Source organism: Gallinula chloropus (genome assembly GCF_964237585.1).
Source record: "Gallinula chloropus genome assembly, chromosome: 6".
Taxonomy (NCBI): domain Eukaryota; kingdom Metazoa; phylum Chordata; class Aves; order Gruiformes; family Rallidae; genus Gallinula; species Gallinula chloropus.
Window position 1 is genome coordinate 21920737 of NC_140091.1, and position 144179 is coordinate 22064915.

Consider the following 144179-nt stretch of genomic DNA (forward strand, 5'->3'; position numbering starts at 1 on the left):
CTCCGACTCCATTCACTAACTGCCCCCCTTCCCCTTTTCCCCAGAGTTAGCTTTGGAAAAGAACCATAAGCCCTAAATCTCTGGGGGCAACTCTTGTTTGCTGCTGTACTTGTAGCAATCTGTTACCCTACAGCAGTGTGCTGGGTGCCAGGCCGCACAACACCCCCTAAAAAACCAGCAGGACCCGGTCAGTTGTGCTAGTTGTCCCCAAGTGAGGTGGAACAGAGGGAGGAGGTACCTGGGGATGAGAAGGGACAACACCAAGGCTGTCTGGTGGGAATGCTGCCGTGTATTTAAGGAAACCAGAACCGACTACCCCTGCACAGCATCTGTGCTCCTTCACAGAAGAGATCCCTGAAACAGCAAACAGATTTACAGCGGAGTGGCAGCTCGTGGGGCCTGGCCGCTGTACCTCTTCGCAGTGCACAACCAAACATCACCTCCAAACAAACAATAACCTAGAGCAGCTAACACAATTGGCTACAGTTGGGTTACAAAGTTCCAGTGACAGCCTCGGGACCATCGCTCGCCTCAGGGCGCCTTGCTGCGGGCAGGAGGAAGGGAACGGAACCCAAAGCCCAGTTACACGCGTAAGCCGGAGTTACAGGGCGCTCTGGCTCGCTTAACCTCTCATCACGTTTGGCCCTGTGGTGTTTCACCACCTTACCATGGCCTCCTCCTGCACTGGAATGATTCATTTCAGGAATGTTCCGTTTCACCTTCCCCTCACATCTAGAAACCCTCAGAGAGTTTGGGCCCCACCCGCTCTTCAGGCTCCTGCGCGAGCAGTTAGGCTGTGACAGAGCCCACGCCGGCTCGGGGCCGATGGGAGCACGAACACGGCAGGGGCTCCGAGGCCTCCTCACGGGGACGGTACCTCCACCGTGCGTGCTGGGCTCGGCGCTAAGTTCTGCTACATAATACTAAACGGCATCTCGAATTAAAACAGCAGGCAACTCAAGTCTTCAAAACCCAGCTGGGTGAGCAGTACTGGGTTATGTGAACAGGGCGTGCTTCCAGGTCCACACTATCCCGACCTACGAAGAGAACATCTGCGTTACTCGGCGGCACAGTGAGTAGCATAGTCTGTTGTGACTACGTAGTCTGTTGTGACTCCAGATTCATCGTCTTCCAGAAACTCAGCATCTTCTTCCTTGCCATCTGGAGCAGGCTGGACCTGTTCTCCTGCCAAGACTCCTTCAGGTAGGTGGACAGGGCCCTCTGCCTGGCCCCCTGTATACGTGGGAGTGCTGTACTTCATAAGGACAGTCTTAAACTGTGCCAAGGGCGCGTTGGTGCGAACTCCCATGGGATCGAAGTGGGTTCTGCTCACTCTGTAGCCAGCTTCAGAGAGATAGTTTAAGAACTTATTTAACCTGAAAAAAACAAACCCAGGACATTGAAGGGGTTAATGCCAGCAAGTGATTCAATACACAATAGATGCCAGGCCTCACAGCGAGGTAAGGCCAGAACCAGAACAGACCCCTTACTTTGGCATGTTCATTCCTTTAATACTATGTCTGTGGATGTTGTAGTAAAATGCAGGGTGCTCAGCGCTGCTCTCAGGTTTCTGTCGCTTGGGTGTGTTTCGGATCACCTCTTCGCTTTTCCTTTTTCCTGGACCACAAAAAATCCCAGTGACACCAGTGTCTGCCCAATGGGACCAGAAAAAACACCAGTGAAGCCAAAGGCAGTATGTAAAAGCCACAGAGCATCCTTTGTGTTAGGGATTTTAAAACATAAAATCCTTTGTGCTTAGGATTTTAAGCTAGTAAACTAGTATTTTAGGGAGTTAAAAATCTGGCCCAAATATCATTTGCATGCCAATCTGAGAAACAAAAAGTGAAGTCAAGAAGGCTTCGTGGAGTATTTCAGTGTGAAAATGAAATCCTCAGTACAGGTCCTGTCAAATATCTATGTACTAAAAAGAACACCAGGTTGGCTTTGTGATCACTTAAACTTGTTGAGTTTGAAACTGGTAAAGCTGTACCAAAATGATGGACTTACCATGCACCACGGAGGACTCTGCAGAAGCATTTGGCGTTTTAATATACACACCACACTCCTCTAGAATACAATGAAAAGTCACAATTAATTGTCCTGTCAGACAGCAAGTGGCAAAATACTCTGGTAACACAGGAAGACAGACCTCCAGGCTCTGGCCTACAGAACAGTAAGTATGGCTGATTTCAGCTTACTAACTCCGTAACTTTCCACTGCAAGGAAAGACTGAGTGAGCTGGGGCTGTTCAGCCTGGAGAAAAGAAGCCTGAGAGGGATCTGATCAGTGTTTATCAATATCCGAAGGGTGGGACACAGGGGGACATGGCCAGCCTCTTCTCAGTGTCTGTGGGGACAGGACAAGGGGTGATGGCTTCAAGTTGGAGCACAGGAAGTTCCACACCAATATGGGAAGAACTTCTTCCCAGTGAGGGAGCCCTGGGACAGGCTGCCCAGGGGGTGTGGAGTCTCCTTCTCTGGAGATATTCCAGCCCCGTCTGGACGCCTCCCTGTGTGACCTGTCCCAGGGACCCTGCTTTGGCAGGGGGGTTGGACCTGGTGATCTCTGGAGCTCCCTTCCAACTCCTACAATCCTGTGAATCTGTAACCTGAACTCAGTGGAGATATTCAAGATCCACTTGCCCTGACTGGCAGAACAGCATTCCCATTTCTTTGGGCACACTGATTTGCCATCCCCACAGAGCATGCAGAGTGTGACAGCCCTCCCTTCCTAACAGTGTGCGCTCTCCTGTCAGGACAGGGGTAGCACAGAACTACCGGGCACTTGGTTATTTCCATCTCTGTTGGGGCACACGCTGGATTTCACCAGCCAGCCCACCTGTGCCACACCTATTTGGTTTGGATCTGTCTCACTGGTGAAAGGCGCCTAATCCAGTGCTCTGCTCCAACAGCTAAGAGACAAGAGCTGACACATCCCATGCTGCATTCAAAGCAAGGAACACTTCTGTGCCCTTTTCACATACAGTGAGTTACAGAGAGCAGCACCTCTCCCCAGCAGCACAGCACACAGCCTGAGCAGCCTGCTGTTCTTCTTACCTTGCTTGTTCTCATCATAAGGACTGTGAGTGGTAAAATGCTTCAGAGTCGTGCACTCAGCTTCACAAACCAGTGTCTTCAGAAGTGGCTGAGCTTCATCCAAGCCATACTGAGCAGCCTCAAGCAGCATTCTCCTGAGGAACCCAGTGTTAAAGAGGGCTCCTGACCTGCGAGAAGCAGGACAAGTGAAAAGTTAAGACTTCCTAATGAAACAAGAAAAAAAAAAAAAATCTCTTGCCCAAATCAATCAGCAATTCAGTTAAATCAAAGCACTACAGCAGGCTGACCGTGCTCTCAACTTCACCATAATGAACTGCTTTCCTTCTACAGACAGTAGCTTGTGTCTTGTGTCAAAAATCAAGATCTCAAGAGCAGTAATTTTGTCTCTACCATTGACTCGCCCGATGACAGTGAGAATGTTGCCTGACCCCCTTTTTGTACCTGGAAAAAAGTCACTGTCAAACATCAAACAGGTAAAAGATGGAGCAAAAGGATTTATTGCTTCTCACAAGAGAAAACTCTTGTACTGTAATTAAATAAGTTGCTGGTTATTATTTTTTAACCTGTTTGAGCTCTAAGAACAAAAGCAAAACCTGAACATGCTCCTGAATTCAAATCCAGTGTTTCCTGAATCCCTCCCAATCACTACACCTCCTTCTGCAGGGTTAAAACACCCAGCAGACTTCTGCTTCCATTAGGTGACCTTCCAGCTTAACTAATTTTCCCTGATACTGTGTCATGTTCGGTACTCACCAGAGAGGACCAAGAACCACTGCTGTCTTCCCAGGCATGCTGCCGTGACAATCACATGGCAGCTGCTGATAAGGGTTTTCTACAACACAAAAACGGGGTTTAAGTTACTTTGAAAGAGTCAGCAATGTCTAATTTGCTGGAGAGAGATGACAAAGTCATAGCTCAGTGGAGGTATTTGGAAGGGCAAGCAATGCACGTCTGATACCATTCTCACTTCTGCCATGCAGCACTTAAGGAAACTTAACTGATCAATGACTTGATCTTTAATCATTGTTAAAGCATTGAAGAAAAACAAAAACCAAAAAAAACCCAATACAGAGTTCAAAGAAATCAGAGAACATTAAGAGTTGGAATGGACCTTGAAAGCTCATCTAGTCCAACCCCCCTGCCAGAGCAGGAACACCTAGATTAGGTCACACAGGCTGAGCAGCCTGTCCCAGGGCTCTGTCACCCTCACAATGAAAAAGTTCCTCCTTACATTCCCATGGAACTTCCTCTGCTCCAGCTGCACCCGCTGCCCCTTGTCCTGTCGCTGCCATCACTGAGAAAAGCCTGGCTCTGGCCTCCTGACTCTCACCCATTACACATTTATAAATATTACTGAGGTCACCCCTCAGTCTCCTCTTCTCCAAGCTTAAAGAGGCTCAGCTCCCTCAGCCTCTCCTCATAAGGAAAGGGCTCCATTCCATCATCTCACTGGCCTATGTTCCTTGGCAGATTTCACGTACAGAGGCAATTATCTGCCTTCCTGCACTGGCACACGAGCTGTCCAGGTGAACAGTAAACATCAACCCAAACCAATCCAACCAATGACACTTCAAAACACAACCCACATGCAATCCTCCTGAGCCCCACGCCAGCTGGCTATACACATAAGGCACTGGACACGCAATTCATTTCCCAGTGAAGCTCTCTCCACACCACTGTACTTACCAGTTCCTCCTTTGTTCTTACAAGCACAGCCAAGCCTTTTTATCCTTTTTAATCGCTGAGTTCTCCCACACATCTCAACAGTTCCCTTTTAACCTAGGGGCTGCCCTGTTTTACCACCACATGTTGGCTGAATTGCAGCAACACTGGGTTCTTTTCCTGCCATGCTTGTGGAGCTATTTCTATCAGGCATTTCCAGACAGAAAGGTCAGGCAGAATCCCCTCAGGTGAGGGTGTAAAGCAACACCGTTCAGTCCACTATGGTTTAAGGTAACTGAAAAGAACTGGAAAGGCAACCTGACACCAAAAATCTATTGGGCTGCCTCTGTATGAGGAACTGAATGGAAAGGACAGACCCTGGGCATACTGTACCGGGCGTCCCGGCAGCTTGCAGCAGCTACAGCTAGCTGGAATATGTCCTGACTAGAAACAAGCACGGCACTTTTACAGCAAAATCTTCACAGATAACTCGTCTAACCCCTTACTGAAAAGGGGGTATTGCTGTATTCAAAATGCCTTCCCTACCTCATGCCATACCCTGGGTGCAATGGCACTGTTACTTTCCTAAAGGGATTGAAATATAAACAAGGCCCAACAGAGCACAAAGTAGAAACCTGGGAACAAGACCTCCCAGCAAGTACAAAGGAAAAGCCATTTACCTTCCACCATATTGCCCTCTTTCTGAAAAATCCTCTCCTCACACCACTGGCAATGGATGAGGTACCGGATTTTCTTTGCCGAATCATCTGCAGGGGTCGGTCCTCTCAGAACTCTGACCACTACCAGAACGAAGTGTTCTAGAGCCACTGCCAGTAAAACGTCGACGCCTTTGTTACAGCGAGCTGCAGCCCTAGGGAGGGGAAACAGACACAGAGCCGCATGTACCGAGTTCCCCAGATCCTTCAGCTCATCCACTCTCTAGAAAGACATGTGAAAGGTCTGGCAGAACTTTGTTTCAAGAGCCTGGTCATGTCTATTTCTGCGCCACAAGGTTAAACACAGCTGGTTTTATTTCTTTTTATCACCTTTAGAATTATTGGTCTGCCACCAGCAGCACCTTCCCATCCGAATCCCGACCTACTGCCAGGATACTGAAACAAAACATACACACAGGCTGGATGAAAACCAGAGGAAGCAGGAATGCAGAGGGACATGTTTGATGGAAATGAGACCCTCAGTGAAATAAGGGCTGGGGGACGTTAAGTGGGCAGTGCCCAAGTAGGTGAGCAGTGAGAAGGAAGAAGCAGCCTTCAAGGAGTCAGAGCGTGTAACCCAGAACACAAACAGAACTCCACCCGAGTAGCATGCCTGTACCTGGGGCTGTTCTGCAGGGCCCAACCTCACACACACACAGACAGGGGCAAAATCTAAATGCATTTGTGTCAGTGTCTGCACTCTGACATCCTGGAGACCTCCAAGCACTTCATTTCCTCCCCATCTATCCTGTGCAGATGTCCCAGCCTCTTGCTTTTTCCCCCATTAGGGACCAAGCTTTCACTTATCCAACAGACTGAATTTCAGAGAATATCTGTACACAAATGAGGAGCTGAGGCAAACAGCAGTTTCCAGTGAAGCAAGTCTAATCATATTGCTTAGCCAGAAGCCACTCAAGCAACTTAATACTTCAACTTCTGCATGGCACTACAATGATCAAAAAATTGACAGAGAAGTTGCAGATTGGCAAGCCTGAGCATTACTTCTTGTACTGCCATCCAATAAGATGGCACTCCCCCCATAGAGAACCTCCCCCCCACAGAAACACTGGGTTGGAAAAGGGCTTTAAGATCATCAAGTCCAACCACCACACCCCTTTAAGATCATCAAGTCCAACCGCCACACCCCTGAGCACCTCATCTCCCCGTCTGTTAAACACACCCAGGGGTGGGGACACAGCCCCCTCCCTGGGCAGCCTGTGCCAGTGTCTGACAACCTTTTCAGGAAAGAATTTTCCCCTCACATCTGATCTGACCCGACCCTGGTGCAGCTTGAGCCCATTCCCCCTCTTCCTGTCCTGTCCCCTGTCTGAAGAGACCATCAGCCACCTCTCTACACCCTCCTGTTAGGTCAGTGTAGGCAGTGATAAGGTCTCCCCTCAGCCTCCTCTTCTCCAGACTGAACACCCCCAGCTCCCTCAGCCGCTCCTCGGAAGGTTTGCTTTCCAGCCCCTTCCCCAGCCTGGTTGCCCTTCTCCAGGCACACTTCAGGACCTCAATGTCCTCTCTTAATGAGAGCCCCAGAATTGGACCCAGCACTTGAGGTGCGGCCTCACCAGTGCCAAGTCCAGGGGCACAGTTCCTGCCCTGGCCTTGCTGCCACACTGGGTGCAACACAAGCCAGGATGCCATTGGCCTTCTTGGCCACCCAGGCACACTGCTGGCTCATGGTCAGTCGGCAGCCACCCAACATCCCCAGGTCCTTCTCTCCCTGACAGCTGTCTAGCCCAATCCCCTACCTTATTTATGCATTTTCACCCCAGTCTTTTAGTTTAAAATTTACATTATCCCACAGCAGGGCACAGATGATAAACATTCCATTTGGGTCAAGAAGGCTGGCTTTTAGAGTAAGGAATTCTGGAAACTGAACAACCTACAGTCTTAAGTGCTAATACTTTCCCAGTAATTTAGTGAAGGTTATTTTGTGTTGATTCAGCAGTACCTTGTCACAGCAGCAATTACTATCCTGGCTGCCAGCTCCTTGTAGTACTCTGTTCTGACGATGTTACAGCCATAATGACGCAGGGCAATGTGCTGAGCCTTTGCATACAGAGAACTGACATCTGTGGAGGTCAACGACACAATTCCAAGGTTTCTCACGTTTCTAAAGGCAGAATCCAGGTAATTCACAGAAGTTCCAAAGGGATCCAAATGTCTACAAAGAAAAAAGTCCCACTGAGTGGCTACAGACATGCCAGCTTTAAATGGAGGGAAACACTCTCTTATAATCTTCACCTATAGTTGTTGTCTAAAAAGATGCATTCCAGTTCACACACTAAACAATTCTCTTATGTTCTAAAAAAAAAATCAGCCTAATTTTCAGCCTGAGTACCTGCTGCTTAGATCTGGATGTTAATCAACACAGAAACAACCCCAGCACTTGTGTGATGTCTGTACAGGTTTTGAATTAAACCCACCTTGGAAGAATCAGTCCACCTTAACTGAAAGCTAACAGGCTGCAAAATGGATTAGAACAAGAAATGTAATGAACACAACAATAGGCAAAGAAATGAGCTTTAAACCAATTCAAAATTTTAAGGGGAAAAAATACCAATTTGATATTTATCAGACACTAAAGTTATGAAAAAGTAAGTTTGACTTAAAAATTTCGTGTACATTTACAGCCCACGCTGACCATTTATACCCCATTCTGGATGTCAGAAGGATTTAATATTTTTCCAGAGGTTTCTAAAACTTTTAAGAATAAAGCTCTTTTCCTGTGCTATTTCTGGGATGACAGAACTACATCTAAAATACCAAGTTACTGCTGGTCCATTCATTCCAACTTCCCAAACAATCACATACTGGGAGAAGAGGTGGGGTGTGTCATTATGCAACCAGACAATTATTAAGAGAAACATTCAACACTTACATGAAATCAAATGATCTCAAATGCATGATAACATTGGCATCCATTCTTGTCACCTCAATGGTGTCAGTGTTTTCTTCTCCATCTCCCATAGCTTCATCACCATCCTCCTCCTTAGTGTTCAGTTTCACTTTCATTTTGTTTAAGTGGCAGTTTTCTTGAATCATGGTCACGGAATTCTCATTGCAATCATTAATCGTGACTTTCACAGAAGTCCTGAGGTGCTTTGCCCACTGCAATCCCATTATTCCTAAGGAAAGACAGAATTGTGACTCACCTCACAGGGGGCTAGATCCCACAAGCATCTGTGGGGTGTTAAGACTAGGTCCCAAGGCTGGAAGGGCCCATGGAGTCTTGATCTCAAAGCAGCTCCTTTGACAAACCAGACACTCTGCTTAGGTGGGCTCCTCATCCAATAACCCATCTGGACACTGTCCCTGCAAGGGCAGCCCCTCAGCCAGCAGCCACCCAGATTAACAGGATCCTGCCCTTATCCAATATGGAACAGGGACAGGCGAGCGGCGCCCTGCTGAGGCAGAGCACCTTCTTGCTCAAGCCCTGTGTGAGGCCACTGAACAGCGTCATGGCTTCACCAGCCCAGCTGGGAGGGTCAAATGACCCCTTGGGACTCCCATTCCCCGATGACTTGTTTCCAGAACACTCTACCACTCAGCACTGGGTCTGCACAAGATATGCTTGGCCTCCCCACAATGTTGGGGCCAGGGAGCATCAACGATGCTGAATGACTGAAGGGATGAGCCTGATAGAGCAGCTCAGATTCACCACTGCTTTGAAACCACGGGTTGATTTTACAGCCACATTCCACAGCCACGGAGATTGGTGGCCTTGGCACAAGTTTAGAAAGATGTCATTTCATGGACATTGAGGCAAGCAATTTTAAGGAGACCACTAACCCCTGAACTGGTATTATCAACAGCAAGGTGCTCTTGAAGGCTGGCTTGCTTAGGTTTCAAATGGAAGCTAACACCTGCCTGCCTAAGGGAGAAAACTACTGCCTACCTCTTGTGAATACACAAGTTACTACAGGTATGTATCTGCAGCTGCATACTATTGGGTAGTAGCCAAAAGATGAAAGAAATTGACTTTACCAGTGGCACCAAAAGCATCCAAACATTCAATGGGCTTGCGTTCCTCTGCTAGAACAGCCAGCGCGCAGAATATCAATTGCCTTGGGAACAGAAAAGACGGATGGTCACAGTAAATTGAGAAAGGATTTTTCATTCCTTTTCCATAATTATTTCCCTTAAAATACGGATTTAAGCTAAACTCTGCCTTTTATATAGAATGCTGAATCAAAAACCTCACCTACCCATAGAAGTTTAATACTGCAGCAGGATATTCCCAAGGTAAGGTCCTGAATCAACTCATTTATTATTTTAAGTGGATAGTGTTCAAAAGTAAATAGTGGTTTTCTTCCTTTCCCAGTGCAATCCAGTACTACCCTGCTAACAGCTGTGTTTAAAAAGGCATCAGAAATCACTGTAGAGCAATTAAATTTGGCTGTGTTGAGGAACAGGCCTTTTCTTTTAGCCACGACCTTTGTGGAATGCCCTTCTTCAGAGGCACATCTTACCTGTCACTGACCCCTCTGAGCTCACTTTAAACCTGGGAGCTCAAATATAACCAGTGCTGGGATCATGAGGGCTCACAGCATGGGCTGAAGCCCAGACCCATGCTCTGGTGTCAATGCTCACACCTTTCAGTTGTGGCAGACACCATTTATGACTCCTTAAAAACCAAACCTTTCATTTTCCCCTCCCCCTTTTAATACAAATAAGAGAAGGAACAGCCCCCAGGAGAAACTGGATTGTGTAAAAAGAGGCCTAGGATACGGAAGTCATGGATGATGGGTATGCTGCTGTTCAGTCACACAGCCGAGACTATTCACTGGAGAATAATCTCATGTACACACAGTGAGTTTGAGTGTGCTGTTTTGAAACTACTCATTACATAAAAATACTAATAAATAAATAATTAATTGCTTCAGAAACAGCGATATCCTCCTCACATAGTGCTCTTGGGTTTAACTGCTATTTGTCACAAGTTTTCTGATGGAAAGCTTTCCAAATCAACAGAAGTGATCCAAGCAGATAACAGTATAAGCACTTCCAAATAGTATCCATGTCCCAGGAACTGCATCTTCTTACTGACCAGTGCTACTGAACAGAGTTTTACAGGGTTTGCTTTTCAAAACACCCGAGTATTTTTCACCACAAATTTGCCACCCCTCTGGTGCATCCTACTACACCCTGTTTTCTCACCTGTTGAGTTTCATTTTCGGATTAAAATAGGAATCAGTTTTCTGAGGTGTGGAGTAGTTGGGAAGAACCTGAACGTCGGTGGCTGACTCTTTCACCACTGCACGAGAGGACTTGGGAGCAGGAACTAAAAGAAAGTGATTGTGGGGGATGGCAAGAGTTAATGAGAACCGAAATGAACACTGGCACGTCTGATGAATTAAACTGAAAACTTGTTCCTGTATAGCAAGAGCCTGGATTATGCAGCAATCCAAGCAGCACACACTGATCTGTGTGTGTGGGAAAAGAGCAGGCATCAACTTATCTTCTAGTCCCAGGAGTGGCAGATAAGGACTGAATGCTTCCACGATGTTCTTCCCACAAAACACCAGATTTGTTTCTCAGTCAGGCTCCAATGTATCCACTCAAAACTTAGAAGTGAACCCCTGAGCCTGAGGCTTAGCACATTGGCTTTATATACTCAAACATAATGCACTGCTAACTAATTAAAACCAAGTTACCGTAGGCCTGAACGTGTATCAACCAACTGCAAAAATCCCTCAAAATCCTTGACCTCACCTATTACCAAACAGCTTCACAAAACATGTACAGACAACACCAACTGCCACCTGCTCCAGATTCACAGCCTCCAGGCTTTGCTGAAGCATCTCCAAGGCATAAGACAGCCAGTCTCTGAAGTTCTCCTCTCCCCATGAGACAGTGACAGACGAGCCGATCTCTAACGGCTCTGAAGGGAACCTACATGCATCCCTGTATTCCACAACTCTATTCAAGTTCAAGGTATGGAGTATGTTAGGGACAGTACTACTATCACTTCTTGCACACACAAACTGATCCCCAGACACTGAGCTGCTACTCCTAAACTGCACACTGTCAACAGAAAGAAGTGTGTCCCTCACAGCTCCCAGTGCCATCTTTATTACATCACATCTAGTTAAAACGTGTTGACAGAGAAAGAAAAAGACCAATTTTCAACAGTAACAGCCTGGGTTATAGCCAAAACCCTCAATTTTTAGATACCAGCTAAGCAATAATGTTCTTTTCCTTGGCAGCTACAGGGGACAACTTGTAAGAATACAGATTTGGCATTCCAATTATTTAAAATGTTTCAAATCCAGTTTACAAGATTTAGAAACAAAAGCCCAGTCCTTGTAGACAAGACTGTCGCCTACCAAAGAACTACAGACAGCTTTTGTTGTGACTCTTGTTTTGTGATGCAGTTTGGATAAAAAGCAACAGTTTTGTATGTTACAGAGATTTACTCATAACTGATTTACAGCCACACATGGCCAAATGCACAAACATTAAATTCTCCATACAGATTTCGGTTCATAGATTCCATTCCTCTGGAAAACCAGAAGCCTACATCAACAACATCAAACTAACTGTGAAGGGAGTATTATTTATCAGAAAGAACAGATTAGCTGCTCAATGCAGAGACTAAATCACAACACTGCTACAACTCCGAGGGAAAAAATAATCTGGAATATGAAGGGCAAAGTTCTCATCAGTAAATATAAATCCATTTTGGAATTTTTCTCACATATCTTAGTTACTCCACGTTCTAGATAGCATTAAAAGATTGAAAGCTTCAGAGAAGAACCTACCTGTGATGAACCTTGATTCTGTCTCTCCTTTATTCACGTGACGATTGATATGACCTATCATGTCAGTTCTTCGTGTGATGGTTGCTGAGCAGATGATACAATGGTAATGGGCTCCCATCTTCGACAAGGTCTGTAGGATGCAACACACGTCATCTCAGGATACGTAAACATGGGTAAAGTAGAACTATATCTGAACACAGGCAGGCAAGGGAATCATTCCTCCAGCACATATGAAGAAGTGCTTTGAATCTACAGCCAGAGAGACTGTAAATGCACAGAGCCAGCACAGCGTCACGATTCAGCTCTGCTGATACTCCCTCCATACACTCAGCATGCAGGGAAGGAGCAGAGGCATCCACCACCCAGCCTAATGAACCCTTCATCTCTTCCACACAAAGCAGCTGCCTACTCCACACCAAGACACTGTTTTACACAGTGTAGGCAGCTACCCACCAAAGTAAGAGAGAAAAAACTACCTTCAGCTACCCAAGGGTTCTATCAGATACTTATATTCCAGACCAGTAAGCTGCTGGTATCCCACAGTGGACAGCAAGACAGAGCAGATGGGAAAAGTTCCCCCCAATCACTCATTTCTTCCACCTTGCAGGGTAACAAATATTTCTGTGGTCCAGCATTTTTACCTGGTCTCCAGCAACATTTGGTTTGACCGGACGACAAGGTAAGTGGCAGATGCACATTCTGTACCCTGGAAAACAAATTCTCGTCACATCGCTGTAAGCAGAACATGTGTCTTATGCCATAAACTGCAGTTCGACATTTGTTTCTTCTTTAGGGTATGGTCTCATTTAAGATTCCAAAATACTGCCACATGACAGCAACAAGAGAACATAACCACTTGTATGACACACCTTCTGCATGGAGAAACTTATCAGCTAACTATACATTATAAATATTTAAAACTCAAAAAAATTACAGAATCACCAGGTTGGAAAAGACCTTTAAGATCATCACGTCCAACCATTCCTGTCCTGTGCTACCCCATATCCCTGAGCACCTCATCTACCCGTCTGTTAAACACACCCAGGGGTGAGGACTCAGCCCCCTCCCTGGGCAGCCCATGCCACAGCCCCACAACTCTTTCAGGGAAGAACTTTTCCTTCACATCTGATCTGGCCCTGCCCTGGTGCAGCTTGAGCCCATTCCCCCTCATCCTGTCACCTGGCTGAAGAGACCATCAGCCACCTCTCTACACTCTCCTGTCAGGTCAGTGTAGGCAGTAATAAAGTCTCCCCCCAGCCTCCTCTTGTCCAGGCTGAAGACCCCCAGCTCCCTCAGCTGCTCCTCGGAAGGTTTGCTCTCCAGCCCCTTCCCCAGCCTGGTTGCCCTTCTCCAGGCACACTTCAGGACCTCAATGTCCTTCTTATGGTGAGGAACCCAGAATTGGACCCAGAACGCGAGGTGCGGCCTCACCAATGCTGAGTCCAGGAACAAGACATGCCGAGTACATACAGGTGATTAGTTTTAATAAGTCTGTTAGCATCCTACAAAGCCAGGCTATACAGCACACAACTCAAAAGCACTTTCTATTTGTGCTGTTACCTGGCCAAGAGACATGTGTGAATACTCCTATAAAACCTACGTTTTGCGGTTTAAGGGAAAACAACAACATAGACATCTGCTAGTACATCCCAAAACAGACCTCCACTCAGATCATTTTTAACTTTAACTCTTGTCCATCTGCTGATTAAATGATGTTATTTCCTATAAACTCTTATGACAAGTTCTTTAAATTCTACATACTGTTCACTCTATTCCCTCTTCAACTTCCTGGAGGGATTTTAATGCGTCTTCAAGCAGATCACAGAGTTGGTTAAAAAAACCAGATAAAGCCATTAAATACTTATACTAATTTAGCCAGGATTTATCTGAAAGAATGGTATCTTTATGACAAGCCAAAAAGGACCCTGTGTGCATGCGTGACCTTTAACAATACAGCCAGAACATTAACAATCCAGTAACTGTTGCTATATACCTACTGTTTTATAGCAATTTCCGCAACATACCAAGCAACTGTTGTGGGGTTTATTTAGAAAAGAAAACACACATGTAGAACTATTTTGGCATGTAGCATACAGAGCTACTTTACATTTGTATTTTATATCCCAGTTCAAAATACAGTTCTAGTTCAGAGCTGGTAACAGGATGCAAATGTGAAGAGGAATTTAAAATGATGTAACACAGAACAAGATCTTACACATCCACATTTTCTTCTGGTATTTACTGTTCAAATTCTAATTTACCTTCAAATTCCACAGAAACTTTCCAGTGCAAATTCTGAAGGTGACGGTGGAGTTTATGACTATAGCAAGCTCTGAACTTCTCCTCGGGACACAACGGACAAAGCTTCTTTTCATCTGAAAACAAAGAAGCAGAAGAAATATATGAAACACAGTTAGCACTGAGGGTAAGGGAAATGCACGTCAGGAGAAAAAAAGATGATTAAGAGGGCTGGAGCACCTCCCCTATGAAAAGAGGTTGAGCGAGCTGCGCTTGTTCAGCCTGGAGAAGAGAAGGCTGTGGGGGGACCTCATTGCAGCCTTCCCATCCCTGAAGGGAGCAGAGAAACAGGAGGGGGATCAGCTTTTTAAAAGGGTAGACAATGGCAGGACAAGGGGGAATGGATTAAAGCTAAAGGAAGGAAGGTTTAAATTGGATAATAGGGGGAAGTTTTTTACAGAGAGTGATGAGGGGCTGGAAGGGGCTGCCTAGAGGGGATGGGTGCCCCATCCCTGGGGGTGTTCAAGGCCAGGTTGGCTGGGACCCTGGGCAACCTTGTGCAGATCCAGGCCTGGAGGTTGGTGGCCCTGCCTGTGTCAGGGGGGTTGGAACTCTGTGATCCTTGGGGTCCCTTCCAACCCAGACCATTCTATGATTCCATGACTGCCAATGGGAGTTAGAGATTAATTCCCCACGGTATATTCTATTTCAGGCACACACAAACGTCACATTTATGGATTGCTTCTTTCTAGTCCATAGAATACAGACAAGAACCATCATTACTTTAATTTCCACAACCTTTAGGTTTTGTTTTCTAGTATTTTTTACTCCAGCACCACGAGGCTTAATGGAACTTCTGAAGAGTATCGAAGAATAACAGAATTTAACAGATGAAGTCTAGAGACCTGTGATGTTTAAAGAAAACTAACAACAAAAAGACTGAAGAGGTCAGAACAGGGATCTGCATTTGCTCCTCTCACATCTCTCAGCTAAAACAAGCACCTGACATTTTTCAAGCTGAAAAAAAAAAAAAAAAAGATAACAGACTACGTTAAAATATTTTTCCCCCCTTGGAAATCCTGCATAAGGGACAAAAAAGCAAAAGCAAGATTATCAGATGTCAAACAACCTCCCATGGAGAATTCAGAAAAAAAGCTTGTACCTGTTTGACTAGCACAGGATGGATACTGACACATGCCACACAACACCGATATCTATCACAATTGCTTTGCTGAGGCTTACACAACAGTAGACTTCCTTTCTTAGGACTTTCTGAGGGGATTGTTATGTTCATGCAGAGTCCTGTCCCACAGACAGCAACAGCAGCAGCCTACAGCTCACCAAATAAATCACCACTGCTCTCTAACGTTGATCAACCTCTTTTACTGACTTAGGATTTATTGGGTATTAATTACATGATGGTAATAAACTTCATTAACACCCATGGCACACAAATGCTACATCCACAGCTAGAATTCCCATTTTGCACTGCCAACATTAGAATTGCTACAAAGCCGATGAAAAACATGGAGAGGAATCACCAAGGCCCTAAATTTACTCCAGGGGGTACAGCATTTGGTAAGGAAGGGAAAAAAAAAAATCATTAAGCTGTTCTCATGAAACCCCCATTCTTCAAGCAATATAAATACAGAGAGCATGTTAAAAATAAAAACTAAGAAAAAATGTAAATACCTTTAGCAGGAAGATGTGTGTTCCTGGATACTCCCATGAGAAACTCACCTTCTTTCAGGTCAGCTAGTTTCTCTAGATCAGCGAGGTGTCTTTGAATTGAAATATGTTTCTCTAAAAAGCAAGATATTTAGAAATTAAACGTTCTTAGTTTAAAAATATTTAGCTTACTGCTGGTTTTCTATGCATCTTTTCAACCCCAGCACTATTAGACAATGGCTACGATGCCAATTAGAATACTCATTTGTATCCCTGAACTTCCACGGTAGAAGGAATGAATGTAAAATTAATCCCCAGAAGGGTTCTTTGAGCAGATCCACATATTTCTACTTGCTTTTTAATTCTTACACACATCCAACTTCTCAAATTAGAAACACCTTTATTTGAAAAAAAAAAAGAAAAACCCAAGCTGAAAAAAAATCAAGCCACATCCCATTTTCTCTTGATTTTACTGCATCGTTAGTGAAGGTGAATCATGCACATGAAGCAGTAGAAAATCATTCTATGATCCAGCAAAACTCAAGTGTCAGCTGGAAACAGACCCATTATAAGTAACAATCATTCACCCTATAGCCAGGATGCATTACTTTCTACCACTTCCCCCCCCTTTGGAGACTGTTTAATCTTTAAATTTACCTCCTGATTTTTCAACTTCTCAGTCAATGTGAACAGGGGAGAAAATTTGCTAAAGACAAGAGAATTAGCTTATCCAATAAATCAGCTTAATTGGTTTCAGTGCACAGAATATCCCAGCACTATGGATTCTCCAGCAATACTAAGCCTCCACCATGCTTTTACAGGATTAGCCTTCAGGCTTTCTTATGTGAAACAAAGACAGCAACTCATCAGTGCTCTGTGTACAATGAGTTGTAAAGCCAGGGTTAAAAGCAACTCCTAGTTTTTAATTCCTGTGCTCCCATATACAAAACAGGTTTTCTCTGTGGTGCTTTTAGCATCAGGGCCTGATGTAGATCATTCCTCATCTAACCTTGACTTGTCTAAGTGTGAGTTCCTGCAGTGATATCTAGAAATGTTACTAAGGGGAAGACGGCATTTCATTTCAATGAGATTCCCAATGCCTCTGGAAAGCATTTCTTTCAGATGCAAGGGAAAAATACATCCATACCTCTTGGATGTATAGAAAATGGAGACTTCACACATTCCCTTTACCCTTCTTCCCCACTGTTTCTATTGGAGAGGGGAATGTGATAAATATTGGTTGGTCAGTGAGAACCAGTGTAAAGGATGTGCAAAGTTCTGCCTAAAGGAGCACATTGTGTGCACTGTGATATCTCAGGAGACAGCTTAGCTCTGAGAAGGGAGTGAGTAGGAGGGAGAAAGAACAGGAGAACGTGGGAGTTGGAAGGGACCTCAAAAGACCATCTAGTCCAACCCCCCTGCCAGAGCAGATCACCCAGACTAAATCCCACAGGAATGCATCCAGGTGGGTTTTTGGATGTCTCTAGAGAAGGAGACTCCCCAACCTCTCTGGGCAGCAGCCTGCAGAGTCTGCAGAACCAGCTCAGTGGCTTTGTTAGCAAGACAAAAACTAAAGCTCACCAAAAGGAGCCCTAATGAAGAGGAATAAATTATTTAAGTGGCCATCAAATGTCTCTGAAGCCCACCAAGAGATTATAATGGGTGATAACGTGTTCTCATAATGGCAAAGCTAAGCATTTGTTGGAAACCCTATGAATATGCATGTATTATGAATATGCATGTGTCTTGTATAAAAGCCATGTAACTGCCCCACATGCACATTATGAGAAGCTACCCCTGAGCACTGCAATGAAGAATTCCTGCTTCAGTCACCAAGGCTAGTTGAGTTTTGATTTCAGCTTTTCACAGCATCACTACCTTTCCTCAAGCACACAACACAAATATTCTTAGAATGTGCTAGCTAACCTCTGGGGTAGTCAGATGATACATCCAAAATGCTGCTGTCGGATTCCCTTGCAGATTCTTCCTCCATCCCTTTCTCTTCAGTTTCCAGTCCTGGCTCAGGAACCTTCACATCCAGGTTGTTGCTTTTCATTTCTTCGGAGACAACCACACCATCTTAACAAAATCAAGCAAACAAAAAACAAACCAAATCAGTTAAGGAGTTGCTGATATTACCAAATTATACAGATATGTTCATTTGTTTCAAATAATTTGCTGCTTTCAACAGGCAAAAATGACTACAAGTGTGAAGGGGAAAAATACGTAAACGATGCATTGGGGAATAACATGAGAATAATTATTGCTCATCCTTGGACACTGGACAGACAAAACTATTTACCCACCTGTATCATGTTTAAAGTTAACAAAATAATATTTACATGTTGTTTTCTGGCAAAATGTACTGCTAGCAAGTCAAAGCAGGCAAGGGGAAGGTCCAAATGCTCCTAAGGATACTCTAGCAGCTAAGAAAACCTGAGATGTTTAGGACTGGTATGACTAGTTGAAGAGTTTGAAAAAATGGAGGGAAAGGAGGAAGGAATGTGCCACCATCAGAGGTGGGATGAGGGTTCCAGTGCTGGTGCCATCAGCATTTGCAAATTAATGGCTTCTCTGGGTAGGGCTGGGGTGGGCCCACTGAAGAATTTCAGAAGCACTTGGGAATCTGAGGGAGTGTGCAATAAAACAACAAAAAGAAAACTGGGGGGTAACTCCTTCCCCCTAATTCTGATTTCTGGTATGAATGCATGGACTCTGAGCCAAGCATCGCCAGTCAGGACTGCCACCTTCGGATTCTACCACAGCTCTGGGGAAAGGAAGAGGGATAAATCCTCAGGAGCAGTGGGAGGAGGGACACACTGAAGTGCACCTGGTCCCTCAAGCTCCAAAGGGAACAGGCAGAAGTACAGGGGAAAAAGGGTGACTGGAGGCCAAAGAGTCCAGTTTACGAGTGCCAAAGTGAGAACTTTATGGAAGAGAAATCCACCATGGGACTTTAGATATCAAGGTGCAACCTCTGGCTTAAGAAAACAGGGAGTGAGACAAGCTGGTTTGTGCTTGGAGATACTTCTGGAGGATGCCTCAACGTTCTGCTGGTCTTCCCAAGTCATCTACTAAAGACAGAATAAGGGCTGGAAGGATCTTCCAGCAGCAGTTCTTATGGTTGCCCTGGGGGAGGTGGGTGTGTGATACATATCTTTGCTGTTCAAAACAAAACAAAACAAAAAAACCAGAAAGCACAAATAGAAGGAATACCTCAAGAGGGGTCAGACAGACATTTGGGACAGAAGCAGAGCAGAACTATTCTCCCTACTTTAGGACACACGGAGAGCAGCCCTGCCTTGATGCGCTTCCCACAGGTCCTCTTAATTCGAGATGACAGGCGACTGGAGACCAGCTCGCCCTGCCTCTCATCGCTGCCGACTTCCCAGCGAGCAGAGGTGCCTGGCGACAGCTTCTCCCGCAAAGCGAGCGCGGAAGCCGAAAGCGTTTCCGGCGGCCGGCCCGGCCCGCGTGTGCCGAGAACAAGCCGCGACCGTGAGGCACGGGCAGACAGTACCGAGAAGCGGCGGCGGGAGGGCGGCAACGCCGCGTTTGACGCCCTGGGAAGGCGGCACCGGCAGCTCCGGCGCGCTCGGTGCAGAACCCGGGCGAGAAGAGGCGTGAGGCGGCGCCGGCCCCGCTCCGCGCCTCCGGCCACAGCCCGCCTCCCGCAGGCCCCGCTCCCTCACGGGACCCCGCGGCGCGAAGCCGTGTTTAAAGACCAGCAATGACGACGAGGATTAAGGGGGAGGGGATAGGAGGGCGGCACTAGTGCTACACCCCCCGCCACGGGATGCCCCGGCGCGGCGGGAGGCGCCGAGCTGAGACCCTGGCCGCGCCGGGGAGCACGTGTGGGGCTGCTGCCTGCCCATCCCGCCCCAAGTCGGTAGAACGATTCGAATCGGGCTCCCCTCGTGGTGTGGGGAGAGAAAGGAGACGGTTCGAGGGCGGCTCCGGGAGCCCGGCTAGGAATACAAACCCTCACGGGTGTACTTGCGGCGCTTCTCCCTCCTCCCTGCGTCCTCGCATGGCGCCCGCCCGCAGCATCTCCCGGGCACGGCCGCGGACCCGCGGTGAGGGCCGGCAGCGGGTCGCCGCTTCCCTCAGCGAGGGCCGGAGAGCCCGGCTCCTGCCGCACCGCCCGCCCGCGACCCCCAACGCCCGGCCCTTACTGAGCGCCGCGGTCTCCCCGGCGTCTTCGGGGGTCTCCTCGTGGTCGTCCTCCCGCCTTAGCTGCTTCGCCTCAGGGGATAGCTGTGCCAGCGAGGCCTCCGCAGCCTCCTCAGCTGCCATCTTCTCCGGAGACGGTCCGGCGGCAGGCCGAGGGAGCCGAGGCGAGCGGAGGGAGCACGCCGCTGTGCCCGCACGCCTCTTGTTCGGGAGAGAGACGGGCGGGAAAGCGCAGCGGTGGAGGCCTGGCACGTACAGCGGCAGAAGAGGCGGGCCCGCTCCGCCTACATTTCCCAGGGCTCCTCAGGGCTTGGGCTAGGGCCGCCCCTCCGGCAGGGCTCCGGCTCGGAGGGCTGGGCCTAGTCCGGCCCAGCGCGCCCCGCGGCGGGGAGGGGCTGGGGTAATTGCTAGGGCCGGGCCGGGCGTGTCTGGTGGGGAAGTTGCTGGGGGCAGCCCTGCGTCCTCTCCGCCAGTACCGTCCTCCTCAGGCCGCTCGGTGTCCTGAGGGCGGCGGAGCCGCCGGCAGTTTCGACTTCGGCGTGAGGGTGCGTCCGAGTCGGCTGTGAGGTGGGGCCGGCCCGGTGCCCTGCTGTCGGGAGGCGGAGGGAGGGAAGGGGGCACGCTGGCAGCTGCTGGGCGGGCTGGGGGCGGTCGGTCGTCTTGCGCCCTGAGGGGCCGCGGAGGCTCACTCTGTGTTTGCCTTCCTCACGCGTGGGGCTGTGGCAGAGGCTGCTGTCCCTCTGCTCGGCGGGGCGGCCGCGCTTCCTCTAGCCGCTTCGGCCCGCCCATGTCGGAGGCCGGCTGCTGAAGCCCTGTGTTTGTCAGCGCCTGCCTTGCCCCACGGCTGAGCTGCTTCCGCGGCTTATGTATCTCGGGAGGTGACCTGTGCTCAGGAAATTCGCCTCCAGAGCTTCGGGATCTTCTCGTGAGGCTTTTGTATTGCCCTCTTGCACCCCTCCGTGTTCGCGGTAGTCCCGGCTATTGCAAGATATCATGATACTTCCTTCACCCCAGGGTAAGGGGGGGGCTGAAGGAGAGTTAGGGGAGTAGGAACTGCCTTGAAACTTGAAGGTTGTATGACTAAGTGTTAAAGAACGTTCCTGCCCGCTGGTGCTATGGATGTGCCTGTGGAGGAGACAGTAGAGTAATTGCCGTCCTTTTTTCCTGCGAAGTTCTCTGGGTAGTGAGATGTGAATAATGAACCTTGTTGAAATCTGCTGTGGTTCTGTAGTGAGAGAATGACAGAAGAGTATTACAGTATTTTTTCTTTATTGAGTTAATTTTTTTATATTGACTGGAAATAAAACAATCCACCTCTAAATAAATAATAGCAACAACATTGTTTTTCCATAGGATTTGAAGATGTCTAAAAAGAAATTGAAGAAATTAACTGGAAAGGAAGACTGTTTGGATGGCCAGGATGACAAAGTAGGAACAGCTGTGTTTTTAGCGTTATCATTATTTTAATTAATACCCCCACAGGTGAAAAGAGCATGAGTTGTTTAACAGTTCTGTGAGAGAAGAGTGAATCAGGATTAAAGGTGGAGTCATTAAGAACAGCAGGAGGGTTAAATTGGTTCTGCAACTGCTCTAGCCAGGCATGTGTCATTCTCCAGAGGCCATGTGTAGTGTGGTTGCCAGAAGACATGAAACTTTTGTATTTTAGTATATCTTTCTGGTTGAGAAAATTGAGTTTAAAGCTGTTACTAATATCACTGCTGTTATCCTGGATTGTTCTTTATCTTCATAGAATCACTAAGGTTGGAAAAGACCTCCAAGATCATCCAGTCTAACTGTCCCCCTACCACCTATGTTGCTCACTAACCCATGTCCTCAAACTAAGTACCTCATCCAACCTTTCCTTGAACACCCTGAGGGATGGTGACTCCACCGCCTCCTTGGGTAACCCATCCCAATGCCCAACTGCTCTTGCTGAGAAGAAATTTCTCCTCATTTCTAACCTTAATCTCCCCTGGCACAACTCTCGCCCTGTCGCTGGTTGTCTGCGAGAAGAGGCTGAGCCCCAGCTCCCCACAGCCTCCTTTTGGGTAGTTGTGAAGAGCAGTAAGGTCTCCCCTGAGCCTCATTCAGGCTGAACAGTCCCAGCTCCCTCAGCAGCTACTCCTCAGACTTGTGTCCCACCCCCTTCCCCAGCTTGGTTGCCCTTCTCTGGATATGCTTCAGGGCCTTGGTGTCTATCTTGTAGTGAGAGGCCCATGATCTTGCATCATGTATCTTAATTTTCTGATTAATCACAAATCATTCTTTGTAGGTTTTAGCAAGCAACTCTTAAATATTTTCTCTTTACCACTGAGGCAATAAAAGTAAAATCAGATGTAGATTCTCAGTGTACTCTGGTATGTGTTTGTATCTAGTGAGTAAGCTTGTAGAAAGCAGGTGCTACAGGGGTTACAATTTGGTCATGTTTGTATGTTGCTTTCTGGTTTTTTTGGTTGCTTGTCTCCCCTCAGGGAAGTTATTTCCTGGCCAGTAGCATAATGTGTATCCCATAAATCGGTAGGTTAATACATCCCCATGTAAACCTGCTAGATTTTTTTTCCTTGGGTTTTTGTAAAAGTGTATGTGACATAAGAGAACTTGTAAGTGTCTTATCATGAATGCCTGAAAATGGTTGGAGGTGTTTGTAATTAGGGTGATACTACAGCCCTATAAACTGAGCCAAATGTGTTAGAAGCTTTTTGCTTATGTAGAAAACGTAGCTCAAAGGCGAATATTTGTAGCTATTGTTTTCCTCCTGAATTCCCAGTTGTTACTCAGTTTGCCTTTTAACATCAAGTCTAAGGCTTGCTTTTTAATTCTGTAATATAAAGGGTAAAAACTTGGCCTAAAACCTCCTACTACAGCAGCATTGCCAGTGCCTACACCAATTTGAAGAACACAGTGTTTTAACTGTTATATGACCTCGATCTGTTGGAGACAGGATTAAACATGGCTGTGTGGAGACATTGACCAGAACAAGCGATAGTAAGAACTCGAACTATAAGATATGTAAGATAAGGGAATCTCTGCATAGTAGCAAGTGTTTCTTTGGTGTCATCACACTATGGAGAAGAGGTGTCCTCAGATTGTGCATATTAGAAGAAAGACGTGAAGTGGAATTGTATTTAGGCACGATTCTGTGGGGGCTTTGGGGCTTTTTTTGTGTGATGTAAGTAGGACTGCAGATTACTCTTTTAGGGGTTTGCCTTGTGATTTGTAAGTGTGAGTATAAATTAGTACAGATCTCTGCAGAGCTGCCTCTGGGTAACAGCCCGTGATGTGGTAAGCTGTGGAACTGCAGCAGGACACCTAACCATTCTGTGCAAGAGGACTGATAATGCTAATAGGAAAGTAACAGCCAGAAACTTTGCTTAAGATGACCAGGTTAAGTGAAAGTTGGGGAATTATCAAGAGACTTTTGAGAAAAGAATGAGCTGGTTGAAAGGAAATGCTAAAAATATAATGAAAAATCATGATTGTAGGGGAATAGCCTTGAAGAGATAAGGTGATAAGAAGGCAGCAGTCAGGCTGGGTTTGATACTACCCAGAGTCATCCCACCATCCTCACCACATCCACCTTCCCTGACAGAGCACTGCCGGATGCTGTTCCTACCCAGTGTTCCAGCTGGCAGAGTGCTGGGATGGGGGGGACGCATCCCATAGGGTCCCACGCCTTGTGTGTGTGTGTGACTTTGTGGGGGCCTCTTGTTTGCCAGTGTGTGGGTTAGCAGGTTCTAGGAAGTTGTGTGGCCTGAGCACCATGTCCTCAACACCACTGTGTGTTGTTTTTCTGTTGTATCACTGGTATTGATCCTGAGTGTGTTGTTCACAGATTGCCGGTTCCTTGAGTTGTGAATAACCAGTACACTACATGATTCCTATTGGAATATAAGTGTGAGTGGACAGGTCTTCTGCAGCAAGCTGCACTGGTACAGCTCTCAGTGGCAGCAGCCTTTAACAGCCCCATTAGTTATGATTTCATCGGGTTTGCTGCTGTTAGAACTCCAGAACCAGCCACAGCCAGAAATTCTCAACACAGTCCTCACTTCCTTAGGACTCCACCAGTTTCTGCAATCCTTTTATTTTTTACTGAAGCACTTTCTAACGTGGAAGTAAAATAGCTAAGGCCTCAGGGCCATCTCAAGCCTCTCTAGTTAGGAAAAATCTCTGCAGCAGTGACGTCGTGGCCTCACTGAGCCAGCAAGACCCAGTTCTTGGAGTGAATTATTTGTAACATGTTGTGCTGTCCAGAGCTTCCTTACCTGAAGTAAACCATGTTACTATTCCCTGTTGTAGTTTCCTACACCCCGCTGTAGCTTTGGGAATACCAAGTCGTGTGACACAAAGGTGTGTAGAACCGAGCTGCCTCGTTGGGCAGTCTGTCTGTCCTGCTGCTGCAATTACAAACTGCTTTCTGTTCCGGCCTGATGGAAGTTGCCTTCCAGTCGCTCCCCACGGCGAATGTGGCACAGCTTGCAGTGCCGATACGCGAAGCAGTGGTATGATTGCTTTATAAATGAGGACTGTTCAAGTCCTTTGCTTGGGGGACTATCTTTACTCTTAACTAGGTCTATGTAACTGTGGTTTCACACTGTTCCACCTAATCAGTAAATCTGATGATAATTAATAATGCTGTTCCCCCTTACTGAGAATTAAGAACGCGTCTCTTCTGCACAAAATCCTCCCTTAGAAATAACCTCTCTGGCCTTATCTAGGGGGTACCTGGAAGCAGCCTTCAGGTAATGTTTTGTTCCCCAAGAATTTTTATGCACATACAAAAAATGTGTGTATTATGTATTGCTATACTTGCAGAGGATATGAAACATGGATCCTAAATGCCTTCAATTGGTTAAGCTTTATTTATAGCCCAGGACTATGTAGCACATCCAGTTTCCCCCCTTTTTTGTTCTTAAATAAAATCTAAATACTAAATTGTGAGGTATGTGGTTGCTTTTTCTGAGGCCAGCAGTTGTAGTGAATCTAGTATGAAATAATTGCGTGTTTTATCTTAGGAGGTTTTTAAACTGCAGTTTTCTCTGTAAACCTTTGGATTTGTTTCCTTATTTCAGACCTCTGAGGAAACAAGACCTTATAACCGTGCTATGAAAGGAGAGACGGAACTTAAGAGGTAAATTCTTGCTCTGTTACTAAGTGGAGCAACTCTAAAATAAAGCAACCACAAGCTTATTTTAGGACTGAATTTAATCATTTTGCATTGTTTAACCCAATAAAACACTATTTTAACTGATGAAGCATTGGCATTGCATTAACACGTATATTCTGAGCTGGGCAGTTTGAGACAGTTGACAGGATACAGGTTCAGATTTTTTTAAAAAACTCTTAACATATGCTACTATGCTTCAAATAAGGTGGTCTGATTGTAGCCTTCCAGCCCTGTGCCATGAAAAAATAATATTTTTTTTATGTCTTAAACACTACCTCACGGGTTTGTATTGCAGATTACATGTTTTGTTAGTGAAAAAAGGCTCTGGTGAAGCCTGGAGGATAGTTCTGCAGTGACTTTAGTACCTTGAATAGATTCCTGTAGTACTGAAACCATTGGTTTCTCCTTGTGTTTGAAGTGATTATTCTGAGGCAAAGAAAGCAGTCTTTCCAGTCTTTCATCTTAAGGGTAGCAAATACAAACAGTGTTTGAAAAGTACTTCAGATGAAGCAAGAACTTTCTCATGAATCCTGAGATGGAAAAGATTTGGCTTGTTTCTTAAGCACAGCAATATCTAGTTGTAGCTTCTCTCAATATCTAGTTGTAGCTTCTCTGTTAGGTTGGAGTTGTAAGTTGTAGGATATTTAGCTGCCTGTATACATGCCGTTAAGCACTGTTTGTTAGTGCAGAATGAAATAACTGTAGAACAAGACATATACAAAATGTTTTTTCCTTGTTGTACAACCTTCTGGTGTCTGAGAACCAGGGAGGAGTCTCCTGAGCCAGACGATGGGTGCCAGTCGGTGCATTTAAGTTACCTGCCCTACCTGAGCTTGTCAAATGGCCTTTACCTCCCCAACATTATTGACAACGCTCTTCTAGGATAGAAATTTTCTTGGGATATTTTAAACCTTGTCTGTAATAAATTCATTGAGTGTTTTCCCTGCTTTTACAAGGAAGTTTCCTGTTGAGTTTTCATATCATTCACGATATCTCTAGAATGTTCTAATTTACTCCAGTTTGTTTCTCCTGCCCTGTTTGAAGGCTGTGCTGTGTTTGACTCTGCAGCCAAGCTGAACTGCTGCACACTCCAGTTTTAGGGTGACACACCTCATATGTCCTTAAACTGCAGTTAAAACGCATTTGTGTGGCAAGAGGAAACCAGACTTTGCAAGGCATCCCCCAGAGCAATAAATAATGAATGTGGAAAAGGCTTTACCTTAATTTTGTAACCTAAAATACCTGCACAGCTGGGAAAAATCTAAATACTAACAATTATGTATTAAGCTGTTTCTAAGGACAGATGTTGCAGCAAGTTCATGTTTAAGAACGTGCCAAATTGGTACTCATGAATAGCTGTGGCTGCCTCAATCAAGTGCAGGCATTGTTTTACATTAACTGAGCTAATGACATTACTTTTTTTCATGTTTTTATAGATTCAAGGTAGAGAAAGATGGGCAAGCAAAGAAGCATGCTCAAAGTTCTGCTATTTCTCAGGGTGCTGATGGAAGATCCCAAGGAAAATCTCCAAACAGAAGCAAAGCTGCAGCCAGTTCTTTAATCCAAAGGGAAAAGCAAAATAAAATAGTTATTCAGTTTAAAACCCAAGAAATTAAACATGGGAAAAGTACCCACACTCCTGATGTAGTGACTGCTGGCAAGGAGAGTTATAACAAAAGTTGTTCTGATGGAACAGAAAGGAAAAGACTCTGGCATAGCTTTGCCCTTCAGAGGGACAAGGCGCTGAAGAAGAAGAAGGAGAAAGCTGAACTCTGCAAACTAAAGTTAAAAGCAGAACAGACTATGTTGGAAAAATTTAAGTCCTCTGAGTATGATTCACGTGTAGCGCATAAAAAGGCAGCTGGGTCAATAAAACGGGCTGAAGATGTCAGAGTGGCAAAGAAGCCCTCTGATACCTCCACAGGAACTCTGCACCACGACAGGCCTTTCGCTAGGAAGCCAAAAACATTACCCAGGGCTTGGGAAGATGAGGATGAAGAAGAACATGAGGAGCTTTCTAAGAAAAAACAGCATGGGAGTAAACATACACCATCACACTATTCAACTCAAACACCGCGACAGTGGGACTCCTGTAAGTGGAAAAAACGGAGTGTTGGTTCTGATACAGCTGCTGGTCTGCCAGGGACTGAAGGAGGGGGCTCTGAAGCCACAGCATCACGCTTTAAGCAGGTAATGAAAACCCAACTCTTTGTTTTATGTGGGGTACATGTTTCAGGCTGGTTTCTGAATGGCAGGGACCTTATATATAAGCAGACTCCCTTCTACAGACTTCAAACAGTATTTCACAGCTAACTAGATGGGCTTTTTCCTGATCCCAGTGCAAAACACTTTAAAACATGTCTCTGCTCTGCAAGGGGGTTAAACAAGCTGGAAGAACAGAGGCCTTGCCTGCTAGGATTGTGTCTGCACATTACGTCATCAGAGGGTTTTTTTGAGCTGAAGTGATTGTATCATTTTTGAATGAATAAACTGAACTCATGAGAACTCCCCTGCTAGCAAAGTGATGGCAGGAGAACTTGTAGATCTAGGAGTAAAGTTTGTTCAAAAGTTTGAGCTTGTGGTTGGCTCAGCACCTCAAATTTATCATGAGTATGGTTACTTTGTTGTTGTTGTTGAACACCTCTGGCAGTAGTTTTTGGAGATTTCAGTTCATGTGGTAGCATGATCATTTTGTGTGTGGACTAAGATGGTAATTACATACGGAATCGTGGAATTGTTGAGGTTGGAATGCTCCTCTGGAGATCACCTAGTCCAACCCCCTTGCTTAGGCACAATCAGCTTAGAGGGGATTGTCCAGGTGTGTATCCAGTCAGGTCTCTAAGGATGGAGACTCCACACCCTCTTTGCACAGTCTGTTCAAGCACCTTTGCTGTAAAAACAAAATTGTAGGGCTTTAAGTTCAGGTGGAATTCACTGTGAGTCAGTTTGCATTTTGTCCATTGATGGGCACCACTGAGAGAGGCTGCTTCCATCTTTACAGCCTCCCATCAGGTATTTATAAACATTGGTAAGATTCCCCCTTCTCTTCCCTGGGCCAAACAACCCCAGCTCTTTCAGCCTCTTGTATGACATGCTCCAGTCCTTCCATTGTCTTAGTGCCCCTTTGCTCAACACTCTCTGTTAAATTCATGTCTGTCCTATGGTGGGAAGCCAGGAGCATGAATAATAGTCAGACTCACAAGAGATGGAAAAATAGTCTCAGTGTGTAAGCCACCATGTTTATTTTTAAAGCTGTCCTTCTAAACCCTTTTGAAATGATATGGAGGATGCTTCATCGTGGATATGAAAACTGTGTTTTATGTTCCCTATTCATTTCACTTGGGAATATTCAGTGTCCTCTAAAAAACCCTCCAGAAGGTTGATACTGTTCTACTTTTGTTCCTAATTGTTTCTAGAATTTAGAAGTCCCGTGCACGTCTGACACCTACCGAGCCAGTGAGGACTTAAGGTCTGTCCAGAAGGTTAGTGATGTACTTGTTTAACACTAAAGAGCTGTATTCCAAGGCTGTTGACTTGGGGATCACTAGTTCCTCAGTCTGCTTTGATATTTTGTGGTGTTGGTATGATTGTTTCAATTCTTCCTACAGAGCTTCGAAGTGGTTTCACCCAGTCAAGACCGTCAGAACACAGAAACAGACCAAGAGGTTGGTGATGCTTTTATTTTACACTTCTGATTTGTATTAAAACCTCATGGCACCAAGGTTGCATAGCCTGATGGTTCCATGGCCTTTCCTAGTACTCTTGCATTGTTGGCTTATGATTTATGCTTCAACAAAAAAAAGGGAGCTTTTTTTTTTCCCCTCAATACTGAACAGACTTGCTAAAGTACTGCTAGTCAGGAACTTTCAGAGATAAAAGATTGCCCTGCTGTTACTCTCTGCAATGCACGGGACATTCCTAGTTGCTTACATACTCTTAACTATCTCATTTTCCATCTTCTAACTTCCAAATTGGGAGAGAGACATATTTTTTTAAGAAACACAGAATCACAGAATTGTAGGGGTTGGAAGAGACCTGGAGAGATCATCGGGTCCAGCACCCATGAGGAAGCTTTCAGTCTGTGTAGCAAAAGATGAAACAATATTTTTGATACAAGGTAGAAACATCATAAAAAAAGTCTCCCTTCTCAGCTGTATTTTGGACATCTGTTGTGCACTTCTTGTAGTGGCTGTGCAGAAAGTGCTCATGGCTTTATGTTTGCTGTACCAACTTCAGATTTATCACGCTTCACTTTCAGTCAGTTCTAACATAGCAACATTAATGCAACAGAATCTTGTTTGAGAACAATCTCTAAGTGTTCTGACAATTGATGTCATGGGTGTTTGCATTGTAGATGCAGATAGTGGAAGACTTGCACGTTGCTCGTGTTCAGAAGACGGTGGCACTGTCTGTAGTGCAGACTTGTGGAGAACTTACAAGTATGGACATTGATCTTCCAGAACCAGATTTAAATGTTTCTGCTGGTATGTCATGATGGGATGTTCTTTGTATCTGATTGCCATTAGCTATTGTGGTTGGTTAATGGGCTGAGTAGAGAACACACAGCTGATTTTCACAACTCTGTTTTGTTTTTTCTCTCTTCCCCCCAGAGTCTCTTACTTCTGGTTTGAACATATTGGTGGTGATTGACACAAATATAATGATAAGTCACCTTGAGTTTGTCAGATCCCTGAAATCTGAGGATATACCAGGTATGTCAGTACATGGTGATCAATAAGATATGTTTTGAAAAAAAAAAAAAACAAAAAACCAAACCCACAACAAAAATAGTTGTAGTTCAGGCTATGTGAAGAAAAACAAACCTGGGTTCCTTAAGGCAGCAGGTCTCACGTGGGGGCAGGAGGCTCACAGGTGAGAGGCTGGTGCTGTGAGCCTGAGTAGGCTGCCTCTTAAGGGAAGTTCAGCCAGGAAAGTAGAACCTGCTGTGCTTGTACTTACATACCTGAAGAGGATCACGGTCGGCGTTCCCAGGAAGGTACGTGACTACTTAGAAGTAAATAAATCTTACCAATTGTGAGAAGGTACTTTGAAGCATTTAATCTATTTCTAGTGGCTGTGAGGTTCTCTGCTCTCTTTCTAGAGTTTTTTTTCCCCTAGAAATCTAAATGCTGAAATACCAGAAGCAGTCATTCAGGTTGGGTTGAAGGTCACTTGATTCACGAGATGTGGGAGCAGCCTCTCAGGAATTCAGATTGCAGACCCTGACTTTAATGTTTGGCCTTAATACGTTGTGATGCTGTTAGTGATTTGGTGTCAGCGGGATTAGGATTGCATGGCTCAGTTGACAGATTGGGAATCTGTCAGAATATTAAGAGCCCTTTGCTGCATACAGCTGGTGAACACACATGGAAAATAACTTTAATAAGGGCCTGAGTGTTTTTCAAGAGTGTACTCCCTTCCCACGTGAGGACTGGTGTGCTGTGTACACTGGGAGCTGCCGTCACAGATGCCTTTTTCTTTCCCCTTTTTTTATATAGAACATTGCAGTTCCCAGTTTCTGGCCCAGCACCAGCCCCGTTACACAACAGGTTCAGCAGGTTGCTGTTTCCTGACCTGTTTAGTACAAAGCAGATGGATCTTAATGTTTTGGGTTTTTTCCAAAATGGACTGTGCATCACAGTCATTAAATTTCTGATTTACCCTGTGTTTTCTGTGTAACAACTTTAAGGTTCAAACCATGGTCTGATATCTGTACTTCGAGCTTCTTTGCAAGGAATGCTGGCTGGCAGTTAGCACAAACCCTTGCTCCTTTTATCTGATCAATGTTTCTGCACCCTGGCTGTTGTTGTTCAGGTGTTTTCAGGCTATTTCAGCTGCTGTCACCTTTGTTTTAATGTCTTAGAGGAAATGTGGTATATTAATTGCTGCAAGGTCACTACACGCTGTTGTCAGTGTATTGATTAGAATCATAGAATGTGTTGGGTTGGAAGGGGTCTTCAGAGGCCATCTAGTTCCACCCCCCTGCAGTGAGGAGGGACATCTTCACTAGATCAAGTTGCTCAGAGCCCCATCAAGCCTGACCTTGAACCTGCGTCAGTGTCTTACCACCCTCATGTTAGAGAACTTTTTCCTAATATCCAACCTAAATCTCCCATTTTTGAGTTTGAACCCATCAGCCCTTGTCCTATCACTCCGTGCCCTTAGGAACTGTTCTTCCTCAGCTTTCTTATAGGCACCTTTCAGGGACTGGAAGGCTGCTGTACAGTTCCCCCAGGCCTTCTCTTCTCCAGGCTGAACAAGCCCAGCTCAGCCCGTCTTCACAGGAGAGGTGCTCCAGCCTTTGGATCATGTCTGTGGCCTCCTCTGGATGTGTACCAACAGGTCCATGTCCTCCTTGTGCTGAGGACCCTGTACTTGGCTTTGTTGAACCTCATGAGATTCACCTGAGCCCACTTCTCCAGCCTGTCCAGGTCCCTCTGGAAGGCATCCTGCCCCTCTGACATGTTGACCTCACCACCCAGCTTGGTGTCATCAGCAGCCTTGCTGAGGGTGAGCTCAATCCCACTGTCAGTGTCACTAATAAAGATACTAAACAGCACCGGTCCCAACACAGACCCTTGGTGGACACCACTTGTCAGCACCTTTGACATGGACTTGGAGCCATTGACCACCACTCTCTGGATGTGACCATCCAGACAATTCCTTACCCATTGAACAGTCCACCCATCAAATCCATATCTCTCCAGCTTAGAGAGAAGGGTGTTGTGGGGGGCTGTGTCAAAGGCCTTGCAGAAACCCAGATAGATGACATCTGTAGTTCTTCCCTCACCTACTGATGCAGTTACTCTGGTGTAGAAAGGGTTTTTTAAAAGGGTTTATTGCTTTTGTTTGCCCAATATTGTCATTTTTACATGTAAACAATGTAGTGCCAGTTTGAAGTTACATTTTTAGGAAGAGGGAAAGGAACTTGGTCTCTTTCAGTTATTTATTCTTTAATGCTAGGTACTCCTGAGCATGGAGTATGTGAAGTACTGGCCAAAAGAGATCAGTATGAGCTCTCATCGTTACAGTGTTTGAATTAATTCAACTGTAGTAGAATGTGTGGCTTTTTTGTTTCCTTCCAGGGGTTGGCAGGCTTGCCTTAATAATTCCTTGGGTTGTTCTGCAAGAGTTGGACAACCTGAAAAAGGGGAAGATGTTGCAACACGTTTGGGACAAAGCTATCCCTGCAGTCCAGTTCATCTACACGTGTCTGAAAAAACAAGATCCAAAATTGTGGGGACAATCCATGCAGCTGGCTGCTCAAAAAATATGTAATACATGTGCATCTGTTTGTTTCATAGAACCATAGCATGCTTTGGGTTGGAAGAGACCTCAGACCCCATCTAGTTCTAACCCCCTTCCATGGGCAGGGACACCTTCACTAGACCAGGCTGCCCAAAGCCCCATCCAACCTGGCCTTGAACACCTCCAGGGATGGGGCTCCCACAGCCTCTCTGGGCACCCTGTGCCAGGGTCTCAGCACCCTCAGAGTAAAGAGTTTCTTCCTAACATCTGACCTACCCTGCCCTCTTCCAGCTTGAAAACATCATCCCTCGTCCTATCCCTGCACTCCCTGGGAACAGCTCCTCTCCCACTTTCCTGTACAACCCCTGTAAGTGTTGGTAGGCCCATGGGTACTTAATCCTTGGGGTTTACATGCTGTGAACCTTAGCACTATGTTTGCAGGACAATACAATCTGCACTCTGGAGTTTACTAATTAAAATTAGCAGATAGCTTGCAGCAGCCTTTGGAGCAGATGCAAGTCTATCATATGCAAATGCCTCATTGCAATTAGTGCTTTGCTCATCATTGTTTTATCAGTTGCTGCTTGCTTTTAGCTGCAGCAGTAAACTGGGGATTACTTAATGGAAATTCATCCAGTTAACTCCTTTTACCTAGGAGCTATGGGTATGTCCTGGGCTTTTGCTTTTCCCTTGCTCATCACAGAATTTAACATAAATTCACGTGTGTCTCTTGACATTTTCTGGCCAAACCAGAGCGGGTTTGAGTTGGGCATTACCTAAGAATTCAAAGCTCAGATTTGTGTTCCAACTACACTTCTCTCTCTTTGTTTGGGGGCTGTTAGATTTAAAACCAGTGTCACTACTACACTGGAGTATTTCTTACGTTGAGTTACTTCTGAAGGTGTCAGCGTGTCGTAACTCAACTTGCAGATGGCCTAAGTGACGAGAACAACGACGACCGTGTCTTGCAGTGCTGCCTGCAGTATCAGAACCTCTTCCCTCAAGCCGTGGTCATTCTTTGCACGTGAGTTCCTGTGTGCTCTTAGGTCTTTTACAGTGTAAGGTAGTCTTGTGCCAAATACCCGTTTTCAAATCATATGTGAAAAGGAAGAGCTGCTTTTGACATAACTTTTGGGAGGAGCAGTCAGCATCTTTAAAGCCAGGGAAGAAGGATAGAGTGAAACACGATGACTGTAGGTGTAGTCACCTTCATGTCCTTGACGGTAGAAGCAGAATGAAGTTTATCAAATGTTCAATTAAAAAAACTTTTTAAAGAATAGCTTTCTCAGAGTTTAGTCTGATTTCTCATTAAAAATACCATTAGAGCCACAAAATAGGAAAAAAAAAATTGTATTAATGATTGAGATGGGGAAATACTTTGGATTGGGTTGCTGCTGAAAATACTGCTTTAGTTGCAGTATTGGTGGGGCAGCTGTTAATGGTCTTGAGTTAACAAGAGGCGGTGACTGCAGAAGTGCTGTTCATCTGAAAATCCCTTTATCTTTAGAGGGAATGGAAACTTTTGAGAAAGTACTGGGATGAAACTTTGTGTTGCACCTTTAAAGTAGTTCTGGAGCAGCATATACCTTGGAGGGGTGTTTGGGCCAGCGGTTTGGCCAGTAGAACAGTAAAAATGGGTGTGGAAAAGGAGGATTCCTTGCAGCAATTGAGGGAGCTGTTACTGCTCTGGAATCATTGCCTTGTTTGCCTGCAGAGGTCAGAGTAATTAGGTGTTGATGCTATAGTATTTATAGCTGCTTTTTTCCTTAAAACAAACCCAAACCCTGAAACATTTTTCAATATGTTTCTTTTTTTTTTTTCTTCCAGGGTAGCTGCTTTAGTTAATTTTCTGGTTCAAGTTTTTGAACTAATTGCTCAAGACAGAAAGACTCATGTATAACGAAGCTCACAAACTAAGCTTCTTGAAGGCAATTTTTGTGTTGCTGTTGTTACTTACTATGCAGTAATGCCGGGTTTATGTCAGCAGTTCATTCTCTTCTCCTAGGGACGATAAAAATTTGTGTAATAAAGCCATTGTGAGTGAGGTCAAGGCTTTCTGCAAAGCTGATTTGGTTACTGCTCTGCAGAATCTGAATGTAAACAGGCACCAGAACTGTGTGGAGCTGCAGCACTCAAAACGTGGTAAGTTTATTTCTTGTGCATGAATACATATGGAGGTTTTTGAGACACGTAGTAGTCTCTGTAGGAGAGGGAGAGTAGTTCCTGCTATGATCTCAGGTTTGATATAATTTGAATCCTCAGGAATGCTTTTTTGTCTGGGGCAGCTTTTCTGTTTTCAGAGGTAGAACCATAGGCTCATAGAATGCATTAGGTCGGAAGGGACCTTCAGAGGCCATGTAGTCCAACTCCTGCAGAAAGCAGGGACATCTTCACTACATCAGGTCACTCAAAGCCCATCAAGCTTGACCTTGAATGTCTCCAGGGACTGAAAGGTTGCTATAAGGTCCCCCCAGAACCTTCTCTTCTCCAAGCTGAACAAGGCCAGACTCTTTCAGCCTGTCTCTGTAGGAGAGGTGCTGCAGCCCTTTGATCATTTTTGTGGCCTCCTCTGGATGTGCTTCAACAGGTTCATGTCCTCCTTGTGCTGAGGGCTCCAAAGCTGGACACAGCAGCCCAGGTGAGGTCTCCCCAGAGCAGAGCCAAGGGACAGAATCCCCTCTCTAGATCTGCTGCCCCCACTCCTTACAACGCAGCCCAGGATGGGGTTGGCCTTCTGGGCTGCAGATGCACATTGGTGGCTCCTGTCCAGCTTCTCATCTATGAGTCCCGCCAAGTCCTTTTTCTCAGGGCTGCTTCCATCTAGCACATCATCTCCTAACCTGTATGGATCATGGGGATTTTCCTGACCCAGGTGCAGGACCCTGTGCTTGGCTTTGTTGAACCTCATGAGGTTCACCTGAGTCCACTTCTCAGCCTGTCCAGGTAAATGGTTTTCTGAAAGGTTTGAGACCTTTATTAAAACCTCTATCTCTCAGCTTTGTAGTTTTGTTTTATAGGGGAAAAAAACCCCACAACCCAACAAAACACAGCATGAATTTCCTGTGTTTAATGACACTTAAAAGGTGTTCTGAGCTTTTCAGGGCTGAAAAGAGGGGTTTGGGGTTTTTAGTTAAGCCAGTTTGGTCCCTATTAGTGATTTTAATATTCAGTATGCTGAGGTCACTGGTTCTGTTTTGTGTTCATGCCTTTACCTGTATCCCGAATGGAGCAACTTGATCCTTGGGCTGCTGCTTACAGTATTAAGATGAGATCTTATTCTTGCTGATGAGCCCACTGGCTGTATATTCTCTTAAGTTATTTAAAGTAAAAAGAAATGTGGATGAAGATCACAAATGACTAATGCTCTGGGGAAATTAATCTTCTTGGTTAGTAGCTCATAATTAAAAATACCCACATTACAAGGGGGTATAGCTGGAAATACTTGAAACTTAATTAGATGTATCCCATCTACTTGGTATTTATGTTATATAGTGCAGTCTGCCTTGAAATGAAGGAGTTTTGTGTGCTATCAACAGAAATCCAGTCTAGAAGCAGTTGCAGTAAGTACCTTTTATTGTCATTTGTTTGACAGGCACTAAGTCTGAGAAGACAGAAAGAGGCGACGCTGGTCTTACTGTGCGATTCCCAAATGTGCTTCCAGACCTTGAAAAGAACTTAGGAGAAGCGTTATCTTGTATTTTAGAGACTGAAATGGAAATTGCATTTGGAAACCTATGGATGGAGGTGGTTTCTTATGTCATCTTCCTTAATATTTCAAGTATTAAGAGGTGTAAATGTCCTTGGTGTCATAATGGCGTTAGTACCGGTGCTAAGCCAGGCACTTACGTTATCTGGCTCACTACCAGCGAGCAGTTGAGTTCTCAGTTGTACCATATCACATTATAACAAGATTATTTTTCCATTAACGACTGCACAGTATTTTAATAGTCTCTTAATAAAAGAGATGCTGGCTAATCGTGGTAAATACTTAGAACTCTTCATGTTAGTTGCATTAAATTTCTATTTCAGCTTTTCTAGAATTTTCTGCATTCCTGTCCTTCAAGAAATCATTCCATCATGTCTGAATACAATACTCAGGGAGTGATGCTGCACTTTTTCCTAATACCCAACCTAAAATCTCCCCTTTTCTAGTTTAAAACCATCCCTCCTCATTGTATTGCTCTGTGCCCTTGGGAACAGTTCTTCCCCAGCTTTCTTATAGGCACGTTTCAGGGACTGGAAGTATAGTTGCAGCCAGGGGAAGTGTGTGTGTTTATTCAGACATTTTAACAATGCTGGAAAACCAAAGGTGCCTCTACTGTGGCTCTTGCCTTTGTATGTAAGTAACGCTTTAAGACTGGGCTCAGAATTTGGAATGCTTGAGAAAAGTGGAACCAGGAATCCAGCAAATGGTGACACGCTTCTACGTGAGCATCTCTTTATGCCACGATGCTACTGAATCAAAGGTGTAACCTCATTAAACCTGAACATAGCCTCATTTCTGAGGAATCACTGAAGTTCTCCTTCAGCAAGCACAAATCAGAACTTTATTGAAGAACAGAGCGGTGGCTGATGTCTATGTGACAATCAGCCTTTGAATTGAGGGTGTTTTCTTTCAGATAGTCTACCTGAAGCCACCCTGGACTGTAGCAAACTTGCTGAAGTGTTACAGAAAACACTGGGTGGCTGTTTTTGATTATGTCGTGCCAAGGAAATTGCTTTCAACTGTTGAATGTCTCCATAAACACCTCTGTACAGGTAAGAATCTTTGAGAATGTTAATTGTAACCTTGTAAACAAACTCACTGTTCTGGTTTTAATGGTTACAGGAGCAGGTGCTTTGAAACGTGCATACTCTGCACGTGTGGATCATAACAAGTTCTGTTCTCTTCTGCTTTTTGTTTTTCAATTTAAGATTACCCAAATGGATGGTCCTGGCCAGCCTTACCTACTTTGTTTAGTGATCCACAGTTTAGTCCCTGGATGGGTGACAAAATCCCAACACTGTTTTTGTAGCTTTAGAGCAGGAATTGAACTGGAATTGATGAGTTGTGAATGATGTGAGAAAAGAAGGAACAAACAACTTGTGCCAAGATAGGTGTAAATACCATCTGCAACGGCCACACAAATGGTTTCTGAAATGTTTGGGAGTTGGTTTTGGTAATTCAGTATTCTGCTGGCTTTCTTTTTTCACTTTTTGTACAAAGACCTTTCTACCTTTCAAACAAATGCATGGATGCTGTCAGATATATCAGACTTTATTTTCTGCATCTCTTGGGTGCCAGGGGAAAAAACATTTGAATGAATATATATATTAACAGTGACCAAAGTCTCTGAACCATTTATAAAATGGATCTTTCTCCCTCCTTTGTGATGACCTTATGTATGGCCTGATGGTCTTCACTCTTGATGAAGTAAAGACTATTTAATGAGATAGGTGAGGTAAGGGCAGGGAGGTTGGTTTTAAAATAAAAAAAGCCAACAGAAAAACCCAGCCAACCCTTTCAATTTTTTTTTTTTAAGATGTCTTTAAGAATTGGATTTTAACAGATACCCCCTCTTTTGGGATCATGCTGTTCTGCAGAGTTGTTTTGGATATGCCAGTTTATCATCTTGCCAGGTCCTGGGATAAATTTGGAAAACTTCATTAAGGAGTGAGAGGTGTAAAGCTCGCACATGTCTCCTTTGAGAGTGTTTTATCCAACGCTTCCAGACCATTTCCCAGGCTTTTTATGTGCTCCAGTCAGTACCTGAGTATTAAACTTGCATCCTAAGATTGATAACTCCTAACGTCTCCTACTTTTTTCTTCCTGTTTCACATATTTATGTCTAAATAGGTAAACCAGTTGATGACTCAACAGTGCATCTCCTGCTTCAGGAATCCAAAAAACTACTCCATGCTTTCAGCTCAAGGTCAGACTATAACGGTGTCCTTCCCCAGGCCTACGCTGAGGTGAACAAGCTGCACCACATGCTTACCCAGGTAAGAGGACCATTCCATATTTGTTCACCTAACATCATCTTGAAGTTGCTCCACATTCATATTTACAAACCTGGCTTAAACTTCTAAATTACTCCAGTAAATTCAATAAATTATTGCAGGAAATGTTGTTGTTGGACTGTTTTCAAAATTAATAAACCCCAAATTTAAGTGGTTTTTTTTTTTCACATAGCACATACCTGCCTTTATGTATATCCTTGGTAGAGTTCTTTCTCCAGTGTAAATGCGTTGCTATTAGAAGAGTGACCAATAAGCATTATTTAGCTGCTTTCAGGAAAAATGTCTTAGTTTTCTACTCCATCAGTAAGAAAGTTTGGTTACTCTGGAAGAGTGTTTTGAAAAGGGGAAAGACTTCACACCTGTTGGGGTGCCCACAGAGAGTGCACTTGGGAAGGAACATTCTTTATGACACCAGTAAGAGGTGGGGTGCAGACCCCAAAATACCAAATTTCTGTGAGTCTGGGATTTATGGGAGTGTTGCACTGCTCAGGGAAGCTGCTGATTTCCTGAAAATACAGATCTCAGCAGTCTTAAAATTACTTGTGGTATGCACACAAGTCATAAATCAAACTGAAGGTGGGGGCTGTCCCTCTGTTAGGGGTGGCACTGTGTTGGGGGGCTTTGGGGTCCATTTCTACCCAAACTGTTCTGAGATTTTGTGATTTGTAGCTGATGAAAAGGGTCTTAAATATTAAAATTGTTGTTTCTCCTTCTGACATGGATGTAGTACTGCTCTTCCTAGACGTGCTGTTTCAGCTTTCATTGGCTTGGTAGCTCTGGTGCTGCACAGAAAGAACAGGCTCACTTGTCTTATGTGCTTAGCGATAGCTAATGGGGGTGTCCTGACACCTGGTGTGTTGAGACCTGTGTCTCTGCATCCAGCTCATCTCTGAGTTGCTGTGGGAGAAATTCCAGTGTCTTGTTTGTGGTTACTGAGAGTTCTATATGTAATGGCATAAAAAATGGAATAGTGAGCATGGAAGACGAAATATTTTCATATATGGGAAAGAATATGGGTCAGAGGATCTGTAAAATGTTCAGTTCTGGAGAAAGCTGAAGGGAAGAAGGTGGTCAGGGTGAAGAAAGGTGATCAGAGGGCTGGAGCATGAAGAGAGGCTGAGGGAGCTGGGCTTGTTCAGCTTGGAGAAGAGAAAGCTGAGGGGGAACCTCATTGCAGCCTTACAGTCCCTGAAGGGAGCAGAGAAACAGGAGGGGAATCAGCTTGTTCAAGGGCAGAGCCCAGCAGGACAAGGGGGATGGAGTGAAGCTGAAGGAGGGAAGGGTTAGAGGAGATCTTAGGGGGAATCTCTTTGCAGAGAGAGTGGTGAGGAGCTGGAACGGGCTGCCCAGAGACGGGGTGGGTGCCCCATCCTTGGGAGTGTTCAAGGCCAGGTTGGCTGGGTCCCTGGGCAACCTTGTTTAGCTCCAGGCCTGGAGGTTGATGGCCCTGCCTGTGTCAGAGGGTTGGAGCTCTGTGATCCTTGGGGTCCCTTCCAACCCAGACCAGTCTGTGATTCTGGGTGCATTGCAGATCAGTTTAACGTGGGCAAATTTTCCAAACTGGTTTGCTAAATGAGTAGATGACACTTTGTGCTGTTGCAGGGGGAAACATGCCAGCAATTGTGAGGTAGGAAGTAAGAAGCAGTTCTTGTTTCCACCAGCTTACTGTGCCTGGGGAGCTTCCATTTCCTATCTGTAAAAAATAACTATATACACATAGACTTGGTGAAAGACTGAGAGATACTTTAGATGCAGAGACTGAAATAAGGAGGGCTATGACTAGATGAGATCTGCTTTGCTTTTTAGAGCATTACTTAAAAAAAAAAAAACAACCCTAAATAGAAGTGTTCAAGTATTCTCAGGTTAGAAACCAAATAGACTCATTGTTTGCTGAACTGTTTTATAAGGTGAGGTCAGACACTCAACAGGATTTATCAGAAGACATCACAGTTCTTTCAGAAAATGCTGCATGTGAAAAAATGGAAGCAATGACACCAAATCTGCCAAACTCTGAAGAAGAAAAAAAGCTACAGCCAAGCTTTCATGTAACTCAAGAAAACAGGCACCAGGAAATCTGGTCGGTCCTTGAAGGTGTATGGAATACAATAAATTTATATAGGTATGGTATGCTAAAGAAATTCAGAACTTCTATATAACCTTAGATCTTTTTCACTTTTCCCCCCTGGTTTTAAAGAAGTTATTGGTAATTAATCAGAACCAACACACACAAAAAAAAAATCACACAACTTGTCACAGAGAGCTTTAGAGGATGCAAATTGTTGTGTGGGTGCAGGCAGTGATCTGTCTAGGCCACTGCTCTTTTTCTGGACAGAGGCTCAAATAAGTTAGGGAATGGTGCTGAAAAACCTGGAGGAGCCACAAATGTGAGACAACCATGGATACATCACTTTTGTCTGTAAAAAAGAGGCATTCAGGCTCTAAGTTTCCTTGTGGTTAGTTTCTTTCCAAATCCTGTGGAACTGTCAGGGCTTATGCAAAGTTTTTTTACTTTTTAAAAACTTGAATCAACTTGAAATAGAGTAAGTTTTCTTGTTCAGCAAAAGCCTTCACTCTGAAATTCAAATGAAGACTGTGGTGATGATTTCTTTACTCATAGAAACTCAGTTGCATTAAATTACTCCCCTTCCTTTGTCTAGGTGATTTACCAATAGTTTTAATTTGGTTATTTTTGAAGAATCTGGTTGAATACACTGAGAAGCAATGCTTTTGGATGCTATCACAATAGACCCTGGGGCTTTTCTGTAGTCCTAATCCAAGATCTTTTCAGAGGAGGGTTCTGAGTGATGTCAAGCACGAAGGAACTCCCATTTTTAGTGGTCTGATAAGGACTCACCTAATAAACACTGATAGTAACTCTACTGATGCTGTTTCTATGCTAGTGTGTGAATGTACTGCACCATCATACTCCTCTTGGCTTACACCGCTGCAGGTTATTCTGCTGGTTAGGAGTGGGCATGTGTGTGCCACTCAGGTTAGCCAGAGAGCCCTGAGAGTAATTGTGAATTTGAAGGTTTCATGTATGTGTTGAGGAAAAACTCTTTGAGTGCATCATTTTTATAATCAGAATCCCAGAATCACCAGGTTGGAAAAGACCTCTGAGATCGAGTCCAACTGCTCCTGTCCTGTGCTAAACCATATCCCTGAGCACCTCATCTCCCTGTCTGTTAAACACACCCAGGGATGGTGACTCAGCCCCCTCCCTGGGCAGCCTGTGCCAGGCCCTGACGACTCTTTCAGGGAAGAATTTTTCCCTCACATCTGATCTGTCCCTGCCCTGGTGCAGCTTGAGCCCATTCCCCCTTGTCCTACCACCTGTCACTTGGATGAAGAGACCATTGCCCACCTCTCTACAACCTCCTTTCAGGAGCAACTGACTGTTGTCTCAAGCCACATGGCAAGGACCATGCTGTAAAAGAAGATAACATTTTAGAATCAGAGGTTACTTTATACTCTTCCTGCTCATCAAGAAAATAGCTCCTTCCAGTAAATCTGGTGAATGAAGCTCCTTGGAAAATGGATGGAAAGCATTTTACTACTTAAGAGCTTACGTCTAAGAGAGGCTTACTCGGGTGTACTTCTGTGCGTGAAGAGTCTGGCTCCTTCTCAGTGAGGTTTAACCATAAATTGTAACTCTGAGGTAGAACACAGGCACCAAGGAAGACTGAAGGTACACAGTGAGGGTGTCAGAGCACTGGAATAGGCTGCCCAAGGCGGGTGTGGAGTCTCCGTCTCTGGAGATATTCCAGACCCGTCTGGACACCTCCCTGTGCAATATGAGCTGGGAAGCTGCTTTGGCAGGGGGGTTGGACCCGATGAGCTCTCGAGGTCCTTTCCAATCCCTATGATTCTATGATTCTGTGATTTCAAACAGAGATGTACAGTTGTCAGCCATGGTCTTTCTACTATTCATTCTAAGACTGGTTTAGATAGCGTAGTTTTGGTACAGATTTATGTTTTACATTGGGTTTGTGGGGTACAATAGATGCTGGGTTTCTCTGAATTTGGGGGATTTCTATTGACTGCTGGATTTTTATTAACTTCTTTCTTTCTTTTTAATGTTAGTATTGAAATTTTCCATAAGTTGGACCCCAGCACAGTGACTGTGGCTGCAAAATCTTCCCTTGAAGAAGCTTTTTTAGGTCTGCAGAAACTGTTGGCAGCTGTGAACGATATCCGTGAAGGAATTAGTAGGTAAGCATTTAAGCTGGCCATAAAAGCTAGTGTGAGTCAGTCACCTAAAGCCACAGCAGTCACTGAAATCTTCTGATGCCAAGCTACAGCTGCTTATGTGTGCTTAATTACATGAATTTCAGTAAAAATCTTGATCATCATGGTGCTCTAGAACTGTTTCTTAGTACCAATAGAGTAAGAAATAGTTGCAGACAGTCAGGTATCTTGTGAATTTTCTTTTTCTTTATGACTTGGGGCTTGTTTTCCAGTGTTCAGAGACAAGACGTTTACCTCTGCTCAGAGTAGCTGCATCTATGACATGATTAACTAATAAATTAGCTCTGATGGCAACAACTGTGAATAATTCAGAGTGTTTGTTTTTCAAAAGTGAGGCCCACTGGAATTGGGGAAAACTGGTACAGTGAAAGACAGAAAGTTTTAGGACTTTGCTGTTGCTGATTCTAGAGCTGTATTCATGAGCTGTATTCAATGAGCATCAGCTGGACTTGGCTTAGGAACCATCATGCTCCCTCTGTCTTCCTTCTTTTTTTTCTCCTCTTTTATCATTCTGCACTCTTTAAAAACAAAATAAGCTTCAGAAAGCATAGGGCATCTCCTGTGCAGTCTTAGCCCTTCATAATGACAGTGGAGTTTATTCACCAGCAGGAACAGCCACAGAAGGAAGCTTTACCTTGTCGCTCCTCCTTTATCATTTGCATTAAAGAGTGTTTGTGGGAGCGAGTTTGGAATTGTGGCTGAAGTTTCAGCAACTCCTATGAGTGTCCTAAAGTGTTACAGGCCATTGATCTGAGTGGCAGGAGGTGTTTGGTTGAGGGAATCAGTTCATGGTAATGCTGCAAAGAGGTTACAGCACTGAAACAGATGCAGGTGAAGGGCTGGGCTTGTGCTGTACACCAACAACCTGCCTTGTACATGAGTTGGGCAACCAGGCTGGGGAAGGGGCTGGAGGGCAAATCATCCGAGGAGCGGCTGAGGGGGCTGGGGGTGTTCAGCCTGGAGAAGAGCAGGCTGAGGGGAGACCTTATCACTGCCTACACTGACCTGACAGGAGGGTGCAGAGAGGTGGGCGATGGTCTCTTCAGCCAGGTGACAGGACAAGGGGGAATGGGCTCCAGCTGCACCAGGGCAGGGTCAGATCAGACAGTAGGAAAACATTTTGTACTGAAAGAGTTGTCAGGGCCTGGCACAGGCTGCCCAGGGAGGGGTCTGAGTCACTGCCCCTGGATGCATTAAAAAAATGGTAGATGAGGTGCTCAGGGATATGGTTTAGCACAGGACAGGAACGGTTGGTCTTGATGGTCTTATAAGTTTTTTCCAAAAAAAATGTGATTCCCCGTTATATTACATTTCCACCGCAGACTGTTGCAGCCTTGTTAGACGTTATCTGATGACCATAATTATTTTCAAGAAGTGCTTTTTCTCTCCATCTACCAAAGCACCAAGCTTTTAAACTGGCATTAAGCAGTGTGCAGTGATGTTCACGACAGTCTTTTCTGAAGGATCACAGTCCTTACGCTGTAGTTACGAGAGCAGTCCTGATACAGTGTGCTAACAGTGGGACAAGCCCTTTTGAGGAATCCTTGTCTGTCTTTCTGAGATAAATGGTCTAAATATTACGAGAGTAGAACCAGCAGAGTGTGGGCAGCAGTGTGAGCCAAAGTAGCTCAGTGGCACTTGGTTCATTTCCAGCACCGCTTGGCTCAGTACTCGCAGCTGTGATTAGATTTAGGAGTGGTGATGTCAGTTCTCTCTCTAAAGGAATTGCTTTAATAAAGCAGGTTACTGCTAAACCTGGTCCTTCTCATTCCGCTCCTAAAGTTCTTGCAAGAAATCCTGGTGTATCAGTTTGTGTATGTGCTGGATGAGATATAATGGGAATGTGGGGCTTCAGGGATATTCTTCTTCGTTTGGGCATTTCATTAACGTTTTGTGTGGCTGTAACAAAAGACTTTCTATTTCTTTTACTGACAGCTACTTACCTCTTGTATTTCCTGTTAGGAGATAGCTCTGTAACAATGCAAAGCTCTCACATCATACCAGGAGAAGTCTGTGTTACAAAAGATGCACTTTGCCTGTTAAAGCCATTAGCATAGGTGTTTTAGTATAATTTGACTCTAACTGAAATGCAGAGAGTGTTTTCTGTTCCACATGATTACTGTGGCACTCAATAACGTTTATGAAATGGCTTTAAAAATTACTTTCATACTTTCCTTTCCTCTGCTAAGCTGCAGCGTGTTATTTACTCCACTCACAGGATGATCCTGGGTGTGTAATTTCCCCGCACGGTGGGGTTTGGAAATGCCAGCTCTGAGTTTGTTCTGCAGATTGGCAGTAGGAGGCGGCATGGGGCAAGAAATCCGGCGAGACTGTAACGTTATCTGGTGGTTTAGGCTCGAGTCTAAGTATTTTAAGTTAGTGTGAGACATCAGAGTAGGTTTTCCAGAGAACTAGAAGCCGTGTTTAGGAATCTTTGCAGGTTTATGTGTATTTCAGAGTACTGAAGTTTGCAGGACTGAGAGGGAGATTTGCCTTGCCTTGGTCGCTCAGCCTTTCTGAAACTGAACTCTGAGTCAACACCAATGTGGAAATGTCCCCTTATTTACAAATCAAAAATCCACTTTACATCAGTAATAGCATTTCCAAAGCTCAGCTTTCTGTGGTATTGTAACCATCATCTCAGATGTAGTTGAAAACATGCAGCATGTGACCAAAGATTTTCACCTAGATGGAGTGTTTTCTTTCCTATGTGGATTCTTTGCCATCTCTTGTTACACCTGAACTTACCTACAGCCTCCTCTGCTGCCAGGGTCCAAATTTGTCCTTTACCCTCCTGGTTATTTAAATGAGATCTGTAAGAAACTGCACAGTTTCTCTGTCTCTTTCCAACACAGCTGACACTGGCCTGCAAGGAGCAAGCTGCAGGGCAGAGGTTGATGCTGTGGCAGCTGCTTAAGCCTTGTTCCCTTTAAGCTGCAAAGAGTGAGTGAATGTGTTAGTGTTGTAAAAGCTGTGGCCCTTTCTGACCTTGTAAAGCTGGAGAAGAGGCAGCTGGACAAGATGGCTCCAAGATCTGACACCTGAAGTACTTCTACAGTAGGACAAAGCATGAATTTGACTTTGTTTTGGGGAAAGTCCTGTTAATTTCCTGGGTAGGTTGAGGTTGAACAACACTCTGGGGTGTGCTGATCACTGTAACCCTGGTTTGAGTCCCCTGGAGCAGTATGATGAGGAGTTGTTAACAAGCTGCCTAGAAGCTTTGTTTTCCCATTTCTCCTCTTTTTTTGCTTCCCTGGTACTCTGGCAGTAGGGTTTTTCCCTGGTACTCTGGCAGTGGGCTTTTTACAGGTCAGCTTGACTTCACACGGTTAAGTGGCATGTTTTTTTGATGAACCCCAGGGATTTTTTGGCTTGGCTAATGCTTTGTGACAGTATTACCCACCTGATGCTGCAGGTGATCAGCTAGAGCGGTTAAAGCACCACGGTGGCTCAGTGTGACAGATGCTGAGGCACAGGGGTTTGGCCAGGCTGGGCAGCCATCATCATGCAGGCTCACCTGATGTACACCCACATGCTTGACTTGGCATTGCCCAGGACTTCAGTGGCAGTGAGCAGCTGACAGGCTGACGTGCTTTCGCTGCCAGATTGTCTTATAGGGTTTGGAGTTCTTCCTTCTGCTTGCTAAGTTAGCTTTCTGATCCTTTCCAAATAGGCTCTGCTTGCTCCCCAGGTTGCATAAGCAAGGAACTGTGCTGTCAGCTATTTCCTACCCGCTTCCACTCTGGCTTATTGTATTTCAACATCTATGTGTGTCTTGGGCATCAGAGAAGTGACTGAACAGTGGGTATAGAAATGCTCCGAGTGGTTCGGGAAGCCTGGTTGCTTCAGAAATCGAGATCGTTAAGCCTGGCTCTCTCCTTTCCCTCTTCTGCCCCAAGAACAGGTATCTCAGAACCACATAGTGGTTTGTAGCTTGACTAACGAAATACATTTTAGTGTCAGCCCAGCTTTCATGTCACCCGGCGTCTGAGCCCGCGCCTGCTCAGGGCAGGATCGATTTGGAGTTGCAGTATGTAATGTGGGGCTGCTTGTCACTTGGTTTTGCACAGCTGCGCTGAGAGGAGAGGCAAAGCAACTGAGTGGCTTTCCATCCTTTGCTTTTGAAATACCTTGAAGTTACCTTGATGTCACCTCACCTTAAGGACATTGAGGTCCTGGAGCATGTCCAGGGAAGGGCAACCAGGCTGGGGAAGAGGCTGGAGAGCAAACCTTCTGAGGAGCGGCTGAGGGAGCTGGGGGTGTTCAGCCTGGAGAAGAGGAGGCTGAGGGGAGACCTTATCACTGCCTACAGTGACCTGACAGGAGGGTGCAGAGAGGTGGGCGATGGTCTCTTCAGCCAGGGGACAGGATGAGGGGGAATGGGCTCAAGCTGCACCAGAGCAGGGTCAGATCAGATGTGAGGGAAAAGTTCTTCCCCAAACAGTTGGTAGGACCTGGAACAGGCTGCCTAGAAAGGGGGCTGAGTCCCCAACCCTGGGTGTGTTTAACAGATCGGTAGATGAGGTGCTCAGGGATATGGGTTAGTAGAGGTTGAGTATGGTTGGACTCAATCTTAAACCTTGTGATTCTGTGAGAAGGCAAAGCAGCGGTTAAATGGCAAAGATGCAGTGGTCACAGTGCTGAGGTTCTGAGTGCTTGCTAGAGTTTTACAGAAGAGCCCATGTGCTTTGTGTGCTGTCAACTCAGAGGGTGTTTTCTGGACATGCTTCTATACCTGAGGCAGACAACTTCTCGCTGAGCAACTTGGATTTAATGAAGTAATAGATGCAGAGGCCACGTACGTACAAACACGTCCTGATTTCCCAACGTACGTCCTCTCTTAGAGCTTCTCTGTTCTGTCACACAGGGAGATGAATGGCACATAAAATGATTAAAACCAGTAGATCGCAGCGGTGGTGGGAAATCAGTGCCCGGCATGCCAAAACGCCTGAGAATTCCCTACAGAAAAATGTATTCCAAGACTCGAGCTTGTTTTCCAGTTCCTCTTTAGCTGAAAACAGCAGTCATCCTGTTGTGGGAATGCTGACCTGCTAAGAATCTCTGGGGGGAGTTAATGGTGCAGCTTTTCTCTCACCAACTCCTTTTCAGTCCTCCGAGTGAGGCAGTGGCTCTTCCTTGGAAGGAACAGCTGTCTTCTATGTGAGGATCACAGAGTTGTAGGGTTAGGAAGGGAGCTCTAGAGATCATCAGGTCCAACCCCCCCTGCCAAAGCAGGGTCCCTGGGACAGGTCACACAGGGACACCTGTCCAGAAGGGGCTGGACTATCTCCAGAGAAGGAGACTTCACACCCCCCTGGTCAGCCTGTCTCAGGGCTCCCTTACCAGGAAGAAGTTCTTCCACATATTGGTGCAGAACTTCCTGTGCTCCAACTTGAGGCCATCACCCCTTGTCCTGTCCCCACAGACACTGAGAAGAGGCTGGCCATTTCCCCCTCTGTCCCACACTTCAGATATTGATAAACCTTAATAATATCCCCAAAAAGATAACATAAGGATAGTGTAAAGATCCCCCAAAAGATACTGTAAAGCTTTGAGCCAAGTGCCAGGCTTCCTGTCCTGTGATATGACCTCACAACCAGTTGTGATAATCCAAGCAAACTCCATGAACTAAGCTACAGGATGTAACATTGAGGGACTGACATGCTCATCCACACATTTTATTCCATGTTTTGAGGGTTTTTTCACAATGAGCCAGAAGTACAGTTGGTCAGTATGTCTGCCTCGGGTCTGGTACCTTCTAGTGTGCTAAACTGGTAATGTTAGCCGCCTGCTAGTGTGCTTTTGTCAGCAGTACAGAAAGCAGCAGGTGTGTTTGGTTCTCTGTCCTCACAAGAAATGAAGAGCGTGACCTTGTTGGTGTGGTTGTGCGTGGCTGGGTTCAGGTGGAGAGCACAAATGTGCCAGCTCACCTCCGTCTTCCATGAAGGAAGAGGTGCACAAATCCCCAGTGGTGGAAGCCACGCTGTCCCAGGCTCGCTAGCCCCGGGTTTGTTTATGCTGCAGGGGATGGATGCCACAGCTGAAGCTGATGTATTGTCCCGGGCAGACAGGGCTGCTGGCTGGCAGCTACATAGCGCTGCTCTGTGGGAACCGTAGCCCCGGGCCCTCCGGGCTGCCAGGATCCCCGGCCGTTCCAGGGATGTTTGCCAAATTGTCTCTGCGGGGCTTTTAACACTGGCAGAGCTGATGGCTTTCGTGCTGACGTAGCAGTTGAAGGCATTGAGGTATTGGTAGGAAAATCAGCTGGTCGGCTCTGTTGCTGGCTTGAGGTTGGCATGGGAAAAGGTTTGATTTAAGGAAAACAATATTTGGGACATCTTTTCACAAAGGGGAGAAGAACGTGCACCTGATTTTTGTGGCTGTGTGCAAAATCGTGATGAAAATAAGCAGTGGGCTGACTGGTTACCATCAATCCTGTGGTGTCTCACTGCCTTCCAGCCTGTTTAAAGGATGCTGTCTGTCTGTTTTAAACCAGGGGGTTTAACTTACTCTGTCAGTTTTTCAGTGGGTTTTTTCAGTTCCTAATTAATTCATTTATAAAGGCTTACAGCTTGCAAGCGGAGGGAGGGGAGAATTTGTGTGCTTTCCCATGGGAAAGTGAACAGAGCTTCCCAAACAGAAGAGTTTTTTTCAATTAGGCTTCCTTCTATTTTCCCCCAGTCCTCTCATTCTCTGAATTGTTATTTACATACTTAGTACTTCAGGTAAGGCAGGGTTTTATCAGCACTTCTTAACGTATGGCAAGTGTTACCTGGTGTTTGGGGTTTGTCATGCTTTAGAGGGTTGTGTGCTCTGTAAATTGAGTTCCACTGAGGTATAACCAGATTGCAGCCACCTAGGAGGATTAGGATAATTAATTTTCATGAGAATCCCTCCTTGGATGGAGTTTGGAGACTTGTGGAAATGGCAGTGTGTGTCTTGGAACCTCCCATGCCTTGCAGGAGAGCCCAAAGCTGGTCATTCCTTCCGCGGGCGAGATCTCTGCCTGCACCGTGGGGAAGGAGGAGTAGGTTTTTTGGGAAAGACCCAAGTGCTGCTGCCAGCTGCTGTGTCCCTGGCTAGATAAACTCTGATTTCATGTGGTGCTGGGTTCTTCATAAAAACTCTTCTCTCCAGCCCCCAAACGCTGTCTTTGTTTCCCAGTAGTGGGCTGGAATTGGCTCTTACTATGAGTGACAAAACTGGGTGTCGCAGTTTTGCATGGTGGGTTCTGGTGGAGAAGGTGGCTGCAGGGATGGCTGCTGCAAGAAGCAGCTGGAAGCTTCCCCCAAGCCCCACAGAGCAAACACCAGCTGGCTCAAGGCTGGAGTCGCTGCTGACCCAAGCCCATCAGCAATGGTCACAGCACCTCTGGGAATCACAGTGAGGAGAAAAACCTGCCAGCAGTTGTTACTCATCGCTGGCTTTCTTCCCCTCCAGATAGAGATGTTGCTCCTGAAAGCATCAGTTGAATTTGTAATTAGGAAAAAAAGCCTTTGTAGAAAGTCTGAACAGAAATAGTATGTGAAATAATTGAATAATAATGCAATGTTTTTAGAGGAGTGGGAAGAGAAAGTTCTTCAAAGATCAAAGTTTCATAGAATCATAGGGGTTGGAAGGGACCTTGAAAAATCATCAGGTCCAACCCCCCTGCCAAAGCAGCTCCCCAGCTCATATTGCACAGGGAGGCGTCCAGACAGGTCTGGAATATCTCCAGAGACGGAGACTCCACACCCCCTGGGCAGCCTGTCCCAGGGCTCCCTCACCCTCACTGTGTAAAAGTTCTTCTGCATGTTGGTGCGGAACTCCCTGTGCTCTGACTTGCAGCCATTGCCCCTTTTCCTGTCTCCACAGAGCACTGAAAAGGGGCTGGCTGATTCCCCCTGCATCCCCTGCTTAAGATAATTATAGACTTTAATTAGGTCCCCCCTTAGTCGTCTTTTCTCTAGGCTGAACAGCCCCAGGTCACTCAGTCTTTCCTCACAGGGGAGATGCTCCAGGCCCTTAATCACCTTTGTAGCCCTTCTCTGGACTCTCTCCAGGAGATCCCTGTCATTTTTACACCAGGGAGCCCAGAACTGGACACAATACTCCAGGTGAGGCCTGGCTAGGGCAGAGTAGAGGGGGAGGATCACCTCCTTTGACCTGCTGGCCACACTCCTCCTGATGTCCCCCAGGATCCCATTGGTTCTCTGAGCCACCAGGGCACACTGCTGGCTCATGGCCAACCTGTCATCTACCAGGACCCCCAGGTCCTTCTCCACTGCGCTCTTCTCCAGCAGGTACCCAGCCTGTACTGATTCAAGTGGTTATTCCTTCCCAGGTGCCAGACTCTACACTTGCTTTTCTTGAACTTCATTAAGTTTCTCCCTGCCCAGCTCTCCAGCCTGTCCAGGTCTCTCTGGATGGCAGCGCAGTGTCCTGCGTGTCAGCCACTCCTCCCAGCTTTGTATCATCAGGTACTGGCTGAGGGTGGATGCTATTCCCTCATCAAGGTTGTCAGTGAAGATATTAAACAGGACTGGACCCAACACCAAGCCCTGGGGAACCCCGCTAGTCACAGGCCTCCAGTCAGATTCTTCTCCACTGATCACCACCCTCTGGGCTCGGTCCGACAGCCAATTCTCAACCCACCTCGCTGTCCACTCCTCTATCCCATGCTCTCTCAGCTTTGCTATCAGGATGTCATGGGAGACAGTATCAAAAGCCTTACTGAAGTCAAGTTAGATGACATCCACTGCTCTCCCTTCATCCACCCAGCCGCTGATGAGATCATAGAAGGCTATGAGATTGGTCAAGCACAATCCCCCCTTGGTGAATCCATGCTGACTCCTCCTCATGACCTTCTTCTCTTCCAATTGCTTGAAGATGGCATCCTGCCTTTGCAGGGACAAAAGTGAGGCTGACTGGCCTATAGTTGCTGGGATCCTCCTTTCTGCCCTTTTTAAAGACTGGAGTGACATTGGCTATCCTCCAGTTCTCAGGCACTTCTCCTGTTCTCCAAGACCTGTTGAAGATGACAGAGAGCAGCTCAGCAATTACCTCCACCAGCTCCCTCAGCACACGTGGGTGCATCCCATCCGGGCCCATGGATTTATGTGTGTTAGTCCCTTTGAGACACTCCTGGGCCACCCCCACCTCAACCAGAGGGAAGCTCTTTATTTCCCAAACTCTATTACTTTATTCCAGGGTCCCCAGGGGCCTTTGAAGTGAAGACCGAGGCAAAGAAGGCATTCAGTATCTCCCCCTTCTCAGCATCCCCCGTTACCAGGACACCCGCCTTGTTCAGCAAGGGACCCACATTCCCTCAAACAGCATAGCCCATGGGACAGCTCCTATTAGGTTGCGGAGGAGATCGAAGTTTGCTCTCCCAAAATTCAGGGTAGCTATCCTAATTTTTGGCTTGCTTCTTCCACTCAGGATCTTGAATTCTACCATTTCATGGTCACTTTGCCCCAAGCTGCCCCTGACTTTCACTTCCCCAATGACTCCGTCCTTGTTGGTAAAAACAAGATCCAGTATCTGTCCTCCCCCTGTAGGTTCTGGCACCATCTGTAGCAGGAAATTGTCTTCTACACACTGCAGAAACTGTCTGGACTGCATACAACTGGCCCTGTTGCTTGCCCAGCAAATATCTGGGTAATTGAAGTCCCCCATAAGGACCAGCGCCTGGGATCTCGAGGCTACTTCTAGCTGCTTATAGAATGCACTATCAACTCGCTCCTGCTGCTCAGGGGGCCTGTAGTACACACCCACAACAGTGTCACTCACACTTGCCTGCCCCTTGATTCTTACCCACAAGCACTCAATTGATGGATCATCCTTCCCCAGGTGGAGCTCAGTACATTCCAGCTGCTCTCTCACATAAAGAGCAACTCCCCCACCTTGCCTCCCTAGCCTGTCTTTCCTAAAAAGCACACAGCCATCCATGACAGCGTGCCAGTCATCCAGGCTGTCCCACCACGTCTCTGTGATTGCAACGAGATCGTGGCCCTGCGACTGCACCAAGATCTCTGACTCTTCCTGTTTGTTCCCCATGCTACGCGCGTTCGGATAGAGGCATTTTAGGGGGGCAGCAGATGCAGGTATCCTCAACAGGTCACCGGGAGATTTCCGACAGGGGATGGGCAATGGTGGCTCCACTGAGGAGTCCTCAGGGCAATCCACAGAATTTTCCCTATTGTCATGTGGAACAACATCCCCAAGTCTGTCCCTGTGCCGTTGGCATTTACCACCTTCTGCCATCAACTCTTGTCGTGTCTCCTGAAGCGCTTGCCTGACCCCAGCAGCCTTTGTGATATCCCCTTCCCCCTTCCTAACTAGTTTAAAGCTCGCTCAATGAGCCCTGCCATCTCCTTTGTGTTTGAAGAAAAGTAATTAGATTTTTTTTTTTCCATCAAGCATGTTTGACTGTTGAACTCTTCTGCAGAATCCTTTTATACTTGTTTAAAAAAATTCCCCAAACTTTTCTCTTTCAGGATTTTGGCCCCAACCAGCAGTTTCCAAGATATATGGACCCTCTATAACTTCCTCATAAGCAACGAGGTACAAAGTCTTCTATTACAGTGGGGTTTATTTAAAGCAGTTACGAGGTATGACATCATCACCTTTCCCCTCAGCTACAATATTGGTGATTTCTCTTATTTATTGGACATAAAAACCCCCATATTTTTAGTCAGCACCTGCCAAAAGTTCCTCCAGCATTTGAGCTTTCAGAGTGCTCACTTGGTGTGAATGTTGAGAGTGTGAAGCCTCACAGCTTGAGGCACCAAAGCATCTGTGGCCCAGAGAGAGAGGAGGACGCTGTGTTGGGTACTTTCTGGGGAGAGCACTGACTGTGTTGGTGGAATTCATGTGAGTCAGAGCTTAGCATCTCTTGCTGCAGGGCTCTGGGGTAAGGATGGGGAGGAAGGATTATTTATTGTCTTGCAGATGTGTGCAGCAGTTGTGTAGAACATGGAGCTGGAGTGATGTGATGTCACACTGTTAGATAAAATCCTGACTGATGGAGAGTTTGTAATAATTTGATTTTGTAACACAGGGACAGTTCTTTTTTTTTGGTGGTCTTGGCCTGGGACCCTGATAGGTGATTTGTTAACCAGACCCGTTACGCCGGCTGTGTAATTACAATCCATGTGTGACACTGGTAACTGACTGTGTTACTGCTTCCTTCTTCATTTCAGATAAATAACAGCATAAAATTCACTGCTGAGGAGCTCTACGAGTGTGTCTCACAGGAGAGGTACCGGTAAGCACACTACCCACCGCAGCGGGTGGGTTTCTAGACAGCAGTAACCTGAGTCCCCTGGGAGAAACCCTTTGGATGAATAAATAACAATCCCATTGTAGGAGGGGGACAGGGAAGGTCATTTCCCTTCCTTCTACTACAACAGAGTGAGAGGGGCCAGAAATTAAATTAGCAGCAAGCCATTAGCATCTACACTGCAGTCGTTGGCTGGTTGAGGCAAGGTGTTGGTCCCTCTGCCCTTTTTGGATCGTGAGGGAGGTCACAGGGTGAGGCTGCATCTTAGTGAGGCTGGTTGGAGCTGCAGTCTGGGTTTGGTGAGGTGGTACTTGTCACACAACTCATGAGGATGAGAACTTGGCTTACACTGGCAGAGGAACAGACCCCCAGCGATTCTCGGGGTGATGCTTGGGATTGGGAGCTGGCCTAGCTGCAGCCGCTGTGCTGCCTGGTGGGCAGTGCTATTGAAGCTACAGGTCAAACCACTGCATGTTCCTAAGCAACTTGTAGCTACAGGAAGAAAGGAGAAAGAAACCTAAGGTCCAAGTACTTGTTTCCCTGTGAGGAGGCTTCTCTTACAGTTCAGCTGGTGGAAAATGGAAGACATTCCCCTAAACACGTGTGTCATGCAAGTGGTGGGACAGGGTCTGGGTCCCGAAGGGTTCCTTGCTGAGTCTGTGTAGCAGAGGGCTGGGAAATCCAGGTTCTGGGAGGTTTCTGGATGCCATAACGTTTTGGGGTGTGTGTGTTTTTTTTTAATAAGCCCTAAGTGGATGGCAGAAGACAGGTAAATATTTTCTTTGCTGTTGCTGTGAGGTGGATGGGAATTAGCTGTAAGGGCTTCTCTCAGCTCTGTCAAAGACTTGCAGATTATTTTAATCCAAGAAGGGAAGTTACTCTAAAACATGTTCCTTTGCCTGGATTGGTACCCATTCCCGAAACCTCCCATCAGTTTGAAAGCGCACGGTGCCGGCTGAGGGGAGAAGAGTTACACAGGCAGGGAGAAATACAGCCTTGTATGGGTGTGTGTCAGCAGGGAGAAGCAGTTCAGAAACCTCTCCCTGGCTCGGGCTGGTACCAGCACTTCTGCTGTTCTCTCGCTTCCGATGTTTGTGGGCATCTCCATCATTGTCTGTACAAAAGCTGGGGTGGCCAGACGGCCCATGGCTTGTGCTATGGGTGGCAAGGAAGCAGCAGTTTCCTGGTGCTTGAAGGGGATCCTGAGCTCTGTACGGTATCAAACTCAGGCCACTGTTGGGAATTCTGTGTGCCACAGTACATTTCATGGCCAACAAACCCTTCTCTCCAGAGCTTTCCTTTCCTGGATGAGCGGTTCAGGGTGAGGGTGAGCTCTTCATTACCAGGGTGAGCTCTTTGCTACCTGCTGAGTCCTTTGAGAACAGACAGTGCAATTGAAGCAAAGCCTCAGAGGTTGCTGTAAATTCAGTCTACAGGTTTTCACAGTGCTCCTCAGGTCTGGTGCTTGGTCTTGGTCCTGACAGCATGAAGCTGTTTGGTGTTGGAGAAGGGAATTAAGAGGCGACTGCGCCCAATGAAGCAGAGCTGCCAAGTGAGGTTCTAAAAGCACTCACTTAAAAAGATGTTCTAGGGGCACTGGGAAGGAGACTTGGCAGTAAGGCAGGCTGAATTCCTTGTGCTTCCACAGAAACACACTGAGCAAAGTGTCTCCCCTTTCTTCAATTACCAGCCAACATTTTTCCTTCGGCCTCTGAATTCTTGGGAGAGAAATCCCTGCCTGCAGTACCTGTACTCTGACTGTCCTTTTTCCTGGGCCACCAAAGATGCTCAATCCGCAGCATGTCCCAGTGTCTGGAGAAGGGCACAGCCTGCTTGAAGCTAAATGGCCAGAGCTGCGTGTGCGAGTCTCACCGCTTTTGGATTGCGGGGCAGTACTAGGGGCTGTGGTGTCACAGGGGTGTTTGGAAGGGGCAGCCAGGGACCTTGAGGATGCAAATGGAGCAAAAGACTGACCAGCTGTCCTTGGCTTTTCCCTCTTGCCCTGGTAGCCAGTGTGTTTGCAGAGCTCTCAAGCCCAAGCACAGAAATGAGGGTTGGGTTTGTTCTTGCTATTTCCCATTTAACCCATTCTGGTGCTGAATTCCCAGTTGAAGCAGATGAACCAGAGCAGGTTCGTTGGCAGGTCTTTGTGTGCTGAGTTCAAACTGTAGTGGCTGCTGCTTCAGAACATGTCAGAGCTCTTCCAGCCAGCTGCGTGGGCCCGGCCAGGAGTTGCTGTAACCACGCACGTGGCAGGATTTTGCTCCCCAAATAAATGATGGTTTGGGGTGGTTTTTCCACTGCAGGGGTCCCATATTGAGTACGTGACCACAAGTTCCCTTTAGGCACAGCTAACTTAAAGGATATGTGACTTGTAGGAGCATAAGCTTGTGAAACACCTCTGAGTGGTGATGCTGCTGTTGTAGGGTGAGTGTGGGAGGAGCTGGGCTGGCTGCAGCCTGACCTCGGATGATCCCAGCAGCCCAACTCTGACTGAGGACAGGCTCTGTTTCTCTCTGCAATAGGAAATGGACACATTCAGCAAAACCCAGGCCTGTTTTTCTATCAGTGGAAGGCTCGGTTTTGGGCTGACAAGACTGAGCTCAGCTCCTGGATTGTTCCATGTTGAGGGTGTCAGTGTGGATGTAGTTGGGAATGTGTAGCATGTAGCCAGCTCTGTCATAAACTTCCCCTTGCGCTCTGAAGCTCAGACCACGTCTGGATGTCCAGAGGTACCGAGTGTCCTCTGAGCTGACAGAGCTGAGGTAGTGGAGCGTGGGGAGTTTTATTTTAAAGGAATATGCTGAGGCTGCGTGGCTGTAAGAAGGAGCCGGTGTCTCCCAGTAACGGTTCCTCTCTTCTCTTCCCTAGGGAGAGGCTGGAAGTGGGCTGCTGCCAGCTGGCCCAGCTGGAGCACACCATTAAGCAGTGTCACGCCTCAGTTCACACGGAAGCCAAGAACAGGGGCTGGCTGTGAGGCCTGTGCTGAGGGTTGGGGCTGCAGTGCTCCCAGCTGCCTTTTCCTCCTCTGAAGGAAGCCCTGTGCCTCTGGAGATGTGCAGGAAATACGTGGGGAGCTGAAACATCTGCCACCTTCTTTCTCACTGCTGCTGTTCTCTTTGAGTTGAAGGAAAAAACCCCAAGCTATGTGAGGCCTAAAGGAACAGATTGAGGCTTGGAGTCGTCCCCACCTGGCCCTCCTCTCCTGCTTCTGTCCAGTTACCCTGTGGCCTGAAACCTCTCCCAGCTGGGAGGTGGGGGCTGTTTTTCCCTGGTCACTGCCCTTTCCTCACCCTATGGCAGGAACCTGCTGGAACTGTTTTTGGAAAACTCCTCACCCTTCGCAGTTGCTCCTCCTCTTGGAACAGCTGGATGTTTCCCAGGGATACCCGGCACAGCCCAGCTCTGCTCCCCAGGGCTATCTGTGTCCTCCAGGTCCATCTGGTGTGTCCCAGAACTGTTTGAAGTTGATGAAACTGCCTGAAAGCCATTGTCAATGCTACTGCAGCCTTTGGAGCTATGTCTGTGCCTGTTGCTGGACAGGGATGGATGACTGGCACTAGCTCCAGGTGTTTATTTTGATAGTAACTTTTGGACGGGTTTGTAAAGTTTTCATTGTAAATTCTGATTTTTTGTTACAGTAAATCGCAGTTAATGCTCTGACCTGCTGGAGTACTGGTACTAGGGGAGTTAATACAGCTCTCACCCCTCAACACCTGAAATTTAGGGGGGGAGCAAGAGTGGGATTGCTGCCAGAGCCACGTTCAGTGGCAGGGCCCTTTCCCCGCAGAGGAGAGGTGACACTCACAGAAGCCTGGACTGGTAACCAGGAGGTAAAACAGGCGCTGTCAGGGTTGGTGTGGTGGGGTGAGAATGGGGGGGCTGGAGGAATGGCTTCTGCAAGGAGCAGCCAGCTGCTCTCTGCAGGCCCCACACAGCAAACACCAGCCGGCTCAAGGCCGGAGTCGCGGCTGACTAAGGCCGAGCCCATCAGCGATGATTACAGCACCTCTGGGAATCAGCAGCCGCTTTGTGCCCCAGAGAAGGGAGTGAGAAGGTGTGAGGAGCTGTGCAGGCACCAAGGGCAGGGATGGGGGGAGGAGGCGCCCCAGGTGCCACAGAGGAAGATGCCCCTGAGCCCCTGGAGAAACCCATGGTCGAACAGATGTCACCCTGGAGCCTGTGGAAATGGCAGAGACCCCACCTCCAGCACCATGCTGGAGCAGGGGGAGACAGATCAAAGACTAACCTTCACTGGAGCAGGACCTGCGGCCTGTGGAGAGTGCATCCAACCCACACCAACCAGAGCAGGTTTGGTGGGGCTTGCAACTCCATGGAGGACCAGGCTGGAGCAGTCTGGGCCTCAGAGACATTCTGTGATTTATGACTGCACCCGTAGCAGTGACCCACCCTGGGGCAGCTGGGGAAGAGCTGAAGCCCTGGGGAACAGGACTCGTCCAGGGAAGACTGTCTGCTGTGGGTGGGACCCCACGGTGCTACAGGGGAAAGGGGTGAGGAATGCCCTCCCCGGCTAAGAAGGAAAACAACTCATGAGAAACTGACCCAAACCCCATTCCCTGTGCCACACTGACTGCTCCCCAGAGCAGGCTGGAGGAAGAGGAATCCCCACCCCCCTGTGAGACAGCACTACCTACCCCCCCGCCCAGTTCACCATCCCCTGTTGCCCCCCAGTGAAGAAGACACAGACAGGGCACAGCACGCTGTGCATAGATTTCCCACGGTACCTTTAATGTGTTGGCAGCAGCAGCAAGCGGCCAGTGCGAGGTTTGGCACCAGGAGTTACATGTGCAGCTACACGTTAGACACCGAGTCACCCTAACCGATGCTTTGTCTGTGCGAGGAGAGAAAGGGAACTAAACTGTAGTACTATGAGCACAGAGGAAATCAAGTTACGTGTGTTCCACCACGCTGTAGTATTAGAAAAGTAAGCTGAACACTAACCCCAGGAGTGTTTCTGTGGCCAAGCAGCAAGAGCTTGAAACCCCCCAACCCAGAGAAGCCCCAAGGTGAAGTCTCCTTTACAAAGGTTTGCTCACCCCCGTGGCACAAACCCGCCCCACAGAAACCACCCGCTGCCTTCTGTCAGAGTAACAGGAGCCCAGGTCTCGTCCCAGCCTTGTTCTGTTCAGAGGCTCCATTCCAGCTAAGGCAAGTGCTGCATGCTGTGCTGAGTAACCAGGGAGCAGTGGAGGTCCAGCAGTTCTCTCATTCAGTCTCTACCACTGCCCAGGCTCTCTTTGCTTCCATAACCACTTGTCTGCCATTATCCACTGACATGACAAAATACTCTGCTGAGTATATAAAAACTGTTATAAAAAGGCAATCAGAAAAGATAAGGTATCGGCAGGCAGGTCAGCTTTTTTAATAAAAAAAATAGCCATTCTATCTATTTAAATAAGGCTTCTTGTTACAGGTTGTTCCAGTTACCGAAGGAAAACAAGGCCTGATGAAAACACCTCCCCTCCCCCCACAAAATCCTTCCACTTCCTGCCCTGAGCCCACGTCCTAGGGGAAAAGGCCTTTAATGTGCAAAGTGACAAATCAAACGCCACCTGGGAAGCTCGGGAAGTGATATGCCCAGTCTTGTTTCTCTCTCATTATCCTCAAAATCTTTTTCTTTTTCTTTTTTTTTTTTTTAAAAAAAAACAAACCAAAAACCCCAAAACAAACCACAAAGCACCCCCTAAACCAAGGTCCTAAATTACACAGACCCTTTCGGCGTGATATTCATCCCAAAACAAATATGTACAGCACATTAATATGCAATATGCAAAAGCTCTGCATTGCTGTCGGCAACGGCTACGCCCTCCCCAACCCTATTCACACATGTGTACCTCTACTACTGCACAATTACATCACTAAGCCTGTTAGTCTGAAAAGGGGATTTAATTCACTTAAAATGTGTAGATTTTGGTGTAGGGGCTCCACTCATTTGACTCTGGGTTGTAGACTTCAACTGTGTTCAGGAACTCGTTGCCATCAAATCCCCCAACTGCATAAATAGTGTTTGCCACTGTGGTAATGCCGGCGTTGCTCCGCGGAGTAGTCATGCTTCCCATCATCTTCCACTCATTCTTAGCGGGGTCGTACATCTCCATGCAGCTCACCGCATGGGAACCGTCAAAGCCGCCACCGACAAAGAGTTTTCCTGCCAAAGAGAAGCAGAGTGAACCTCGTGCTGCTGCGTGGCAGCCGTGTCCCCAGACCCGGTCTCGGCTCTGGGCTGGGGAACCTGGCACAATGAAAGGAACCTGGGCTTCCCAGCAGCAGCCTCAGCCTCGCTGCAGAGCTGAACCAGGCACCTCAGGGCTCGACATCATTCCAGCTGTTAGGAAGTTACTTCAGGAAGTGCACATTCAATCAGCTACAGTTCTGAAGTGGCAGGGCAATGTTTCGGAAAGAAAAGAGGCAGGAGGGGAAGAGGGACAGCCCAAAACCAACCCACACATTCAGGAGAGTAGCTGGTTATGGCGTTCAGTGAAATCGGGAGGCACAGCCAGGTTCCTCCCTGAAGCTTTGTATCCTGCTTTATATCCCGCTCACATCGTGGCTTAACACCAATCATCACACACAAGAGGCTTCTTAAGCCCGTGGAAGCCTACCATCACGGACAGCCACTCCAGCACCCCGCCGAGCCACATTCATGGGCGCAATCAGGGTCCAGGTGTTGTTCTCCGGATTGTAGCGCTCCACGCTGTTCAGGCAGTTCCAGGACTCTGCTCCCCCGATGATGTATAGATATCCCCCCAGCTCACACACTGCTGACTGGTGTCTCCCTGCAACCAGATGCCAGCAAACATTTGGGTCACACACTGACAGCACAGAGTTGTAGGGGTTGGAAGGGAGCTCCAGAGCTCATCAGGTCTAACCCCCCTGCCAAAGCCGGTTCCCTAGGACAGAGAGGTGTCCAGACAGGTCTGGAATATCTCCAGAGGAGGAGACTCCACAACCCCCTGGCCAGCCTGTCCCAGGGCTCCATCGCCCTCACTTTGCTGGTGCAGAACTTCATGGGCTCCAAAAACTCCGCAGCAGGTGAAGTTTCAGCAGGTTTTCTCTCTGGATTTAAGCCCACAGTCTTGCAACCGCCCTCTCCCCTCCCTTCCGAAGTAGCAGCACACTTACGGATATTAAGGGGAGCACAACTCGTCCAAGATTTTGTCACAGGATCAAACACATCACAGTTCTTCAGCCCCTTTTGGCCATATGGATCTGAACCACCAACAATGTACAGTTTTCCATTCAGGGCACAGACTCCTAGTCATACAGGAAAGGATGGTAAGAAGCTAGTAAATGAAGGAATGTAAGTCATAGCAGCAGTTGGACAGCAGTGGCTGCATTACCTGCATTGCAGCGATTGGTTCGCAGTTCTGGGACAGGAGTCCAGTCATCTATTTCAGGCTCATACATCTCTCCACAGCTCAAGTCATCTGAGTGTCCATTTGAGCCACCCACGACGTACAGCTGCCCCTACACGGAAAGAACAGAATACCCACTTCTCAACAACTCAAATCGTTGGCACCTTAGGGGTTGCTTAACTGTAGCTATGCATGTGCTGTTAGCATTTGGGAAGGTTTTCCTACTTTGTCCCCATCCCCCCCATCTACACAGTGTCACCTTCCACCTGATCACCACCCCCACACACCATTAAAACAGCCATCTGGAACCGAGCTCTTGGTGTTCTCATCGGTGCAATGAAAGTCCAAGTGTCCTTCTGCGGGTCGTAGCATTCCACCGTGCGCAAACACTCCTCTCTGTTGTATCCACCTAAAAGCAGGAGGTTAGAGGTTATCACACGCTTCGGCGTTTAAGGACACCACCCACCTGGCCCAAAGTGGGCTTTTACCTGCAGCGATGAGCTTGCCATTCAGTTCAGCCGTGCCCAGGCCAGACCGAGCATACTGCATGGGAGACATGGGCTTCTCGATGATGTCATTTGGCTGAAGCTCAAAGCTCAGGCTCTTCAGCAGTCGCGGGGTACTGGTGGGAGAGCTCTGCGGGCTGTTACGACCGTGCAGGAATATCACGCACAGCACACCATCCAGAACAGCCAGACACAGGTAGGTGTTACCTGGCGTCAGGAGAAAAGGAGAGACCACCGATATAACACAGGTTTGGAAGGAAGCCAGCCGGCCTCTTCCCACAATGCTTCTCCCCTTCCAACTGTGAAAGCTCCATTTCATAGTGAGGGGTTCCCAGCATTTGCTTAGTTACAGAACAATGAGCACGTCAGGCGATTACTGTAATGCTCAGAGGGCATAAGGCAGAGTCCTGTGAGGAGCCAGCCCCCAGCACGCACACAGCAGCCAGCACCACGCAGGGATCAGATCCTGTCTGTCTCCTTAGGGCTTCCCAGGTACGTGATGCACGCTGCGGGGTGCGGTGCGATTCCTGTTGGTATGGAATTGAGACATAAGCGATCCCCAGTTCGGCCCCACTGATACCCCACAAATTCCCAGGCCAACTGCATCGTGAGTAAGAAAAAGTGCTGCCACGTTTCCTGCAGATGCTGAAGGAGACCCCTGGGGAGTGAGAGACACAGCACCAAGCGCAGCTTTTAGACAAGGCCCTCCCCAGTTACTCACTTGAAGTTCTCTCTGAAGCAATGATTTTCCACTCGTGTTTAGGACTCTGAACAGCAGCATTTGGAGAAAGGCTTCCAGAGGAGCTGCTACTAATCTGCTTGTGATCATTCTCACGTGGTGGCTTCTTCTGCAAAATCAAAAGGCAGCTACAGAAACCTAGCCAGAGACTGCACCTCCTGCTACCTCTGCTTCTCCAAGCTAGTATGTTCAAAAGAACACTTGTTCTACTGCCTCTGCAGAGCATCATTTATAGCACACCTCTGTTACCAACAGAACATCTCACAACAGAGGCCAAACCCCATCCTACACCTCACATTTCACCCTCTGACCGCACCTTCACATCGCCTGACCAGAAGTCTAGCTCCAACTCCTATGGACCCTAGTCATTACTAGCAGGATTTTCCAATCCAAAGGACAACCTCCATCCATTTGGTGAGAACTGGTCTGCAAACCAAGAGCCTCTGCCTCTGGAACTTGAATTAATTAGATAACGCTGTTTGGAAGTGAATTAACTCTTCTCCTCATTCCCCAGAGACAAATTAATTTTCCCTCAGATCTTCTCTGTGCTCCAACTAGCTGCTGCTTGGATTTTACTCCCTCGATACTTCCCACTAACGGGAGATCTCTGCTTCTTTTTCTGCTTCAACTGAATTCATACCACAGCTTACATTATTCTGCCCAAGCCCCCCCCCCCCGAGTTTCACAAGTCAGCCTGCGCTCCACAGTTGGTTGGGTTGTTCAGGCTTTTCCTGAATCCCAAGAACCAAACACAAGAAGTTAACATCCCGCCTGCTCCCTGGAGCAGCCAGTTTGTGACCACAGCCCCAAGTCCACAGTGCTTGTACAGTTCCCCAGTCCTACCTCCACGGAAACTATCCTAAGCCTTCCGAATTACATCATCCAACTCACAGGCAACCTTATACAGAGCAGTTTGATTGCTCTACTCTGCTCACCATGAAAACCAATTCATCTGTGGATGGTGTTTTGGTTATTTCTGAACCTTCAGCCAACTACAAGCTCATTCTCTGATCCCTAAATTACCTCCACAGTCACAGAAATTACAAACTCAGGATTAAAGAGTTAAAATTTTTCTGGAACCATCACCTACAGGTCTGCTGGTGCTAATTCCCTCACCTGTTAAGAATTTCTCAAGTTGGCAATTCCTACCATCAGAAAGGATTTTGTAACAGTTGAGAACTCTGGGCCTTACATCTAAAAAATGAGCTTTTTGAACATTCACCTCTCAGCTGTCAAGCACAACAAGGAGTAGCAGCCAAAGGTGATGAAGGCTGCAAAGGCTTACTAACAACAGTTAAGAAACTGGAAAAATGAGCTGGCTTTTCCTTTTCTTCTCACTTCCACAATCTGTGCTCCCTCAGGATGGAGAGGGTTATGTAAAGAGCAGCTAAAAATTTAATAAATATCAGCACATTCCACGGTTACGAGTTAAAATACTACAATAAATTTGCTGAGAAGAAGATATAAACAGCCGTAATTTGTATAAAGTAAGTGATTAATTTACATCTATCAACCCCTGTTTAGGCTGTTTCCTGAACAGCCTCCATAGTGCTAAGCTCCACGTTCTGCAGGAGAATTGTGACATCTGGCTAGAACTAAACAAGCAATCATCTCAGGTACGAATACAGTGGAGCACCGGCTGTCTCTAGAGCAGACGTTTTCTCCTGTTGCTTTTCTAAACCTTTCTTGCACGTCACTAGTGTGGTGGAACAAAAGAAGTGGATGCTGGCAAGCTCAAGGATTAGGACTTATGTTGGGAACCTTTTCCCATAGCAAAATCTATCCAATGCGTAAGCCATTCTCCACGGCAAGCCAAGCAGACTGTGATGCTTTACAGCCTCCTGAATGTCTTTACAAAGACACCACTGACTTGCTACAGCTAGCTGACTGCTGTTCTACCTCCTCCTTCTAACAGCTTATGCTGTATTTTGCAGTCAAACCTCACACACTCCATTCTGCAAAGGCTATGTGAGTCTGTCTGCCGAAAGACCGGCAGCAGACCCAAAATCATCACCTCCAGCTGCTTCAAGACAGACACTTTCATCCCATATGTCTCCGTGAAAGCGACCGCTGCTTTCTCTGCTACGGTACGCAAGACTTCAGGTGTGCTGTAAACTGCTCCAGTCTATTGGGGGTTACCTCAGACTGTCTGCAATTTGTACCTGCACAAACTGAATGTGGTCATCATCACTGCCATACACCTCAGCCTGTCCATCTAGCAGATTTCCATCAAGCAGCTTGTGATCAGCTGAGTAGTACAGCGTTTGAACCTGCAAAAACAACAACAGAATACCCATGTGGCTACTGTCTCCAGCACTACTTAGCTACAAGGCAGATTGCAAAAGGCAGTCGCCAGCGTACTGCTTGTCATCTCATCTCAATCTAGCCGAATGACAAAACTAAAAGGAAGCAGATGTCATGGTGGCACATCTTCAAACACTGGATGAAGGATCCTTACTTTCTCAGCTTGAGAGAGATCTTCGTTTTCCAAGGCTTTCTACTGGTTTTCCAGCACAGAAACATTAGACAAGCAAGAGGCACATTAATTTGCAGGATTACACAAGTTCACAATCTCATGCAAGCATTTTCCTTATCCCCGAAACAAGTTTTCTGCTTTGAAAGATACATGTCATTTATCTCCATCCAAAAAAAGTTCAAGTGGACTCCAAGAGAAAGGTACGGGGAGGAGGGAAGACAACACAGAAAGTTCTGGAGGAAACTGTTGTCCACAACTTAACATCAGATGCAACTGTTTGAGTGAACTGCATCTGAATTTCAACACCATCAAAGCTTTTAAAACGAGTTATTCCAAATAACTGAGAAGAATAATAATTCCAATAAATTGAGAATATATGACAGTATCAACATGTACTTTTGCCTACACAAGTGTTTCTGAAGGTCTAATCGTGCTCGTAATAACAAACTGGGGAAACTTTGATTTTTCCATGGGATTTGGTAAACTCCATTTGCTCCGGCCAATTAAAAATTTAGACTCCCCGCTAATTTTTCCATTAAACACTGCCCAAGCTACATCTAATATTAGTATTCATGAGCAAAGCCATTTAATAACACACAACTTTTAAAAGAATGTATCCTGTAAAGGAGTAAGTAAACACCATTAAATCATCATCATCGTTCTCTGCCCACAGCGGATTTTCTTAGGAGAACTGGGGCAGGACTGCTGCTTCTGTACGTGTCAATACACTTGAGGTTTCTTCTTGGTTCTTCAGCCTTGGTATCCTAGTTTTGTTAATAAACCTATGGGGAGATAAATCAATGGGGAGGAACAACCATTAGAAGCTTTTTACCTACTTCACAATTACAAGCAAAACCTGCAAAGGAAAACATCAAGAATCTACCGGCAAGTTTCAGTACCACCTCCCCAATTCTAAAGCAAGGTACACGCCACTCTGAGGTTACTACAGCATGTAGTGAGCAAAAAAAGGAAAGCAGAAGACCAGACTGAACAGTTCATTCAGCTCACCTGAACACCCCCCCAGTTTCTCAGCTTAGGGGTACCTACAGTAAAATTTAAATTCTTTAGGGTCATAGTTAAAAAAAAGTGGAAGGAAAAAAAAAATTAAAAGAAAAAAGGGATCATCCTTCTTATTGACTTAAAAAAAAAATAATGTAACCCCATTTTCTTAAAGACTAACCTCTTCCATTAGGTCTTCCAGGCTGTCTCCATTCTCCCAGATGCTGCGCTGTACCCAGTTGATTACCTTTGTGTACAATTTGCCGTTGCTGGGTAGGCTGACATTGTCTTCCAGCATTACTTCAAGCTTGAATCAGAAGAGGAAAGGAGGATTTACTCTACAGGCATTACCTGTGCACAGCGAGCAGTACTCTCCCTTTACAGCAGAGTTAGAGAACGCCACTTGAGGAGCTTTCACCCTGTGTTCCTGAAACCTGGAAGCATGCTTACAGCCCACCACAGTTATCTCTGACGCTCAGGCAGGGTGACAGTACATATTCTCTATGGTTACAGGTCACAGAGTCAGAATTTTCATGTTGCTGGTGAGAGTCGACACAGCCTGTTTTACTACTCCCCAAAAGGAAGCTGTTATAGTTGCTCCTTGGGTTGCTTTTTGGAAATCGCGCCCCTGAAAGAAGCCTATAAACTTAAGCTAACCTTTAACCGTGGAAGTTTGAGGAATTCTTCCTGTTCTGAGATCTGTAAAAGGTGTTCCTGAATGTAGCCATCGATCCTGTTCAACAACCGCGAATCTCCCATGCAACTTGCAAAGTTTCGGTAAGAGATGCAGCTCTGAACATCCATCTTGGAGAGCAAGTAGTCACCACAGACCTTGTAAGGGAAAAGGCTGCATCTTAGTTTACAAGTAGGCAAGATGTCTACGTGTCCAAATTATCCAGCCCAGCACACAACTCCTGTGCTGTAACTGCAGAGGCGGCATGGTGACCTGAGAGAACCCTGCAGCACCAAGTTAACGCGACTGGAAGCAACACGTACTGATGTCGCCCAAATCAATACAGTGCTCATCAACATCTAGAGCAGCTCATCCACTGAGTACCTTTTCCACTGAATAATCATTTTTTGCCTCATTAACACCAAAAAGCATAATTGCTGTCAGCCTGGGAAAGCACAGTAACTTCCAGACGAGCTGAGAACTGTACCTGCTTAACTCTCTCCATCTTCAACTTCTTTGCTGCAGAGTATACATCTTTTACCAGTTCTTTATCAGCTTTTAACCTATTAAAGAAATAAACTTATCTTGGTTATTTTGATTTTTTTTTTTAAATTTAAAAAGTCCCTACTCTCTCTAGTTTCTATAACACTACTTACTGAGCAGTATAGGCATAATTCAACAGAACTTCAACAGCTTCTGGATTGAGGTCATCGAATTTAACGTGAGAAATCCCATGAGAATCACTGTCACTATTGAAGATTTCAAACAGGTAGGGACTGCAGCAAGCTAGCACTGCTCGGTGTGCCAACATCTCGTGCCCACATACCTTTATTTAAACACAAAGAATTCCACATGCTGGTAAGAAGTTTCTTAAAGTATGTTTGTATTTTAATAGTAAAAAGGTCTACACTCAAGTGAATGTCACAGTTCAATTTTTCAAATCAATAGTCTCAAATTTATATCAGAAAAAAACCCATTAGCATCGCTTCTCTCAAAGTATCTCTGATTTATTCCCAATCCCCGTCATCATCCCCCCCTGAAAAACCAGACTGCAAAATCTCATGCCTCACAATCACTGAGACACAGGGTATTAACACAGCACTAACAAAACCCCTCCGCATTTAATCACCATACTCAGGCTGGAAAAAGTTACCTGGAGGCGGACGTCACAGAACTGACCACTCTTACGTAAGGCATTTAGTTTGGCAACAGATGACTCAATGAAGTTTTCATCTTCAAACATCAAATATCCATTAGGAATCATTTTGGTGTTGGTCTGCCTGCAAGCAGAATGTGTGAAGTTTTGAGACACAACATTTTGCTTCAGTATAGAAATGCTATAAGCACACTGTCTGCAAACAAACATTCACAGAATCACAGGATGCTTTGGGTTGGAAGGGACCTCAAAGCCCATCTAGTTCCAACCCCTGCCATGGGCAGGGACACTCACTAGACCAAGTTGCCCAAAGCCCCATCCAACTCATCCTTGAACACCTCCAGGGATGGGGCTCCCACAGCCTCTCTGGGCACCCTGTGCCAGGGCCTCCCCAACAAAAGCCTAGAAGAACGCTCCTGTTGATGAGAACACATCGACAACGGTACTTTGGATTGACCAGATTTACGATTTTCTAAGACCAAGGCCATAATTTTCAACTTTTAACTTATCTGCATCACTTCAGCAGGTACCAATTCCAAAACCACATGCTGAACATACACTCTCTCTCTAGGAGCAAGGTGGACGACCACCAGATGACACAGGTAGCTTTACTCCCCTCTATAACAATTGGATTTGGCACAATTTTCTGCCCACTCCAACAGCTCTGTCATACTGGTCAGCCTCACTTTTTGCAAAAATAAGAACTGATAATTTAAAGTAACTCATGCAGTGGGACAGGTATATAAATAATTTTTTGTTTACTTTTGTAAGTAAGGAAATATTTTGGAGCACCTGGAAGTCGTGGAAGAACATCAGCACCAACAAACCAGACGGAATTAAACACATTCCCAAGAACCACCGTGTATTTTAAATCATCATGAAGCTAAAACATCCTCTCCTGGAGATGTGACCCATATACAAGCATGCCACCTCAGGTAAACTGGACCAAGGCTGGAAAAGTAACTTCAGGAAACTAACTTCTGAATTTGGCAGCTATTCTATAGCTTGTTTAACTGACTCTTTAGTCCACTGATTTTCAGTTAAGCACTTTTAGGAGAAGTCTGCTTTCCAAATAGGAAGCTAATTAAAAAAATACTAAAATATGACCCCAAAGTATCCTAATGAATTTCAAATAATAATTTTTTAGAAATGTAGTAATATTTGAGTTGCTACTACACAAAAGCATACTTTCCTTGATAATTTGTGAGAAAAGAATATGGGGGATGCTACTAATGTTACCCGCTACAACCCATATTTGCATCTCGACTTAAAGAAAATTCTAAAGATCAGCATGAACAAGAACCCCTCCCAAAACAGAAAGAGCAAATAGCAAAAAATCAGTAATAAAAACAGCAAGCCCCCCCAAGTAATTCCAGTGTTAAGATCCTAAACTGGCAATAATTATCTTTGTAAGAAAGATCATTACTTACTCGTGTACGCGTTCATTTGTTGTGTTTTATTAAAAAAAAGGACAAGGTTTTAATACTTCTCCTGAAATCTGGTGACTTTAACTAGATATCTAACAGTATCAACTTACCTAGCAAATATATTACTGTGAATTTTTAACTGGGAGATCTTAAAATAATCCAATGGTATCACGTGTTAAACCAGAGCACTTCAGTATCGTCTGGTAGGGAAGATGCTTGTTGAAATGCAAAAGTAGACGTGTCTTTGCAGGTGCAATATGGGTTCCAAAACTATCAGGCTTGAAGATGATGTAATAAAGTCCTTAAGAGCTATAGACATGAATTTCTTCTGTGATAATCATGCATCATAATCTGCAATAAAGGAGAAATTATCAAGTGAGGGCAGTGGACAGCACTATCACAGGTTTCAAATGAAGCTTTAATAACATCTTAAAGTAGAAGCTCCAGACCCAAACAAGTTTCCCTTTACAGAAAGAAAACAGCCTGAAAGATTCCATCCTGACACCAAAGTGTTCTGAGGCTATCGACAACATCAATGTTTATACCCAGGGAGACAAGACAGTGGCTAATTCAGTGCTTAGAGGAAAAGCTAGAACAGGAGAATCCCATTTTTAGTCATTCCCTTACCGGCTCTAACCTTCCACACTTCTTATATCTAGAGCACTATTGCTTGATTACACAAGTAGGCAGCTATTAAGTAAGAAAACAAGAATTACTACATTTTTAAAAAGAAACCAATCCACTTGCCTCCTACCTTTTGCTTTTCCTGTACTCATCTACTTATATCCTTCTTCTACTGAACGCCTAAAATGAACTGAAGACGGATCAAGGACATCTCTGAAATGACTGGGCATGTCTCCAGCCTTCGGTACTTCCAAAAAAATTATACAGTCAGAAATGGCGATTTCAATGCAAATTCCTTAAAAAGAGTCTCTGCTCCCCTGCCAACAGAATCGGTGAAGTTGTGGCCAAGCTCTGCACTGGCAGTGCAGACTGGGGTAGCTTTGCTGGGATTCTGCACCCGAGCGAGCTGTTTATGCTCTGCTTTTCTGGGGAGGGGATAAGGGGAGGAGGAGCAGCAGGGAGGGAACAGGCAATGAACACCCACACTGGAACTTTCCATGACCCTGATGCCACCTCAGGAAAACATCAATCACTTCATCCACTTGACTTCCCACCACAGTTCCAAAACTATTTCTGTAGCTACAGATTAAATGCCACACTGGGAATCAGGTTCACCTAAAAACACGTGCAGCTCGTTTCTCCTCATCAAAAATTAAAAGTCACCAAGATGGTAGGGACAAGAGCCTAGTGACCGTACTGCCGGGACAGCACCCACACAGGCATTGCTTGGGCAGGAGCTGTACCTCCCTGGGTCTCTCTCAGACCAGCAAGGTGCATCATCCCACAACACATGTGTTCCACGGGAGAACTGCTCCCATCCTTAGCAGCTCCTTGCAACCCAGAGACACGGTATTTCAGCCAGCCGTAGAGACAATTAGTGTTAATTAAGTTAGGCTACTACAGAAGTCACATACAGAGTGGCAGCAGTGTCTATAATGCGGCACCCCTGAACACAGGGAGGGCTAAGGGAACAGCAGTACCTGTGCTATGACATCACACCCTGCTAGGAAAAGATGTCCATGGACTAAATGTACGTTGGTTTATAAGTGTACAGGCACATTATGAAACAGAACCCAAGCTCTATGTGCTATTAGTTCACTAACTTTCTGGAAGCCAGCGCTCCCTCTCCTGTTGGTACAGCTAGTATAACCATGGGGGTTTCTAACACACACAAAATGTTTCCACTTCAAACTTTCTGGTTTCAAAGACAGAGGTATTATTTCAATACAAGTGTTGCTACAAATTAACTCATCAGAAGTTACAAGCAGGTATTAAAGTTATGCTTCAAGTCTCTCCACAACAGAACTATCACTACAGAAACATGACTTTGTTATTTCAGATTTTACACCTGCTGTCTCAGCTGTGGACAGGGTGGTCAGGCTTACCCAGCCAAATGCAAACTACAGCGGGTGTTTAGAAAAGGAAAGCCAAGGGAGACGAGCTCCAAGGTCCAGGCAGAAGCAGCACTGGGCGACCCGTGCAGTGTCAGCCCGCTTTGGTGAGAAGCCTGGGACCAACCCAGTCACCACCTGCTTGGTTCTGAGCAGAAAGTGACACATCACACATCCGATTATCCACCCTGCTCAGGCCAGTTTCAAACCAGCTTCTCCTCACCTGCCAGCTCTCTCCAGGAAGCGTGGCTGCTAACTAGGTACAGCTCTGTACCTACCAAAGCACACTGAATGCACGCTGCAACCATGGTTCCAACAGGCTGCTGGTCTGCTCACACATCACATCACGCATTTCCCCATGCAATATTCATTGTGGTTGCTGTTAACCACCAATACCCATGCTCTGGGGAGACTTCGAGTTACACTACAACTATTCAAACAGTTTCAAATAAATTCCAGAATCATCCTCACTCAGTTTGCATCTCTGGGCATGTCTTGCCATGTTCTGCTCTAACGGAAGAACTGAATTTCAAGTGCAGCATTTCAACTTTGTCTGATGCTTATGACCTTCAAGACCTATAAAGGACATCCAAATAATTCTGGCTTGAAATGGAAGACTTGTCTTTTAAAGTCCTCCACTGTGCTTGAGGTCTGAACAATGCACCTCACAGTATTATGCCATCTGAATATCTATGAATTCAAATGTCTTAATTATTGCTGCAAAGTTTCAATGCTGTGTGTGTGACCCCTGGCTAATCATAGAATCACAGAATGACATGGGTTGGAAGGGACCCCAAGGCTCACAGAGCTCCAACCACCTGCCACAGGCAGGGACACCAACCTCCAGGCCTGGAGCTACACAAGGTTGCCCAAGGCCCCATCCAGCCTGGCCCTGAACACTTGCAAGGATGGGGCATCAACCCCCTCTGGGCAGCCCCTTCCAGTCCCTCACCACTCTCTCTGTAAAAAACTTCCCCCCAATATCTAATTTAAACCTTCCTTCCTTTAGCTTTAATCCATTCCCCCTTGTCCTGCCATTGTCTACCCTGTTACTCCTGGAAATGGCATTAAGCAGCACTGCTATCCTCAGGGCTTTCTGCATGCTTTTTGGTCGGGTATACTACTGCCAGAACAAAAACCAAAATCCAATGAAAGCTAAGAATGCTGCAGTTTCTGCATTAAAGGTTATAAACAGGTCCTGCAAACAAGTTCCTTTCAAAAATTATTTTAAGCTAAATGCAAAGTTATTTAGAAGATAACCTTGTTGTTCCCTTTATTCCCCCTTGCTTACACTCCTAGCTCACACCACCAAGAACTGTCAGTAGCTGGGTTGGTTTTTTTTTTCTAATTTTCCAGGACTTTGAAGTATTTAGACCAAGTGTGATGTTCACATATCACTGCCAACTAGGCAAGAGGTCCGATGCCTCTGAAATGATTTCTATTCAAGCACCATCAAAATGTGATTATTTACAGGTTAAAGCTATAGAACTGGCATTCCAGAATGGGAATACCACATTTGGAAAAATTCCTGCTTGAGCAGACCTATTTCCTGCACATATTTTTAAAGCAAAGCAAAAAGTGATAGGTAAACTCTGTACTTCCCTCTAGTTTTGACATTAAAGATCCATACTGGTGCTGAGCCCATCAGCTCCACCTCTGATCAAGTGCTGATCACACTAGGTGTAATTCCACAGAGGCCTGAGACAGGCCATGAATCATTCCCACGCTGTGCCCCAGTGACATGGCTGTACCCAAACAGAAGAACAACAGTACCCAACTGTCTGCCCAGTTGCTCATTTACCCATAACTGTGTTTTACAATCGTGTTTCACACTGTCACGCATATGCAGAGCTTTTCATTTGCTATGTATACCTGCCACTGGGCCATGAAAGACTCACAGTTTGTAACAAACTCCAGGGATGAATTTGCTACATGTACCTGAGCCCAGAAGAGACACTGCCCCCTCTGGAACTCACCTTGCCATTTCTCTGTGGATACACTTAAAGATGTGCCTAAGACGACTCACCTAAATAACGATACTAAGTCTTCTTGCCCTTCACCACACTATCCTCTTACATGCACCTTGCAAACGCAAACACTACTGAAATATGATTAGCTCAGTTACAAGAGCAAATAAATGTCACAATTGACACATTTTCAATTGCTAATTGTGTTTAGAATTCAGGATCTGTCCATTCCAAGCTTTTTTTTCAAACACTTGTTCCCTCAAACATCTGAAAAAACTGCAGCATGATTCCTGCTGAATTTCTCCAAGATCTAAAACCAGTTATCCAAAAACTGTCTGGTACAAAGCTACTTTCAGAGGATGCATGAGCTGTGGTCTCAGGCAGGGTACCAGAGTCTCCTACCTAGGCAAAAGTCACCTTACCCATGACCTAACACCACAGGTAGTACTCATCTTTCCACCCACCTGAGAGCTCCTACCTTAGCTCCACCCCGTTGGTACTTTCCACGTGCTAGTTCATTTAAACAGCAAGCAAAGGCCTTGTTTAGTGCTCATTTTTCATCAGGTTACTGTTCAACCCACCAGTAAAACACTAACTTGGGGGAAGATACTTTTTAATCATTTCATTTTAAGTCAACACTTGTTGATACAATGATGGACACTTGATTTAGCTGCTATGGGCTTCCTGGCTTTTCACAGTGTAGGTTAGAAGAAATATAGGTCACACCTGTGACTACTCAAGAGTCCATTAACCTGTACCAGAAAACAAAACCAGATGCCTTCAAAAATTTCCTTTCCTACATTAGCATTTGTTTATGGTTAACACACACAATCTTTTCATGTCTGGGTTTGCATTTGGGCAAAGTATCACAGACCAAGACAGTTCACACCACTAAACAGGCTCAGTTTCTGTGCACCAGGAAGTTAAAAATGGGAGCCACAGAATTTGTATCATTTTGGTTTGCATATTTACTTCCTAGTTGTTTTGCACTTAAGATTTCATCTCATCGAGAACTGTGACTCCCAAACAAAATCGTTCTATTTTATTCCTCTTCACTTGCAAATCCACCTCAGCTGTGCTCCCATCCCCACAGTGAGAGAATATTTGCTGTCATCAGCTAAGAATTGAAGGGGAAGGAAGAAATACTGAGCACTTTCCAAAAGCTTTTACATGCAGCCCAAGAAGGTGTAATACTTGGACTGTCCTCTACAGAGAACAAGCCTAGAGAGCTCTTTTAAGCAGACATGTACGTACGTAGACTTAAAAAACATATGAGAAGCAGTTTTTACACTTGAATGTTAGTGCTCTTCCAACTTGAACCCTCGGCTGTGACACACCAGTTGCCTGCCCAGTCAGTCCTCGCTTCCAAGGCTGTGCCCCACACTTTTGATACACTGTTCCACAGAGTCTTAGCACTGGTCCTTACATCACAGAATCACAAGGTTGGAAAAGACCTTCAAGATCATCAAGTCCAACTCTTCCTGTCCTATGCTAACCCATATCCCTGAGCACCTCATGCAGGGAAGGTGATTCAAACCCCTCCCTGGGCAGCCTGCTCCAGGCCCTGACAACTCTTTTGGTGAAAAGTGTTTTCCTAACATCTAATCTGAACCTGCCCTGGCACAGCTTGAGGCTGTTCCCCCTTGTCCTATCTCCTCTCATACCATCCACACTAGTTCTGTTTTTCCTCTTCTTTTTTCACCACCTTATACCTTTTCTGTTGTTGTCACCATCTTTACGCCTCTTTTTCTATCTTCTGCCTCACATGTCCTCTTAAAAATCCATCAATCTTTAATCTTCAAAAGCTATTTCCTTTTCCCCTCCACATGTGTTTCTTTTTTCTAGTAACACACCTTCCACAGTGCTTTAAACATCTCTCAAAAGAGCAAACTGGCAGGTTTTTTGTTTGCATGTTCCTGTTGTCTCCCACCCACCCCACCACACCCATTCAGACCAGCTTTTGCCTTTCTTACCATCACCTCCTGCTCAAGTTGAGGAAAATATCAGACCTATTTAAAAGTAGCCAAAAGTACTGCTTCCTAACTGGAAAGCATCCCAAGTGTTGTTCCAGGAGTTAGGCTTGTGGCTACAAAAATCCGCTTTCTAAAATTAAACCAACGCCACCATCAAAGCACCACATCCTGCTTGGTTTCTTACTTTGCAGATCCGCAACAGAAGAGAATAAACGGTGGTGTTTACACACCTATCACTGGAAACAAAAAAAAATCCCCAAAACCAAGCCAACCACCCCTCTTCTTCACAAACCACAACAGAAAAGGAGTGTGACACGATACTGAATTTCCACGAGCTTCTAATGAGAGTCTGGAAGAGTCCTTCTTCTCAGTAAATAACCCTGATGCCCTGCCTCTCACTTCATCAACATTTTTCCGCCCTGCGTTCTTCCACCAGTTCAGCTGCTATGCCTACGGGAATCCTGTGTGAAGGGACAGCGAAGCTGCCAACACCAAGCTATTTTCTACCCCTGAAAAATTCTCCAGGGCTGCTGGAAATCTGTGCGCAGGAGGGTGATGCTGAACTTCACCTCCACCGCAAAACCTCTTCGGGTCAGCCAAACTCCTCACCCCTCCCCAGCAGCACCAAGGCGGGCTGACAGCCGCTCTTTTCACCGCGCTATCTCCCGTTTCCCAGAACTGGTACAGAGGACAGGGAGGGCCATGACACCGGCTGTCAGCACATGTGCTTCGGCCCGGAGCGGCTGGTTTCTTCACCCAAAGCCTAGGGATTCACTGGCTCCCCCCCGCCCCGCCGGTGTAAGGAGCCGCTACAGGGCTGCGACGCTGGCAGAGGCGGGCAGGCGCCGCCTGACCTTGGAGCGATATCCACCCCCGGGGCAGCCTCTGGTTTCCGGCGCCGGGGGCTACGCGACGTCCCCGCCGGCCGCCGGTGCCCGGGCCGCGCCGCCGAGCCCCGCTCCGCGGGAGGAGGGAGCCCGACCCCGGGCCGTCTGCACAACTTCGCCTCCACGAGTGTGGCGGCTCGGGAGATTCGGCCAGCCCCAGAGAAACCGCCCCCGAACAGGCGGCGGTTGGCCGCGGAGCCAGAGGGGCTCTTGCGCCTGCGGCCGGGGGCGCGGGAGGAGAGCGCCCGATGGGCCCGGCCCGCCGCCACCCCCAGCGCCGAGCCGGGAACAAAGAGCGACGGGGCCGGCCCAGCCGCCCCCATCTCGTGGTCTCTGCGCCCAGACACCACCACCACCACCCCCCCGCCCCCCGGCCTTCCCGCCACGCCACCGCCCTTCCCTTCACAGCCGGCGCGGGACGCTCCTGGGCAGCCCGCCCGGGACGTCCCGCCGCCGGGGCCCGGCCGTACCTGGTGCCTCTTAGCGCAGACGATGCCGTTCATATTGGGAGCCTCCAGGCTGAGGGGGAAGCCGACGCGGAGACGCAGTCCCAGCCCGCCGAGAAGAGGAAGCGGAGGGCGCAAAGGGGAGCGGAGGGAGTAAGGAGAGCGAGGCGAGGGGGCGGGCTGAGGTGAGGCGCTGCCGAGGGAAGAGGGGAGCGAGAAGGAGAGAGGTGGGTGAGCGGCGAGAGCCAAGCGAAGGCAAGAGATCCGCCGCGGAAAGACGGTAACTCCCCACGCCCCAGCGCGGGTGCGGCACTGCGCTCTGTAACCCTCCGCCTCCAAGGGGGCGGGAAGGGGACGGCGCTGAGGCGGCGACAGCGCCTCGCCGAGAAACAAGTCCGGCCGCCGGCCTTGCTGTGAGGGCGGGAAGGAGGCAGCGGCTGAGGGGAGCGGGGGAAGCTGGGCAGACCTGGCCCTGCCCTGCCGCCTTCCTGCGAGCAGCAGCAGCAGCTGCTGGTTGCTCGCAACCCTCAGCCGCAAGCTCGCCTGCCTCAGTAATAGCATTGCTATTTTCTTAAGCCCGCTGTGGCCTTTTCCCGCAGCGATGGCTCACTCTCTTCTCTGGGATCTGTATTTCAAGGTGGTGTATTTATTTAACCAAAAAAGAAATTAAAAAATCTGGTATTTAATGCTGGAAACTCCCTGGCGCCGGTTGGGTGCATGCGGGCGGCCAGGCTGTGCTTCATCCCGCCTCAGGCCCCAGCGTCCGGAGTTGTTCTGGGAAAAGCATTTTCCCATCTGTGGGAGAAGCATCTCCCCCTGCTTTTCACACTAAACCCTGCCTTGCCAGGCAAAGTAGTTCTAAAACATCGCTGCTGATAAATGAGGGGTGTTTGAAGTCCTGTCTGTTTGTTATGTGTTTGCATGCTAGATAGTGTAATGGGTTTCTGATTCACGGCTGGGCCCCTGAGTGCTGCTGCGATACCATAATAAATAAAACATGGAGCTGGGTGAAGCCTGAGCTTGCTTGATTTCTGATTTAAAACACCAAGGGCAGATGGAAGGCAGGGATATGCCTACTGCTTTCTCCTTTTTGAGAGGCCACCTTGGTCAGAAGCTAGGAAACCTGTAAGGGATACGTTAGATACAGCTTCGGTGTCTCCGAGGTGTATGACATGGTAATACTACGTAATTACATATTCTCTTACGTTACTCCAGAATCTCAGTGGAGAAGCAAGTTTCAAAACACTGACGTGGGACGGCTCTGAGGTTTTGAGCAGAAAGCACTTCAAAGTGCTGAACGTAATGGTCTTGTTGCATCAGAAGTGAGTGGAAGCTTTAAGCTGTAAGTACATTTCTTACCTGCACCATGCCCTCTGCTCTCTGGAGCCATACACAGTGGTGTAGTGCCCATGCTGTGGCCCAGCTCTCTCTTCAGCTTCTTACTTGTGCAGGCAGCAAACAGGACCATCTCAGCTTCTCATCTTTCTGATCCATTTCTACTCCCTCCTCCTTTCAAGTTTTTAATTCACCAGCCACACCTCAGTGCCTACCTTCCCACCCTCCACTTTCTTTTTGAAAGATTAGGATTCTTATTAGGGCCATGATAATCAAGGGTGCTTGTCGTAAAGTTGGGAGGGAAAGGGAGGTGGAGAAAAGCACTGGGAACTATGATCAGATAAAAGAGTGCTGGGGATGTTCCTTAATTAAGTAAATCTCTGTATTACACAACCTGCAGTTCCAGTATTCGTAGAGGAGGGGATGTCTTTATGAATCACCATTAATTTTGATTATCAGCCACTTCTAGTCAAAGAGCAAGCGTGACATCTTCCTGACAGCACAGACTTAACAGATGGGTGTTTCTAGTTCTTTTCACAAGATCCCAGTGAGAGGGGAACAGGTTTGGGGTTTTGGGAACAGTGCCTAGATGCTTCAGGCGACGTCTCCTTTGGGCCAGTTGTGTTCTGATCAGCCAAACTCGCCTGCCACTGAAAAAAAAAGAGTTTTTTCCTCTGCCTTTTGCATTGTAATAAATGTAAATTTGTTTCCACCCTTAAAACACTGTTGCTCCATCTGAGATGTGACTCTGTTTCCTGCGATGATGGGAAAAACATCCAAATAGCTTGATTTCAATTTGTTCAGTACTTCACAGTTCTTCTGAACAAAATGTATGCTAAATCTTAAATCAATTTACAAAGAACACCTTACTGAAAGGGACTGGTGGGGTCGAGGTGTTACCAGGTGACTGAGTTGCTGGGAGCTGACGTAGAAGAACTAGTCAGCACACGTGCAGCCACCAGAGCAGCAATGTTCATTAGGGTCTTAGGTCTCCTGGTTTGACAGCTGTCCTACCCTGCAACGGTGTTTGTTAGAGAACATTTTAAAAATAAAGGAATAAATACATAAATGAAGAGTAAAGTTATGCTTGTAGAGGCTCTGGATGTTCTGCATGTGTTCTTCCAGCACAGAAGATAGTCTTTCTAATTAAAGAATGGAAAAATATGTTAGTCCTAGAAGAACAAGACCTGTTTTCATGTAAGCCACTCTACAACATGTCCTTAAATCTAGCATCACACAGCGTTTCTGTTTGGATGGAGATTAGTATAGTTCAGTGAAGTACACCACCTGAGCAAGGTGTGCTGCTGGTCAAGGATCTGCTCATTGGCTTTCTTCTAAAAAGAAAATAGGCTTTATGAATGAACAGAACACTTTGTGAAAATACAATTTTGTGAAACATCATTTGTTATGTATATACTTAAAATGCATATATACATGTAACCAATGGTCTGCCTTGGACTGTTTCCTGCAACTTCTGGCCCATCATCTACCATCTGGCTGGCTGATGACAGCTACTCCGAGGAGGGCAGTTTGTCTTCTTTCCTTTCCCTGTGCTGAGGCAAAGCGATGATCATCTTTGGATGGATCCTGCACCTCAGAGCAAATACTGAAGGAAGTTTAGATGTGGTGTGAGAGAGTATTGAAAGGCACAGGTTTAATACCTGTGGCCTCACATTTTAAAGGCAGGTTCCCCGTGAAGTCTCTGTTCAACTTTATTAAACAGTGTGAACAGCTTTCCCTGTGCATTTCAGGAGACACCGTTCTTCCACCACAGTGACCCTCCTTGGTTTCAAGTAGTTTTGTGTGGGATGGAAAACCAGAGACTCTCTTCCACAGCAAGGTTATAAATTATGTCTTGTCTCATTTTCATTAAGCAAACAGAAGTCTTTCTAATTAATTCCATTGGATTGAGTCCACAGGAGAGATACAGAGGATTCTGACAGAGCTGCTAGTTAATTTATTAACAAAGCCAAAATGTCTTTTAAGTACCTGCCCTTGAAGGATCAGTCCTGTGATCTCAAAACCACAGCTTTTGTGATGAAACATCGTGGGAGCCCCCAGCTGCAAATACACCTTGCATAGAGAAAATAGCTATGATTTTTGAAAAATTCCAGCTTTTATAGCCCTTTCAGGGCAGTTCTCACCAGGCGTCTGTCAGCAGATCCGTTCTGTACACAGGGATCCTACCTTTATTTGTGTTATGATGTGACACTTTTTACTTGGCCTGGGACAATTATAACACTCTTTAACCCCGATGTAACACCAATTTGAAAGTATGGGTTTGCTTATGTTCACAAAGGAGTATCTGTCCTGACATCATTCTCTGAGTAGATAAATCAGAATTCAGTATTCAAATCTGATACCCCAGCAAGTGTGGAGGTACATTTTAAGGAGACCTGCTTTCAGCCTTGTCCTTGGGACTGCGCACGCTCAGGAGCTTCTGAAGGGCTGGATCAGGAATCAACCTTTAAAAAAAAAATCTCTGATCTGTGGCATTTCGGTAGAACTTGGAATTTTGTTACTGGTTCTGTAGGACTGGGGCCCTATTTAAAATTAAATGACCTCTCCCATGCTTTCCAGCTGCATGAATTTATGGTTAAAGCTGGGTGGTGATATTTGCAAATACGTTCTGCTTGTCCCTTATAAAAATGCTGACTTGTTCCATACACCTGTTTCTTGCTTCCATAAGGACAATAGTTTCTTTGGCTGAAACATCCTGTTCAGAGTGTTACAATAAAAAGGCTGTAAAACAGTTTGCTCTTAAATTGTTTGCCTTCCTGACCCTTAAGCTTTCTGCCAGCTTCTGACTGCATTGCAAGCGAGAGCTTTGTACTATTTGTCCTTGGTGTTGCATTCATAAAATAAATTTGTTGGCTCTACTGCACTCCAGTAGCTCCTAATTAGTTTTTTTCCCCCTCCCTGAGACTACATCATTGCTTTCACTCATGGTCCTAATGAAAAATCAAAATCTGAAGGAAAACAGCGTAGGAATTTTCAGTTATGGGAATGTTTCTTCAAATAATAAGAATGGCAGGACTTGGGATCTCCAGAAAATGAACAAAGAAACACCTAATTGCCTGTAAACCAAAGAAAAGTGGGGGTCAGGCAAGCAGGGGAAAGGGACGTGTCAGAGGACCAGCACTGCCTCTCGTGCCAAAGAATCTTTGACCCATCCTAGCAGATTGGGAGATCATGCCTGCGCTCCAAGACAGACCGTTTTCATTCCCGTGGCTGTGAGGAATGCATGATCTGTCACCTCCCTCTCCGAGCCAGGTTAGCTTTTAAAATAACATAAAGGCTGTGAGCACGGGGATGACCAAGTAGTGATTTATCTGCTTTTCTGGGGAAATAAAAGAGAATTAAACATCCTGTTTTGTCGTGTGCTCAGAAAACGTTCCAGGCAATGACCAAAGATTTGTACTAGTAGGTCCAAAGCTCTTGGTTTGGTGCTTTTTTTCCAAGCAAACCTCTTTTTTTCAGCCTTTGCAGAAAAACACAGTGTCTTTCAGTTTTGTTTTGGTTAGTTTTGTGGTGATTTTTTCATTAATGCTCACATCTAAAGCTAACGAGAACAAAATTGATTTAAGAGTTGGGCTATGAATTTGTAGTCTCAGCAGAAGCAGAAAAGTAAAGTCACTTTACAGCTGCCTATATGTTATAGCCACAATAATGCTAAGACTAGCTTCATTCAAAAAAAGCAAACCAAACACAAAACCCAAAAAAAGCAAAACCAAAAAACCCCAAAGAAAAAAATATTAAACCCCTTTCACTCCTGTGAAAAGAAAGCTCTTCCCATTGCACATCCGTGCTAGCAGGAAGGCAGTAGGTTAATGAGAAAGCCTCCTTTAAAGTTGTTTTTCAGATGTGCGCAGGGACAAGCAAAAAAGGAGCTGTTTTGTTTCTTGATCAAGAGCAATGAAATGATCTTAAAAACTCACAATTTATTCCAGAGTGGATTATAACTGTGTCCTTGCTCTGTATTGTGCTGCACTTTGACTGTGTCTGAAAAAATAACTCTCTTTTTTTTTGAACATTTGGGACAGATCATTTCTATCAGTATGACTTGTTTCCAGAACCATTGATGTCTGTGACAACTGACCTGCCATAGATGATGGGTTTTGGTAGGGCTGAAGATCTGGTCTCATCTCCACAGAAATGAGATCTCTCTGAACCAAAGGCAAAGTTTTGCCAGCAGAGTTTGTGTTGGAGTGATTGCTTTCACATGACTCACGATCCTTAGCAGATCTGTGGCACTTTCTGTTTGAAGACTGCAGAACTGTATGTGAATTAATTCAGCAGCATAGGAATGCGTAGGAGGAGAGAACTGCTGTATATTTATGCTTTGCTTTCTGTTTTTGGCTCATTGTTTTCGGAGGAGAGTAGACTGCATGAAGAGAACTGTCTGATTTGCTTGAGATTCCCAAAGTGCAAGAACCGGCAACATGGACAGGCATGAAGTTTCCCACGTGTTGAGCCTAGATAGAATATGATGAGCTGGAAATCGGGGCAGTCTGCGCTCATCAGAACTTATGTGGGACTTCTGAAAGTGCAGCTTATGGTGCGTGTCTGATGTGTTGTGCGCTGTTCTAGGGGGGACCTGGAAGACCTGGGAGCGAATAACACGAAGGGGCTGCAGCAGAAAGCAAACGTTGGGAATGATGTTTAAGAGCAGGTTGGAGAACTGCTGGTGTGCTGAGCCATACACAACTGCTTCCAGTTCAGTCCCGACTGTCACACTGGTAATTCCACTGGTGTATCAACCCAAGTGTTCCCTCCTGAGATCTCTACAGGGGCTGGATCTTTGCTGCCTGGCACTCCTCCCATGTTCTGAGCCACTCTCCCCTCTCCTTGGGGCCTTGAAGAGCTTAGCGCTCACTGGAAGGGATATGGGGGACAGGAGCAGTGTAGGGAATGCTTCAGGGGCTATAAGGACATTATTAAGTCCTTATTGTAGCAGGATTCACTTTAAAGGTTGGGCTAAAAGGGTAACTGAGGCAGCTGAGCTTTTGAAAATGGAGAGGATCACTGTTTCCAGCTTTTATTTCCTTCTATTTGGCTGGTAGCTTCTGATGAGCAAATCTCTGACAATTTAAATGGGAGATGTTCAGATTTAATACCTGTAGTGTGACCTGGTTATCCTTAAGGAAATCATCACCATTAAAATAAGAGGACACAAGTAACTGCAAGTTTCTCCTCACCATGAATCTTCAATTTAAATACAAGTAAACAGGAACAAAGCAGTCTTATTTTAGAACTAGTCAACCCACATATTGATTTAATCAGGGATCAGTTCATGCACAGAACCAACCTCAGGTTGCCAACACCTTGTAATGCAGTCACAGAAAACCTGCATAATCAAAATGCCACATGCACTTTGGAGCCACACACAGGAGTGTAAATAGGATGAGCTCTGAGAGGTTTGTGGAGGATAGAGCAGCACCGGGGCCGGGGTGGGGGGGGCGTGGAGGGTGGGGGGAAATTGTAAAGGAGCACAGTTGGAGCAAGAAATACTTGCAGTGTCCCTTCAAGAGTCTGAATTGCTGCACATCCTTGAGAGGAGACAAAAAGGCTGCTGAGATTTAAAGTCCCAGCATGGTGGCTGCTGATGGGAAGGAACTGAATGCCACAAGAGTGTGTAACATACACTCAGTATCATGTATATCTGCTCCCAAGGACTATACATTCCATTGGAAGGTCACACATCTCAGTTTTTTGGCTCCATTGTTTCAGCACAGAGTGTGATAACTGCTACAGGCTGCCTCGTGTTGCCCTAGAGTATTAATAGTGTCATCATCTGGCCAAATACTGCTGTGAAACAACCAGCTTATTTCCTTAAATATTTATATATCTCTCTCTAGAACACATGCATGGCATAGTACCTTTCTTATGTGCTCTGTATTAAAATACCAGGATACTTAGGAGAGGAAGTTCAATGAGAAACTCAGTTTTTATTAAGATGAAACACTGTATTTTGGCCCTCACGTTAAGGACTCAGTTTGTCACATGCTGATATGTAAACGTTTATAGCGCCAAGATAATTACCAGTGTGTGATAGCTGTGTGCATTTTGTTCCAGCTTCAAACTCTTCAGCTGTCCCTACCAGTCACCACGAAGTTCCGACTCCTGGTATAGTTAAAAGCACGTTTACCTTTGAAGTCTGTGGGAACAAGAACTGGCCCCTGAGGTAATTGTGTGAAATAATAAGATTTTAGTAACATTTATTTCACTCATCCAGACAGTGAGTTGATTTGAACCAAATTACTCAAGTGATGGCAGCACAGTTTACTCACAGGTTTTTAGCTATCATGCAAGCGCCTTAACTATGTAGGTTTCTATGAGCAGTGTTCAGATAATGCACACAGACCAAAACCTCATACAGCTGTTCCAAAGTGTATGGTGTGCATTCAGCTCTTGTGAATTCCAGTAGTTACTAGAGAAATCATTTTGTATCATTTTGTATCAGCCCAAAGAAACTTTCACTTTGTATTGCTGAGAACTCAAGTTCTGAAAAGAAACAGAGGATGCTGTCTTGCATCTCCCCAAAAAAAGTTCACTGGTAATCTGTCTTCATATCTCTATTTTTGCTTCTTGTTCACTTCTCTTATTTTATTTATTGTCTGTCCCTTCTTTGGTAATTTTCATTGTCTGCTTTTATGGCACTTGGCTAAAAACAAAGTGATAAATTACAGACTCTTCAGAAGAGCAAACAATCAGCAGTGGCTTTACTCTTGTGGCACTTTTATGGGATGCCTTATCTTTTCCTTTCACTTACAAATGAATGAGATCTGAAAATGTGTTTGATGGGAAAGGAGAAGTGCTGCAGCCATTTCTAAAGTCACACCCACAAGGTTGAGAAGGAAAGCTCATTTCAAATCCGTAACTGAAAGCAGGGTCCCTTTTCGTTTTGTAGTCATTCCCTTTCTATGAGAAAATCAGGATTATGCCCTGTTGTTACTTGGAATTCTCCTATAGTTACTTTTCTTGAAGTTTTCCCCACAGTAGTATTTGATCTCATCACTGAGATTAATGACTGTATTTTCAGAAACAACTCAGATTTATACACCTCATTTCACAGATGAACAAACTGAGGCTCAAAGATGCTAAGCCATTGGTTTGAGTTAGAAGAGAAGAATGTAGGAAAATTGAGAGTTAAATTTGGACCACCCGAGTCCTATATCAAACTTTCACCCTAAAGCTGTTGTTCCATTGTGATGCAGAGAATAATAAATGTGACTCGTGCATATATGCTTCTTTTTCTCTTCCACATAACCATTTAGGACTGCCTTACGAATATGAATAAACCAGCATGATCTTCAGGAGGAAATACCCAGAAAGCTGTGTTATCATTTGGATAAGATCAAAAACTTGAGATTTATTATGTCATCTGTGAAGGCTGATGGCCAAAATAACTGGCTAGCTGCAGGTATTGCTGTAGTACCTTCCTATACTTCCTAGCTACCTCTCTGAGAAATGAAATGTTGGGACAAGGAAGCTGTATTTGATGAAAGGATGGGTAACAGCACGATTGTGAAAAGTCTTGTGTCGGGATTAAAAGAAGGAAATAATCTCAAGATTTCCAGGATTTCTGAATTTCAGAATTAAAACCAAACCAAATCAAAAAGGCAGAAGGAAGGGGAAATTGCTTGACAGTTTGTGACACCTTTCCTTTCAGTTGTAGCCATCCATTGTTTCCCTTTATCCTTCTCCAACTACAAACTCAGTTCATCTTCATTTGCAAACTAACTCTGTTGTTGTTCCTGACTCCTCCTTACATTGGGACTTGCTTAGCTCATGATTATCCCCAGCCATTTTTCCCAGCTTCCATTCACATTCCCAGACACACCTCCAGCTCCACTCCCCAAAACCTTTTATTGCCAAACTGCTCAACACCTCTCATTTCTGAGCTTTCTCTGCATGCTCCCAAGCTCCTTGCTGCCTCTCTCCCCTACTCAGAGTTTAGGTCAGGGAAGCAGCTGGTGAATCATAAAATCACAGAATGCTTTGGGTTGGAGGGGATCTCAAAGATCATCTAGTTCCAACCCTCAACTTCTCCACAGCCCCCCGACAGACAGAGAAACACTTGCTCTCCTGTCTCAGACTGCCCATGCTGTGCAGGTGAGGCAGTTGGAAAGTTATTCCTTGATAGGGAAACGCATCCTGAGTCCGTGTGGCTGAAGAAAGGCAGCTCTGGGGAACAGCCCTGCACCCTTCACCTCCTGCCTCCTCTGTGTGCTGTGGGACTGGGAGTGAGTCAGATGTGCTGCAGATTTCAGGGATGAGCATGGCATTGCTGTGTGCTTGTGGACAGGTGGTGTGCTTTAGTGTTAGGGGATTAGAATTTTGGTGGTGGATGTGTCATTCAAATGGGTGAAAGACAGAAAAGGAGCTGAAGAGGAAGATAGACGAGCTGCAGTGGTACAAACTTTCCCTCCAGAAGAATGGAACTGGCTGGCAATACCAGCTGTCACATGAAGGGATCCCTTTCTTGCTGCTGTACAGGGCTCTGCTGCACCGCAGCAGAGATCATTTACTACAGTTTATTGCAAAGCCTGTTGGATTTCTTGGAACAACTTTGGTTTTCAGGAACGAATCCAAAATGTGCAGTAATTTTGGGAGGTATGTTAGGACAAGCACTCCAGTACATACCTCTGTTAGACATGGAGTTACAGGGTTCTTCAAATTAGGGTTAAAGAGGAGAGCAAAGGGGATGTGTTTTACACTTGTCTGTAATTCGGTTCATCATGAAGAAAGGAGAGAGTGTTCTCATGATGGTCTGGATCTGTTTCTAACAAAACATGTTTCCCATTGTTATGTGTTACCACTGCTGCCTTAGCTCTGCAAATCCAGCTGAAGAAACAAAGGGTTGGGAAGAGCAGCCCTTATGGCCTTGCCATTGTTTTCATCACCCCCCATCACCACACTGCAGTTATTTGCTGGGACATGCTGTACCACAGGAGAATGAAATTACCTCAGCTAAGAAACAACTTTTTTCTGAGGAGGTTTATCTGTTTTCCAACCTGAATTGTTCAACAGATTGAGTTTGGATGGGAATGGGCAGCTGACTGATAATTCTTACTCCTAGTTTTACTACTATAGCCAACCTACAATGGGCTACACTGTCAGGACAGCAGTACTATGTGTGGTGTGCCCCTCGGTAGCTGGCTTGGTATTTAAGAAGACCAGAAGATACAAGCAGTGCCATATCACAAAGTGGCTACTTGTAGTTGTTTTGTTATCAGTAGGGCAAAGTAAGTACACAGTAATGAAGGCAGTGGGTGTATGATGAACTCTTATTTGCTAAACCCTTCAGTAGTGGGGGGCATCTCTTGAAACAAGTAAGAGGCAGGTTTAAAACTTTGACTGAAGAGAGTACTTCTTTACAAGGCATGTAACAAACTTCTAAAATTTATACCCACAGGAGGTGATGGAGGCCAGTTTACAATGGGGTTAGACAAATTCACAGATGGCAGGTACATAAATGGCTACTATAGGGAGTAGGCAGAGATGTATTCTCCAACATTCTGGTTGGGCTCTGCGCTGCTCTCCACAACAGCCTTTTCCTGTTGTCACCACCGGAGACAGAAACCTGGGCGAGACGGACTCTTGGCTAAGGGCATTTCTTGTACCCACCATCTAACTAGGTCTGTCATTGTTAGATTAATGTCTCAGATTCTGGGATTTGATTTAGTTTAAAGTAGTACAACACACAGAAGTATGTGAGCACAATACTGTGGCTATAAGCACAAGACAAGGCATTGTTAGGGGTCTTGGGAAACAAACCACAGGCACAAACCAAACCATTTGAAATATGTGCTGAAGAAAAGGTTACTCTTTCATGGCCCAGAATTTTTGGTATCAGACAGAATTTGTGCTTGAGACCAGGCCTACTCCATCTCCCTTAGTACTTTGTGGAACTGGGTGGTTTTGAGAGAGATTAGAGAGGTCTCTGGAGATTGAAGCCCAGAGGAAGGAAGCCACTGTACAGATGCAGCTGAACCATGTATCCCTTTTATCTCTGGTGAAGATGCCTGCAGTTGGGCTGAGGGCAACCCGGTCATTGTTTTAGTAACCAACATACTCTTCATGTTATTAAACCATCACGATATGGCAGTGAGTAACTGAACCCACTCTGATCCACGCTGTTCCCAAATGTCCCAGACTACTTACTGCAAACCCACCACTCATCCTTTTCTTTGGACATGACACAAAGTAAGATATTGGGAGGGACAAAGAACACCCATTTAAATACAAGATAAGGCAGCTTGTATGATTTTTAAAGTTTGGGGTCAAATTCCTTTCTGGCTCAGTACTTTTGCTGCATATTCATTTTTCTGAAGTTACATAAGGCATAAAACCAGCCCTTTGTCACCAAAGCAGTACAGCTGTTTCCAGGACCATGAGTCATGTGTATGACTTCTCTTTTTAACTTCCCACTGGCTTTTTAAAAATATACTTTAATTCAGTTTTACTTTTTAACACCACAGAGAAGGAGCACTAAGTTCTCCCAAGAACTGGAGATTTGGGCAAAACATTAAGTTTTCATATGCTAAGAAGTTTGTGTGGTGAAGTTGTTTTAAACTGACGCTGACACAATGTTACCCAATACCAGAGAAGTAAAGTATGTGATTACATACATCTAAAATTCACATTGGAGGTACTAGAATTACCTGATTTAAGTGGTAGTAAACTGCAGCTTCTGGATAGCTTAGGTAAGTGGGCAGTCTAGACCTTGTCTGACCAAGTTAGGCATCAGAGGGGTTAGAACAGGAGCTGCTGGAACACCTTACAGAAGCAAATTCCCGTTACCAGCAGTGAAAAAGTGAGAAGTCGAGGTTACACTCCCGCTTCTGTGGCAATGTGTTCAGATGTAGTTAATTAAGTGTTGAAGCCTATGAAGGTGGGCAGACTGAAATAATAAACACAGATACAGGGTGAGACTGAAATTCTCATTCAAGTGTCTTGTGTAATCCCGTCTGGGGTAGCAAAACAACCACTGATGATTAAGACAGCTTTTCCCTGTCCTCTCACTGTAGTGCTTCAAACAGAGGTATAACAACCTAGTCCTCGTGCCACCCCAATGTGAGAGCATTTGCTTTTGAGCTTTGTCTTGTTTTGCTCCAGCTTTTGTGCCAGGGGTCCAACCTGACCAGGCTGTACCTCCAAAGGGAACTCTGCGTGCTCTTCTGAAGCAGTGTGTCATTGCGTTCCTCCTCTGATTCCCAGCAACTCAGACTGTGGCCACGGGCTTTGTTCGATGCCCAGAACTTCTCCAGTAGTACTAAGAAGCTGCTGTTCTCTCAACCATTCACTCAGCCCCTTGCTTTTTATAAAAATAACAGTGCAGCAGAAGCTTGTTTTAAGAGTGACCTTGCTCCTTGTCAGACATTGTGGCTACACTTCACGATGTTCAACTCCTGGGCTTCTGTTACCAGTGACTGTGTGATTTGCCACAGGGATGCAGATGGTGGTGGAGGGGAGAGTGAGCACGGTGATCTGAAGAGTTATCTAAGCCTGTGACTGCACGTAGTCCTGCTGTGAGCCCAAGCCGGGGGGTGTTCTGGCATCACTGCCTGCAGAGCCAAGCCAGAGTGCTGTGTTAGCCACACAAAGAAAACAAGATGTGGATAAACCACAATTCCTCCCAAGTCACCTGGCAATCTGTGCCAGATCTGGGGGATTTTATGAGTTTTATGCATTGTGGTCAGGCCTATTTATGGCAAGGCTCACAGAGTGATAAATTTATGACACCTCTCCTCAGTCCAACTCTCTCACGGGTTTAGAAAAGCCCCCGTGGAGCCTTGACTGGCTTCCCAGGTGCTGTACCAGCTCCCAGATATCCAACTTGCCTCTCAAGAGCACTACTGAGAATTAGGCAAAGTGTATAAATCACTCTGAAGATTAAAAGCACGCCAGTTCTGAGCACTACATGGGAACAGAGGCATCCCACCCGCTAGATTGGGTTTGCTGGAGTCACATCACCTGCACACCTAAAATTATAAGCTAGCCATATATCCTATTATATTCCTATGATAAAAATATGAAAGCTCTACATTTGCACTCATCTCCTCCATGCCTTTTGGTCTGGTTTATGAGCTGGGAAGACAGCATGCATCCCCCTGACTGCTGCATTCAACATCAGAGGTAAAAATTCAGCAAAGGATTAATGAGGGAAAACTCCAAATGCTTTTATCATTTCACCTATCCCTCACACTTGCATAAATTCCAGCAAATGGGTAATTTTGAGTGAATATAATGGCAGGGGCACCACAATGCAGGAAAGCCTGAGACACTGCTTGATAGTTTTTGTATATATTATGAACCTCTTTGGTTTGCTTCAAAGCTTTTCACTTCTGTCTTTGAAGTCTGGTAAGAAACTCAAAAAATCCCCAAACCTGAAGCAAGAGTTTTCTAATGGATTTTTCTAAGGACCTGCTTCATGCTGCCACAGCAGTTCAGGCAATTACTAATTCATTTAAGAGGGCAGATGCTGGGTTTGAAATCAAACTCTACCTGTGCACCCAGAAATACATACAGAATCACAGAGTCACAGAATCATAGGGGTTGGAAGGGGCCTCCAGAGCTCATCGGGTCCAACCCCCCTGCAGGGTCCCTAGGACAGGTCGCACAGGGAGGCGTCCAGAGAGGTCTGGAGTATCTTCAGAGAAGGAGACTCCACAACAAGAGTGCAAACATCATTTCTTTTTATCTCTGTAGGTACATGTATACACACCCCCCCAGGAGAGCTACAGAGGGACATGAATGGGTGCCTAGGTGGGAGGTATGTATAAGTTACCTTCATCCTTGGGCACAACCCCCCGGGATATCCACCAGCACAAGTCAGTGCAGGATCAGGCCCTGGCTCCACCTTTGAAAAAGCAATGCTGCTGCTTAGCAACCTGTTTTCTGCCTGGATGAACGCAGAAGCCTTGCAAATCATAAACAAATACTCAGGTCCATGCAAAGGCCAAGTTAAATAAGTGGTATCCTTTACCCTGGCTCTGCCTGACCCTCTTTTTTTCATGGTAAAAATTTCCATGAAAAAGAAGAGGGAGGGTAGGACATGGAGCATTAAAGGAGGGATTTAAAAAATAAATAAATAGGAAATAAATACAATGCACCAGAAGTTTTCAGCCACTATCGAAAATAAAAAAACCCCTCCAGATGAGATAAAATAAAATAATTCAAACTTTTAAAACCAAAATTTAAAGTGGATTTAATTTTTTCCTTTTTGTCCCTCCACAAGTAATAATTCCAAACATGTTATTTCTTCTGGAAAACTTCATGTGGAACGGAGAGGACAAGGAGTTACTTTTGATATCTTTATTTACAGTTATTTTTAGTCACATCAACCTGACATACTCATGCACTGAAATTTTATCAACAGCTGACTGGGCAAGCTTCAAATCGAGAGCCTCACCCAGCACACTGCTGAGCTGCTGCTCTTTGAGGTCACATACTGACACCCCCTGTGTGCTCGGGCAGATTGCCGAGTCCAGTTCTCAGAGGTCTTGGCATCCCTGGAGATGCAGCTGGCACCCAGACATCTCATTTTCAAAGGAGAATCTAATGAAAGGAAAATTAGGTGCCTGAATCTCATGGCAACTAGATACTTAATCTGCTAAGGTAATTTTGAAAATCTCGTTAGGCTCCTAAATATCTTGGGAAAAATCCCGGCCTCTGAGGTTGAGCAAAACCCTCCTGAAATCTGTGGTAGTCAGAGGTTTTGAATCAGGCTGTTATAGTGTTGGACTGGACCAGATCTGCATCTCTGAACAGCAAACAGTAACACCCCAGCTGCTGTCTGGGAGAAGGATGCTGGGGTACCACTTCCATTCACCTCCCCGCTCCTGTGTCATTCCCTGGATGCATCTCTTCATATTTCCTAACTGTAATACACCTAATCATGGACAATGCCTGTCCAAAGAAACAGAAATTACCCCAAAGGATGAGTGAGACAGACAAGCCCCAGTGTTTCCTTTATCTCCTGATCTAGAAACTTCATGGCAAAGACACCTAAGCCCCTCATGTTTTTCAACAAAAGAGGCTGCTGGTTCAAACGTGAAAAATCCAGAGGCCTGCTTCTATTTTCAAAGCATCACCTGAAGATTTGCCTTGAATACTTCCAAACACCAGGTATTAAGGATTTAATTTTAAAGAAAACAACTTCAGATGCTAAAATTGTGGCCTTACGTTGAAAATCCAATCGATCGGGAATGGATTAGTTTGCTGTACCCAGTAATAACAACAAAGAAAAAGGAAATTGTACTTTTTTTTTCCCCATCAGAAGGGCCTCAGTGCTGATTTTCCTTATGGTTTTGTCACAGGTGACTGACCAGTGATCCCAGTGTCATGAGGAGCCCAGGCATCTTAGTTCTTGTGGCTGATGGAACCTGGCAGAGCTGGCCTTGCAGTCCTCAGAGAGGACCAGATTGTCCTGTCGTTCCTTGACTCCATCCATTCCCTGGCAGGTTGGTTTGTCTGATTACCTCTGCAGGGTCCTACTCATGCAAACTAAAGGCAACCAGGTTTCTCCTGCAGCCGCAGGAACAAAGGAAAGCAGGAATGCTGCCAGGCAGAGGGAAGGGAACCAAATCTGCTAGAAAAGTTTGCAGAGAAGCTTTTGAACATGACTGAAAGGCAGGAATCTTTAGGAGCATGGTGACAAGTTTCCTGTTAAACAGAAGGGAACAGGAAACATCTGAAATTCTTAATGTAATGATAATGCTTTCTGTTAAAGTGACACACTCGTATGTTTAAGATGTTGTCATTGTAGAATTTCAAACCTTACAAGTGTCGTGTTTGGCCCTGCAGGCTGCTTTTGTGTAAAGTGATGCTGACATCCTCACTAATCTTTGGAGGGCTTCGAGCAAGGAAATAACATGCAAGCTGGAGGCCTGTCTGCAGAAAGCATTCTGTGAACATAATGCCATCATAAACAAAGTTAAGGGTAACAAGAATACATTTATAGTTTCTGGTTATCTTCTTATTTTGAAGTCTCAGTATCAATTGTTGTCAGAACCTTCAGGAACGTCGCAGTTAGTGCTATTACATTTAAGCAAGTGAGGCTGGTATCATTACTGAATTATTGGGTGGGCTTCAATTAGAGATCAGTGCTACCAATTCTCTTTAGGAGAGACGAACACTTCCAACCTTCATGATGATGCTCCTGATACCATGGATCTTAGAGAGATACTAACCTGCTGAGTACCTTTCAAGAGAAGGGCTCCTAACTATTTTGGGTTAAAAAACAGCCAGAAATTTCTGGTTTCTGGGCAGCATCTCTTCAGGGTGAAGTTACAGGGTTGCGTGAAAGGGAAGGAGAGCTTCTTAGATGAGGTACTTAGGGATGTGGTTCACCATAGGACAGGAACAGTTGAACTTGATGATCTTAAAGGTCTTTTCCAACCCGGTGATTCTGTGATTGTGTGATTCTTGACTGCTAACAGTGAGAAGAGCTTTCATTTTGATATGTTTTTCCACCACAAGATTAATGCAATCCTTGAGTAAGAAAACAGCCAGCAAAGGACCTCTGGATGACTGGAAGAGATTGTCACAGAAATGCCCGTGGAAAGATGTCGTGGTTAACTGGGAGATTCTCTCTCAGGCAGAGTAAGTCCTTCTGTGAGACAACTGATCCTTGTCCCACACAGACAGAGTAAAACTGAGAGCAACTGCATCAGAATGAAAAAGGGAAATCATGTCAATTAAGTCTGGTTGCATTTTCATCAGTGTTTAGCAAGGGAAATTACTCCAAGGTGAAAGAGAACGTCGAGTACAAGGCACTTGGCAAGTCAACGCTGAAGTTGAATATTTATGAAAATGTAATAGGGCTTGTAGATTATAACCGGTGTCTTTCAAGGCTGACTACCAAGGAACATGGAGGGAAGTCATGGGATGGGAAATAAAGTTTACAACCCCAATCCATGTGAGTTGATTGAGGCCTGATAAGAAACTTTAATCTCTGCCAGCCTTCTTGTGTGTTATAGGCTAATTGCAATTAATAGCTCTGTGTACACAAAGTCTCTTAGCAATTAGCTCTTTCTGCTTAAGCTTGGAGACAGGAATGTAATTCAGATATAACTGTTGAGCTGAAAAGGGTCTGGAAGTCCAAAAGCGATCTGAGATAAGCAAACACACCTCTTTCACTGAAAGCAACATGCTTGTAAAGTCGTGTAAATACTTCCTGAGAATTAATATAACAAGAACTACTCTGTTAATTCCTAAAAAGGTCACAGTAGCAGGACCTTCACCTTCAGGGTGGTGATAGACCAAGAAAAGTCATCTCTAACAGGAAAACTCAGGAAGAGCATCTCTGCTCACGCGTGAGGTATGCTATTCAGTGAGAAAATTAAACTTCAGGGAGCTGCTGAATCTGGCAGCAGCTTACACCTTGCTGTAGCTGTTCTGGTGTTTAAATGCGCAGCTACATTCTATCTTACCTTCATACCTCAGGGAATTAGTGGGTCAGTTGGCTAAAGCCCAGCTGCCCCAGCTTCAGACTGCGAAACACAGCTCCTACACTGGTCAGGAGGAAGAAGAGAATCTTCCTCACATGGCAGGATCAATATCCTTCACCTAAACTTTATAAAGAGCTAATAAACCTTGTGTAATCCATCTCAACTTACAAGTGCTGACATCTCGGAGATACATGAAGTAATGTGACCAGTTGAGCTGGATCCTTGTTTTAATCAGTAGGTAACATCCTGAGAAGTTATTCTAAATATTAACACTTCCAAACGCAAAACCTGTCCCCAGCTGAGAAATAGGTTGTTTAATAAGGGAACAAATGCAATGATTCCCTTTGAATTGCAAAACTGCCCTCGGTTATAGCAGAGTAAATACTAAAAGTACTTTTTATTAATGGTCCTCAGGTGCTCACTGCCCAAAGCTGGATGCACAGCAGTTGATGGGCTCAATACAACACAGACAAAATATAGTGAATAATGCTACGTGCAGACTCCTCCAGAAGGGAGCTATAACCCCCTACTCCAAACATTTAGTTCTGTGCAAACGTCGTCAGAAGACAAGCTGAGTTTTGCAAGTGAATTAGTTTTGGTTGGCACATCTTTCCTCAAGGTAGTGAGGAGTTATTTTGGTTACATTTCAAATCTGAAATTTATATTTTAATCTGGCAGTAGTGTTTAACATGCAGCAAGGCATTAAAATAGGGACTGTAAATGCCAGTTCTTACGAGCAGTGTTTTGTGGCAAGGCATTATTAACTTGTTAACTTCATTCCAAGATCTGGTTTTAAATGTCAGCACTCTGGGGTTCAACAGCCTCTCTCATAATTTAGATAATTTTACTTTTTTCAGGATTTGCTCTGATTTCACAGTGATAACAAAAACCTGCCACTTTTACAAACAACTATTATATCTTTCCCTTCACAAATAGCATTCATTGAGAAAATATATGGAGAGTTTGCAGACAAAAGAGTATGGTTTCAAAGGTTTCCCGTTAACTCTTATGTTGTCTCTCTTTATCTTTTAACAGTTTGTTTGGGGTTTGGGTCTCCAGTCAACTGGCAGCACGCCGCAGCTGAAGAGAGATGGCAGATGCTTGGAGTTGTGCAGTCAGCGGTATCAGGCTGGCCACCCTCCTCCCCTCGAAGGGGGAAAAGACACAGCGTAGCTGAGAAGCACCAGTGGGGTCCCTGGCTCCACCACCCACCACATCCCTGAGTATGACATTCATTACTGGCCTTGTGCAAGTGGGAGAACTGACAGCAATTTGCCTCTGCTCCAGGGTTTGCTGAGACTAGGCTGCTAAGGGTCAGGCAGCAGTCAGTCTGTCCTGGTCACTGCTGCTCCCCACGATGCAGAGCTGTAAAACCTGGTAGAGACTTGGGGGTCATAATTTTGGCAGTCACTTTCTCACCCTCAGAGTAGTGGTAAATGCAGTAGTGCAGTGGATGGTGGGCAGACCCCAGAGCAATCTCACAGGTCACTCCCAAGTGCGCAGAAACATCCCAGGTTAGTAAGGCTCAGCTTAGCGCTGGGGATTCCATGGGACACTGCATCTGACTCCAGTGGGCTGTGGGAAGACCCTGAATACAAAATGCTGCCTTACCTTAACCTTGCTTTTAGAGGTAGACTGCTGATACCAGATTTATATAAATAAATACATACCTTTCCTGTCCAACACAATGGATAGCTGCCCCATGGTAAGCATCTATGTTTGCATTAGCAAGGTAGAATGTAATTAAGGTTACCTAGTGCTGGGAAACTTGACATTACCTGGGTTATTTTGTTATTACTAATGTATCAATCAAATCCATCTTGGCTGTGTTTCCTTATTCACTGTCTTTCCTTCATTTGGCTTTCTTCTAAAATTAATATTTATATTCCATCCTTAATGTATAGCTTAGTTAATGAAGAACCTCAGAGCTGAAATGAACATGTGATTTTTTTTCTGTCCTTGTGGTTTCCAGTTATGGAACTGTCCCACCAAAGAACAGCTGGGCTTAGATCTGGTACACTTTTCCACCTGCAAAACCAGACCAATTCACTGGAAAAAGCATATAAGGTGACTGTAAGCTCAACAAATTTATTTTCTCTAATGTTGGCTACCAGTCTTTAAGCACGATTTTCCAAAAATCCAGATTCTGGATAAATGTACTGCTCTGCCTTTTGTAAATGTATTGGAAGCTGTAATAGATTCTGCTTCAGCATTTCATCAGTGATAATTATTCACATTCTAAGGACAGGGTGGATCTCAGTTCACAGTAATTATCCCATTAGAGATTAATGCTGTAGAAATTTTTAGATGAGGAGGAACCAGATGGGAGCCACTTCATTTCACACCGAGTGGTGACAGCTTCAGGCCCATGCTGTGTGGAAGCTATCAGAAAGGGGTTTGGGCCTGCAGTGCCCAGTCACTCACAGTCTCAGTGCTACCCTTCCCTCTGAATTCCAGAGGAGCAAGAACAGTATACCAGAAACTTCAGGAAGACTGTTTTCTCCAACATATTGGATGTAGAGCACAGAAAGACCTCTGTACCTCTACTGCAATGGTCAAGGGGTTTTTTTTCAGGGAACTCTTCATCCCTATTTGAAGTGCAAAATAAGAAAGCTGTAGCATGTGAATTAAACAAAAAAACCCCACCCCAGTTTATAGTGCTGATGCAGCACTCCATAGGGATTGAAACATATATTCTTCAAGCAGAATCTGTGATAGCTCACATAGTCCCTGAGCACGGGGTATAGCAGGTTTATGACTGCTAAGAAAACAAGGGAGGGAACGTAGATGAGATCATAAATGCAAGGATAAAATGAAAAAGGTGAAAAATGCCGTGCTAAATATATGGTCTTATGTTCATAAATGCAGCAGAGCCTCTATCACACAAACCACTTTTATTTTGTGTCTTGATTTTACCCTAAGGCTGTAACAGCTCCTGTGGGTTTGCATCATTTGTCAGAGTGGTGCAGTTCATCTGAAACCAATCATACTGGTTTATCTCTGCCGACTCCACTGGCTTCATGTCTTTATCTCTCTCCTCTGCTCTGAGAAGAGAGTCCTGAATTTTCAGTCTGACTTTAAATGCCAAAAGTGATACCACGTTCTCCTTTCTGTTCATCCAAGCAGACTCCTACCCTTTCAGGGATGAAGCCCATCTTCATTAAGCCCACACAATGCTGTTCATTTGTCTCTAAGGGAACTGGATCAGACTTTCATAGCACAAACTGCATCAGGTGTCACCTCATAGTCGATACATGGTAAATCTAAAGATGTCATGCATTCAGGTGGTTTGAAAGGTGAAGCTAACATAAATCATATTTAGGAGATGGAGTAAGAACTTCTTACATAATATCCAATAAAATAATTTCACGTTAAAACCTCCTGGCTCCAAGTTATACGAGGCCATTTCACAAAGCTGGCGATAGAGCTGGATCTCACATGACACCACGGGGGAAAGGGGCAGGAAAGGAAGATTTTAAAAAAGCTATAAATAGTTTCAAGACTGTTACTATTCAAGATGCAAGAAACATCATCTGTTAACAGAGTCAGTGGGAGGCATTCTCTGTAGTGAGCAAGTGTTGCTTGCTGGATGTGCTTGTCAGAGATTTCTGCCTCTGCCTCTCTCCAGGAAATACTGGATAGCTTATGAATCTACCAGGCAACAGTAATTAATTGGAGACACTTAAACCCGAGAAATCCCTGGTGTGCGATAAGGTTTATTCAGGTTTTAAAAAAAGAACTTGGTAGGCTTTATATCCCTCCTGGGGGAGGACAGCTATCCAGGACACTACCTTTATGAAACTAAGAGCTTATATGAATATATGAAAATACTGCTAACCCTCTGAGACCAAATCTGTAAGTATAAATTGAAAAAGAAGCTATTATCGTGTGTAGATAGTGATGAAGCATTACTGAATATGCAGAAACATTTGCTATCCATTACCTACCATAAAAAACATTACTTAAATCGCTATAGCTCCAGTGAGCCCAGTGAAATACAGATATTTAGGGTGCTGATTATGGCTTGGAGAATAATTTCTGGAAGATTGTTATCTTTTTTTTTTTTTTTTAACATGACCCATTTTCAACTACATTTCCATTTTTATAATCACAGTGATGAAAAGATAGTGAGCCCAGGGATGAGGAGCCCTTAGATTTTTGAAGCAAGCAGGATGCTCTGTGGTACATATAATTTAGGTCTCATGGTCAGAGAACAGAGATATCTAGCTGTTAGTGACATTATATGTTGAATAAACAGAGCTGTGCTACTCTGAAGGGTCCAGATTCCAGGAGAAACAAAAACCCACAAACCTAGCTTGGGTTACAAAAGTTTTAGTTGAGTAGAAGCTGTCTCATACTAACGAAGCAATATAAACTCGCTGGGTGTTTCTATCAGAAAAAATGAGTTCTGCCTTATTACTGCAACCTTTTGACCTTGGCACTGATCTAGAGCAGAGCAGGTGGTTTTTAGGGGAGCTATACGGGGTGTTTGAATCAAGGCAGCTTGTGTTCAGCTTCATCTCTCTGTGCTTGCAGGTTTTTTAAGTTCATAAGCTTGCAAGTACAATATTTTTCTTGTTTCTTACAACATGCATGGTTACTGGGCTGGGAGACCTCGTGACTGCTCTGACAGCAGACTTTAGGAGAGTCATTTTTATTTGGAAAGACATGACAAATCTCTATCCTGTGAACATCCTCTAGGGATTGGTTAAGAATAATGCAAAAACAATTCAGAAAGATGTTCAATAAAACAACGTTGCCCAGTAGGATGTGATGAAATAGAACTGGACCAAGAGTTTGAAAATTAACAGAGACATTTCACTTAAGATATTTTTCTGATGACAAAATTTTCAGAATGTCCTGACTCCAACTATAAATAATCTGTAATGCAAATGCTATCCATATATTTGGGGAATAGCAGATCTAAGTCTAATTGAGAATGGTCTGTCCAATAATATGCACAGTGTGATGGTCCTCCTGTATTTACTCTGCTTTATTTCAGCAGTAGCTGTCAAGTTGGTGGTGTTTTCTCTGAAGTAACACAATACTTTATCTCCAAAGGTAGCATTTCTTCGCTGGTTGGGAAATTCTTGTACCGTATCATGGAAGATTGCAGTCGGTTTGACTTGTAAACCAGCAAAATCCTAGATCAGCACTAGTATTTGCAATGCAAACTTGCTATGGGCAGACATGTGCAAAACACAATGATTTCATAATTCTATTCAGTAGTTGAAAAGGTAGTGTAAGATGGTAGAGCATTGGTGGCTTCACAGATGCGATTTTACTACCTTTACCTATGGAGTTACCAGTTCCCATTCAGGTCGGCGTGTGCTGCCCAGGTGGAAATGTAATTTCTGTTCTGTTCCAGAGGAATGTACATTTCTGCTCCCAAATGTTGCAGTGAAAAGGATGAGGACTGAAGAGGTTTGAAGACTGAACTCTTCCTTTCTCTCCATGGCTCCTCAGTCAGCTTCTTACATCAAGATTGTGGCTGACAGCTCTCAGTAAGTACTGAGTAAGTACTGCTCACTTCTACCTGGGCTGCCACTTGTCTGGGGTTAGAGAAATGACAGCATGAGTGGTACCTAATTTGATGGCTGGGAAAAAACAGAAGCACAGCAGAGATTGTGTTTTGGAAAAGGAGGAGTCTGTCGTAGGAGGCTATTTAACAAAACAAAGCATAAATCATAACACCTACTTGCATGGTAAGGGAGAAATGTACTCAGCCATGCTATCGTGGATAAACAAAGCAAGGAGGTGACAATAGTAGGAGTGTCTGTCTGAATAATAAGGGGTTTGGATATATGGACAATAACTACACTACTCTGGAGCAGCAAAAAGAGGTTTCAGAGCAAACTTATTTTCTCTTGCCAGCTCTGACATGCAGACAGTGCAGATAATAATGGGGAATGCAAAGTGTGCCGGTGGATCTGTTCTTCATTTTTATTCTGCTTGATGTTTTCAGTAAAGGGAACATCTTGCACTTTCCTGAATGGCTCAGCCTCAGTTGCTGCGAACTCCCCTTCTCAAAAACAGTGGAGGTCAGCAAGATACAGGGGCACTAAAAAGAAAATATTAGAGCTGAACAGCAATGTAATTATCTGAATTAAAAGTGATTTCTAGGTTGTCAGTGCATGCGTAATAAAGGATAATGCAAGTGTCACCGTACTTGATCTGACATGCAAACATCCACCCCACCTCCTGAATGTCAAGATCTGCCTCAGACATCTGGCTAGCCAAGGATTTTCTGTGCAGACTTACATCTGGTGTAAGCATGTAGAAGTGATGGCCAGCACAACTGCCTGCAAATGTGATTAAGTCATCTAAAAAACCCGCACCCCGTAACCCCTAAATCCCACATCGCAAATTCAGAAAGAAAGGAGCACCATAAACAAGTTGTTGGATTAGAAACCAAGCCACAGTACCCCTCCCCTCCGGCTTTATCCAAGGCTTCTTTCACCTTTGTTCTGCTCCAGCTCTGGCATATCTAGGCCAGCATTTACTAATTACCAGGAAATGGAAAACTGAATGGTTGCTGAATAGTGTGAAAGGAAGATTCTCACATTTAAAGCCTGCGTTGATCTAACATGCTCCAGGGAAAAAAGCTTACTCAGAAGAACCAAAAAAATATTGCATGGCTAGGTAATTGGAGCTCAAGCTGGGTGCATTATATAATAGCACTCACCAATCCAGCCACGTTTTACCTAGTCACCCATCCCTCCCAGCACACCACACAGTAATTGTTACCACACCTTAGAAACTTTCCACGGGAAGGTGCGGTCTATTGTCAGAATTACATCAGATCTGGAACTGGCATCCACTCTGAGGAAGTAGTTAGAACCTGCCAGGTGCTGCAGCAAAGAGAAATTTGGAAGAAGAAAGTAGAAAAAAAACCCAACCAGGCCGAAAGCTTACCATAAATAATTACACACCCCCACTCTTTAGTAATTTTCCTTTTTCACAGAATCATTTAGGTTGTAAAAGACCCTTAAGAGCCTTTTCAGGTTACCAAAAAAAGATGTGCTTAAAGCTTTGTTTGGAGAACTGGAAATAGGTGAGGAGAAGAAGGGTGCTGGCATACCATCAGCTATTAACAGGATACAGAATATGAGTCTAAAAGGAAGATTTACAAATGCTCCAGGCAAAACCATAAAGGACAGGAAGGTGTTTGGGAGCCAGCAGAGCTCATGTGACGGGTAGTGGTATGCAGTCTTCTGCAGGCTGGTCACTTGGTTAAATTCTGGCCAGGCAGGGTTAGAAGTTGCCACTGTCTACAAAACCAGCGCTTGATTCGGACATGGTATTATTAGATGGATATTTGATAAGTTAAGGCATATATATCACTTTAATTTCCCTCCTCTAGCTGTAAGGTAACAGCCCAAATACATTGTTTGGTTCACCTCTGTTTTCTGAGATGCTCATTAAATTAGGGAATGTCGGGGTGCACTGAAAAATATTTTCCTAAAGCAACTTTTAAAAAGATTTAAGGGATCTAAGAAGTACTCTGAGTATATTCAAATTTCCTAAAGGGGAATAAAACCACTAAGCAGTCTGCAGAAGTTATTGTAGTCCATTTTATCAGCAGATTTGCAATAAAATCTATGAGCTAATGTATGGAAACTGAACTGTATTAGCATGCTGTGAGAAAAAGGCTATTTTAGTCTGTTCATCCACTAAGGAGGTAAAACAGACTGTTATGTCAGCCTTGACAGTGACTCTGAGTTTCTCTGGATATGCCTAAGAAAAGGGTTTTATAACTATCACCATATGGAAGTACAACATGTGATGCAGCCTAAAGCTATTTCCTTTGAAAGCAGAGCTCTAGGTTCCTGCAATAAAGCCATGGATGTAAAAGCCTGTTGTGAACTTGGCAAAACAAGTAAACTGACATAGTTAAATCACAGCACATTCCATGGGAATCATTTTGTAGCTTCCTATTCAGAGCTGCAGTGGGGTATGGAATAGCCATATATTTAACTTACTTGTGCTTTTTTTTGGTCTAGGACCTCTAAATAGTGCTTCAGGTCGCTCTGGTCCTATTGGTAGCTGGTTAATCTGGAGCCTCATGAGAATTCTCAACGCAAACAGACACCAAGGTTATGGGACTCTTTCAAGCTTTAGTAGGGTGAGAAAGGACAGGGGTCTGGGGAAGTGTCTAATTCAAACAATGTTTTTTGAATCCACTGGATTTCATTTTTTTTTAGCAGAAGAGTGTGGTGTGTTGTGCTGCCCTGGAGCTGTGCCAGCTACTCCAGGCACAGCTGGGGGTATGTTATAGAGTGCAGAATTTCTGTTCCTTTTAAACTCATGCCCGTTAAATCAATCTGTAAAGATTAGGTTTGTGGTTTTAATGGGGGTGTCTACTGTCTTGTGTCTTCGCCAGATCCTTCTCCTAAGAGGGACAGTTGGGAGGAAGAGGCTTTATCTCTTATTGGTGCAGAATCCACTGGCTTTTTTTTTCTTTCCCTCTGCCACCCCAGGGCCCCTGAATTCTTCTGTGAAGTCTTTTCTTTTGTCAGAGGCAGTGTAGTAGGGAGGCTGCAGCACGAGGGTGTATCTTTTTCCATGTGTGTGCTTTTTCCCCTTTCCATATGACCCCACATGTGTGTGCTCCTTCACCCTCTTTCCTACATCTCGCCACAGAAGCTGAGGCAGTGTGTAGAGCAACATGCACCCACTAGTATGGGTGAACTCCCTTTCCATTTTAACTAGTGAGCAAAAGGGAAAATATTCATCAGGGTAAACATTAAACCAGACTGTTGGAAAGTATGGTGATCGTTACAGGTTACAACAAGACCAAGAATCTTCGTTACTACAGGTTCTAGCCAGATATCTGTGTTTGGTTAAAATAATACCCATTTATATTTTGAATAAAAGACTGTAGCCATAGTGGTATTTAACATGAGCAGATATACATGTCAGGGCTTAAACTCAGTGAAGAATGCAAGTAAAATAATGGTTGGCTCTCTTTCTTGACCAGGAGTTAGTATCTTATTAACAGTGGAACGCAAGTTTACACACGATGTTGTCCTGAGTAATAATGGAGGTAATCAGTGGCATCATGCAAAATAATGCTGCAATGGTAATGAGTAGGGTTTTTTTAATTAACAGTCTTTAGGGGATAAGAGTCATGGCCATGACTTTGAAAGCATTTGCAACTAAATGTAGTGTGCCTAACCAACACAAATCTACTCAAGCTCTGGAGCACAGCAGAGAGAAACAGGTGTTAGGAACTCAATCTAAGGAGATGGGTCATTACCATAAAAGTGTAATCCTCCTTAAGAGGAACACTATTTCCATCACCACCTCAGAGAAATCGTTAAGCATTAGATCACCATAAATCAATCAATAGGCCAACAGCATTTTATCAGACAAAGCTATTGCCATGAAGACTCCAGCTGCTTGGCCCAGGCTTTCTGCAGCGCTGGGTGAAATAACTTTGAGAGAGCACCAATTCTTGTGATTATTTGCAATCTGATTATTTGCTGCTGTTCAGCTTTTATTTATAGGCTTATGGTACTTAATGGACATGTGGAATTCAGTGGTAAGACGTACAGTGGTTATCTAAACACACATGAATAAAATAAATTGACAGCTATTGACATTATGGATGATTAAACTAGAGGTAGTAGGTAACTAATCGTATCTGCTGAACCACTGTTAAGAACTGGAAATGGTTTTAATTATATATTAGGTAGAACTGTCCCTACTGTTGACATTGAGTAAGTGCCATCATCTGTCGCTCGCTGGACTGAGGGGACAGGTTGGTATCAGCATCAATCATTCAGCAGCAGGCACACCGTCTGCAAATGGAGAAAAACACGCAGTGGAAGGGTTTGGGGGCACGGCGTGGAGACCGAGGGGAGCAGAGCAGCCTTCTCCACTGGTCACTTCGCTGTGTCTCTGTGCTGGGAGCTTCCCTCTCAGGAGGCACAGCACTCAATCAGCACATAATTTGCATGAAAATGTGGAAGGCAGGCATTGCTAGTTAAGACTTGGCTGACAGGGAAGCCTGAAGCATGTCTGCTCTCCTGTGAAGCTCACATTTCCACAAGGACCCATGCCTTTGTTTTTAAACTTATCCGGAGTGTGAATCCTTTCACTGGCTGCCTTGATTCTGGGACACGTTTCCCCTCCCTGGAGAAGCTTGTTCTCCATCACAGGATGCTGGAGTAGGACCTCCGTGGCCCTTGCCCTGGGCGGCCAGACCTGCTGAGGTGAGGGGGGATGCTGGACACCCTCACGGCTCTGGTGGGGGGCTTCCCAAAGAGGATTTTTCCTCCTCAGGCTGGGAGGAGATTTGTGTTAGAAAGGGGACCTGAAAGGTGCCAGAATTTTGCACCACGGCAGAGCTTCTTCCTCTGCCAGCACTGGCTGCAGCGAGGATGCCGCCCCTCCTTTGTGTTTCCCCACAGCCCCTGCGGCGGCCATGTTGCCCTCAGCTTCCTCCTGCCCTCACCTCAGGGGACCGCCTGCCAGGTGCTATTTTGGCTGTGCAGGGGCCAAGGTCTGACAGACACAGAACCTGAGGGAAGAAAGTGGGTAATGGAGGGGCAGCAGCACGTTCAGGTGGCCAAGGTGAGGCAAATTTGGCGCAAATCTGCAGTGCGGTTGACAGTGGAAATGCAAAATGACAGCAGGCATGGGGCGGGGTTTAAGTGCTGTGTGGGGACTGCCTGAGCTTCTGCTCATCAACAAAAAGCTCCTGAATGAAAAAACTGAGGCAATTCCTGACTTTAAGCAAACCTCCTATTACATGGGGGGGGGGGGGGGGGGGGGGTTGGAAACGGATTTAAGGCCTAAAAATGTTCAGTATTGTCTATTCCAGCATGATCCAAAGCCCACTAAAATAAGTTTCAGCCTAACTCCAGTTCAGTGTGGCTCTTTCCATCACAAGGTATTATTTGGAATAGAGTAGCAGAGGAAAAAAAACCAAACTAATCTGAGCTAAAAATACTAAACCTTTGTGTAATGTGAAAATGGATAAGAAAATCTGACCTAGCAAACACTAAAGCTCCCCCCCCAATTTGTAATTGCATTACCTTTTTATCTTCTAGTATCTGTGCTCAAGAGTATGCTTAATATTACCCATGCTATATCAGTTCAGGAGCCATAATTCACAGAAGTGGATTGAAAAGTTGTGTTTGTCTTCTCCTTTGGGAAGGAATGAGAGGCCAGAGCCCAGGCATTGCAGTGGGGAAGAGAAGTGGTCTGGTTAAATTTGGGCTTACAACAAAGAGAGAGCACACAGCATGTATAAACGTGTGGAGGGATCGGAGAGGACTTTGGAAATCATATGCATATATAAATATAACTCAAACCCTACTGCTGGTAGCTGGTCATACCAGCTGCAGTCTTGCTAAAGTTTCCATTATACCAACATGTTTTCACCCGCTTCATTTTTGTGCTGAATGATCTGTTGCTGCTTGAAGACTAGTGTTAGAAAACCTGAGCAAAAATTCCATCATGAAAGCATGGCAGGAGAACAGAACAAACTACTACACTTCTCCTATTGTAAAAACACTTTAGTTAAGCTCCTTAAAATGCTCATACAAAAAGTAAAAAAACAGCTTACAGAAAAGATGAAATGGGAAGTGTGGATGACTCTTTAAGGATCCCAGTCGTAACCAGAGAAGGCTTATACTTTGTTATGAAACTGCTCATTCAGTACCTGGAAATGTTTGTTCAAAACCTTCATCCTGCAAACATCTGAAAGTATTAATTTTGTAGTTGTGAATGTTTATTAAATTCAGTGGATGTGAGATCACAGTAAATTCTGCTGAATTACTTCACATTTAGTTTACCCAAGCTATCAAGTCTAGGGTCCTCTGGTTGCCACTGAGATATTTTAACTAGGGAAGATAAGCCTGTCAATCAGAGTATCTGTAAACACTTTCAAATACAGGTGCTTTCACATCTAGGGGTGTCAGACTGCCCATTTTTGCCAAAAAGTGTTTGCCACAATTAAACACATCTGATGCCACATGGTTTAAAATCACTTCCCCAGGAAATGGTTTCTAATATAATGTAATAATCCAAATTATTTCTGTTATGCATAGCTTTTGTGCAAGGACAGCAGGAATGTTGCCCCTGAAATAATCATCCTTCTTATTATCTAGATACTTCCCAGATAGCTATCTGTAGCAGAAATGCTATGCTCTGCAGAAGGAGCTAAAATGTTTTCTGGAGGCAAGGTTTACACAGAGAGGCCCCATCGTTAGCAAAGTGGCTTCTTTGAAGCTTCTCCCCCCCTAAATATTAGCTTTTCTCAGTAACAAACAAGTGGCAAACATTACCATCTCTTACAGCACGTTAAACGCTGGCCAGATGATACCTGTATTTACTGGAAACACCTGGCAATCCTGCCTTCCCTGAGGAACAGTGGGAAGTGAAAAGCAAGGGCCTGTCAGTCGGTCAGCTGGATTCAAAGTCACATGGTGAAAAGGTCAGTATAAATTGGGCATGCACTTTATATTTAGTTTCCAGAGATTAGCGATATGCTAATGACCCAAATTCCAAGAGTTGTTCTCAATGCACACAGAGGGCATGTAGGTGTGGTGGATCTATAATCTCCACAGCACAATGGGAAATACGGACTCTAGAGGGAAAGAACACAGAGCTAAAGCTATTTAAACAAGATTCTAGCTTGGGAAGTTGGAAATTAATAGATTAAAGGAGGAAAACAAAAAGACCAGGACAGTGTGAAAGACAATAAACTAAAAAGTGACAAAATGAGCAAGATTTTCCATGTATATTGGTTTCTGCTTCTCATATAATCAGTTAAATAACTTGAGTTTTCCTGCAATAAATATATATATATATTCCCGCAATAAATATATATATATATTACTGACTCTATATATGGAGTTATATATATTCCTGACTCTTTGCCAGTCATTTGTATCTACTGCACAAATGTCCCTGGTTAGAGTATCCACTGCCTGGTGGGTCCAGAACCTTGCTGCTGAAATGGAACACAGCATCCCATTGTTCTCTGTCGGCTCAGCACAGCAATGTTCTCTTCCCTCCCCTTCCAAAAGGCATGGCAAGGGGGGACAGAGGAAAGAAATCCCAAAGGATTAGATCAGTGTCAGAGCGTTAACACTTAGTTGATGACAACTGTAAGGATTAATTCAAGCTGGTTAAATCCTTCTTAGCTTGAATAGGAACCAGCAAACCATCTGGTGGAAAGAGCAGTATGACAGGGCTAAAAAGGAAATGCTGTCTGAGTAGTCAAAGGAAAAATAAACCTTTCCGCAGACGTTCAGAAACTGCTGTGTCTCCTCAGCGTCTGGCCACAGCAAGTGACAGTTTTGATTGCAGTAGTTTAAATAAACTGTGTGGTAAAATTTTGTGTATCCAGGTCAATGAAAAAAATCAGATTTTAAGCTTGTGAATATACTGTAATAAAGCACAGCACTTGCATAGAAAGATAACGTAAGAAATCATGCATACTGTGAAAAAATACTATGCCATCCGGTCTATTTCCCTGCTAATGTCTGTTCTGTTGCCAGACTACAATATTCTATTGCTTCATTACTGAATGATCCTCACAGGTGGATCTCTCTTTCCCCCCGCTGTTCTGAGCAGCCCTTCCCTACACTTCGCTCTGTCAAGATTGGTGCTTGTGGTCTCCTCACACACCTTGCCTTTCCAAGAAGCGAGTGTAATCACCAACATGAAATGCAAGTGACCCAAATTTACAGATAAGGTTAGTATCACAGCTCCTGGGGCTAGTAAAGATGGGCTGGCCTACAAAGGCAAGGTGATCAGCCTGGTAAACTGCTCGGAGGTTACCTCTCCAGGAATTAAGAGTGTTTGTCTCTGGAGAAGATCAGACAATGTAAATTGGATTTGCGGTGAAGTCTCCTCTCCGCTGTCACTCTGCTGATATTTATACTAGAAATAGGGTCTTGCTTCTGATGGGTTTAAGCTTGGTTCGCTTGCTTTGGAGTTCTTATAAATAAAGGAATCTGAGGAAACCTTGTAAGGATGTAATTTGCAGCCTGGATGTTATGAGGTGCATGCTGCTACCATTGCCTTGTGTGTACCAGCAATGGGCTCACTGGGAATGCTTGGTGGCGACTCCACGTGCACTCTCACAGGAAGGAAGTGTCCAAAGGGCATTCAGTAAATATATTTTTCATTCACTTTGATCTCTTACTTGTTCCCCTTTTATAGCTAGAAATACTGTTGTTTGTTTATCACAATCTGGAAATAGAAAAGTGTTTATGCAGCTAACACTGTTGTTGTGTGGCAAGGTTTTACTAGCTTCCTGATTACAGGGAGTTTCTTTGTCATCGGGAAGTTTTCATCCTGTTGCTCCCCAAATATTGCCATGTGAAGGAATTTATGAATAAAGTAGCCTGGCATGTCAGCTAATGTAGCAAACAGCTTTACAAATACCAGTACAGACCAAAGGGTTTGATTTCCTGACCGAAAAACACCAAAGCATTGGTTCACACTCTTTTGAATGTGGAAATCTTGCTGTGAAAATGGCACAGTGAAGCTGAACAGAAGAGGCCTAAGATCTGTAAAGCTTGTTGTCTGGTACTTGCAATGGACCTGTTTTGTTCAGGGCCAGAGGCAGTAAAAGTCAACATGCTCTGAGCAACCAATTTTTCCTTAAAAATGCTGGCATGGAAAGCAGTGCTGTTCTTGAGCCCAGCCTTCCCCCCTGAATGCTGCTGAGTTTGAACACAATGTTTTCAGAGTAAGTTGTTTCATGGCTGTTCAGAAGTTTCATGGATTTTAAAAGACTGTTTTCTCTCAGTGGAGCCTAAAATAAATTGGGAATTTTTGGATCCAGATTTGAACTAACAGGATCAAAGGAATCAAAATATCAGCAAAGATAAAAGCGTTTGTTTGCCAGTGTCTTACTTCTGATACTGAAGGCTCTTCTGATTCTTGGCAACATCAAGCAGGAAGCATCTGTGTGTGCTTATCATCTTTTTTACAACACAAAATCACACATTTCTGGCCTTTGCCTTATCAAAGATAAGACAGTAAGATGTCTCTTCCCAGCAGCAGTGTTTCAGAATACTGGACATACCCCAAAATCTGGAGGGACTTGGTTTGTGTCCTTTAGATCAGTTTATGGGCCATTTGTCTAATAACCGTGTGAAAGGTTGAAGCTGCCCATCCCCTTTTGCTTTGATCTCGATGATAATCCATCGGTGTGGTCAGTTGTTCTCACAAAACAGCTGTGCCCTTAGCATGAAGAATAAATAACAGGGGTGAGTCATCACAGCAAACTTACAGGAGTCCTGAAGGAAAAAAATTATCCTGGGAAACTGAGTCATGAAAATGCATCTTCACAAAGCATCTTGGTAAATTATAATCTGTACAGCAAGATTCCCAATGCTATCGATAGTTGTTTACCAATTGCTAATTATTAATTACTAGATGCAACTTAGCACAGTGCTCCAAGTAGCACTGTGCTCAAGACAGTAGCACTCCAAGCTCAAGACAGAATAATAAATGCTATGTAGGGTTTTTTTTTTGGTGAAAGTACATTAAATGATAATTTTTTAAAATTTCTTAGATATCATGAGGACAAGCTAATTTGGTGCAAGGTATTGCATAGCCTGCTGCTTTGACTTCAGTGAAGGACAGAAGTGGATGGATGACAAGAAAAAAGCAAAAATTTGGTAAGTATATATTACACCTTTCCCTCTCCCACTCTTCCTCTGCCTGTTCCCACCTCCCTAGCTAGTTTCAGCCAGGGCTGATGTGGTTTGTGAACTTTGTTTTCCCAACTGCAGCTCTTCCCTAAGCATTTGTCCAGTCACCTTGCGATCTTGTGTAAACTTTATGCTTATAAAATTTAAAAAGGCAACAAATGGAAAGTGCAACAAAGGTCCAGAACAGTGTCTGTGTGAGGTTTGGTTGAGGAGAACTTCACAACCAAAGCACAAAAGGAGACAGTTGTTACATGGCTTGTGGTAGACCTGTACAGCTCCTCACCAAAGGATGCTGTAGGTGCACAAGAAGTCACATTAGTTTGATAGAGCTGAACCAGTGCTTTGGAAAGAACCAACAATCTCAGTTTGTCCTGAACCTTCGCTTTCTCTTCCAGTGCAAGGACCAGGACATGAGATAAATAGTCGGTTCTTATTCACCTCCTCCAGGATCTTCAAGAGTACATAAACATCTAAAATATCTCCCTTAAGCCCAGTCTTTTCTGTGCTGTAGAGTTTCTACTTAATGATTTCTCATATGGAAGTTGTTTCATACGTCCAGTCACCCTCATTGCTCTCCTATCAACCTTTTCCATTTTTAACGTTTCCTGTTTGGCCAAAGCTTCACAGAGTACTTGGTGTGAAAGAGCCATGGATGGATGTGATGGCATCATGTTGTGTTTCTATTTCATGCTCTAGTACTTTTGTAATAGTTCTGGAGAACTGGCTATCCTTTCTGGCAGCTGCCAAGCATGAGTTGATGATTTTATGAATGTCTTCATCTAAATCCTAGTTCTTGCTGTGCCTGTTTCCCTGTAGCTGTTCAAAATGTTGATTTAATAATTCCTAAACTAATGAATACTATTTTTCATCACAGCTATTTACAAGATGGTACTTGTATATGCATGCTGAATTTAATTAGCTTTAATAGTTTGAATGATTTCAATTTGCATCTTTAGGCATCTTAATAGCTTTTTTACATTTGACCTGAAATGAGTGTTAAATATCTTCTTGTGGCAGTTTGGGGTCACTATAACCATCGTTGTGTAACACAGAATATGTGAAACAAAACTATGCCATCTGCAATTACACATTCTTTGTAATGGATAATTAATGAAATACCTTCAAGTTATTGAAAATATGTTTACATGCTTAGGATTAATCACAGAAATCTGAAACTGAAACCCAGTATTAGCATTTCTTTTTTTTTTTTTTGGCCAGTCTGTCACTGTGGGAATGATTACAACTTCCTTAATTCCCAAGGTCTGGGCCTCTTCTTCCCATAGTGAAAACTTGCTTAATGGTCTCAGGGAAGAAGCTTTCACCCTCAGCAAGACCGTAAGTCAAAAGAGGTGCTCAGTTTTCAGTGTTTGAAATAGGCATTTTGAGGATCAAGTGGACTGGTCCATGAGTGAGTGATAAGAGTTATCGGGGATGTGGGAAATAAGGTGTATGAGGCAGTCTGAAAGCATGAGGATTGTGTAGCTTAAGGAAAAAGAAACTGGCTGATCAAAGAAACTGAAGAGTTTAAGTTTTCAAGGAATAAAAGGTGCCCATGAAATCTCTAATGCATAACAGCAAGAAAACACTGTCCAGCAGATTTTGTGTGGAACTGCCATGTCTCCAGCACAGAGGTCCTGAAGCAAAGGTCTGCTATTCCTATTATGAGGCCAGGCAGCAGCTGAAAGCGAGGAATGCCATTACAACCTCAGCAGCCCCTGGGAGTCAAAAATACCCACCTCTCACAAAAATAAGACCACATGAGATCCTGTTGATCCTTGCCCTCAGCAGGAACATGTACAATCCCTCAGTATTTTTCCCTTAGGGAAGAGGAGTCCTTTACCATCGCTGATCTGTCGCATATTCCATGTGTGAAAGGCAAGGGATGAGCTGACTGGGAAAGGTTTCTTGCTGTTTGAAGAGCTAGTTGCCCATATGTAGTACCTGAAGGAACTCTATGGAAATGACAGCTGCAGGACTACTGCTGCTGCTCCACGGGAAGCTTTTGTCATAGAAGAGCTTTTGTGTGTTCTTAGTGAGAGAGAGACAATTAGAAAAGGTATTTGGTATTATGGCATGCTTCTGCAGATTTTCAATATCAAATGCTAGGTGAAGTGGGTTCAGTTTTGAGTTGAAGGGTGTTCCTTCTTAGATGTTCCCAACCCTACCTGTAACTGGCAAAAGTAGTTACATAATAATTTACAAAGACATTTTATAGAGAAAAAGCTGATTACATCACTGGACTTACTGTCTGGTAAGAACATCTCTAAGAACATCAGGTATTTTTTAGTTTATGATTTGTATTATAATTCCTTTATTTCAAATGGATGTAATTCCCTGTACTTCTATTCTATATATGCTTTACAGATTGTTCTACAAATCTTGTGGTATTTTGTTCTTTACCAGCTTGGTTTTGTTAAACTCAGTAGCAAAATCTCCAGAGAAACTGGAAAAAAATTAGGGCAAGCCAGCTCAAATTAATTTCACTGTCTGGAGCACAGTGTTCCTAAGGAAGTAAATAATCTAATGCTTAGAATGTCTTTGAAATCTTCATAGTTTGTCAGCCTCAATTAAAATACTCTCATGAACAAGTTCTCAAGAATTTAATAAGGATGAAACAATTGCAACTTCTGTGATAATCAAAGCAGCTACAAGAGTTTGATGGAAAGCAATGTGCTTTTAAATGAGTCTTTAATGAACCCATCTAATTCTATAGCAGATACACATATTAGAAGACATATGGCAGTGAGTATCACTTTCTGTGAGGCTGTAATAATGCAAAGGCTTATGTACACGTTAATTGCATGTCTTGCTGCAATGAACGTAAAAATACATGTGTAAATCTTAACACAACATCCTTCTGAAATGCATATGGAAAAAAGGACAATACTATAGGAATCTCTGTAAGCTCCACAAAGTTCTTCCATGATCCCACTCTTACAGGAGATCAAATGTTCAAATGAGATCTTGCTGAAATTCGTGCAGGTGGTACAGCCAGGAAGAGTCATTGGATGCACAGTGGCAACATGCAGCCTAATTACAAACAAGAGTACTTGTAAGGAACCTGACTTTTTTGGTACTTATTGTACCAAAAGAGTTGTTTTGATTTTTTAACATGTTCATTTTTATTTCTTTGCTCAAGACCACAGAGATAACAACTTTTCAGAGTCGCAGATTCGGGTTCTCATTACTTCCAGCATTTGTAGCCACAGTCACTCTGTAAAATTCTCTGAGACTACAGAATAGAACACCTCCCTCCCCCAAAATAGGAGAAACATCCATCAGCCTTTGTTTTGATGTTGGCTGCTGGCTGGTGTACCGGCCTGAGTTACATGTTGAATGCTGGCACAGTATTGCCACAGGGCACAGGATTTGAGGTCCGTTCTCGAGTAGCCTTTTTTCATTCCAGAAACAGAATTAAAGAAAATACAAAAAGCCTATAAAGTTTTATGGGCAACAATTCTGATGTAGATGAAGAAAAGGTAGGAGGAATTACTACAAAAGAATGTCTTACAAAAATTCAGAGAAATTCCCTAAGAAGAGGTCAGTGCATAATCATTTGAAGCATGTGGAACAGATATTATGACTGCAGGAACACAATGGGCCAGTGAGATGGTACTGTAAGAGAAACCTAATCTGAAGGGAAGGCTCAAAGTGACAGAATCTGTGAGCCGTGATGTCACCTGGAGCAGAGGAGTTGTAAGGTGGAAGAGTGGTCCTTCTCTTGGAGATTTCAGGAAGACAAAAATTGGGGGGACTTAATCTCCAATCCTGAAAGGTGCAGCAACACAGAAAAAGAAGCCATGCTGGTGGGGCAGGTGTGATCCTAGGTTACGAATGCTGATGGCCTTTTTATGCTCCAACTCCTGCTGGAAGGAAAAAAAAAAAGGGGGTAGAGCAAGGAAAGAACCTCATGCTTCTCACTGTGCTGGCTGCCTGAGCGTACATGCACAGGGCTTGCTGGTGTCAGCGTAATGAGGAAATGAACTGGTTTGGGTCTGTTGAAAAGTTGTTTGGCAAGCTTGCTAGCAGTGTGGGCAGGAAGGCCTCCTAATTGCACCATTCTGTTTCTGAGTCTTCAGTTTCCTTAATTGTCCTTATTCGGAAGAGCTACGTATGGTCACAAATATCAAATACTGGATTCTCTTCTCCCTTCCCATTTCTGCAATTTGAGGTCTTGCCTTTCTTTCTGTACACAAGCAGAACCAGAGAACCAGTAGCAGCGATTGTATGGTTTAGTGACCTGGAAATAGGACCCAAACCTAGAAATCTGAGCAGTTTCCATCCTACCACTGGGCTAACCTGTATGAGATTATCAGCTGAAGGCAGGGTTCAAATGCTTTGTAGAGCACAGGACTGAACCAGGGCATGTATCTGTCGCTTCAGTGTGGGTAAACATCAGTTCTCACTGCTGTGTATGTTTTCCACATTTGTAATGTACGATAAGTAATGCTCCTTGCCCCTCACAGGATTATTGCCTGTGTTATGTAATGTATATGCCGAGCACTTTGAAGGGCTGAAGCATTGCCTACCTCTTGTACACAAGTGGTGTTCTGATAGCTGATCATGACACTGATTTAAATTCCTGATTCTGATCTTGTGCCTTGTGTGAGTCATTTACAGTTCTTCAGAAATCAATAACATGAAAAACTACCAGCGTAATTCTTATTAGTATGACATCAGAATCAGGCTCTCAGGTTGCTTTCTAAATAGTGTGATTCCAAATAACCATCTCTGTCATTTCTTGAAAATGCTAACAAAGAAATCAGTGCTTTGTGCTTCTAATATCTTAGTAAGATGATGAAGGAAACAGAATTTGCCTGCTTTTGTTTGAGGCAAAGTTCTGACAGCGATTGCAGATGAAGTACCTACCAAGAAAGCAAGTGGCATGTTTAACACACCTCAGAACAGTGGAAGGGATAAACAGCTTTTCCAGCCTGAAGAAAAACAGTTGGAATAAAAAGATGAATTGCAGCACAAAACAACTTCATTCCTCAGATGCTGTGGTGGTTTTTTTAACCAGCAGCCTTGCAGCAGAGAAAATATTTTTATAGCTTTTTCCCCCCTTTCTTTCTAATATTATTGCCATGTGGTTAAATGGTTAAATACCATGTTTATTTTCCATAGTTGTGAGGCTAAAATCTGTCCCTGAATGTCTGCTTTAAAACCCTGCTTCAGTGTAATGGCAGTAGTCCTTACAAGGTTGGAAAAAGAGTTGCCCTACAGTATATGCATCAGAAATGCTTTATCCCTTGCTCTTTGTTCGTGCCGAAAGGCTGTAGTACACCTGACGTATCAGACCGTAGGCTTTGTGCTTGAGGTGGAAGCTGGTCAGTGCTGTAAGACTTGTGGATGGGTGAGTCGGAGTGCACGTCAGTAGAACTGCACCTCCCACCAGGAGGGAAATATGAGGGGAAAGTCATGAAAAGGCAGCTTTTTTAAAAAAAGGCAATATTCAGCTTCCCCAGAGAACTCCCAAAGGAGGTGAAAAGCCAGGCTGTCTCCAGACACCGAGCAGAACAGAAAATCACTTCTCTAGTCAGGTCTTCCGTGGCTCTAACCCATGAAGACAGCATGTGCCCAGCATGTAACCAGCCCATGAACCCAAGAGCAGTTCATGTATGAGGCTCAGCAAGTTCCTTGCAGTACAAAGTCCTGCTCAGATTAAAAACTCTGTTGCTCTCGCCAGGAGCAAAAGCCGGTCTTTGTGTTCCCCCCTCTCCGCTGCAGCTGCCTACTGAGCATCTCTTCCATGTTTACATTAGGTATAAACTAGTGTGCCTGCATGGCTGATCAAATAAATTGTGTGGCAACTGTTGTGTTCCTGTTAATTTCCTTACTGGCAGGGGATAAGGCACCATGCTGCTATGTGTAACTCTTTCTGTGCCTGTTTGCAAACATCTCACCTAATTTCAGCAGCATGCTGGCTACAGGCGGACAGGCGTCCTTCCCTTTCATCCGTAAGGCAGCAGCAGCGACTCTTCCAAACTCCCCTTGCTGACCTGCATGTTAAGATTATTTTTTTTTTTAATATCTATTACAGTCATGGTCTAGAACAGTAAAGATAATCACACCTTCTGCTCTGGACTTTTCAGGAGTACCTGTCACACGAGTGCCCCAATGACAGTTTGGCAAAATTTGTAATCAATGGGCATTCCCTTGGAAGACAAAATTACTTTATGTTCTGTCTGCACCGGTCATAAAACTTTTTCCTGAGGTAATTAATTAATGAGTCTGGCATCTTGATCTGTGTTTGCAACTTGTGGTGGGCCCTTTTTACTTGGGAATGTTAGCCTCTTATGCAAATACCTATTTGTGAACTCAGTATTTCTTTAAAGCCTTCTTTGCTGGTCTCCTCTGGAAGGAAAGAGCTCCTAAACCATGCAGCAGTGCTTAGAAATGTTGTATTGACAACAAAATTGGTGAAGGACTTCAGCTTTGATAAGTGCTGTAAAAGAACACATAGTAAAAATAGATTTTACATCTGTAAATATTGTGGAAGTGGATGAAAGCTCTTATCCTGAGATTAATTTTTCAGTATGTTTATGTTATTTTTTCCCAGAAGTTCCTCAGCCCTGTGCCCAGACTATTATTCAGTTACTCTCTAGGCTTGTTCTGTGGTCTCAGTGTGTTAAGATCAGCTCTGTACTGTGCTGCACACGTAGCTAGGATATAATATTCTTGATACCTCTGCTCCCTTGGACATTTCAGGAAACAAACAAAGGAAAAAAAATGCATCTAGACCTCTACATTAGCGTTACTATCCAGTCTGTTTATGCAACAGGGCCAATAAAAACTAATTGAGATTGGCTTTTAGTCGCCCTACATCTCTCATTTTTCCAGTGTGTCGCTTGCCAGATGTAGGTTACGTTCCTCTTCCCCCCGTCAATGCTGCTTTGCCACAGCTGTCTCTCAATCAATAAAACACATTGGTCTTTCTCTGTCTGTATTTCCTGGAGCAGAGTAGGGCTGAGAGATGCCATCACATCAGTAACTATATATGGAGATGGCTCAAAGAGCAAGGCGTGTATGCTAATGTGCCGTGTTCAGTGTATGAGCATCAGTGTGTGGTAAGATCTTTTCACAAAGTGCCTAATACCATTCATCAGAGGTTTGCTTGGATGATTAAGGTGCAATTTGCCCGAAATGCAGCACTTCTACCATGTGTGCTGTTAGTTAAACTTCACTTAGAATTAAATCTAGATGATCTTTGGGGTCCCTTCCAACCCAAAGCACTCTGTGATTCTATGATTCTATGAAATGTGTATAATAATTTGATTCAATTTAATAACCTCACATCAGTTTTCCTTTTTTTTTAAAATTTATTTCCAAATCTAGAGCACAGTATTTCCCAGTGACAGGTTAAGCAACTTCCCAGATGTCATGCTTCACTTAGACTCTCTGCTTAAATGCTCTTAAGACTGAAATGAAAGAAGCAAACACATAGATATCTACACCAGTGTTATTTTCCATGAATTATCAGTAGTTACATTGGAAATGGTCAACAGAGATAAACTTTTACTTGGAATAATGTCGCTTGCTGTTTCATATTGAATGGTTAAAAATAGCTACCTGACTTTGAACTTCTGGAGCCCTACTGCTGTGCTTACAGCCTTCATTTTACAAGATTATAGGCTAGCCTGGCAGTAGTGTTTATGTGTGTTTACCTTGCTTCTCTTAGTTCTAGGTGTCCCTCATCAGACATAGGTTACATATGCAGCTTGATGTAAACGATCATCTATACATTACTCCAAATCAGCAGCAAAACATCTGGATGTTGTTTCCATGTACCCTGTGCAATCTGTAGCTCTGTAGGGGCTAAACCTCAGTGAATTCCCTAGTTCCTTTTTTTTTTTTTTCTTCTTAGTCCTCAGTTTTTCACATGAACATAAACCAAATGGATTTGGTGATTCATCGTTACAAGTCCTAATGCTAGCCATGAAACTACAGATAGGATCTTGGGGCAAATTCAGCTTCAGTGCAAACTTGTGGTTAACCCTCCAGACTTCAATGGCATTGGGCATGTTAGGGCTGATGAGGTGCAAATTCTGATCTTGTGGGTGCTGTTTTATGGGGGCCTGATGCTGATGCTCATCTTATTCACAGAGGTTTTTTTCTATGTAGCCTTCTGCACTGAACAGACAACTTGCAAATCTTTTTTATGCAAATTGACAGAAGTCAGATGACAGACACCGTGGTTGCTGAAAGACAGCATTTTGGAAGGAGTCTTGGGCTGTTGCTCAGTTACACTTACTGAACTGCTAACATAGGAAAAGCTCTTGTTTGCATCTATTTGAGAAACTAGAATTGTTGGCATTTGCCAGGTCTTTCACTCTTTCTGCTGCAAATTCAAATCCAGTCAGTGTCATCCACAGCTCTACTTTGATGAGCTGGGTCAGATTCAGTGTCCAATTCAGAGTCAACCCAGTGTGAAAATCTGAGGAGTTCAAAATGAAATGTTGGGTTCTCCAATTATCTGTGTTCATAAGGTTATGGACAGTGCAAAAGGCAAGTAAAGAGCAAATGAAAAAATTTGTGTGGCGGATCAAGCAGTTGTACATTGCCAACTGCATTTTTTCCCCCAAAATTTCTGAAGGTTTGGATGTGGACATTGATCTTTTTTCTGGGCTGGTACTTCAAGCATGGATAAAGCGTAAGAACGGGAGGATCATATCAGCAGCTCCTACTGATACCAGGTTTTTGATGATATAAAGTGAGCTTTCAGTATTATTGGAGAAAAACTTGCAGCTGTAATAGAATATAACTATGTAAGGGACAGGAAATCAAAAGCCTGGTTGAGAAAATTAATCTTTGCCTGGATATTGAAGGCAACACAGATAAGGGAAGTAGTAATTGCCTTGCTAAAAAATGGGTTCACCGCATCCAAAGGGAAAAGTGCTCCAACAAAATATCTAGCAAAAGAGCAATACCAGTTATGTTTTTAAACCCTGCTGAAACTACCCATGTGAATTAAACATAGAGAAACGTTGGGCTTGCTTGGGTGGGAAAGTTACTCTGAGGTAAGGAAAATAATTTACCATGTGGATACTCTTAATCGTCTCTTTCACGTTTTACTTCTGACACAGAGGAAGGTGTCTTGTATTTGCTATGGACCAGGACTGTGTCCTCATGGGAATTAGGTGCACGTAGAAGAACGTCGCTTTGGTTATTTGAGTATATTATTAAACAATTAAATATCTGTCCAAAATATTTGTCTTTGACAGGTTCATGGTGGTTTAGGATCTAACTGAGATACCATCAAAAAGCTGTGAAAAAAGGTCTTTTTGTTGCAGTTTGATCCTTACCTCAGCAACAAGAGTCCCACTAAGACTACTGGTTTAGTTTTCATGTGTGTTTGCAAATCCTGGTCAGCAGATTGGCTTTCACTCTCAAAGGGTGTATTTGGGAAAAGGTGCATTGCTGCTGACATCACCTCACCTGTTTGGTTACTGAGGAGTTAGTAGAAATACCAGAAGCTGATATAAACATTGCCATTGATGCAGTGAAGCTTCTGTAAACATTTCACCTACTTAAAATCCCTCTGTGGTAACATCTTCCTGATCTGTATTTTAAAGTAATCTCATGGGGTTTGCTGGTTGGATTGGTTTTAACCTTTCCTAAATTTTTTTTAATTATTTTTATAAAAACAAAGATCTGTTCCAAACCAGTATCATAAAATAGGTGAAAGCAGGATCCAATGCCTGAAGGCTGGGAAGAGGGGGTAATCAAACACTAGCAGCAGCAGTGATGCATGATCTGAAAGCTCTCAAGAAAAACTTTTTGTGTTTCTGATGGAGTAAGTTGGAAGGATGTAACAGGCTTTATTATACGCACTCTCATCCTGGGCATTGCAGATTTTGGCTGAGTGTCCCTGAAAAATCAATTTGCTTGTGCAGAAGTATCAATGAAGAATTCTTGGTGGAAACTCTCTTTGTGAATTTTTATGATAAAACCATTTGAAAGTGAATTGGATGCGCCCATGTTCATAAATTCAATATATTAAAATTATTTTCTTGCATTCTTCCTTGCCTCCCCCCTACTTTTTTATTTTATTTTATTTTTAACAAGACTTGCAAGATGATGTTTAGGTCCTTTACAGGTTTTACTTTTGATGAGATTTGAAAAGATAGTTGGAAAAGGGATTAGGAAAAGAGGGGGAAGTAAAGAAGTAGCAAACTGACACTTTTATTTTATTTGAGGGCAAGAAAAGATCAAAATAGAAATCTGAATATCTTTTAGGTTTTGCTGAAATCTTACCTGATGCAAAGCTTGGTGTCTTTTTAAATGGCTGGAAGCCAGCTTTTCTGTTGGAAAGCTGCAGAACCTTCAGATGCTCTTTCTGTAATTAATATTGTGTATTTTTCCTCCACTTGGCAGCTGGAGAGAGTTGAAACCCATGTGGGTGCTTTACTGTGATTTCCCATCTTCTAAGTCCTTAGTGACTTAGCGTGGCTTAAGGATGTCAGCCCAGTGGAGCTCAGCAGTGGATTACTAGAACAGAACTCCTGCACTGTTCACGCTCCCTTTAGCGCTCCAGCTGACAAATTGTCAGTCACCTCGAGCTGACAGCAGCTGAATTGCTCTTTTGCCTGTAATAGGTTGGACTGTAATGATGAGGCCATGTGGAAATGCTTATATTCATATACATCACCCTTCTGTAGTAAGTATAGGACTGGCATGGTCAGATTTGCAAAGTGCCTTTAATAATGTACATCGATTTTAATCAGGAATAGAGAGTAGGTGACAACGTGACTTGGGGGCAGGGGTGGGGGTGTTGTGCTATTTTGCATCCCTTGTTTATTTTTAATTGAATAGAAATCCCATCTGTAATGGGATTATAGTATTTGCCAAGCGTGCCCGCGGGCTTTTAAAGCATTGACTTTTGACATCACTGAGAATGGGAGGCTTGCTTGCTGTGGCTCATGAAGAGAAAGTCTGAATAATTGAGTCTTTAAAGTACCAGGCTTATTATTATTGGGTCTAGCTGTTAAGATACAGGGTGGATATGGGCAGGGTGTGTGCATGTGCAGGAAGGGACAGAAAGGTGAAGAAAGAGAGGAGTAGAGATGGGGAAAGGGAGTACAGGAAAAGAAGACAAGAGGGGGAAAAAAATCTTGTGCCCCTACCTGGGCAAAGGGAGGAAATCTCTCAGCCCACACAGTATAATGCCTAGTAAGGAGCCTCCAAACAATGCTCTTTGAAACAACAGCAAGGTAATAGATCTAAAGATTCAGCTTACCTTACTTGACCCGGCTGACGTAGCTTGTTTTGCCAAAGCTTAGGGATCAAAGGACACGTTAGCTGTACAAAGGTCTTCCTGAAAGACCAGAGGAGAGAGGTTGTTGACTGCAGTGAGATGACACGTACTGATTGAATCAAGTTCCTTGGTAAGCAGGGTGTCACTTTGATTCAAAAAAAGATCAGGATTAGTTGGGTTTATGCAGGTGCTTGGAGGAAATGTCACACACAGGGAAGGTGCCAGTAGTGTGCACCTCGGTGTTTTTGCACTGTCTTTGTTTTGGCAAATCAAGTCCACGTTGCAAAGGTGAATTCCCTCATGCACAACAGCAAACTCTGCCTACTGATACCCCAAAAGCAACAGTATTTGCTAGTCCTGTGAAACATCACAACTTTACCACCAATCACTCATTTGGCCTTCCCTGGAAAAACCAACATATGGCCATCTGACTTCAGAGCCAGAGTCTTTTGCTTAGTTACAAGAGGTTGTTTAGTGTGACCACCAAGGAAGCTGCTCTGCAGTGAAGGCTGGTAGAGGGAATCACAAACCCAGTGCTAATCGACAATGCTCTACTGTGGTTGAGAAGGTTAACACTGTTTGAGAGGGTGAAATAAGGAGTGTTACTTGCAACAACATGGTATTATATCTGCCCTTCTTGGCATGTGTATGACCTTGACTGGAGAGCTGGGTCCAGCTTTTGATGCTCCATTTCAGGAGAGACATGGGCTGACTGGAGAGCATTGGGAGGGATGTGGTGAGTGTAGTCAAGATGTCTGAGAAATAAAATTGTTAGGGAAAAACAATCCTAATTCCTTCAGTTTAAAAACAGCTGAAGGAAGGAGAGTGGGACATAGATCTGCAAGACCTTAAAAGGCTGCTGTAAAAAGCCTTTGTCCTCTTGGAGGACAAGTAAAAAAAAAAACACCCCCCCAAAAAAAGACTAATTACATTAAGGGAGATTTGGGTTGTGTTTTTGGAAAAGCTCTTCTAGCAGTAAATGGGATTAAGCCTTGGGGAAAAAAAAAAAACCCAAACAAACACATAGGGAGCAGTGGAACCATTTTGTCAGTAGAGGAGTGTAAGTGTAAGTTTGACAAACAACTGGAAGCAATTGTACTGACAGAATTGATGCTGTGGGTCAGGGGGTAAAGATAGTCTGTTTAGAGTTTCCACCTCTTTGCTTTTTGCCCTGCTTTTCAATTTGGCAAGACACCTTTGAGTTCTGATCCTGTCCTCCAAAGCATCTGCAGTCGCTTTCCAAATTCTGTAAGCCAACTTTCTCTATTCTCATCCGAGTCACTGAGTTGAGATCAGACTCCTAGACTCTCCCTACATCTGCTTGCAATACCTTTTGGGCTTGATAATACATCTCCTGCTGATGGCTGCATTTGGAGAGGGATTTTTTCCAGCAAGTTGCCCACCTGTGGTTTGGTAGCTGGACTCTGAGAGCGTGTAATGGGACTGTCCTGTGGGAATGTGCCTGACCGAGTCGGGGGAAGTTGCCTCTGTGGCTTCCCTGTCTGCCACTGGACCACTTGCCCCATCCAAGAAAATACATTGCTCCGACATAACTCTTTGCCTTTTTAAAATCAACCTGTTTTCTTGTCTCATATTTGTGAGTGTGTGAGTGTTGAAGAGTCTAAAGGTTGGCCAACTGATAACGTCACCTCAGGTTTCCTTCTACCCTTTTCGTGAAGACAGTGGTGTGTTTGCTCAACACGCCGCAGGTAAATCCTGGTTTAGCAAGCTTAGGCAAACAGCCCATATCTCCCTGAGGACACACCACACACTGTATTTTACTGGAGAAGCCCCATTCTGTGATCTGTGTAAAACAGGGGAAGGGTTTAGCCCAGCTCTTTGCAGGAAGCGCTGCCCGGAGTGATGGCCTGCGTGGGATTGAGGGTAGGTTGTGTGACTGCACAGGGCTTGCAGGGACTTCTGGGGAAAAGCGACCAAACCTTGTGCTGTTTACCATCCTGTTGTAAATATTTAAAAGGAAATTGAGTGTTTGCAAATTCCAGAAGTGGATCTGGTACTTTCAAGAATGCAGTCTTGATTCAAACTGAAAACAAAACATGAGGAGGCGGAGCAGTTTGTAGCTGTCCTCCTGACTGGGAGAAATGACCTTTCCGGACAAGAGATCTCTGTCTGCTTTTCTCCTTTCCCTAGGCAGGTAGCCCACTTGATAGTAGGCTTTCAACTGTATATGGCAGGAGGGGGTTGTCTCTTCAGCTCTGTGTAAACAAGATGCAACCATTGCTCCCTGGCTGCCTGCCAGCCCAGCCTGAAACAGAAATTCCTGTCTTTGAACTCTTACCTTCTATTTCTCAGCAGCTTTTTATGAACTTGCTTATTTTGTGGCCAGGTTGACATCAGTATGTGGGTCATTAAAACAAATATTTCAGGTGACTAGAGACATCGACACAATGTTAGCACAAGGAGTAGGTTAGGTGTGAAGCTGAGGGAACACTCTGTGCAGCTGTGAGAAGGGTAACAGAAATAGACTATTCCCAGAGTAGCTCCACAAAACTATTTGTGCTACTTATCTATTGTATACAAAACAAGTGGTGGTAGGTAGCGAGTTCAAATAGCATTGAAGCAGATCTGCGTTTATTTGGTACTCCAGATTTCTGTCATTCATCAGGTTTTTCAGGACACTTTGCAAGTACCTAACAGCAAGCTGGATAAAGACAGGGAAACACAGGATTTCCATCCATCTCTCTTCCTAGCTGTACAGCGTAGTCTTGTATATACTCCTATAAAATAAAACAAACCTGCTGGTGGTTTGGGATTATCCTTCCAATAAACAGAGGAAACCATACTTCTGCTTAGTCTGCCTTCACTACTGAGCTACTACAAAAATGTCCAGGCACAGCTATGGGATAATCTGTTAGCTGCAGAAAGACCAAACTTGTGATTCCCTTTGAAGAGCCTGTACCCATATTTTCCCTTGCCTTTGCACACATCTATCCATTTATGCTTGTGTCTCCTGATTTAATAACACTTCATGCTATAATATGTAGGTGCTTTTATAGGTTTTGTTATATGATTTCCCTATGCCTGGCTGTTTCTCCATTCCACCCCAGAGTACAACCACTTAAGGAAAACAAGGTAGCCAGGATGTGCATGAGGTGTCCTTAGGGCCACTCGGTTCTGGCTCCCAGGCTGCCAAACAGGAGCCACTGCAAAATGTCGTGGAAACCTCCCTCTCTCCTGGCCTGGAAGATGGTGCTGCATGTCTCCACTGCCCAGCATGTCCTCTGCCTTGCCTCCTTTCCTTTGGTGCTACAGCCTAACTGCCCTTCCTTGGTTATTCCCTACATCTCAGGATGGTGGGAAGTGAGGATGACTCTCCATTGGCAGTTCTACACATACCACGTGTATATTGGTTGATTGCCTACTGTGAAACACACAGAGTTCCCACTAGTATTAAAGACACTATCTGCTGCCTGATGCCTGAAGGGCTAAGTTGCTTTTTTGTTTGCTTTACTCCATAGTGTAGGTGTTTGAGTGCCTGGTTTTTGGGAACCCAAGCTGCCTGTAGGTACACATGTCTAGAAAGCTCTTGGACAAGAAGTCTGTGTTCAGGCATACCTGAAAGACCTCTCAGGAGAAAGTGTGACTGGATTCAGCCTGGATCCAGAGAAAATCATGTGAGGCATAGCTAAATTTACCAGCAACAGAGTGATGACTGTCCGGAGGGGGTCTGGACCAGGCTCAGTTAGCAAAGGTAGTTACCACGTGTGCCCTGGGTGTTTTTTAGTGTGATAAACTGTTGGCAGCATATGCCATTGGCTGAGTTTCATATGGAAACACTTCCATGGCTCACTGATCTTGTTCTGCAGTGACCTATCAATATGTAAACCAAGCTTGGGTTGCACTTTGAATGCTCAATAGGAGGTCACTAAGACGGCAGTTGATTTTACATTTATTTTTATAAAAGGCATGACACTATGTGGGGGACGTGTATGAGTCAGGTAAGGCAGAAGGACAAAACATGAGGCTTTCAGTCTTAGGAAATATATATCAGTGTTTGTGAGGGGAAGTGAACTGTTGAAAAAATGTAAATTTAATTAGTTTATATATATACTTTACTACCTAAGTATAAATCTAAAGCAATCAGGATTACAGAGGAAATCCCTTAATTTGCAGAGAGTGCCTCTTGCGTGCTGCTTTTTTTAGTTGTTATGCAAACACATCAGGTAGTAAAGCAATGTTAACAACATCACCTTTTGAATTATATTCTTCCCTGTTTCCCCTTGTTGTACAAAGTTTGGCATAAGAGGTCAGAAACATGGAAGTGGGTACTTCCTGGAAGCCAATGGGTCTGCAAAAGAAAATCCAGCCTTGGTGCCCATTTCTTCAGCATTTGTGAGGTAGGATGTCCTGAAAGCCAAAACACTTACTCATTCTCTGGACCTGCTATTTCATATTTGCTGGCTCTGTGCCTATGTAGCTGCTGATAATGAACCCCAGACTGGTGACTGGAGCGACCAGTACAGCTAATGGGAGCTCTGTCTCTGTCAAGTCCCTGACAATCCCACACCAGCGTCTATGCAGAGTCCTTGGGATGGAAGTGGCTACACTGGAGCTGCGTTTCTCACAGGACTTATGTGAAGTGTTATGGGGACCACTCTGACTTGCATCCCTTGAGCCTGAAGGTGAAGTCTAAGCCTGGACATTGTGCTCCTGAGGTGGTGCTGCTCTGTGGCGTTTCTGCAGCTACGCTGAGCAGAGACAGTTGAAAATCTCATTTAAAAGCCTACACTTAAGTTAAAAGGGAGAAAGAGGCAGGGATTGCAATCTGAATTCAATACCAAAGCTTCTGCTGATTTAAATCCTGTTTGGAGCCTTATCTTAACTTTTTAGAGCTTTTGTTGTCCTATAGAGCTTGGTGTAGTAAGGAAGGCCAACATGGAAAAGCCTGCACAGGGCATTCCTATCAGACCCTTTTCTCATTTTAAAAGGTAAATAGAAAGAAACAGAGGTATGTGAGAGAGTTTTAGGTCTTAATGCAATAATGTCCTCAGAGAAAGTACAAATAGAGAAATAAAATGTTTGCAGATTTATTTTAGCTGCCTAAATGAACCTGGAATCCCAAATAACCAGCCCTAATTTACAATGTTCATGAAACAGCAAAGGCTTTTTCTCCTAACAAATGTTTTCTTTTTATATTGATATAAATGACTGTGTTGGTCCCAGAAGGCAAATATTTTCAGTCTGATGCTTTCTTTTAGAACAGTGCATTGAAATTTCTCATGGGGTTACTCTGCTGATAAGGCACGCTGTCTTTGGGAAGAGATTACTAGTTCAGCTGAAGCACAAGTCCAGAAAAATAATTTATGAACAGTTTCTTTGAATGGATGTTAGCTGAATTTAAATGATGAGGAAGGGAAAGGACAATTGTGATCAGTATTCCATCAATTACTTTGAACTGAAATGATAGAAGCTTCAGAGATATTGGGAGATTTGTTGTGTCCTGCTCTTCTCCCCTCTTCCTGCAGCGGGGCTGTTTGCAGTTTTCTGAGAAACTCAGGCTTGTAAAGATGCTTGTAAAGAGTGTGCCACTGGTGATCTTTTCTGGGAAAGCTTTTCATTTGTGATCACATTTTTCTAACCAGAAATACAAACAGAATCACAGAATCACAAGGTTGGAAAAGACCTTTAAAATCATCAACCAACCGTTCCTGTCCTATGCTAAACTGTATCCCTAAGTTCCTGATCTACCCTTTATTTAAACACGACTCAAATTAGAAAGCAGTAATTTAGTGTTTGCTGCTTGGGTTTTTATTATTAAATGATTGCTTTTGTCCTGGTAAGACCCTTCTGTTTTCCTTGTTGATGATTTATTTTATTATGGATCAAGGTGTTAATAATTTGCAAGATTACCTGGTGAACAGAATAGATGTTTCAATTGAACATTCTAGAAAGAAAACAAAACAAATAGACATTAGAGACTTTGGTACACACAGTCATTGATTCACCTGCTAGAGCTGACATTAAACAAGTGACTCAGGCAAAAATGCAATAATTCTCTTCAAACATTGGCCAACTGCTCAAGCAGTATTCATGTATGTATTTGAGCATCCCTAAACCTGTGGTTATTAGCAAAGGAGATACCACATTTGACACAAATCTAGAAAGAATATTAAGGTGAGCAGAAAACCTCAAATTCAGTGTGGCCATTTCTTTTGTATAAATAACTTTCTAAGATTGAAGTTTCCTGATTTGTACCTAATCTCTACTAAAAAGGAAGGAATACCAGTCTTCCATGGGGAACTGCTAAGGGACAGGAATTGGAAGGGTGACTTCCCCCAGCCTGAGAGAGGTACAGCACTGTGCTAATGGGCTGCTGAGTTTGCTCTCAGCTCCATCGCTTATGATCTGCCATCTTCAAGTTTTGTTTGCAGTTCAGGCTCCAAGGTTGTCAGTTATTGGAAGAAAAGGCTTTTGTCCCCTCATTCTGCCCCTCACTCCCCCCTGTCCCAAAAGGAAGAAAGCCTAGACCCCAATGATTGCAGAAACCACTTAACTGTAGTCCTTGAGTGTGTCCTGAACTTGGTCAAGAGATTTTTGTGTGCGGTGGGGGATAATGGATATTAGATGATGGCTTAATTGGTTAGAGATGCTACTGTATACTTTTGTATTGAGATTAAAACAAAACAGCCTCCAGAAGCTCATCTTCTGCTGCCTTCTGCTGTGAGGCTGTCATGTGTATTCTGCAAGGTCCATCAGAGCAGAGCTTGTTATTCCCATGCTTTAAAAGTGGCTCTGGGAACACTTTTGCTCTTTCACACCAGCTTGAGCCCTTGTCTTCTTCCCATTGTCTTAAACCTGGTAGTGGGAAGCCAAGTTGAGTGCTGGGGCCACAGGAGACAGAACTAAAACTGTCCCATTTCTGGGAAAACTCAGAGGCACATCCACCAGTCCTGTGTCCAGACCCAGCTGAGAACACAAGGACACGCCCAGCTCTCTTTTACTACTTAGAAGAGGATCCAAGGTGCCACAATGTAAACACTGTGATACCATTCACTCTGTTAGATCATTCTGGTAGATAGAAAATTGAATTTTTAGGGGCAACACTTCTTCAACAAGTGTCAAAGAGAGAGTTTCTGAACTCAAAACCCTATTGTTGCTTTTCCATTGTGCACAATAAAAATCATACACAATATCGAGCTAAGAATCTGGTTGTGATTGTCTAAATGTACTGCTATATAATTCATAATAGAATAGTGTAAGATTGGAGCAAGGCTAAAATTCAGTAGAAAAAGGATGTGACTATTACGATAATACATTCCTGAGATGTGTGAAGTGCTGTTTCAATACAAACCATCTTTTTTTACTATAGAGGCGTAATGTGTTTGAAATTACATGAGAAAAGGTGACTTTCTTTTCTGTCATTTATATATTAAAAGCTTTACAGCCTCCTGCTAGATGGATTTCTGCATTTATGATGTAGTAATTGGACACTGGAATCAAGCATTTCAACAGAAATAGCCATGTATTGGCATAGCTTGAACTCAGTGAGAGATGATATATAAACTCTGGTTCTTCCTAATGATGAACTAAACCCAGACATACCAGGAATTTACTGTAAGCTGTTCTCCCAACAGGGTTACCTTCTCTTGCTGAACCTCAGGTCACTGTTCCAGTTGCTATGACTGCCATAAAATAACTAAAAGCCAACAGAAAGGTAAGAGCAAACCTAGAGTAGAAACGGAATTTATTGGAGGGAATTTCAGTTGAACGAGTACTTGACACAGGGCAAAATAATTAAGATAATCTCAGAGACCTGTAAGGACTCTTCTGGAGTAATGTTTGGACCTAATCCTACAAGCCCTTCATCGCAGAAGTAATCCTGCCTCTCACAAGGAGCGTCACCTGACGTCAATAAAATGATTTGCAGGGGAAAAGATTACTCACATGACTAATGGTTTGTGGCTTTGCTTCAGTTAGCCTCTGTCTCTTTTTTTAAATGTCAGGAGTAACTTCCCCTGTGTTTTTCTTTCCACACCCATTTTGTTCAAAATAACAGGCAAAATGCACACAGTCACACCAAAATATCCAGTGCATTTTAGTTCTGTGTCATTGTACCAGCTGTTGAGCCTATTTGCACCCAGTCACAGGGGTGACCTTAAAGGGACCCAGGTGCTCTCGACATCCCGGATGTGGCAACAATGAGCTTTTGTTGAACAGGTTTATACTTTGTTCTCTCTCTCATGACTAATTGCAGTTTGCTCATACAAAATCAAGAGAGCTCAGGTATAACTAGACAGAATAAATGAGGGTGATATATTGATATCTACAATCTGTTCATGAAGAGGAAAAAATTATAAACAGACCTGTCTTCATGGACAAGTTTGGCATGAATTCGGAATCAGGCACCAAAGAAAGACTTGATCAAATATAATCATTGTTGTCCAAGAGCCTGATTTCCAAAACAAGCCTACATCAGCTGGGGTTACAGCTACCTGCTCAGATGTTTGCAACACAACTACTAAGTAGACTTGTCTCCAGCAATTTCTTACCCTGTGAGCACCCATCTAATGCTGTGTTAGTAATTGTTCAGATGGATGCTTTCACTAGCACCAGTCTGAGCGGATTTTGGATGGTTCTCCTAGGTGATAACAGTAATCATGGCCAGGAGAAAGTGCAGGACAAGACCTGCTGTTGTCTTACAACTTGTGTGAAAAAGACCCCGACCAGAATAAATAGAATATGAAATTTATTGGTTCTTTAAGTGTATTTAGTTGCTCTACACATAACAAAACATGAAGTTCTAGATAACGTTATGAGACAGAATGCATGTGTCAACACTGAAGGAGCTTCTTTAAAAACAACAAAGAAAAGAATACAAACCCACAAATGGACCTATTTAAACATCACTGGGGAAACGTGAATCTTCTGGATGGCTCTGGTATGTGGTCACCTTGAGGCCAACAAAATCAAACATTAAATCCAGAGCCTGCAACACTTCCAGGATAAGCCAAAAGAAAAATAACCAACCCCTTCTTATTTACTTCAGAGACCAGTGAGCTAGTCATAGTCATTTATGCCTTTGTCACTTCAAGACCTTACTACTGTGAAAGTGTTGCAGGAGGGGTTACCTTTGGAAAATACAGAAAATCTGCCTGTTCCAATCCAGTGCCACCCATGTTTGAGGAGAAGGACACCAGAGCAATGTGACACAGGAACTCTCTGCATCGCACTGCACTTTATCAGACTTCAGATCCTCTAGAACATTTCAGTCTTAAAATCAAAAGCCTTTGAAATTTATTTGCCTGATTCAGGTGTCAGATATCCTACTCTGTGTTTTTCCAGATCTCTATTAATAACTGTGTTAAAAGTTGGTGTGTTACTTGCCACTTCCCAAGTTTCCATGTCAAGAGAGATGCTACATGCTGTAGTTCCATCAGTCATGTCACTGAAATCCTTGGAAATCTGTCAGCAGTCTGGTGGAGACACATGATCCAACCCCAGTGTCAGGTCACAGTTCATTTTCATCTTTGTTCAACAACTTCTTTGCCTTTTACTAATTGTTTCTCAAAAGGCTTGCCTTCATGTGGGGTTTTTTTTGGTTTGTGTTTTCTGTTTAACCTGTTGGGAGTTTGCAGTGCTTCCTGTTGTCTTCATTTAGTTCTTAACTGCAGCTTTTTGAGGGGTGCCTGCTTGATACCTTCCCTTATTCTGTTTGGGCATCCTTTTTTCTCTTGGTTCTTTCTCAGACCTTCTTGACAAACATTTGCTTTGTACTTCCAGTACACTGCTTTTAAGTTGTCACGAAACCTGTAAGTCTATCTCTTGTTCACTGCCCCTTCACTCAATTTTTAACAAATTTTCCCTTTTCTATGTAGTCTTCTCCCTTAAAATTGTGGTGGTTACTTTGGCTTTTGCTCCTGGAAGACAGTTGACCCTGTAGAGCAGCTCCCACCTGAAATACACTCAACTGGGTCTGGAACTTTACTGGGGGGGAATCATAGCTGGTAGTTAGGGTAGATTTCCAATGAGAGAGGCCTTTCTGCAAAACCAAACATCTCCTCCAGAACTGGAGCAATGAAATCGCTTGGAGAATGGAAATGTCACTTGTTGCATTTTCTTGCTCTGGTGCCCAAGTTTGCAGATAAGGCACAGATGTGCTTCATTGAATGTCCTGTGTCATTCTGCCAAATTCACAGATAATCTGGGTTAAAAATGAGAAAAGTTCCTCCAGAAACATTCATACCCAAGGAACAGGGAGCTTAGTTTTTGTTATCATAGGTTTGGGGTTTGTTGGTGGAGTCCCTGCTCACAGCTGGTAAGGCTTACAGCCTCCTAATAAAACCCCAAACAAACCAAGACAAACCCCAAACCAAGACCCTCTCACACTCTGCAAGAACACTGGCACGTCTGATGTTCATGGTCTTTCCAAACATGTGAGATGGGAATTGTGCAAACAACCACACAACAGGAATTTCTGTGGATTTTTCCTTCCTTATCTGTTCATCCTGTCTGCGTACTGGTTGGGTGGACACCATAAAGAGAAAGACAAGTGCACTGAAGTCTTCACAGCTCTTTTTTTCCTACAACCTGTAGGACCTCAAATATGCTATGAACCTCTTTGGAAAAATGAAGTTTGCTTCCCAGCTTTGAAATCAAAAGATAAAATACAGATTAAAATACAGACTGATGATTTTTTTAACCATCTTCTTGCTGGTTAAAATCGGGCACAGGACTTAGAAATACTTCATTATCTTTGATGGCTTCTCTGCCAGCATCATGTATTCATATTAAAAATAAATACAAATAAATAAAAATCCTCCACTTGCAGGAAATTATTTTTTTTATCAGATCAGATAGGTAAATGGATTGTCCTGCTTGTAACATGGGTATGCAAATATTCAAGGAGTAAAGAAACTGAAGGAGACCAAAACTGCAAGGTATTCCTAGAATTATTTTCTGAGTGTTTGTGGTAAGTATTGTAGTATCCTATCAACCAAGAGACCCTCTGGACCTCATAGGAGGAGGAGAGAGGTCTCTGGGTTAGATGCTTTGAGTAGCTCAGGTGACTGTAATGATTATACAGAGAGTTTCAGAGGTTCAGCCCCTAAGTTAAACTACTGAATAACTGGTTTGTGTAAAAAGATATTCTGTAGCTTGTTGTGCTTCTTATATTTTCTATGCAGCCCAAAAATTTGGTCAACAAATAGAGACTTGTTGTCTTCTCATGGGAAACTCCTGTAGAACAACTTGTGCTGGATTCCACTTTGGTGTAGACTTTTTCGTGTTTGTTTGGGGGGTTTGTTTGTTTCTTTTGTTGTTTGTTTATTGGTCCTTTGGATGCAACTGAACAAAAGCTAGTGTCTCTGCCAAGAATTGTGGTGCAAGTCACGTGTGCCCAGTCATCCTTACGCTGGAAAAGCCTCTGGAGTTTCATGGAAACAAGTCAGGATGACTTTGTATGGGCAAGGACAATCTGCCTGTCTGTCTCCCGAAAGACACCTTGGAAGGTCTCTTCTTTCAATGCTACTGACAGGCCTGTTAAAAAGGCAAAGCAAGGTGTAGAGTAGCATGTACCTCCTGCTGTCCAGGCGTCCACAGACATTCGACTATCTCTTTCATCAGAGGGCAGATCCGGGCTGTTAAACCAGCTGCATGGTGCTGTGTCCCTTTCCGCTTCAGGCTCACGGGTGCGCTCAGCACCAGCCTGCGCTGGATGCGGTCGCTGCCCTGCACAGCCTCTGGAAGTCACAAGACCCGCAGGTTCCCAGCCAGCCGGCTGGCTCCCTGACACTTGTCCAGGGATGGCAGTGCTTTTCCAGGCAGCTAACAAACTGCCCAGTGCGCTTGTGGGCCAGGGGAGAAGCCATTGCTGCCTCGTCTCCCACCCTCCTAAGCAAATAAACACCTTCTGCATGAGGAGCATTACGGCCGCGTCTCCATTCCTGCTGCCCAGCATCTCAGGCTGAGCCTGCCTCGGGCTCCTTCTGCTCCTCATCTAGGCAGAATGGGGTGAATCCAGTCTGGACCTGGGCCTTAAACTTTTCAGGGCTCAATAACAGAGCTGAAACAATATTAATAAATGGCAAGTTAATATGGATTAATTCCCCAGTTACTTACCTTCTTGAAGATAAGCAGGAGTTCTTACCTGAACCTGCTATTTTGATTCCTCTTTAGAAAAAGGGTGCAAACTGAGCAAGATAAAGCAGTATATTGTGCTGATAATTTAAATTACAACGGTGGCTTTCTTTTCAACCCACTTATGTGGAATTGCTTAATAATCCAGCACAGGCAGGAAGTCTCTCAGTATTTTTCTTTTGTAGATCTTACTCACTGCACTACAACAGAAGTTATTTATTTTCAAAACCATAATAACAACATGTATTTATCAGTTGTAGCTACAATGACCTTGAACTTTATTTTTAATGAATAACAAAAGTCAACAGAATGCTAACTCTGTAATCTGTAAAAGACATTAAAAGAGAGCGAGGTTAGGTAAGGAAGGCCAATAAAAGCATGTGACAATCATGTAAAGAATCCTGTTATTACTATTTATGCTCCAACTGGGAGCTAAGCAAAGTTCATACAGCCTTTCAGTCCTCCTTTCAGAATTAAGTCTTGCAGGGTTTTCTTAACTACAAAGAATGAAGATAAACAGAATGGAAAAAATCAAACCAAGGTCAAAGCCTCAGTGCAATATGAAAGGAATGTAATTAATTAGGGTACTGAGCAGTGTGTGTCAATGGGGAAGGAGGGCACCTGTCTCGTGAGAATATCAGAACTGGTTTCTTTATAAACTTGCCTGCCCATTTCTTGCTTCCTTTTCACAATCTAAGTGGTTTATTACTGTACATGGTGGCTGCCTGTGGCTTTGTTCGTCTGGCTGACTGCTTTGTTAATTGTCAAGGGCACCTCCAGCACTGTCTAGGAACTGTTCTGGTCTGCTGCTACAAAACCAGGTGGCCTTAAGTGAAAGTTCTACTTGGAAAAACTCCACTGTTCACAGAAACTTCACTCGTGAATAAGTCTGAGTAATTAACTCTGAATTTGCATTCTGCCACCCTTCTTACAAGCTACTTATCAAATCAAGGAGCAGGAACAATCACAAGGGACTTGGAAACAGAGTTCCTTCAAATGTAGATTTAGAAATGAATTTTGACTAGCCAGCCAAGATGTAAACCAAGTCTATCAAAATGCAAAAATAAATGTTTTTTAATTTAAAAACTTCAAAGAAAATCTCAGACACAGAGAGAGAGGAGTGATACACTGCTGGATGAGCTGTGCAGCAGGTGTTTCTCTGAGCTGTGTGCAGCACTGGGCATGGGGCAGTCTAAAAGCGGGACCACGCATAGCAAAAGCTGGCCGTACGTGTACGTATGCTGTGCACTCCCTCTTCTGGATAATCTTGTAGTGGCTGTGCTGGTGGAATTCCATCCCTACTCTGCTGAGCCTCAAAACTCATCAGGGCTGAAATTATGGCTGTGTATGTGCTGTTACTGGACTGTGCTTGCTCAAAATAGGACCGAGCACAGGAGCAGCACCAAGCGTAGCAAGCAGTAGAAGGCCTGTGGCCTAGGAGGAGGTCATAGACCTCTAAGGCATCCTCTGACCAGGTCACAAGCATATGGGAGTTTATCATTTGTTTGGAGGGCTTGTATCTCTGAAGTTAATGGTGGCACAAAGGGGACCTGGCCGAATTTGGGGAGGTGCTGTCAGAACCAGGATTTTAGTACTGACCTTGTCAAAAGCTGACATCTGGATCCTAGTGTGGTGGCTGGCCTCTTCCTTTGTCATGAGTCACGCTGAAACAATGTTTTGGATGCCCTAGATGCCAGGCATCCAAAGCTTTGATCACAATTTGGGTACTGCATCCCAGACTCATGACTATGAAAACATGATTTTCATTTAGGAAAGCAACTGTGATCTTGCAGTTGTGTCATCTAAAGCCAGACAGGACTCTGACCCTTTCCCACCTCTGCCACAGACTTCGTGGCTTCCTCTGGGCATGTGGTCTGGTCTGGTTTTGCCATAATTCCCTTTCTGTAAAAAAAGCTGCCAGCATTTATAGTTATCTTGTGAAGAAAATGAAACCACTTGCTGGAGGTGATTTGATATATGACTGTATGAGCTGTAAACTATCTTGCCAGGCAGAAAGACAAAAGTTTTAATACAAATTATTTTTTTCCTTTCATTTCTTTTGAGCCTGAGTATTCTCTTTGATTAGGGAGGGACTTGACCATATCTCTTCTTGTAACCTTTGTGTTTCCCCCTTTACCTCCCTCCAAGCTCCACAACCAAGAAAAAAAGCTCCTACTCTCCCTTTCACCACTTCTCCACTTGCTTAGTTAATTCCTTAGGGCTGGAGAGTGTACCAGCCAATTCCTTCCACATCTGGGTGTTTTGTACCATCCCCAACACCTTTAGCCTCCTCCACACTCAGATCTTCAGAAATTTTGAGTCTTAAATGCACTGAAGAAAACAGAATTTTGAGATAATGCGTTGTTGTCTCCCTTCCTTTCCACACCCTTTATGGGGTTACAGGTGTATTTAAGCTCTTGTATCTTATATGCCCCCCAAATAGCAAAATCATTACTGACAATCTGTTTTTAAAATATAATTAAGGCCTCAAAGTCCTAATTGGGCCATGAAATTTCATTGCTAAGCATTGTGCTGCTGACAGAAGAGAATGCTTCCATTTGAAGCCTGTGAGATTTACAGGAATAAAGTAAAGCTTTGCTTTAGGTTTTCAAAAACCCCAAACTATGCCTCTGCAGCCATTACACACGGCAGAATGATTATACTACCCCCCAAAAATTATATATCCAATCTTTTGTATTTTGGCTGCGGGCGGTTCAGCTCTGTCTGGCTGAGTGCACATTGTGTGTTCTTCCTTCTGATACACAAACAACTCTAGGTTAGTGATGATAGGGGCAGGGGTCTGAAATCACAGCAGACTTTTCTCACTGTGTTTGGACAATGCAAGAACATGCACTGTATGAAAGAGGAATCTCTGTGGCTCATCAGTTGCTGTAGGCAAACTCAGCCTCCCATTGTTCTGGTGCAAAATTAGAAATATTGGTTCATAATATATTGAAAGCTTGCTATGCATCCTGAAAAGATGACCGAGTCATCTAACATGGATGGGGACTTGCTTTTTGTCCCAGCATATATCCATGTTCTGCAGTTGTTTACCAGGCCCAGCTAAACCCATACCGTTTCTAAGGCGAAGGCAATTTGCTGAGGGTTATGTTGATGAAATCAAACTATTAGGAACCTGTTTGCTACATTTTTTTACCTGGAATAAGTGTTTATAGGCAAGTAGGTGAATTGCTCAACTTTTTTAGTCTAAGACCTTGTACAAGCAAGTAAAACATAAGGCTCTGAAGAACCAGCGAACTCTTTCTACCCATTTCAGTGAAACTATCCTGGTGTTTGAGGTGCCGATACAGCTCTGGACCCGTTAACGCTTTGGCATCAGCAAACAGGCTTTGGGATCTTACAGCCTGTCTGATGTGAAGAAGTTTGTGATCAGGTTGGGTACATCCTTATGACCTACTGAGGTTGCATCCAAGGATATATCCATCCCATTTTCCAGGGTGCTGGAGGATAATTTCCTTTTTTTTTTTCCTTTCAGCTGGCCTTCCTGATCCGTAACACACCATTAGCCACTCTTTCCAGGTCACACTGCAGGTGGTCCTGCAGTTCTGTAAGGCTTCAGCTCCTCATTCTTCTCAGCCTTCTTCTTCCCTCAAGCTCTTAACACCATCACACACATGCCAGTCTTGCACACAAATGTGTGTAAGGCGATGTGTTTGTGTACTGTGTATGCACACATTTATTGGTGTCCCCAGAAAAGCTGCTCATCTGTGACCCGATGGTCACTTGTGGCTCCTTTCAACCCCTATGATTCTGTGATTCTGTAAAAGTGTTTTTATTGATGCCATGCACCTATGGAAAAGAAGGACAAGTGTTACACATGCTAACCTCTCTAGGTCTTTTGCAACAGAGATCTGGATTTGTTCCAGATTTCATAGAATCACTGACTGGTTTGGGTGGGAAGGGACCTCAAAGCCCACCCAGTCCCACCCCCTGCCATGAGCAGGGACACCCCCTACCAGCCCAAGGTGCCCCAAGCCCCATCCAACCTGGCCTTGAACCCTGCCAGGGATCCAGGGGCAGCCCCAGCTCCCCTGGGTACCCTGTGCCAGGGCCTCCCCCCTTGTCCGGGAAGGATTTCTGCCTCCCAGCTCCTCTCCATCCCCCCTCCTGCAGCTTAACAACCCCTCCTGTTGATGTGGTTGCCCATTATTAAATGTTTTGAAACACACTACACTTTTCTTCCCCCCTCCCGGGTGGAATTTGCTGCACGTAGAGGTAACAAAAGTAGAAGAGTAACTACAGCTCCTCTTAGTGAAACACAGGATGTATGCTAAACATCACATGTGATGTGACCACTGCTGCACTGATAATATACTAGAGTCATTGCTCCTTGCCTATTTTGTTACCTAAAATCCATTTTTTTCTTCTGTTCTTTTTTTTCTTCTTCCCCTTCCCCTCTTCCCTGACCCCCAAGGCTGCCTGTTCTTTTTGCTCTGCCCTGCCCATGAGGTCGGCCCCATTTCCTGCTGAGGAACAGGATGCTCTGGCTGAGCTGAGCCGCTCCTTGTGCGAGGACAGGCTGGGGACAAGGTAAAACTCCATTTTGACCACGGTCTTCCTCTGGTGAAATCAATGAGAGGTTAGCTCCTGGCACCAGCAGGGCTGTTTCTAGGCCTCTTTAGGCTCTCAGCATCCGACTTGCTTGTGAACCAAGCAAGTTGAGAGTTTGTGAACCTCAGCTTGGAAAAAAGGGGGTTCACTGCTCTCTGATGCAGAGCTGGGCAGTGAGTTACTTTGCCTCCAGCTGCCTGAGAACTCCGGTGATTTAGAGTTGACTTTCTGACCTCTTGTAACATCTAAACAGTTGGGAGGGGAAAAACAAAGCCCCATGCTAGGGAAGGAGGCGGAAGTTCAGGCTGTTTATGTGTGGTTATGGTTTCCTTTGTTTCTTCCTATTTTGTGTTATGCCTGTTTTGGTTTTGCAAGTTGCAGAAAGCAGACTTCACGGTGATGAGTTTGAGATTTCAGCATATGTGATGAATATCCTGGAAATACTGTTAACTTCTAGGCAGCCAGGACTCTGCTTGCATTTTTTTTTTTAAATCTAGGCTTGTATAAGAGGTCCTAAGACCTTTCCTAGAACACGAATAGACCAGAATCAGATAGAATATAAACTGTATTTTGGTGGCTTGAGTGAATAATTTCAGTCCATGACAGAAAAAGGCCAGTTTCACGTTGAATTAGCTGTTCTCAAGGAGTGAATGCATCAATTACACTGCTGGAGGGGTCTGTCCACCCTTACATGGGCAGTACTTTTCTACCCAGCGTGCTCTTTGCTGGGCCCAGTTTCAGATGTTTCTCTCTCCCAGCATACTCTCTTGGTAGCTCTTCACTGCCTCTCCTCCCACTTTGCTGTCTAGTTCATGTCATATTTACTGTCTCATTTCCAGTTACTCCCTGGCTCTCTGTCTCCAAATCATGTAGAGTATCTCAAACAGTCTTCAGTTAATATTTGTCCCTTTTTTTCCTGGGTTCCTCTTCAGGGGAGAGAAACCAATTGATTCTTTATGGACTCTTCAAGCAAAACTCAGGCAAAATAAGTCACCACCTGAGTTGCTCTGATCATGTATTGTTATAATACAGAATCTTAACAGATCTGAAACTTGCTCTCTAAAATTGCTAGTCATGCCTCTCCTTGAATCAGCAGCTCTGTTACATGACTTCATTGCCAGCCAGATGAGGGAGTTGATCTGGCTGGAAAGCAATTTGTAATTTTTTCTCTGTTAATTAGCAGATGGATCTATTAATTAAGAGAGATTAAGAGCTGGGCCAGCTCTCAGGGCAGGGATTGGGAAAGGTATGTGCTTTTTTTTTTGCAGCATAGTGTTTAAATTGAATTAAGGTCTTTATAAATAAATACAACACCTACTCTCATTCATGAATTTCCCAGTTTTAAAGAAAACAATGACCATAGGGAAATGTCTTCTTCTAGGTACAATCACAATGCCCAGCTCAGAAATCAGCTTGTATTTATCCCCTACATGGATGTGGACTTCTGCAGCCCATTGCTGATGGTTAACAAGTTACGACTGCCAAGTCACCAACAATGTAAGTCATAGCTTTGTATGTTGTTATTTTCAAGCTTGTGTCTTCAACAATGAGACTGTGATATTTTTTTTTCAATGAAAAATGAGGTTCTGTGCTTAAAAAGCTGAGATTAGGTGAAAACCAAGAAAGACTGCAGTATTGAGAAGGTGTAGTAACACTAGGGTATTGTAATGCTAGGGTGTAATGCTGTTTGTAGTGTGTGAGGAGAAGGGTGTTGTAACACCTGAGTGAAAGGGACTGGTGCACAGTGTAGCCAGCACTTCAGAGCAACCCTGGCAGGGTGGCAAAAGGCTGCCTCTCTCCATCTCTTGTAGTTGCACGTGCTTTGTATTCAACTGTAGCCTGGCTGCAGAAAGGGGGTTGGGGAAGAGCTTAGCACTTATGTGGACACCCTGATTGTTTTTACAAAATAAAAAATAACTGCAAAGTAGCTGCATGCATGAAATACATAAAGCCTGGGGAGATGCATTTGGTTCCTTCTACCTCTGTTACTTGTCTTGAGAAACTCACTCTGTCTGGCCACTGTTCTCTGAGGTTCTGTGAGCCAAGGGCTGAGTAATGATGGTTCAAGTCCTGGCTTTGAGCCCTTGCATGATGGCCTGATGTCAGTGGTGTGGAAAATGCTGGGAAATGTTGCTTTTGCAAATTGAATACGTAGCAAAGAAAATGGAAAATAACAGGAATTGGTATTAGAGGAAATAGAAGCCTCAACTCAGCAGCTGGAGTTACAAGCAGTTGTAAAAGTGTTTGCAAAGTGAAAAGCCATACTATGTGATTAATTGTATGTGGTAGGAGTAGTTACCCGAATGAAACAGGCATTGTCGAAAGGAATTTTAGATAAGAGATTATATAAGGTTCTTTTAAGGAACTGTGGCTGGGTTGGACAGTCATGCCTGGACTGTCGAGTTTGCTAGTGGCCTTGTCCCTGGCGCGAGTCCTCGTGGCACAGGCCCACTAGAAGTTTGGCAAACAGACGTTACACACGTCCCCGAATTTGGTTGGCAAAAGTATGTCAATGTTTGTATAGAGTAGGTGTAAAAGGAAGTTTAAAAGGGGTCAAAGAAAGTCAATGTCAGGTGTTGTTAAAAAAAGTTGAAATAAAGGTGTTGCATGAGAGAAAAGATCTGTCGAGATTGAAATAGGTGAAACACAAAATTGGGGGGAAAATGAGTGGCCTCCCAAAAGAATAAAGCATTACAGGCTGGCCACGTGGAATCCTAATGAATTGATAACAGGGGCATGGGAACCAATTTACAACCTGAACTGCATAATTCGCTTGAAAGCAGTTTTGGAAATAATTTCCAACAAAACTACCAATGCTACAGATCTCCTGAATCAGCAATCTGGAGAGACGTGTGCTGCGATCCTGCAACGCTGCCTGGTTTGGGATGATGTATTGGCCAAAGAGGGAGGAGTACGTGGCAAATTAAGTATTTCTACCATGTCTGATCCTATGGATCCAAAATGTGGTGAACCACATGCAAGCAGTTACCATGACAGACTAAAACATCAGGTTTGTAAAACCAACAAAACAAGTAACTGTTAGGATCATATAACCCTATCCCTTCTATGCTTACTATAAAGTTATTAGTCACCTGGTGTAGCAACTTTCTCCCCCTTTCCCATTTTGTCTAATAGAATTTATATATAGAAACTCTTGGTTAACTGAACAAAACTGAACTTTATTGGTGTACACAGCTGTAACAACAATAGAAACCAGCCACAACCAAAACCAAAATAACAAGAGCTCCTAACAGTGCATAGAATTCTATTGTACGGCATCGTTCACACATCACCACGGCATCTGCAACCCTGTGTCAAGGAGCATGGGTCCTCTGCCTAGAAGGAAAGCAATGACAGAGCAGAAAAACCTTGATCTGAGTTTGAAGAGACCTTTCAGTCTCAGTAACACCCTGGTTGCTCCGGGAGGTGAAACCGCACATGTTGGGTAGGCTGTGACGACCTGAAAGTCTAATGGAAGGGGAACAATACACCACTATAGCCATAGCAAGGACATTGTCCCTACTGCCTGGCTATAGTGCTGTAGAAAGGAAACCTTACCACTCCTGGAGTTGAAGGATGAGGTTCGGGGGAGGGATTTGGGGTCTCGTCCTCACCAACGCCAGCCATTTTCTGCTGCTCCAGTGCTTGTTCACCTACCTGTGTGCTTTTGGAAATGCACATGCGCAGTTTTCCCTCACCACCTCCCCACAGAAAGTACTAGAAAAGGAAGCTCATGCGTGCGTGAATCCAGTGAACCCAGTATTTCCGCCACGATGATGGCACATGACAAAAAAGAAGACTCCAGCTGGTTTTGACCAGGCCTGGAGACCCACCTAAAGCTTCATTTGCTGAGTAATGGGTGACGGGGTGGGAAAACTGTGGACTGCCTGCGTTGCATATTCCAAAATTGATCGGTTTTGCATTTCCAAAACCACAACAAACAAGGGAATGTATTCATTTGATGGTGCCAATTTATGATGCATTTTTGTTAACTTTTGCTTCATGTGCTCTTGTGATCCTCACAAATATTCATCTTGTGAATATTCATGTAAAGTATCATTGTTTTGTTTTCCTCTAGCCCCTGAACTACAAGGGAACAGTTCTTATCGATTACTGCAAATGCAGATTGTTAATTGTTTGAATGTTTTGATTGTAGCTATTGAGCTATTGTGCACACACTTTTCCTTCCTCCTTTATCTTCTGCCTATCATAGAGTCCCATCTATAAGATGGCAATGTCGAGCCACAGGGTAGTGTGATGTATTGTGTCCCTCAACAAATGCCTGTACCAGTGGACTTATGTCTCAACATTGCTGAAATGTTGCATTAAGACGCTTGTAAAGGGTTAAGGAAGGCTTGCTAACAGGATAGCTTGAAATTCCACAGTGGTGACCTCCCATAAACAATGCCTCAACGACTCTGCCTCACTGATAAAGAAGAAACATCAATTGGGACATAAGTTTGAGTCTAACACCATATTTTAAGTAAATTACACACTCAAGGACTATGTGCTCTGTGGATATAAAATGACTTCTTTGACAAGTTCCAGTACCCCCCTCCTCCTTATCTGTTAGATGAACTCCTTGCTTGTCTCGAATTGGTCACAAATGCAGGCAAAGCATTTCATTGTAACTAGTTCAAGCTCCTCCTTGTCAATATACAAAACCTGCTGAAACCAAACTTGTAGTTTGGATCAGAGTCAAGGGGTAACTGAGTCTGTGCAAGACAGAAGGTTACTTGCGGTGACGAAGAGGAGCCATCCGACTTCATCCCCACGACCCTCCACGACCACCACCAAACAGCAGTGCGCAGGCGCAGCTGGGAGGAGTTTATGGAAATCACTTCTTAGAACTCATTTTAATACGAAGCGGGACAGTTATGTATGGCTAGGGTTGTCCCCTCCCCAGTACTTCACTCTTGCCTCCTGTAAATCCAGACTCAGGTAAGACAAAAGAAGTCATGATGATATGAATGACAAAAGCCCCATAATTTCTACTTTTAGCCTTACATTGCCTGCGTTATTTTGTTACCTTTTCATCTTGCTCCTGTTGCCTCAGTTCTCTCTCTGACCTCTCCCAAAATGTTTCTCCTCTCCATCTGTTCTGAGGGCGGCCAGACAGCAGAGAACACCTGCTCATTGGTCCTGCTTTCAAATACTGCACCTCATGGCAACTTTTCCTGTGATCCTGCTCATTGTAAGACACAGCCAGCCCCAAATCTCTGTCCTGCCCTTACAGACTGGGGTAAAGAGTGAGCGGAGAAGTAGTCAGTTGAAGTATCGACAGTGTTAACTTGTTGGAAGGGAATAGAGTTAAAATCAAACAGAAGTGTTCTCTGAACTGTGCTTTCTCTTAATACTGGTGCAGAGGAATTGAGGATGTCTGTTGCATACAGCACGTAATGGTTACCAGGGTGTTGAGGAAGGACAGAGGACATTGGATTGGGCTTTCAATTGGATGCTTTCCTACTGCGGGAAGGTGATGTCAAACCAAAGAACAAGAAACATAACACCATCCTGAGGAGCATGTGGGTTTTGTCTCCCCACACAAAGCTGTATCACTGGGAAAGTATTTCATTTGGGGCAGCAGCTGGCTATAAGCAGCACGATTACTGTGGCCTTGCTGGTTACTTTACAGGATGGCTGCTGCCATAGAAGGAAGGGAGTGGGGTGCATAATGCAGGATCTGCCTCCACTTTTATATCTCTTCCTGGCAGCAGGATTAACAGTCCAACTCTAAGCATTTCCCTTTAGGCTCTGTGCTACCTCCCTCTTCCAGTCTTATGGTGGAAGCAGAGCTATTCCTCAGCCTTTGAACACCAAAATCCGATTCTTACTGTGCTTATGGAATGGAAATAAGGCTTCCAGTGAAGACTGGGAAAAGGGCCCGAAGCACAAAGAACCCAGGGCAGGAACCAAGGCAAGTCTGGTACTGC

The 144179-nt window shown here is 44.5% G+C and overlaps 3 protein-coding genes across 4 annotated transcripts; 1 reads left to right on the plus strand and 2 right to left on the minus strand.

The window, feature by feature from the left end:
* Window positions 1-1057: 1057 nt before the first annotated feature.
* Window positions 1058-20409, minus strand: TRMT1L (tRNA methyltransferase 1L; the record flags this gene model as incomplete). Its single annotated transcript, XM_084265961.1, has 16 exons — window positions 1058-1376; window positions 1491-1617; window positions 2008-2067; window positions 3057-3223; window positions 3810-3888; window positions 5399-5589; window positions 7395-7607; window positions 8325-8571; window positions 9431-9510; window positions 10604-10727; window positions 12208-12337; window positions 12849-12913; window positions 14469-14582; window positions 16138-16248; window positions 18040-18192; window positions 20289-20409. The coding sequence occupies 16 exons, from the start codon at window positions 20407-20409 to the stop codon at window positions 1058-1060; spliced, it is 2301 nt and encodes a 766-aa protein (XP_084122087.1).
* A 1239-nt stretch (window positions 20410-21648) lies between these two features.
* Window positions 21649-57805, plus strand: SWT1 (SWT1 RNA endoribonuclease homolog; the record flags this gene model as incomplete). The annotated part of the gene is made up of 18 exons (XM_084266501.1): window positions 21649-21714; window positions 25356-25414; window positions 26887-27640; window positions 28867-28932; window positions 29059-29115; window positions 29805-29934; window positions 30061-30162; window positions 32536-32724; window positions 33629-33722; window positions 34704-34840; window positions 36291-36442; window positions 37318-37456; window positions 38535-38680; window positions 40606-40817; window positions 42782-42910; window positions 53425-53491; window positions 54130-54194; window positions 57081-57805. 18 exons carry the CDS (start codon window positions 21649-21651, stop codon window positions 57184-57186), a joined length of 2670 nt encoding a protein of 889 aa, XP_084122627.1. The 3' UTR covers window positions 57187-57805.
* Window positions 57806-58937: 1132 nt separating this feature from the next.
* Window positions 58938-77123, minus strand: IVNS1ABP (influenza virus NS1A binding protein). Of its 2 annotated transcripts, none has more exons than XM_084266536.1 (15): window positions 76874-77123; window positions 69672-69912; window positions 68132-68258; window positions 67635-67804; window positions 67466-67541; window positions 66963-67136; window positions 66487-66612; window positions 64993-65100; window positions 62813-62939; window positions 62074-62298; window positions 61873-61994; window positions 61571-61697; window positions 61353-61484; window positions 60833-61006; window positions 58938-60378 (listed from the first exon to the last, which is right to left on the minus strand). In XM_084266536.1, the coding sequence occupies exons 3-15, from the start codon at window positions 68240-68242 to the stop codon at window positions 60125-60127; spliced, it is 1926 nt and encodes a 641-aa protein (XP_084122662.1). In that variant the 5' UTR covers window positions 68243-68258; window positions 69672-69912; window positions 76874-77123; the 3' UTR covers window positions 58938-60124. The 2 variants fall into 2 exon arrangements, with proteins under 2 accessions (XP_084122662.1, XP_084122661.1); XM_084266535.1 differs by lacking the exon at window positions 76874-77123 and adding an exon at window positions 70316-70575.
* Window positions 77124-144179: the final 67056 nt, after the last annotated feature.

Coding starts and splice junctions, on each gene's coding strand:
- IVNS1ABP (XM_084266536.1), bottom strand. CDS start 68,242: ATGATTCCTAATGGATATTTGATGTTTGAAGATGAAAACTTCATTGAG. Junction 67,137..67,465: donor AGATGGAGAGAGTTAAGCAG/GTACAGTTCTCA, acceptor TTCCCTTACAAG/GTCTGTGGTGACTACTTGCT. Junction 60,379..60,832: donor TGGAGTGGCTGTCCGTGATG/GTAGGCTTCCAC, acceptor TCTCTTTGGCAG/GAAAACTCTTTGTCGGTGGC.